Source organism: Dipteris shenzhenensis, chromosome 25 (assembly GCF_047967505.1).
Source record: "Dipteris shenzhenensis isolate YYH24624 ecotype China chromosome 25, Dip_SZ_1.0, whole genome shotgun sequence".
NCBI lineage: Eukaryota > Viridiplantae > Streptophyta > Polypodiopsida > Gleicheniales > Dipteridaceae > Dipteris > Dipteris shenzhenensis.
Genome location: NC_141620.1, coordinates 20,957,910 through 21,102,088, shown reverse-complemented (window position 1 = coordinate 21,102,088; position 144,179 = coordinate 20,957,910). Strand labels below are relative to the sequence as shown.

The 144,179-nt window shown below is 43.3% G+C and overlaps 3 protein-coding genes and 3 pseudogenes across 5 annotated transcripts; 3 read left to right on the top strand and 3 right to left on the bottom strand.

The window, feature by feature from the left end:
* LOC147885593 (uncharacterized) overlaps positions 1-3,896 on the top strand; it is an 11,772-nt pseudogene extending 7,876 nt beyond the window's left edge.
* Positions 3,897-24,360: 20,464 nt separating this feature from the next.
* Positions 24,361-81,662, top strand: LOC147885592 (NAD(P)-binding Rossmann-fold superfamily protein). Of its 2 annotated transcripts, XM_087396295.1 has the most exons (12): positions 24,361-24,445; positions 24,535-24,590; positions 24,679-24,712; positions 24,812-24,910; positions 25,006-25,154; positions 25,238-25,276; positions 25,639-25,731; positions 58,543-58,641; positions 80,306-80,413; positions 80,529-80,612; positions 80,821-80,886; positions 81,365-81,662. In XM_087396295.1, exons 1-12 carry the CDS (start codon positions 24,364-24,366, stop codon positions 81,449-81,451), a joined length of 996 nt encoding a protein of 331 aa, XP_087252421.1. In that variant the 5' UTR covers positions 24,361-24,363; the 3' UTR covers positions 81,452-81,662. The 2 variants fall into 2 exon arrangements, with proteins under 2 accessions (XP_087252421.1, XP_087252422.1); XM_087396296.1 differs by lacking the exon at positions 58,543-58,641.
* A 23,585-nt stretch (positions 81,663-105,247) lies between these two features.
* Positions 105,248-106,272, top strand: LOC147885591 (enoyl-CoA delta isomerase 1, peroxisomal pseudogene; annotated as a pseudogene).
* Positions 106,273-112,065: 5,793 nt separating this feature from the next.
* LOC147885590 (toll/interleukin-1 receptor-like protein) lies at positions 112,066-112,830 on the bottom strand. Its single transcript, XM_087396157.1, has 2 exons — positions 112,328-112,830; positions 112,066-112,174 (listed from the first exon to the last, which is right to left on the bottom strand). Exons 1-2 carry the CDS (start codon positions 112,828-112,830, stop codon positions 112,066-112,068), a joined length of 612 nt encoding a protein of 203 aa, XP_087252283.1.
* Positions 112,831-134,087: 21,257 nt separating this feature from the next.
* Positions 134,088-137,533, bottom strand: LOC147885589 (disease resistance protein RUN1-like). Its single transcript, XM_087396156.1, has 3 exons — positions 136,939-137,533; positions 135,636-136,803; positions 134,088-135,449 (listed from the first exon to the last, which is right to left on the bottom strand). Exons 1-3 carry the CDS (start codon positions 137,475-137,477, stop codon positions 134,088-134,090), a joined length of 3,069 nt encoding a protein of 1,022 aa, XP_087252282.1. The 5' UTR covers positions 137,478-137,533.
* A 3,960-nt stretch (positions 137,534-141,493) lies between these two features.
* Positions 141,494-143,372, bottom strand: LOC147885588 (disease resistance protein RUN1-like; annotated as a pseudogene). Its single transcript, XR_015543407.1, has 2 exons — positions 142,861-143,372; positions 141,494-142,725 (listed from the first exon to the last, which is right to left on the bottom strand). The product of XR_015543407.1 is annotated as a disease resistance protein RUN1-like (transcript).
* Between the last annotated feature and the right edge of the window lie 807 nt (positions 143,373-144,179).

Sequence of the window (144,179 nt, the reverse complement as noted above, 5' to 3'; positions counted from 1 at the left end):
TAAGGATAAACCAACATTGCATGTGACGTGGTTTAATTTGGAAAATTACTCTCACAGCTTCAAATTCTTTCAAGTGATCTTACCACACTTTGTTTTGACAACATGAGGAGCATTCCCTTCGAGTGTTTCATGCCAGGACCAAGCATCTTGATGTGCTTTATCACTTCATCACAGGGAAAATTCTCAATCATGAGATAGATCTTATTCAAAAAACAAGTTGTAGATATATTCACCAAGCCACTTTCTCAACCATTCAACTCCTTCTTGTAGCACCTTGGTATTTCCTAGAACTAGCTACAACTTAAAGGGGGAAGTAATTGTATACTATGTACATATCTCTTTCACTATGCATTCAAATTGACTTGTTCCACAAAATCCATAAATATGTTATACAAAGCTGTAGTTGTTTATCCAATGCAATTTAAGAGGGGTGGTTTTAGCATAGAATTAATTGCACTAGATAAGATGCAATCCTATCATTAACATATAGATGGAAGGGAGAAAATATTTATCCAATTTAAGAATACATGTCTGATGTATTTCATGTCCCGAATATCACCAAGAACCTAGTTTTTATTGGTCAAATGGTTGAGTAGGGCTTGCAAGTCAGATTTGATTCTCATGGATGCTTTGTTGAGGATATGAAAAATAAAGGTCGCTTGATGGCAAAAGGGAAGAAGAAGGGCAGGACATTTACGTTAGATGCGGACATACCTGAATTGAGTGCAGCAATATTTGCACATGGGACCGGTGTAGTTGAAGATATTGATATCTGGCATAAACGCATTGGTCATGTTAATGTACAACGACTTAAATTAATGCAGGCCCAAAATAGTATTGCAGGATTGCCTAAAATCAAGGTTGCAAAAATGCATAAGGCATGTGAAGCCTGTCAATTTGGAAAACAGGCAAGGAAACCATTTCCTAGACATGTTCAAGAGAGTAAGAGGCCATTGGAATTAATCCACTCTAATGTGTGGACTACTAAAGCTGCATCTATTGGAGGGTGTCATTATTTTGTCACTTTTATTGATGACTACAGCAAAAAAGTTTGGGTGTATTTTATGAAAAAGAAAAGTGAAGTGTTTGGGCATTTCAAAGCTTTTAAAGCTATGGTTGAAAAGAAAGAGGCCTGCAAATAAAATGCCTAAGGTCAGATGGAGGGGGAAAGTACCTCTCAAATGAGTTTGCAAGTTTCTTGTAGGAGCATGGCATAAAGCAGCAATATTCATGTAGTCATACCCCATAGCAAAATGGACTTGTAGAAAGGAAAAACAGGCATATTTTAGAGGTATCTCATGCCATGCTCAATGAAAAAAACTTGCCATATTATTATTGGGATGAAGCAGTTGCTACAGCAGTCTACATAATGAACAGGACTCCCACTGTAGCAATACATGGCATGATGCCAGAGGAGAGGTATATTGGTAGGAAACCAAATATTTCTCATTTGAAAGTTTTTGGTTGCATTGCCTATGTTCATGTGCCAGATGAGTTGAGATCCAAGTTGGATCCAAAAGCTGAGAAGTGCATCTTTATTGGTTATTCTCTGCAGCAGAAAGGGTATAGATGCTATAACCCTTCTACTCGTAAGTTTACAGTGAGCAGAGATGTTATTTTTTATGAGATGAGCAGCTGGTATAAACCAGTAAATGTGATTAATGATGTAGATGCACAAAATGGTAATGCTGCACAGAATTCACAGCAGCAATCACAAAATATTAGTGGACCTGTAGTGTCCTCTAGCACTGTCACCGCAGTTTGTTGAATACGCACATTTTCACGCACAGCTTCTGTTCGAAGCAGCTTCAGATAGCAAAGGCTACGATGAAGTCATGCAAGAGTGCCAGAGAGCTCTTGCCATCGAGGATCATGACGATCCAGCCAAAGAGAGTCTCCATGAAGAAGGCCAACACAAGCTTCCAACCCCCTGAGGCAAGGATTGCACACACACAACAAGAGCTACGAAGCCTTGTTCAGAAGGCCAATATTGCTTCCATTTCAAATTGGATGAAGACTCTAGGGAATGGCACAAGTGAGGAGAAGTTGTGGTTTATACAAATGCAAAAGATGGTGGAGGACCCGATGGAGCAGCGAGTCTCATAGCCTAAGTGACCTCATGAAGTTAAGAAAAGTGTCAAAACTCCAGAGGAGAAAAGGAAGGAAATCGAGGTTCGAGTTGCTGCTGCCCGGTTGCTTCAGCAAAAGAGAGAATGCTCTCCTTCTCATTCGGAAGATGGAACAAGCGCATCTCCAAAGGGCAGTCCACAACTTGAACGTAGAAAGGCAGGCGGTTCAAATTCTAGAAAATCAGGTCTGGCTTTATCTATTGAGGAAAGGATCCAACGCTTGAAGCCATTCTGGAGTGCTGTTGGCTCTCACGAAAGAGAAACGATGCTAGACATTCCAATAGATAGTTTGAAAAGTTATTTAGGGTCATCTAAACCCAGTTTGGCAACAAATTTACTTTTCAAGGCTTTAGAATTTGCTCAAGAGAAAAAAACTTGGAGATTTTGGATGTGCTACACTTATGGGGAGGGATTTATTGACGGCCAAGAGCATGCTCAGCATATAACACAAGAGCACATAGACAGCCTTCCTCCAAAACTGAGGAGAGTTATACCTCATGAAATTGACCAGGATATGGCAGATCAGATCAGACTGCAGGCCTTTCGATGGTCGGGTTGCTATTAAAATGCTTATCGAGTCATCTCGTGCAGTTATCCATGAAGAATCTGCACAGGAACAGCTTTGTTCTACGATGAGCAATCCTGGGTTTGATTGCTCAAGTGATGGAAGTGATGCAAGTACCTCCTCAAGAAAGAGTCGACAAGATGATTTAGGGAATAATAATGGTGCAGTTGTTTGTGAGGCATCCTCCAACACAACGATGAATGAGGACACATAACAGGTTACTGACCGTAGAAATTCTCATATGTGCAATGGAGAATGTCAGAGACCAAAGACAGTACAACGAATCATGAGGGAGATGCCTACGCATGAACTCCCTTATGCTGATGATGAAGAGCGGACAAAGCTATTGCAAAAAGTGTATGGCTTATTTCGGGTGTTGATAAGGAACAAATGTTTGGCATCTGATCATATGGAGAAAATTGTGCATTATGCTACTAACGAACTTCAATGCTTCATCCCAGACACGTCTGTCCAATATGAGTTCAATCAATCACCCCTCTATGTTCGATTTTTACCTGCACAATAGCTTTGAAGGATTCTCAGATATTTACAGGAATTGGTTAATGTGTGTGGTTTGGCAGGGCACAGTATCTAATTAGCATGCTTTCAAGATGAGGATGATGATGTTATCCAGGACAGACTTTTTTTGAATGAGGACTTCACAACTCTAGCATTGGACGAGAGCTTGTTGAAAGAGACATTAACAAAGCCTCTTGAAGCTAATGACAGCGATAATCCCAGGAAAAAACAGGTTCTTGGATGGATGCACTTTGTGCTCAGCCTCTTCCTCTCATGGCCATGAAAGATGGCAAGAGCATGCCTCATGCAGACCTACAATTGTCATGGATTTATGGGACGGCTGAATATGAGTATCAGCTAGTAGGTTGGAAACAATTTAGGGAAGAGCGTGTTCAACAAGGTAGAGATGTGTTTAGGGATCTTGAAAAGGAATTCCTAACACTTCAAAGCTTGTGTGAGAGAAAACGTGAGCATGTCCACTATGAAGAGGCTTTGTATCCACATAGTTGAATAAAAGGGAGCAGAAAGTTGATGGGAGCTGTCAGAGTTATGAAGTAGTGCTAAAGAAATGACACCAGGAACTTTTGGAAGATCGAGCAAATGGCTTGTCATCCCAGTGGAAGCTTGAGCTAGATATTATGTGTTATTCAAAACTCTTTCATGGCTTCAACCAACCTTCATGAAGATACCAATATAATAACACAGCATGCACAAAATTACTTCAAATGATGAACGAGTTCAAGGACTTCGAAAATGCAACTCTTTCTTCTGAACAACAAGAAATTTACGAAAAGATTAATGGATCACCCAAAGGACTTCATGTCATTTGTGGTACTCCTGGTTTAGGAAAGACATTTATGATCAAGTACATTACTTATAATTATATAAAACAAGGAAAATCCATTGTTCTAGTAGCAACAATAGGAGCTGTTGCAATGAGACTAAGTTGATTAGCAACTATTGCCCATCATCAGTTTGCTCTACCAAAGAGACACGATATGTTTTGTGCCTCTTTACCAGTGTCAGACGAATGATACATTGAATTGCAAAATGCAAAGACCATAATAATTGATGAGATCTCAATGATGACATGCCAAACATTAAACACAGTAATCAAGCAGCTGTGCCCCCCACACTATACATGTGATTATTTGCTAAATGCAAAGTGCTGAGTGCTATGTGCAACGATTAAATGCAAATTTTTATGCGTAAAATGCAAAGAGTTATTAACCAAATCCGATTTGCTATATGCTAAATAAAAGCAAAGTGCTATGTGTTAAATTTAAATTGGTATTTGCTAAATTCAAATAACTTGTGTTGAATGCAAATTGAAAAATGTTATATGTACAATTCAAATAACTAAATGCTATAAGCAAATCACTTTGTGCTTAAGCCATTCGACTTGCTTCTTTCTATAACATTTACATAAATCAAAAAATCAAAATAAAACATGCTCTTCATAGTCTCTGTCATCAATACAGCTACCTGCCCGGATCTAGTCCTTTTGTACTTAGAGTTCTTTTGGCTTTCACAACTAAGAAGAGGAAAATTGTTTTCAACCTCCACCTTTGTGTATATTCCCCTATTGTGTATGTGAGAAAACTGCAAGTGAGACTCCTTCCTTCTCTCCCACTCTGTTCACATCAACTATGTGCTACAAGGCAAGAAGGGCATTAGATGCAATATACCAAGGGGCCTCCCCCACCCCTATTGGACCCCCTCTACGAAACCAGCTATTTGTAGGGCCTTGGTTGATGTCTTCCATGGCCTCACGAATGACTTTGGAGAGACTTTTGATACCTATGGATCTCCCAAAGTGCCACGGTACCTTGTTTGAACCTATACGATCTCCCTCAAGGAGAACCTCTTTGTTTTGGACGTAGAGGTACCTATTGTGCTCTCCTTGGGAGTGCGCGTGGATCATGTGGCTGTGAAGGAGGGCATGGCTACTATGGATGATGTTTTTGCTCTTGGTTGTTCTTTGACCTGTGCTCCTGATGTCGTCGGCACGCCCCTTCACTTTCTTCTTCCCTCTCTGTCTCCGAGTCCCGCTCTTCTTCTTGCCTCTCTGGCTTCCGCACTCGAAGCTTCTCACATTGGGGTCATTGTCCTGAGGGGGGTGGGTAGGAGGGTGAGTCACTAAAGAAGCTCTCCTCTTCTGGCATAAATGGTGTTCCTAGATTCCTCACCTTCCACTTTTTCTTGGCCATGGGGGATGGATAGAGAGGGAGAGAGGGTACGAGAGGCAGAGAGGGGGATGGGGGATTGGGGCAATTTGGAGGAGGTGTGGGAGTGTGGAACTGTGGGAGCTCTTAAAACAATGAAATGAAAATGAGCACCAATTCCTTTATATAGGGCCCAAAACCCTAATTTTTAAAAATACTTGTTTTCGACATAAACTCCTAGAACATAAACTTGGTGCAACCTTGAGCTGAAAACTTATAGTTAAATCTAATAACTCAAAATTTTCTTTCTTCATTGCAATTCCTTTGCTTTATATAGGGCCCAAAACCCTAATTTGTAAAAATACTTGTTTTCGACATAAACTCCAAAAGCATAGAATTGGTGCAACCTAAAGCTAGAAACCTATAATTAACATTAAATAACTCAAAGTTTTCCTTTTTATAGCATGATACACTAACTTTACTGCAGATCACAGTGTGGTAGCAAGTGGGAGCTCTACATCAAACTTTGGTCCATTTGAATAACGAAATAGGAAAGTCGAGCCTTTTCTAAATTGCCTTTCACTAGCCACAATATATACTCAATTTTATTCACCTTATACTTCCATATCATCAGCCTAAGGGCTCTCTTACAAGGCCCCTTTTTTAGTCCAAAATTTTTGTAATGAACACAAAGAACCCTTGCATTTGTTAAGGTATGTAGTGTGCACTAGTTGTGTGTGCCATGTGTATTACTGGGGTATTATTTGTGGTGTGAATTAGTTATGTGGGTTGTGCACACAACTTGTCACTTTAAGTGTTCTTGTGTGTCTTTTGTTTGCTATTGTGATGTTTAGCTACCGTGCCTTATGTTTTGAACACACTTTTTTGGGTGAAATCATGTGTTGCACACACCCATAAAACATGCCCAACAATACAAAGCATGGTACATAGCAGCATTGACACATACCCAAGACCAACAAAGCTCCATTAACAATCAAGATCAAGCAAGCAAATAGTTTGTAGCACTGGAGCAAAGCCCATTTGGGCTAGTAATAAAGGTATTTAGAGAGCTTAGAATAGTTTGTAAAATGTACGAGACACAACAAACAAACTGTAGAAACAAAATCAGAGACCCTCGAGGGTACAAAGGAGGAAAACTACGTCAATAAAAAAACTCTACACATGGTAGCATCTAGTGGAGGTAGTTGGATAGTCTGAGTGGTGAAATCCAAGTCTCCATACTCAAGTGGCTAAGGGCTTGTAGAGCCCAAAATGTTAAAGGTAGTTGCCAAAGACCTATGCAATTCTTTATACTCAAGCACTAAAAAGGGCTTGCAGATTCCCAAAGATTAATGAGAGTATTGATATCCATTCACATGTCACAAAGGGCTTACAGGTTCCCAAAGGTTGATGGTGGTTCCAAGGGACTCGTGCAATTCTCCATATGTAATTCTTGAAGGCCTTGCAAATTCCCAAAGGTTGATGGCATTCCGTGTTATTGCTTAGGCTGCTCAACTTTCAAGATGACCTTATTTCTTCTTTGGCAATGGTCTGTCAAGAAGGGAAGCATTCTTGGCACCCGTGGGACTACCTCTCACTATGGAAGCCCACAATCCAATAGTAGAATTCCTAGCATACGATTCCTTTATCGGAGTGAAAGCATGCCTATCTTACGACTTTGTTTGCACTTCCTTTGGATTCGCAAGGGCAAAGCTAAGCCATTTGGTGAACTCCAAGGCCTTGTGATGAAATTCCTCCCCCTCTAATAGCAATTGAGCATCCATGAGGGCCAAATCAAGCTTTTCGATGTCCTTGAAGTCCTTGGTGTGTCGAAAGAGCACTCGAATCGAGGATGAGCTTGGAGCATGAGGCTGCACTCACTAGTATGTTAGATATGCTCAATGCCCCACCCTCTTGGTAACCACTAGTGGTCCAAGGTGCTCAAGTTGTAAGGCCCCCATATGAGGAGAAGCCATGTGTGAGTCCGGGACACTGGATGGATCCTGACTTGCATGTCAGATGAGGTCTATCAAAATGAGACCGTGTAATTTAACATAGTAATTACATCAAATTGTACAGGCTTCATCTGCATCAGGCAAGCGACACAGTTGCTATGGAAGACAGTGTGATTGGGGTGGTTGGGTGGGGGTGAGCTTGAGGGTTTTCTCATATTGATCCATGGCCCCCTAGTAACAATTGCCTTCCTCCTTGACCTCGTAAGCGCGGCAGAGGAAGATGACAACATCAAGTTCATTTTGGGAACAGAGCATGAGAACTTCTTCTTCTTGTTGTTGGGCTTGCCCATGGGGGAGGAGGGGGAAATGGAGCATGATAGGGAAGATAAGTGAAGAAGAAGACAATGACAAAGAAGAAGACAAAGAGGGAAGTTTAAGAAAACTTGGCATTTTCAAGCTAGAAAACTTTTACACTTCGCTTGTGAATCATGAATCAACTCTACATGCAAATCATGAATCAAATCAGTGTGATTTGTGTGAAACGTGAATCAAATTGACACGAGGCTATACAAGGCTGATGTGTATGTGTACGAAACCAATGCTAAAAAATAGTCAACAATGTATGACTTTACATGGGTGGCATATGTGTGTGCAAATGTGCAATAATCTTGAATCCAATATGTGCATGCAAATGTGCAACAATCCTGAATTCAAAAAGGAGAACTCTGCCAAGTGTCACATTGTGTGGTGAACTACTAAATGCCAAGAAAATTGAACTTGTGTCCGATGTGTGAAAGTGTCATCGATGATAGATCTGATGGGATTGAGGCCACTGGGAGCTAATTGGGTAATGTGGCAATGGCTTACTTGACTTGATGGAGTTGGATCTCCTCTATGGCGGTGCTACTCTATAGCTAGACTATACGTTGAAGCATAAAATGCAGCAAATGAATTTTATCTTGATTCATTTTACGTGTTGGGTATGCTGTAATGGATAAGGAGTTGGTTTTGGTGATGAGGATTTGATGATGCTGACCTATGCATAATGAAAAATACAGATGTGAGGTTTTCATCATGTTTGGCAATCATTTTTTGTTTTTGGATAACTTCCAAATTCCACTTGGATCAGAAGTGATGGGTTCCGGAAGGATAGCCAAATTTTTGATCCCGAGAGGGTGATCAAAATGATGATGCGGCACTGTGGGTCTCATGCTGTGTGGAAAGGTGTGCCGACATGGATACTGACCGAGCAGGCTGACTGGGCACTGTGTTGTCTAGGCATCTTGCTTAGGTGGTCATGATGATGTCGCTGAGCTGATGCCATGTCAATGCTTATGTGGCAATGTTGACATGGCATTGGACCTGGCAACTAAGGTGTCATGCAAGTGACATGGCAGTCCGCTACTACCACGTGGCATGGTGACATTGCAAGATATAGATGTTGTGGCACGAAGGGGGTCTTGATGATGTGGCAATATGGCTAGGGTGTTGACGTGGCAAATAACTGGGAATGATGATGTGGCTTATGGAGAGCCTTGCTAGATCAGGCCAGGCGACTGATGTGACACTAAGGCTGATGTGGCAGTCAATAGCGACGTGTCAACATAATGACATGATGCACCTACGAAACGGTGCCACGTGGTCATTTGTAAAACACTCCTTGTGTGGTAACCGTTGCTAGCGAGTTTGGGATAGAGTCCATGCCAGGAAATCTTTCTATGGTATCTCAGAGATTTTGTCATCGTCTTCAATAATGTTGCATCGTCGGCCGAGCTACCAGTCGGGTTCAGGCGTTGAGAGTCAGTTGGAGCTCGTTGGCGGTCGTGAAGCTCGTTTGGAGTCATTGCCTTGGTCGCATTGCGATGATGGAGCTCCGTGAGGGCGGGTGGCGCTGGAAGGCCATTAGGAGGGTGTGGCTTGCAGTGCTGATGGCAAGTGCAGTTCGGTTGGCCGTTGGTCGTTGCTGTTCGTTTTAGCTGTCTCCTTTGTCGTAGGACGTAGAGACTCATTGCTAGCGTGCTGTTCTTTTGGTCATGGGGGCCATCATTATCTCGAATATGGAGGGGGTGAGCTACGTCCACTATTGCTCGCTGTTCCTTCGGGGTCATGGCTGAGTTGTTGACGGTGGAGCTACTTGCCTTGCATGAGAGCTTTTGGGGCATTCGTTAATGGCCGCTCAGTGGTTGTTGAGGTGGCGCTCATTGGAGGAAGCTCTAAGTCGCTCTTTATCTCTCCTGCCCAGCAGCCGCCTTGTGCCAGCCGATCACTTGCCTTACTCCCCTGAAGGCATCGAGTCAGCAGAGAGAAAGCTTTCTGCACTATTTGATGCCTGGAACAAAAAGCATAGCAAGCACTACCCTGCTAGTAGGGCTCCGGAGAAGGAAAGACGCTTTGAAATAGTCAACAAAACTTGCGACACATTCATCAAAGGTCGATCGCTTGGGTAGTTTAGCCATTTCGTGTCCTAGCTAGTCGCTGGCGAGGTGCTAGTTTGTTGCAGAGAGCTCAAATGTATTGTGGACACATATTGGCAGACAAAACCCAAGTGTTTCGAGCTCCAATGAACGATGCGACATAACAATAGCAAATTTATTGACGTGCTAAACTCATTCCAAAAATGCACACACACGAGCTGTGACATCGGTTACATAAACAAAAATTGCTTCCGGCCCGTGCCTCAAGATCACACACCCCCTCACCTGTACTACACTAACTCGCAGATGAACAAACATAATAGTCATTTGCTGCAGTTTTCGATAGACAGAAAACACATCTTCAAAGAAATAGACCACTACTCGCATCAACTATACAACTAAGATAAAATACTCGAAGACCCTAAAGCTACTATTCGTTTACATATTTTCCTAACTTCCAGGACTCACATGCAAAGACATTGTCTAGATATTTTTTTTCATGTAGCAGGTCGGAATGCAAGTAAGAAATGACAATGTCAATGCTTTCGAACTACAAATACACAAGGATTAGACACCCTTTTTATTGAGCCACGGAAATCCAGATAGGGCCATGTTAAACTAACATTCTCACACGAGAGCAATTTCTTATCCAACCAGTAGCAACAAGAACAATCCATCGAGCTCAAAGACTGAGGTTAGAGAAGGTTGCTTTCTCTCTGAAGGGAGTCCGTTCTCATGGCCTAGCGCATACAGCCTTGTCATGGGTGAAAGATATCGAGAACTTGTATTTGATAGAACCAATACAAAATGAGAACTTCCAAGTTGAAGATGATATTAAAAAAGAGTAGACTAAACTTAAAAGCACCCTAGAAAACATTAGCTCAGATGAACCATAGAGAGAAAGGGCACTACAACATCTTTCTTCGATCCCTTAATACTAGATTCCTTTCGAAATACAAATTTGATATCAAGGGGACCACGCATCTTATGGATTTGATGTTATTTGCTCAATAGCTTCGATTTATACCTTATAGACTTTCACTCAAGCAGGGCCCTAGTGGTATCTCCACCTTGCTTATAAACAAGAACATAAGGTCTAGTTGAGGGTAATTCTCAAAGAGTTCTGGAACTATTTATGTCTAAGATCCTAAGGGTTGATGGCAGTTTTGAGAGACTCATGCAATTGGCCATATCCAAATCCAAAAGGGCGTGCAAGTTCCCAAAGATAGATGGTAGTTTCAAGAGACCCGTGCAACCATATATTAACAAGCACGAAAGGACGTGCAAGTTCCCAAAGGTTAATGGCAGTTTAGAGAGACTCGTGCAACCGTCCATATGCAACTCCATAAGGGCGTGCAAGTTCCTAAAGGTTGATGGTAGTTTGGAGAGACTCATACAACACCGAAAGGGCATGCAGGTTCCCAAAGGTTGATGGCAGTTTGGAGAGACTCGTACAATCTAGCATATACAACTTTGAAAGGGCTTGAAAATCCCCAAAGGTTGATGGTAAATTCAAGAGACGTGTGCCCCTTTCAATCCTGAACATGTGAAGAGATCGCATATTCCCAAAGGTTGAGGGTAGGTGCGAGAGGCATGTGCATTTCTCCATCCACAGTAACTGGAGGGTGTGGAGATCTCCAAAGAGGTCGATGGTAGCTGGGAGAGTCTAGTGCAATCGGTGAGATGCAAATGCTCGAGGTTTTTAAGATTCCCAAAAGATGGCGGCAGAGCCCCGAGTGCAGGACACTCCAAGTGCTTCAAGAGAATGGCAAATCCCAAGTTCCTAGGAAGCGTCTTCATCAGCACAAAGTCATGTTAGGGTAAATATTCTGTCAAAACACTGCTCTGCTTTCGCTTCCGACCTGATTGTTGGTGCTGGGTGGCTATTGTGGAAATGTGTGGCTGCACTTGTGATGCTGCTACAAAACTTGAAGTCGTTCTCACAAATTTACAGCACCGTAAGAAACTATAGCTTCAATTGTTGAGGTAGAGGATTGGAGGGTAAGTCTGGCCACTTCAACCACCTGAGTTGCTACTAGGTGAGTCCCTGACGATTACCCTCCAAGAGTGTGCCCTTGAGGAACAGTATTTGCAAGGACTCCATTCGGGAGAGAAGAGTAGCATCCAGCTTAGCTCTGGAAGTCGATAGCCTGCGTACCTTTGTAAGGCCCTGAGGTCACAAAATCGACTGATACATCACACACTAGTGCTATCAACGCAACTTATTTGTAAAAAGCACGCATTTTAGCTTCTAAGTAGCAACACTACATAAGTTAAGTTGTAGATTTCTTTATGTGTTGAAAGAAACGGCAGAAAAAGAATGCTCACAATTGCTAATACAACTTACATACATACCTTTGCTTCTCACCAGGTTTTCCAAGTCGACATCGGCCTAAATCCGACTCCATTCACCTCTCTCTTTGAATTCCCTGTGTATAATTCCCCTGCCCAATTCTCTCAGCTCATTATGCATTCGCATTGTCTTGTGGCCATACTTCCAATCAATCTCTACCAGACTGGAATTACGCAGCAACACTAATCAGAGACTAATCATCTTAGAATGGCACTAGTTAGGCATCCCTAACTAAACCATACAAAGTATCCACTAGGACCCCCGTTGCGTAAGCGTTTAACTGCTAGCTCTTGATAATTAGAAGCTTCTTTTGATATGGAAAAGGGAACTCTTTTGAGTTTTCTAGTTTTATCCTCTGGTATACATTAATATGTAGATACACACACATACACACATGCACACATGCATGCACATGCGGGCATGCGTGCACGCACACACACACATGCACGTGCTACGTGTGTGTATGTATGCACGTGTGCACGTGTGTGTGTGTGTGTGTGGAAGACAAGACAGCAACCCCTTCTGCATAGTGAAAAGAAAAAAGAGTACAGGTAAAGGATCGAAAGAGAACAATAAAGAATTAAGGAAGACTTTGAGTCTGTAGGTAAAACACCTACGAAATTGCGTAAAAAGTATATAAGGGCTTTGATAAGAAATGACAATAATGTTTTTGCAAAAAAAAATTGGAGCTTGGTGAAGTCCTTATAAGCATCTATTTTATTAAAGAGGAGAGTCTGCATTCTTGCCACCATCCAACAAGAAAACATGGTAAGAACCAGCTTAACCTTAGTTGGGAAGACAGGTGTCATAAACACTCCTCCCTTGTTATCGGGTTCACAATAAAATGGGAGCTTAACCCAAACCCCTAAGCAGCTCAGTGTAAAAGTAAGAGCTTAAGTAGATGTGTTTTAGAAAGTGTGAGGTGGAGTAAAAAGGTGGAATAGTGAGAGATTTCAATGTAGGGAGAAAAGAAAAATGGTTAAGATAGTGCATGAAGGAGGATCATGGAGATAAAAAACAAGAAAAAAGGTAGAAGAATAAGAGAGGGGCAAGGTAGAAAATTTTAAATGGGGCAAGGTAGAAAATTTTAAATTCGAGAAGTAAATGTAGGTAAGAGGAGGGGAAGAAATTAAATAAGATTAAAAACTAAGAGGAGGGAAAATACGGTAGATCAAGGAAAACGATGGGTTAGGATAACAAGTAACTTTTGAAGGGAACAACTCTAGGAGTAAAAGGTTGATATGAGGGTAATATGTGAGAATGACTAGAAGAAAAAGAAGGAGAAAAAAGGGAAGGATAAAAAATCTTTTTTAAAATTTGGAAAGAGAGATGTTAGAAATAGAAAGTTTGAGGGAGTAGAAAAGGATTATAGGGGAAAAGGTAGGTTAGGGTATTGGAGAAATAGAGGGGGAAATAAAGGAAAATAATGGAAAGGAGGGAGAATAATGCATATAGACAAGGGGGAGAGAAAAAATTTAGAGAGGGTTTACCTGAATAATTAGAGAGGGGAATAAATAGAGAAGAAGGGGGGAGGGGGGAGGGGAGAGGGGTTGGGGTATTGGTGAAATAGAGGGGGAAATGAAGGAAATAAAGAGGGGAATAACGCATATAGAAAGGGGGTGAAAAATAGTTTAGAGAGGGTCAAACCAAATAAATAGAGAGGCGAAAAAATAGAGAAGTGAGGTTGGGTTTTAATAAAGTAAAGAACCAAATTAAAGTTAGTGGAAAAATGAGATTTGGGGGGGGGGGTATGAGTAAAATTGAAGGTACATAAATAAAAGCCACTAAGAACGTGTGAGCCCATGATAGTAATGTAGGGTGAAGGAAGCATTGAAGTCGATGGAGAGTTTTGAACCACACATGCCCACAGTCATGGGAAATAGGAGAGGCGATTTTCAGAGAGCACATAGGTAGGGGAAGTAAACGAAGGTGTATTAGGGGCCGTGTTAAATGCAGATGCAGCTCAGAAAGGAGGAAAAATAGGTACGATGGTGCAATCGCAGAGTGCATAAGCGCATAGACAAGAGAAGAGCACACAGCGAGAATTGTGGGTAGGGAGTACGTGTAACTGAACGAGGAGAACAGCTGTGGTCCAAAGAGTTTGAGGTAGGGAAGGCTAGTTTGAGGCACGTCTTTATATATAGGTAAAGGGGAGGGTAGTCGAAAGGGACAGTTGGGGAAGGTGGGGAGTTTGGGAAGATGGGGAGTCAAAGAGGTTATGCAACGTGAAACATGGGCGAGTCAGCAGATCGCAACAAGGTTGGGGCGGTTTAGTTTAAATTAAAAATAACAATTAGGGGGTAAGAATGAAAAAATGGGGGGTAATTAATAAACGGTTAAAATAAGATAAAGGAGAGAAATTTAAAATTTTTTAAAAAAGAAGTGAAGGGTTTTGAAAAATACTATTCAAAAAATTTTAAAGTATTAGCAAGAAATAAACATTAAATAAAGGGAATCAAACTAATAAATTAGGAAAATTTTAGAAGTAAGTTAGGGAACAATAGAAAAATAAATTATGAAAATTTTTAAAAATTGAAAGAATATGCGACAAGGGGTAAGGAATTGGGATTACAATAAAGGAAACTAATATGAAAAACAAAGTAGAGATTTATATAAGATTAAGAAAGATAAGAAAATAGAAGATGAAAAATAAGGGAATTTTTATATATAAAAAATTTAAGGAAATAAAAAGGATGTTTTGAAAAAAGAAAAAAGAAAAAAAAGGGGGGCAAAAGAAAAAAATAATAGAGGAATTTAAGGAAAAGGGGGGTAGGAGATAGGAAAAATTAATAGAGGGGATTATGGATTTTAAGAAAAGAAAAAAGAGTTTAAAAATAGGAAAAAAGGTAAACTTTTATGGGAAAATTTAAGGAAATAAGAATAAATTAAGGAAGGAAGGAAAAAATTAAGGGGAGTAAGGAATTTTAAAGTGGGGGGGAAGCGGGAAAAAAGGGAGGGGGCGAAGGGGGGGGAAAAGGAGGAAGGGGTAGAAAGTGTGTGTGTGGTATTTAAGTTGAAGTCCCAATTAGTACATTTTGCATTTTACGATCTTTATTAAAATCCATTTCAGGAACTTGATGACTAACTCAACTTGCCCATTGCATTGAGAATAGTAGGTGGTGGCTCGATGGTGGCGACTCGATGTATAATTGCAAAGCCTCAAATAAGTATTTTCAAGACTTAGTTCAAGAGGTGGGTGCCTTGATCACTGACAACCACAATCAAACAAGTAAACTTGTAGATGATGTGCTCAAAGGTAAGCTCTATGGCATTGTGGGTTGAGATGTCTCCAAGAGACTTAGCATTTGCCCATTTTGTGGCATAGTTGATAGCAACAATGATATACTTGTTTTGTGTTGGTTGGGCCAGACACTTGAAGGGTCCCATAAAATCTAGCCCCCATTGCTAAAAGGCTTCCCATGGTAGGCTCGATTGCAATGGCATGTGGTCATTTGGAAAAGGACATCTAGTCCTTTGACGAATATCACATATTGTGTTAAATTGTAAGGATCTCAAAGGAAATTGTTCCACCACAATTCACCTTGCAAGATTTTGTGTGTAGTCAATGCGGCCACCTACGATTCCTTTGTATGTCTCACTAAGCACTACCCATATTTCATGGGCCAATACCACAACTAGCTAACACCAATGATGTTGTATTTCCATCCTTTTAAGATCCAACTACTTCAATGTTGCTGCTCTATGGTGGATGTTGATGTTGTTGTCGATGCTGACTTTGATTTTGATATCCACTCCTTTGTGATGCTCTTCCTATATTTGAGGCTATTGGATTGACCTTTCTTAGCTTGAATGGTTGAGTTCCTCACCAAGCAAAATTTTTTGTAACTCTTCCGATTTCAGGAACTTGCCTTTGAATGGCAATACATTGGACTAGATTTTCAATGTTGGAATTTGCCTTTGAATGGCAATACTTTGGGCTAGATTTTCATATCCCTCTCCTGATCCATTCAAGATGACTTGAACCATTTCTACTGGCTTCATAGTCTACTACAAGTAGATTGTTATAATCCTTTATCCTAAGTACATATGTGTGACTAGATTCATTGTTTTTGCAGAAACTCTGATTTATTTGGTTCCAGAGCGTCAAAGTTTTGGAAGTGTTCTTAGACTCATAAAGAGCTACATACATATCCCATGGTTCTTATGATGACTTGACAGTGTTGAGTTTGCCAAGCATAACATCTTGAACATTTTCTTTGATCAAACGATATGCACAATTGTCTTTCTTGTCCCATTCTCCCACCACACCTAATTGAAGCCGTTGGTTCTAAAAAAGATCTAATGGCACGTGAAAAATGCATTTCTAAAACCTTTAGATCTTTCTTAGATCTAACGGCTCATACGATACTGCCATCGACATACCACCATTGCCCCTCCCATGCACCTACCTTGTCTTTTCGCTGCCACACAATCTAATCAAATTCAACCACTTGGGACATATCGTGAATTCTCCAATTATAGTATAATGCCACATGGCAAGCCACCTCCCCACCATCGTCAACAGTCAGCAATCGCCTTTGATCAACAATTCTCGATCGAAAATCAACTGAACCGGCTGGCCTACCCAATCCGATTGCCAGCTCAACTAGTTTCCTCCCAAGAATCGCCTCCCAGAGGTAATTCCCTAGTACTTCCTTAACTCCCTTATATGAATTTCTCCTCTCCATTTACCTCTCTCCTCGCCCCCTTCTCACCCCTCTTGAATCCCCCCCCCCCCACTATCTTCTCCTCCCTTTTAGACTCTCTCCTCTCCTCTTCCCCCTTTTCTCTTATAATGTCTTTGCCACCTTGTTTACATTGAAAGGTGAATGCTATTTATCCTAAGTATGATGTGTATTAGAGACTGACATGGCCATATAGAGAAATGGCTCTTTTAAAACTAAGGTGGCAAAATCACCATGCCCCTTCTTTGAATGAAGCTTTTAATGGAATGAAGAGTAGTTGGATAGTAAGAAGACTAAGCTAACTTAATGTTTTAAAACACTAATGACCTTAACAAGGTCAGTCTTCACCAACTACACACAAAAATACATATGGCCTTATGGGCCCCAGATACCAACCATCTCCCCATAGTCCTGTGGTGGTTGGGCCGATAATAGCGAGTGTGGAATGGATCTAAGAGATGGCTGATCAACGATAGTTGAGAGAGGGGAGAGGGGGGGGAGAAGCATAAAATCTATTTTTCTCCCTTCTAATTGTACCTTCTAAGTTGCTTGGAACCTATACCCTAGTTGTTCCATAGGGACCCCTTAAGAGTAGCTCCCTGCGTGTGTTAGTAGGCTTATCCTAGCCCTGCTAGCAACTTACTTTCATGTCCCCATTTCATTTATTGCTACTGGGCTCAACACTTGCTTGCCAAGGTAGCCTTGCTAAAATCGCCATGTCTAGCCCAGCCTTGGGCTACGTGACTGGAAGAACAGGTGTGAAGGTTGCCTTCAATGTAGTTTTTTAAAGGTTTGGAGGAGAATTGTTTCTTGCATAGTGCAGACTGTGCAGTTGGTGGAGGTCTGAGCACCAGATGCTCTTTGCCAAGTGTGATGGCTGCGGAGTGGGCAACCCTCCCTACCATTAGCATTGGGGTTCTAAGAGAATGTTTTTGCTTAGCTCTAATTGAGTGGGAATGCTACGTTTAGAGTAAGCATTGGAGTTGGGTGGAAACATCTCAAGCATAGGGCTAGGAGCATACCGTGTTAGATTTTAAGTAGATCATTAGGTTGAGTGGGACCTCCACCACAGTCTCCAACTGCTCGTCAACCAATTGAAGCCCAACAATGAAGCCACCATTCACAGATTACAAAAATACTCGTCGGCCAATCCCGTATTGCTCGATTGGAGAATGAAAGACCCCATCTCTAGTGGGACAAAAAAATGTTGAGTTTGGGGCACTAAGCGGGGAGAGGGGGAGTGTGGGCATTGTGTGGCAATCCCGCTCACATAGCAGTGAGTGGGAACAGCCTCTAAGTACTTGGATCTAGAGCAAGAGTACATTCCTGTGTTGGCACAAGGTGGCAAATATGCCCAAACCAGCACAAGTATGAGTTGTTCCCATGATCTAGCCACCACGGTGTTGCAATCTATATTTCCAAACTGGACGCCAGCTTTGCAAGCATAATCAAGCTCTTTGCTCAGATTTTGCGCACCTTTTCATTAAAGAAGATGAATTTAAGCTTGCAAAAGATGAAGTTATTTGTTTGCTGAACAGAGAATTCACCCAAGAGGTCATTGGCTGATGCAGGGTATATATCTGACATTGGGGGCCCTGGGGAGAGTTTGAAAAGTTGTAGGTGTAGCAATTTCGCCATGGGAGTGAAAGAGTATTGAGTGAATGCTAGTCTATCTCCAATTGTGTGGCACTCTATTTATAAATTACCTCAAAAATGATCTTTAGCTTCGAATGAAAATGTATAATAAGCAAAAATAAAGGATCCACAATCCAAAATCTTATCTTTTAATTGCTATGCCTCTTAAAACTTGCTCATAGCTATTCATTGTAGAGTAAAGGAACTGGTTAGTGTGCACTTGGCAGTTTTAAAGGCATGCTAGGCATCCTTTTCTCAAACTAGTCTAATATGTTATGTTGTGACATATGTAGCACACTCCTTGAAACTTGCCACGCCTACCTCCGTGTCTACTTTGTGGGTCTTAACCAATTTAACAAGCACACTATGTCATGGCACATTACAAAGTTTGTATCATAATAAACACTAGGATAGGTAGGCCACCTAAGGGTATAACTAGGATGTGTCATAATCATAATAAAGTAAGAACAAAGGTAAATGCTTTAGCAAAAGTGAAATTGAATTTATAAAGAATGAAATTTAAATTCTATGTCGATCAATGTATAAAATTGAAATTGGATTTATATTAATACGTCAGTTAATTAAAGGCATGAAGCTGCATGCCAATGTTTAACACTAAAAAAAGCAGGTAAACACTAACTCGACTTTTTTTACAAATTTTGAAATGTTATTACATTAGTGCGTAATTGATAATGTCATTGCTTGAAAGAATGAACATGTGATAACAAGTATTAAAATTGCATGTTCAATAACACATGAATTATTATATTACTGCACAAAAATAAGTTAAGAAGAAAGAACTAACGATATTAAATGCATTACAAATGCTTGAAAGTGGACTCATTAAAATACGCTTGTCATTCAAATCAGGTGGTTGTGCTTTAAGTAGTAATATTTTCTCAAACTCGCAGGGCTTCTTTTATGTTTTTGTAACCCTTTGAACACAACGTTGTCTCTAGTCGGGCAATGTATTGATGCTCTAAGTTATTCGCTTCCTTTTTATTTCGAGTCGATGCGGATCTGTGCCATGTAGGAAGGGGGTGCCAAGTAGGACACGTGGTTCCACATGGGGATGGTGCTTAGCTGGTTGCAAAGCTCAAAGGAAGACAGACAACTAGATCCGGGCAGGTAGCTATATTAATAGAAAATATGTTTTATTTGAATTTTGTAATTTTAGCATATAGCCACACATTTTGGCATAACCCTTTACATTTTGCACATGGTCCTTTGCATTTGACACCTAACCATACATTTGTATGGGGGGAGAGTTGGCACACTTCCTCTCCAAAAATTATAATTCCAAGGAATGTGCGCATATTGATTGTACTTAGCACATAGCAATTTGCATATAGCACATAGCAATTTGAGTTTGGCACACATCACTTTGCATTTGGTTTATAGTACATTGCATTAGCACATAACCACGCATTGGAGAGTTGGCACACTTCCTCTCCAAAAATTATATGACTAAGGAATGTGCCCTTCCTTGGGTTCATATGAATTTGCATTTAGCACATAGCAATTTGCATATAGGACATGGCAACTTTGGCACATAGCAATTTGCATTTGGTTTATAGTACATTGCATTAGCACATAACCACACATTTGTGTGGGGGGAGAGTTGGCACACTTCCTCTCCAAAAATTATAAGCCTAAGGAATGTGCCCTTCCTTGGGTTCATATCAATTTGCATTTAGCACATAGCAATTTGAATTTGGCACATATCACTTTGCATTTGGCACATAACACTTTGCATCTCGCAAATAACCAACGATTGTGTGAAGGGAGGGTTGGCAAGCTTGCTCTCAAAAAAATATAAGATCAAGGGATTTTCTCTTCCTTGGGTTCTTACAACTTTGTATTTAGCACATAGCAATTAACATTTTGTCATAGCATGTTTCATATAGCACAAGAAAGAGAGAATAACAATAAAAGATAATATTTGGGGTGAATCTTATGTAAAGAAAAGCAAAGCAAAAACCTGTTGGAATCCCACTTACTGTCAAGATTAATGTCTTTTCACTCTTCTAAGTCTTCTCCATTGGTGAGCACATCCAGATCAATTTGCTAGAGTTTCTAGAGCCAGCACTAGAGCCCTTGCACTCTATCATACAGGAGGTTCTTCTAAAGAGAGTTCACTAGACAAATAGTTGAGATAAAAAAGAATTCCAAGCTCTGTCTGCATATCTTTATAAAGAGGGTTGGTGCATTCTAAAACTTGATCTTTAGCCTTGGGTCTAGGATATTCTATGAAAACACAGCTTTAATATTTCATGGTATGTGCAACCCATTTCCCCTTTCATAAGTTTTCTCAAGCTTCCTCAAATGTTATGTGATCTCAGCTCTCACAAACTCCACCGTTGCAACCTAAATATGATCTTGGCAACTAAGACCAAGAAGTAGGTTTACAAAGTCACATATAAATACGCGATTCCTACTCCATCCCACCCATAAGTCTTTGAACGTATACGAAAAATAAAACAGGAAGACCTGTCTAAGTGCACTACTTTTCTGGTGTTCTCAGAACTTCCTAGCATCATTATTTCAGACTACCTCATTGCGATATGTCTTACTCTTCTTCGCACCAACCTTGGATTCAAATTGCACAAGTTATTGAAGCTGCGAATCAAGCAATGTGGACTACCATGGTACTTGTTTCTTGCACGAGACACCATCACCCTGATCAAAGGCTCAGCAGACAAAGTTCTTTTGTAAGTGCTTTACACATGGGAAGCATTTTTGTCTCCGTTGCATGTTGTGGTGAATTGATAGGAAAAGAGACTTGATTAGGCTTTCTCTTTTGTTTCTAAATAGTCAAGTATAAAAGTCAATTGATCTCTGCATTTAAAGCGACATTTCCCTTGTTTGAAATTACAAAATACCTTCTCAAATACGTAGTGAGTGAGCAGCTCTGGATGCTCATGGAACCTCTTGGTTGCGGTAATGTTGTGCCACATATTTCGTAATGTATCAACAACTCATTGACTCCTGGTAGCATCCGTAGAGGAAGCAATGGCACAAAAGGCCCATGTGTGACCTTGAACAGGGTAGATGGTAATGCAATTTGCCATTAAGAGTGCAAAAAAATATAGAGATCAAAGTCTGCATTGGTGGAGCGAAGTACACATATGACTAGAAAATGTCCACAAACTGTATTGAGTTGCATTTTTCTTGATCCCTTCTAGAGGCTACTTTAATATATATGTAGATGTAGATAACTTTGAGTTTTTGGAGGGATATTAGTAGATATGCATTGCCTTTGGAGAGGATTACCAAAAAGCGAGCGACAAAAAGCGAGCAAGCCAAAAAAAGCGAGCGATAAAAAACAATAAAAGATTTATAAATCCCCCATTTTAGTAGCAAAAAATAATAACTTATTCAAAAGTGCATATGTTCCCTCAATGCCAGAAGGTTAAACATGCATATAACTTTAAAGCCATTAATACTAATTTCACATCATCCATGAGATAGTTTGTATGTTTAACTTCCAAGTCATTGTTTGTATCAAAGACAAACCCTACTGCAATCAAGTTCTCTCTTTCCACTAGAGTAATTGAGATCATCTTTCCAAGGACTCCTTGCATGGATTAGTCTAGATTCCATGCATATGTAAATGCTTAGGTTTTTTAACTCTGTTCACTCTTGGAACAAAACCCATGTTTCTTTGTTACTGCAAAAATATCCTTCCCTAATGATTTTTTCTTACCTCCCACTAATCTTATCAATGCAGCAAATTGGCCACAAATTCATTTATTGGTGCATTAAATTTTACTAGATGGTGCACAAAGGCATGATAATCGTCTAAAGTACGCCTTGCCATTTGATTTGATATGTAACATGACCCCGTTTGGACTTGTAAATCAAAAGATACAGGGATGTGAAAATGTCCTCTTTTGGGCCAAAACAGGGAGCGCGTTAACGCGCTCCCTGTTTTGGCCCAAAAGAGGACATTTTCACATCCCTATATTTTGGCAAGATGTCAACATTTGATTGTTTTGGCCCAAAAGATGAGTTTTTTACATCCCTGCATCTTTTGATTATCAAATATAAATGGCATAATGTTACATATCAAATCAAATGACAAGGCATGATTTAGATGAATATCATGCCTTTTTGCACCATCTAAAAAACTTGTGTGCATCAGAATATAAATTTTGTGACACAACCACCTTTTTGAATACTTTGTACTTCAAGCAATTATTTTATAAAAAACTTAGATTCTTTCTTTGCTTGCTTGATTTTCCAACCACTTCAACTAATTGTCGCTCGCTTTTTTGGGCTCGCTCGCTTTTTATCGCTCGCTCTATTGACTGCCTCGCCTTTGGATATCTACTAATATGCAGTACCCTGAGACGAAAAATATTAAATCAGATAACAAATCACAATACTTTATGGCCTACCCCTTGCGTCATCATTCCGAACTACCACCAGCTTTTGGCAACTCGTTGCAGATGGTTTTGTCTCATCTCCGAAGATGGTATGCAACGGTTGAAATTCTGTTACTGAGAAGATCGGAATGCATACATGATTCGATTCCTATGAAGAAGTGTGGTGGTTTTGTCTCATCTCGGGAAATGGTCTGCAACGGTTGAAATTCTATTGCTGAGAAGATTGAAACGCCTACAAGATTCGTCATTCCTACGAAGCACTGCGATGTGTTATCTTTCCGAGCCTCCAATATCGATACTTCAAATGTTTTCAGAAGTTTTACGAGGCTCAAAACCTGGAAGGTGAATGTGGAAGCTGGCTTTGAAATCCTGTCATAGCTACCATCCCTAAAAGTTCCATGTACCAGGTATTGCTCTACCACTTTTGAACTAAAGATAAGGCAGTTTATAGCTCCACTACAAGAGCAAGTTGAAGGGAGCGATGAGGCAGAGACCAAGATGGACAGGAAGAGAGATGTGCTGAATGATAGGAGGAAAAGAGCAGTTACATTTCATGCCCTTTCCAAAATATCACAAAAGAAATAAAATGGAAATTAATAATGACACGTGGCTCAAGGAGAGCTCATCTTTTCATTCCATGGCACAATGCTACCTACCTAAAGAATCTAAAGCTTTGAGAGTAACCTTCCAAATTAAACTACTTTACATGCAATGTTGGTTTATCCTCAAGGCAGTTAACCACACACTGGATGTTACCTTGGTCGGACTAATGAATTGCTTTATGAGATGGTTTCTCAACCTTTCTCCAAATGGCTTGCCTTTATGAGATGGTTTCTCAACTTTTCTGCAAATGGCATCACGAGCATTGGAAGGGTGATGCCACGTAGGAAGGGTTGCCAAGTAGGATAGGTGGTGCTAAGTAGGATAGGTGGTTCCACGTAGGGATGGTGCTTAGCTGGTTGCAAAGCTCAAAGGAAGACAGACAAAGAATCTAAAGCTTTGAGAGTAACCTTCCAAATTAAACTACTTTACATGCAATGTGGCTTATCCTCAAGGCGGTTACACACTAGATGTTGCCTTGGTTGGACTAATGAATTGCTTTATGAGATGGTTTCTCAACCTTTTTGGAAATGGCTTGCCTTTGCGTGGGTAGGGAGGCTTGGCTGCCCAAGTTTTCTCAAGTTAATCGTAGTGTTTCATCGTTTGACAAAAGCTTACCCATAAAAATGAGGAAACTGAGCACAAGGTGCTTGGTGTGTACACGCCATGGATTTTTTGGCTGGGCATCGACTGGCACACCTCAACAGTGTGCATAGGATGGGTTCAGACCAGGCAACAATAGCGGCGGCGGTGGCAAAGGGGCCTGGTGTCTGGTGACTGCTGTCTATGATAACACCAAGTGGATAGAGGAGCAAAACAAGTAACGCTTTCTCTTGGGGTGAGCATCGGCATCACGAGGATCCGTAGGAAGCGGTGCCAAGTAGGACAGGTGGTGCCACGTAGGCAGCTACCCCAAGCTCAAAAGTGGAAGAGACACACAGAGACGAGAGAAGCTATGGCGATCTTCATCGTTGTCATCTTCTTCATCGCCCTCGGATTTCTTGCATGGTTCATCTTTCGATTTGCAACAGCCGATGGTAAATCTCTCCTCGTCCCTTCCAATTCTGCATTTCCATCCATCTCTCTGCTTTGCATTTCATCTTTTCCCTCCGCTTCCCCTTCGCAGGTGACCTTACCTTGCTCCGACACGGCCCTGCCCGTCGCAGCGCTGTCGAAAACAAGGTTTGCTTTCTTTTCGCTTCCCGCTTGCTATTTCAACTCGATCGGGTGCTTTCGCTTGAACGTTTTCGCACGCCGTTTTTTCCTACAGGTTGTTTGGATCACTGGAGCGAGTCAAGGCATTGGTAATCTGCTTTTGACCTTTTGAAGTTTCGTTTCCAGCGAACACGGGCCTCGAGCACCGTCGTAAATTCAAAAATTCGTTTTTGCTCGAAAACTTCCAGGAGAAGCTCTTGCTAAGGAATTTGCACGGCTGGGTGCAAAACTTATTCTTTCCTCCAGAAGGCTAGAAGAGTTGGAGCGGGTGAAAGCGTCCCTTGTCGGTGCGAATCTTATCCTCACTGTTTTGAGAAAGAGAATTAGAATTTAGGATTGCAATTAAAGATTGTGTATGCGATGTTAAATGAGCTGTTCACAGGCAACAACGCGCCAGATAGTGTGGTAGTTTTGCCAGTCAACCTTGCCGCAGGTGTCGCGGCAATCGAGGAGGCAGTGAAAAAGGCGGAGGCCGCTTTTGATGGAGCGGGAGTCGACTACATTGTCCACAATGCTGCGTCTGCACGTCCCGTAAGTTGCTTCACTGTCGTATAATATGTCCAGTCACCAAGCTGTGCTAATTACTCATTTGCGCTTGGATTTTGTGTATATAGAAAATGGCGGCCCTTGACGCAAGCGAAGACGTCTTGAAGGTACACTATTACAGTTACATCGTGAGCTCGATTAAGAGGAGCCGGAAAGGAATACTGAAGAGGAAGCGAGCGTGGGTGTGGAAGTATATGTCTCAATCTATGCTATTACCGCTACTTTGTTAATGATGTAAGGTGTGGTTGGTGCACTAGTTCTAGCAATATCCATAAGCATCACCCTCTTCAGATATCAAACACCCACATGGAAGAAGGAATGAGCTTGAGCGTAAACTTTTCAAATGCTCTGGCACTACGTCCAGCAAGGGACTTGAATATGCTTAAGTGTCTGATGTGTGGTGGAGTTATCGGTTCTCAGCTTTCCCTGTGTGATTGTTGATGTCTTTTTGACAATTTTAACATGACAGGCTACATTTGACGTGAATGTAATTGGGACAATACAACTGACACGTTTACTAGTCCCTTCTATGATTGGCAGAGGCCAAGGCAATGTTGTTTTGGTAAGTTTTCTCATCATCCAATCGTGTTCTGATTATTGTCACACATTTCCTTTAATCTTCTACAGTGAAACTTATTTTCATGAAAAGTAATGGGCTGTCTCTTAAGTTATGTCCTAATGGCTAAACGATGATGGATGCTTTTGGTTATGCGAACTCTATGATGCTTGTTTACTCTATGAAAGCGTTGTCTTTTGGGTGTTTATTGTTTGAGTGAGTCGAAGAAAGATATTCTAAGCATAGTTGGAAACAAACTCAGCTTATCATAATATGTAAAAGGTTTAAGAGATATTGCTGTATAAATACGACAAACTATTGAGTGTCAGGCCTGTTAAAGTGCCAGCCTCAAAAGGCCGAATCACATCTTGGAATAATTTAGCGAGTATCAATTTATCGTCTTACTCTCTTCCTGCTTGTCTTGAAATAGCCATGCAAAATTCTTCTTTGACATTCATTCCATCTTTGAAGATGGCATATGGCCAATTTGACCAGAAGCCTCCCTTGAGTTAGACAGGAACCTAGCATAGGTTAGACATAGGAGTAGATCGGAGGATAGGGAGTGATGTGGAGATCCTCAAATCAGCTCCTGAAGAGCACCATCATGGTGCCTAATGTGCTTGGTATTTTACAAACTAACACCTATTAGGACACTTGCTGGATTAAAGACTGACTTTGGGCACCTACTGCGGAGAGGACTGTGCAGGTCTGGTGACCAGCAGTCGTAGCGATAAAATTGAATCATGCACTATTGAGGTGCTTATGATCATTAGGAGCTGAAGGGAATTCATGATCCCCAATAGCCAGCGATTGGTGCAGTTTGCCTGCAACAGTCTTGAAATTGTCTCAAAATGCATAAAGCAGTGAAGCCACCTCAATAAGGGTGTTTGTGACATCATCCTGCCGCAATTCAGGGTGGCTTTCCACTGACCCACAGTGGTCCTAAAAGTTCAGCTATTTTTAGGATGGTCATAGTGGACTCAATCTATGCTGCTTTGCTAAGAGGGATTTCCTTTCGACTAGGCCATAGATTGTAGGGCTAGACCATGCTTCTCAGAAGACTTTGAGGTCCTGGGAATCAGAAGAATTTAAGGAAACTTTAGGACCATGGGTGAGACAAGTCCTATGCAAAGACTTAGGATAGGTCAATAGAAAAGTGTCCTATGAAAGAGTGTCCTAAACTTGCAAAATTGGTGCACTTTAGGGCTTGGTGGGAAACCACCCTCAGTCTGTCAAATAGGCTCAAGTCAATGTACATTCCAGCCTTCCAGCCAAGTTTAAGTGTAGTAACTTTGTTGAATTCTGAGCCTGGTTCATTGAGTCTTGGCTGTCAAAGAATCTTGCAAATGGAACTGTATCTGGAACAGCACTTTTAAATGGGGAAACTTGGTCCATTTTTCATCAGTGTTCTGGAAGACAAGCATGACAAGCGTTCATTCTACTTGGTGATACTTTCCAATCTCACACTAAAAAGGCTCCTTTTCTATTGATTATAATTAGAAAAAGCCATACACGTTGAGATTGAAAATGGAAGCTAGACCTGGATAGACATTTTCAAATGGCTGGTCAAGAAGAGGGTTGAAGGGATCGTGATGTATGGAAGGCTTGAAATTAAGGACCATAAGGCAAGATCCCCTTTTAACCACTTGACTCTGACGCCTTCTCTTGAAGTTTCAAAATCAAGAACATGTAATGGAGATTTCCCGCACATCACGGATTGTATTTTGTGTATTGGAGACCTCACTCACAGGCATGGACTAGGGTTTACTGATTGATTAGGGTATGATTAGGTGTCTATGTATTCTTTATAAATTTTAAAATTTCTTACTCTTTACTATCAGTATCCATATTTGCAAGCCTGCGGCTATCCCTGATTGACAGCTGGGCTCTGATACCATGTTGGAGAATCTCGACATGTACCACTAGCAGATATAAGATCATGCATCCACTATCATGCAAGGTCTGGACACCATGTCAAAATAAGAAGCTTGCTTGTTACAGCCAACTCCCTGCAACAGAAGACTAACCCAAGATCACACAACTTCATATAAGACAACAACTCACTCAGTGTGCATTAATGTAAAGAAAAAACACTCAGATTACAGCCAAAAAAAAATTCATTGATGTAGAAACCAAGTACGAAACCTGCACCAAATTCCAACACACACCTACAGCGTATTGTCTCTGAGGTAAGGCACCAAAACCGCTTCCATATGCTGTACACGCCTCTTCTCTGCCACATGTCACCAGTATGCTTCAGTAGCTACCAAGGATGAACTTGACCTGCTCATCTTCTATGCACCAACTATGGCTCTTCTACCTTGCTGTAGATCTGCCCCTATGTTGTGCCCTAGAAGGCTCAATCTCCTGCAGGCTGAACTTAGTAATGGCCCCCCAAGGGAGCCCTTTTATAGGGGCTGAACTTGGCCGACTTGGCGAGTCCGTAAATTGTACACGACTGGCCCCCAGATCCAACCCGACCTGACCACAGATTATTGATTGTAGTCTGTGGCACTGCCGATCAGCTCCTTCCCTTGTCATATGTAAGGCTTTTACAGAGAGGTCTATTCCAGGTCTTACCATGGTTACGAAGGAGTTTTCATGTCTCATTAGCATTTCCCCAGCCCCTTGGTGCACTCTTTGGGCTCATGGCTGGGGTAATACCAGCCTTATGCAAGCCTTGAACCTGTTTTCTTTATTATAGGTCAAGGTAGGACCTTTCATGTGGAACCCCCCACAGTTCTCCTTGACATTGTGGATGACTAGTCGTTGGACTCCCTACATGGCAGAGGATCAGAGTTGTGGGATGACCGGGGAAATGTTGGACCATTTACCAGAGACCAGGCAAGAAGGACTATGCCTTGTCGAGGCTTTAGCTTAGGAGGGATGCCCCTTAAGAGAGCTGCAGTGGGACCCTTGACAGTGGTTTTCGGCATGCCTAGGAGGGCTGACCCTTGAGAGAGCTGCAGTGGGACCTTGACAGTGGTTTTGGCCTTTCCCTAGCCCCTTGGTGCACTGTTCGGGCTCATGGCTTGGCTAATACCAGCCTTATTCAAGCCTTGAACATGTTTTGTTTATTATACCCCCAAAGTTCTCCTTGACCTTGTGGATGACTAGTTGTTGGACTCCCTACAGTGGCAGAGGTTCAGGGTTGTGGGATGACTGGGGAAGTGTTGGAACATTTACTGGAGATCGGGCAGGGAAGAGTATGCCTTGTCGAGGCTTTAGCTTAGGAGGGCTGCCCCTTGAGAGAGCTACAGTAGGGACCTTAACTGTCATGAGGGGGTGAGTTTTTGAACTTGTGTGTGGGCAGGACTGACACGTCCCAGCACTCCTGAAACCCCTGATCTGCAAAATAACCACACACAACATCAGATCTGAGCAGGCTGCTCGCCACCCAACCATGACATCTACGGGATGTGATCCCGAATCAGAAGATGTCCCCTCCGAGCCACGAGCTGAGCTACTGGCATGAACTCCCAATCAGATCCAAACCAGCCTGGTGTCCCATACCACCAGGTGGCGCTGTGAAGCCCTGGATCTGCCATTGGGCCTTGGGCTACGCTAAGATGCAGGCGCGCGTCCGCGACTCAATCCAGGATCAGACCCGGCACCTGGGAACGAGACTTGCTCCCAACTGCACACTGAGAACTGAACCCCCTGGGCCCCTTTTATAGACTCGGGCCCCGAGCGCCAAAAATAGCGAAGACCTATAAATAGTTCGTACCCTTGCCACTCAACCCGAGAATCAAGCCTGCCTAGCTCTAAGCCTCCCCAGGCTAACCTGAGCTAGTCCTGTGTACCTAGTACACGTCAGATACCAATCCGTGCACATGACATACTCCCCCTCCTCTAAGAACTCACTCCTGAGTTCGCTAAAAAACCCGGAAATGTTCTTTGGAGGTTTTGTAATGTCTCCCATGTTGCATCCTCCTCAACACGATCCTTCCACTTGATCTTGTATTCCGTGATAGATCGATTACGAATCTGTCTGTCACGAAATTCAAGAATACACTCAGGTTCGTGGGGAATAAAAGTCAAATCTGTAACTTCTATAATCTCATGAGGAGAAACAAGTTGATCATCTGCACCCAAGACCTCTTTCAGTCTACTGACATGAAAGACTGGATGTACTTTAACATCAGGAGGCAATTCTAGTCGATATGCAACTGGTCCAATTCTTTTAATGACCTTGAAAGGACCACAGTATCTGGGGGATAATTTGGGAACCAAACCAGTACTTAGACTCTTGGATTCCTTAGGAATTCGCAAATATACCAGTACATAAGCATAAAAGGACTGTAACCCGTACTAGAATGCTTTGCACTGTTGTAAGCAAATTCAATCATAGGTAGATAATCTTCCCATGAAGACTGTCTCTTGGATACATATTCCCGAAGCATGTCTTCAACCAACTGGTTGACCTTCTCTGTACTGCCATCGGATTGTGCATGATCCGAGGAACTCATACTTAGAGTAGTTTCCAACTTCTCAAATACAAGTGTCCAAAAGTTACTTGTAAACTTTGAGTCCCTGTCACTGACTATGTCAGATGGCAAACCATACAGCTTAAACAAGTTGTCCACAAACTCGTGAGCCAGCTGAACAGCTGAAATAGTTGTTCTAGTAGGTAAGAACCTAGCCATTTTTGTCAAACGGTCGACTATGACCCAAATGGAGTCATGACCCTTGCGCGTTCGAGGCAAACCAGTAATAAAATCCATGGAAATACTTTCCCATTTATTACCCGAAATCTGTAATGGCTGTAATAAGCCCGCGCTTCTAAGGCGTTCTGCCTTAGTAACCTGACAAACTCGGCAACCTACTACATAGTTCTCAATAAATGCACGCATTTTAGGCCAATAAAAGGTATGCTTCACAAGAGACAGAGTCCTATGTATACCCGGATGTCCAGCACTAGGAGCATCATGACACTCCCAGAGAATCTTGGATTTAAGGTCCAAAACATCAGGCACACAAATCTTTTCATTCCGGAACAGCAAGCCGTTCCTAATCATCCATTGACCTCCCGCCGCCTGTACCATAGGTGGCACAATCCCCGAGTCCTGGTCAACCATGGAGCTCCCATCCTGGACTCTCTGTCAATAAGAACTGAAATGACTATCAGTTGCGTATAGCCCTCTCAAGGATTGAAATAGGTCTGAGGATATTTCCGTAAATGACAAAGCATTTACAAACTTAACTCGACTTAAGGCATCTGCCACACTATTCAACGAACCCTTACGATAACGTATTTCGAAATCAAAATCCTGTATTAATTCTGCCCATCTAGCTTTCCTTCCTCTCAATTCTGATCCATCACACACATACTTAATTGACTGATGATCAGTCAATACAAGGAACTTCGAACCATACAAGTAGTGTCTCCAAACCTTAAGAGCATACACTACAGCATAAAGTTTCTTCTCGAGTGTGGGCCAACGATATTGAGTGTCGTCTAGCTTCTTACTCTCGAAAGCTACAGGTCTGCCCTCTTGGAATAGACCTGTCCCAATCGCATAATCACTCGCATCGGCCTCTAAACATAAGGCCGGGTAGGATCGGGTAATGCAAGAATGGGTGCTTCCTTGATAGAAAACTTCAAGGTTTCAAAAGCCTTGTTCATTGCATCATTCCAAGAGATCGGCTGGGTAGACCTGCGTCCACGACCTTTCAATATGTTTGTCAGGGGTGCCGTGATATGTGAATAATCACGCACAGACTTCCGAAGAAATACCGTAAATCCTATTCTAAAACCTTCTGGATACGATCCAGATCAATGCTAATACCTTCAGAAGAAATCTTGTGTCCTAAGTAAATGATCTCCTTCATAAAGAAGTCACATTTACTCATCTTGGCATAAAGCTTATACTGTCTTAGAACAACTAAGACAACCCGGAGGTGTCCTATATGATCCTCAAGCGATTTACTATATACCAAAATGTCATCTAAGAACACTACAACAAATTTGCCCAGAAAATCCCTGAACAAATCGTTCATCATCTGCTGAAAAGTAGCAGGAGCATTGGTCAAACCAAAAGGTAATACGAGGAACTCGTAATGACCATACCTAGTCCGGAATGCGGTCCTATCTATGTGTTTAGCATAGATACGGATTTGATGATAACCCGTACGCAAATCAATCTTAGTGAAATACTTCGCTCCGGCCAAACGGTCTATCAAATCATCGGAACGAGGGAGAGGGTATCGATTCTTAATTGTGACTTTATTTAATCGTTTATAATCTATACACATTCTCCAGGAAGAATCTTTCTTCTTTCTTAAGAGGACAGGTGCACCCCAAGGTGATTTACTTGGGCGGATATAGCCCATATTCAGGTAATCCTGAAGCTGGATAGCTAACTCATCCTCCTCTACCTGGCTCATCCTATAAGGTGGTACACTGATAGGTTGAGCCCCTGGGACTAAGTCTATGCGATGATCTACTGCCCGTTCTGGAGGTAAACCTTCCGGCAGTTGAGTTGGGAATACGTCCTTAAAATTATCTAACAACATTCTCAGTTCACGGTGTTCAAACACACTTAATTCATTCTTGTTAATGACAGAAACAACAAATGAAGAAAGTGGAATCAAAACACACTGATAGACATCATAATGAGAATTGTTTAATATATTCCGAAGCTGCATCGCAGATACAATAGGCCCCTGAGAAGGGAAAATTTTATCACACTGAATACAAAATTGGGTGTCCTTATCTACAAAAGAAAGCGTATGCTCCGTCCATCCGATCTGAATATTGTGGGTTTTAAACCACTCTATCCCGATCAACAAGTCTACATGCTCCAGATGCATAACATAACATGTAAGAGCTCCCGTGTAGGCTTGAATCCGGATAGGAAGCGCTTCAACCTTGCGATCCCAAAACTGCTTCCCAGCTGGAAGCTGCACCTCGTAGGTGTGGTCGCTAGGTACTGTGGACAGCCCCATCTTCTGCACAAATTTGTAATTAACAAAATTGTGAGAGCTGCCCGGATCAAAGAGAATGTGAACCTGTTGGTCCATAACTTCTTCATAAACTCGGAAAAGATCATGGGAACCAAACAACGAAGTATTGAAAGTACAATTACAAGAGAGTGGGCAGGTAATGACATTTACTGAAATACATGTCATCGCGACTTGGTTTGCTCCCTTGGTTGCGGTACGTGGACCCGCCTGGAGCTTCGGTCCTAGTACCAACTTTTGGTTCTTCCGCTTAGGACACTCATTCTTTGTGTGGCCCCGCTCCTCGCAATGGAAGCATCGTCCTTCTTTCTTGAGCCTCAAAGTGCGAAGGAAACGGGCTTTACCATTCTTAGCCTGAGTTAAATTTTTCTTGGAGGCGTTGTCCGTAGACTTCGTCTCCCCAATACCAGTCGTATGCTGAAAGAACTTGCGTTTGTTCTTTCCACTCGTGTCGGTAACTGTGGTTGCTTTGGTACCGGCCATGGTATCATCATATATGCGCGCATAAGTCATGGCCTCTTGCAACGTTGTGCACTTGTTGTTCTTTATCTGCAACTTGTAGGAGTCTGGCAAACCATCCACGAAGAAACCTAACAAGGTCACTGGATCCATTTTAGTGGCCCTGGTTTGCAGATCCCTAAATCTTTGAAGATAAACTTCAAAGGTCAAGTTTAATTTTGACATATCGAGGGCCTTGAGCTTGCCAACGATATCGTAATCATCCTCCTTTTTCAGGAACTCCTTCCTGAAGATCCCCTCAAAATCTGTCCATGTATCAGGCTTAGGCTGGAGTTCCTTCCACCATAGCAAGGCTTTACCTGACATAAACCCTGCTGCAAGCTGGATCTTTTTCTCATTTGGATAGGGGTGGAATTGGAAGTGTACATGCCACTTGTGTAACCAAGTGTCAACTACCTCCTTTGTTCTTGACTTTTGGTCACCCGGAAAAGGATCTGGAGTTATATTCGGGCCTAGCACTGAAGCCATGGCATCCACATGCGTGAGTGCCTGCACAGTGCTAGCCAGGAGGGTGAGAGTTGCTTGTATCCCCTGGAGTTGCTGTGTCAACCCCGATTGATTAGCATTGACCTACTTGAATTTGCCATCAAGAGCAGTCGTAAATTCACTGAAGGCCTCTTTGGTTATCAGGTCGTCATAAAGACCCCGATCCTCCTCTCCCACAGGAGTGTAATCAAAGTCCTGCTCTCCCATGGTGAACTCGGGATTTGGAGCATCAGACATGACTAAAATCTGATTCGAATACGAATTGAGAGAAATAATTGACTGAAACGAAGCACAGAGGAGAATGGAGCAGAAGAAAACCGTCCCGAGAGATGCCGACGGAAAGAGATACTGGAACCTGGCGAACCGGAAGCCCACGGATCCCGAGACCTCTCCGAACCCGCAACCGGATACATGCGCTGCTGAAGTGGCTGTACGGTCTGCTGACGCAGGCCGTACGGTCTGCTGACGTGGACTGTACGGCTGCTGACGTGGACTGTACGGCGTCCGTACAGTGTGCGGGTACTGTTTCGGAGCAGGGGGTGCTGACGCAGGGCTCGCTGCAGCGGGATCCGTATAGATGGCGCTGGCTGTGGCGTAGGCTGGCGTAGGGTATTCCGTACAGATCCATACGGCGCTGATGCAGAGCCGTACGATGGCTGATGCAGGCTGGCGCTGGCAGTGTACGGCCGCTGCAGACTGCACGGTGCAGAGGTAGTGCTGGCGCAGGCAGGTACGGCTGATGCAGGCTAGTGCACAGTTCGAGGCAGTGCTTCGAAACTCTAGGCTGGGCTTGTGGGTAGGCTGGTACCCTGCCCCCACCTATATAGGGAGCAGGGCAGCCTTATTTGGAAGCTCTGCTTCCAAAAAAGGCCAAGCTCCCTTAGCTTTGGAGGGGGTGCTTTTTCGAAAAAAGCACCCTCTGCGCAGGCTGCACACAGCCCTCTACGCAGGCTGTACACAGCCTGTTCGCTGCCCTACGAGCCTCTCCTCGCACCCGCCTGTTACCGTACTACCTTGGGCGTCACCTCTACACCTCCCTTGCAGCCTTTTTCGCCTCTCTCTCCTACCTTTCTGCTCTCTCTCCACTTCCTTCAGCCTTCTCTCACAGGCCCTTTCAGGGATCTCGAATTCTCTCCCTCCTTTTCTTCTACCTTTTCCCTAATATCTTTCCACCCCTCCTATCCCAGGTACCCAGCAAAAAACGCAGCAACAGATTTCGAAATTTAGGGCATACCTGGAGGAAAAATCCGTCAAAAATTCCCGCATCAGAAGTTCCTACCTCAGGAGTTGGCTCTGATACCAACTGACACGTCCCAGCACTCCTGAAACCCCTGATCTGCAAAATAACCACACACAACATCAAATCTGAGCAGGCTGCTCGCCACCCAACCATGACATCTACGGGATGTGATCCCGAATCAGAAGATGTCCCCTCCGAGCCACGAGCTGAGCTACTGGCACGAACTCCCAATCAGATCCAAACCAGCCTGGTGTCCCATACCACCAGGTGGCGCTGTGAAGCCCTGGATCTGCCACTGGGCCTTGGGCTACGCTAAGATGCAGGCGCGCGTCCGCGACTCAATCCAGGATTAGGCCCGGCACCTGGGAACGAGACTTGCTCCCAACTGCACACTGAGAACTGAACCCCCTGGGCCCCTTTTATAGACTCGGGCCCCGAGCGCCAAAAATAGCGAAGACCTATAAATAGTTCGTACCCTTGCCACTCAACCCGAGAATCAAGCCTGCCTAGCTCTAAGCCTCCCCAGGCTAACCTGAGCTAGTCCTGTGTACCTAGTACACGTCAGATACCAATCCGTGCACATGACATAGGACCCTGGAAAGCTAAGTGGGCAAGGCCATGCGATGTGGGTGTGCAAAGTTTCCCCCTAGTGATTAATGCTTTGGGGGTGAATTTGTGGATTGGTTCAAAGAGGGGGCAAAGGACCCTTAGAATCCATGTTGGTCCATTGGTTGGGTCCTAAAAATTGCCCCACTAGATTGCGTGTGGAAGGACCCAGGAGAATCACGTAAGAAATCACGACAGGGCTGGTCGACAAAAGAAGAGAAAACAACGGATTCTATAGGAGGTATGGCTAGTTCTCAAGCTGCACACCAGCAAATTCCGTGAGTTGCACGTTGTAGGATGGTGGCATGAATCATGAGATTGAGTACGGGGTTGCTATGTACAGAGCTGTTGTATGGACAGTTGTGTATGGAGCTGCTATACGGACAATGAGTTCGGCTGCACGGAGTTGCAGGCCTGTGTACAGATGGCAGGATATTGTACGGCTGTGCGGGTGCTAAGGTTGAGCATGTACTATACGGATTGCAGGAATCGTACAGCCATACGGGTTCGCAGGCTAAATACGGGTTGTACGGATGCCCAGATCCGTACAGATTGCTGCAGTACGGTGTACATGCGGGGAAGTATGGGCAGATTGTCTTTGCTTGTACGGATTGTTGCCAACGTGGCATGATGGAGAAGATGCTCTCCAATTGGAGACTAAATTTGGCAAAAATTTTACTCCCAGTGACTTTGCTACCATATTAGAAGTATCTTTGTCACGAGGACGTGAAATTATGGGAGTTTTGATTTTTTACTCCCATAATTTGCGCGTGACTGTCTTGAGCCTCTGGGGGGCGAGGGTCCGGCCATGTGTGTGGGACTTGGGGAATTAAAATTCCCTAGTGGGCCCTTGAGAATTGTGAATGTGCGCCCAATTACTAGGTAAATTATTCCTTTGGCCAAAGTGTGCAACAGGGGGCCAAAAGAGTGGTGCAATTAAAAATTGCTATTTTTAGCACAAGGGCCTTCTTTTGGATCTAGAAGGCCAGAAATAGCCCCAGAAGGAGCCAGAGCAGATTTTGAGGTTTGCCAGAGCTTGCTAGAGATGCCAGAGGAATTCGCCACTTGGCAGAGCCTGCCATGAGTTGCCAGTGAGCGTCGCCATCTGCTAGGAGCTACCCAGAAGCCTACCTGGTGATTTTGCAATTGACCATGAGTTTGTCTAGGGATTTTGCAACTGACCAAGAGGCTGTCAGGTGCTGGATGGGCTTTCCATGAGCTGCTACAGGTGTCGTGATCTGCCTTTAGGCTGTCCAAGAGCTGCTACCATGTGCTGCGAATTGTTTTTGGCTGACCAGGAGCTGTCTACAGGGATTTTGACCTGTTTTTTGCTTGCTTTTTGGGCTGTTGCTCGTGGTTTTGTTGTTCTACAGGCTTGGAAGACTTCTCCTAAGCTGTTTCTAGGCCAGGCCAGAACTGGATCTATTGTTTCTCGCTGGATTTAGGGTTTTCCAGCCCCAGTGACCTGTTTTCAGAGGATTCTTGGCGAAGGAAGGCTTCTCTTTTCCTGCTTTTGCCGTTCTTGGACTTGTTCCTGGCTGGTTATTGCGTTTGGAATTGATTCCTTGCGGGAAAGGTGGATTTATGCAGTGGTTTGTGGCCAGGAAGTCTCTAGGTTGATTTCGACCTGTTTTGGGATAGCGATTTGGTTTGATTGCACCAGAATCTAGTTGTGTGGGAGCTGTTACAACCGAATTTAAAACTGTCCACAGCTCTCCCTTCTCCAAAGCTCTCCCTCTCTCTGGACAAACACTAGGGCCCAGGACAAATTGTCGGGCTGGACCCCCCCGAAGGTCTTTATTACTTTTTGAAAAAAACTGTTACAAAAGTTCAGCTTCAAGCTGTCTCGTAACTCTCTCTCATAAAAACGTCAAAAGAACTCTCTTTCTTACAAGAGCTTCAAGCCCCATTCAAATTGGCAACATCCACTTGTCTAAAATCTAGACTAACTCTTATTACAAGCCACATAGGGCCATTCTGGAGTCTTCCAGGCTCTCGGTCACACGAACCGCTTCCTAGGTGCTTGTCAGGCTCCCATCTCGCTTAGGAAAATAATCCTTCCTAGTACCTGCAACAATTAATTAAAGCGCACCACCATGGTACCCATTAATTGTTAGCGCTTTGCATGCAAATAACACACTGTGGACTAATCCTAGTCACGGTGGGCGTCCCCACTGAACACATGTGCACATCTAAACAAATATATATATAAATAAATATATATATATATTTTCTCTGGTTGACCGAGGTCAACACTCTTGATTATAATTAAAGAGCTTCGACCAAAGGTCAAGGCGCTTTAATTATAGCCAAGTCTCTCCAACCGGAGTTGGCACATCTTGGTTAACCGGGGTTAACCCTCTTGGCGCATGCCAAGTCTTGTTGACCAAAGTCAACATTCTCTGACCGTAGTCAGGTTTACTTGACTGGAGTCAAGTATCTTTGACCGTAGTCAATCCTTTGACCATTAAAAATAACTCTTTGACCGTAATTAACACATATAACATTCTTTAATTAAGATCAAATAAATGGTCAACTGTACTTTGACTTAGGATATTTACATTGTGGTGACATCCCCTCGGCTTCTATTCAGTTGACCTCAACTGAAAAGCTTCCTTGTAAACATCCAAAAGCTGTGGATGATCGGATAACATGTCTTCGTCCATCCACTTGGCATCTAATGCCGTATAATTCTTGAATTTTACAAGATACCTGTAAAATTCCTTACCCTGAGGGCCTTTACGTACAGTATGGTACACAATTTGCTCTGGCTGAAGGACTTCCTCCAGCTCATCCACTTCTGGTGGATCTTCTGATACTGGTTCTGTAGGCTCTGGTCCTTGAAATTTCTTTAGAAGACTCACATGAAATGCATTGTGAATCCTCCAATGCTCTGGCAATGCTAATCTGTATGCAACCTCATTTATTCTTTCTGTAACCCTGAAAGGGCCATAGTATCTGGGAGATAATTTTGCATACACTTTCTGTTTGCCTTTAAACTTGCGGAGCCTAGCTTTTTCAAACTTTAAAAGTATCCAGTCCCCTTCCTTGAGATCTAGCTGTCTCCTATGTTTATCTGCAGCCCTTTTATGTTTCTCTTGAGACCTTTCAATTGCTGTCCGGACTTGGCTGTAAGCTGTCTGGAGGTCTCTTACAAACTGATCAGCTGCAAATATTTCATCTTTAGTCCTCAATATAGGTGGCAAAATCACCTTCCCATATATGACTTCAAAAGGGGCTTTCCCTGTAGAGCTGTGTACTGTATTATTGTAAGCAAACTCTACTAAGGGTAGGTACTTTTCCCAGTCTGAACTCTGGTCACCCACGTAGCATTTCAGCATATCCAAAATGGTAGAATTTGCTACTTCACTTTGACCATCTGTCTGGGGATGAAAAGAAGAAGAAAAATTCAGATTCGTCCCCATGTTATCAAATAAAGCTCTCCAGAATAGACTGGTCATTCTGGGATCTCGATCACTAACAATGGACTTAGGCATACCATGATGTTTAAAGATCTGTGCCATAAACAACTTAGCCATATGATCATCTGCCACTCTGTTCCGAATTCCTGGAGTATGGACAATCTGAAAATGATACATTGACAGCATGTTTGCCCATTTCATATGCTTCTCTGAAAGCTTGGTCTGAGTCAAAAAGTATTTCAGACTTTGGTGATCTGTTTTGACAGTAAAATCTGCACCCAAAAGATAGTGTTTCCATGTATGGATAGCATGAATTACAGCCAATAACTCTTTCTCATAGATTCCTAAATATCTTTCCGCATCCCGAAGTCGTCTGCTTTCATAGGCTACTACATGACCATTCTGATGCAATGCAGCCCCAACACATTCTCCACAAGCATCACAATCCACATCAAAAGACTGATACAGATCCGGAACTACCAGAATAGGCTCTGTAGTCAACTTTTCCTTGAGTGTATTGAATGCTTTCTTCTGTGATAATCCCCAGGTGAAAGCTGCATTTTTCTTAGTGAGGTCATGTAATGGAGCTGCGATATCAGCAAAATGTCTGATAAACCTTCTGTAGTAAGAACACAAGCCTAAAAAGCTTCGAACTTCATGCACAGTTTTCAGCTCTGGCCATTCTTGAATGGCACGGATCTTCGCTGGATCCATTTGTATCCCATTCTTGGATATTATATGCCCCAGATAATGGATTTCTTCCAAGAAGAACTCACTTTTCTTGCTGTTTGCATAGAGCTGATGATTTCTCAGCTCTTGAAACACTATAGCAAGATGTTCTCTGTGCTCTTCATCTGTCTTAGAGAAAACTAAGATATCATCAAAGAAAGTACCCGTAAAATGCCTGTACTTCCGGAAGATGCGATCCATCATTCTATTGAATGTGGCTGGAGCATTTGTCAACCCAAAAGGCATCACTAAGTATTCATACAACCCAAATGTTGTGCGGAATGCTGTCTTATGCACATCCTGAGGCTGTATCCTCACTTGGTGGTAGCCACTCTTCAAGTCTATCCTGCTGAAAACTGAAGCTCCATTTAACTGATCCAAGACATCATCAATACGCGGAATAGGGAATCTATTCTTGATGGTCATTTTGTTCAGTGCGCGATAATCAACGCACATACGGAATGAACCATCTTTCTTCTGTACTAACAGTACAGGGGAACAAAAAGGAGACGAGCTGGGCTGAATCAAGCCTTTGGACAGCAAGTCCTGTACTTGAGCCATAATCTCCTCTCTCTGAGTCGCACTGACTCTATAAGGGGGTCTGTTTGGTGGTTCACTACCAGGCATTAACTCTATCTGATGATCTTCTGGTCTCTCTGGGGGTAACTCCCCTGGCAAAACATCAGAATAGCAATCTTTAAAGTTTACCAAAAACTGAAACTTATCTTTGTCTGCATCATTCATTTCAGCATGCATATCAGTCTCTTTTTCTTTTACAAAAACCATGTACGCAGAAATTGCAGACTTTATTGCTTTACCGCATGAAACATCAGATACAATGGGGATAGTGTCCCCTTTATTCCTGGCAATTACACGCTGATTTTTCCCCCTATGTACAAATTCCAGCACTCTTTCAGGAAGAGTCAACTTCACTGCCTTGCGGTGAAACCAAGGCATCCCCAAAACTACATCATAATGTTTCAGTGGAGAAATGAAGAAGTCTTCCTGATCCACATAACTCTGAATATGAAGACGGAGCTTCCCTATCAAGGGAGTAACTGGCACAGGATTCCCACAAAACATTTGATCGGCATCCAAAGCCCTGCCTAGCTCTTCCGTCTTTATTCCCAGCCTCAGGGCTAGATCCTCTGATATGAAATTATCAGTAGCCCCTGGATCAAATAAAATCAGCGCTTGCTGGTCTCTAACTTTGCCCCATGATAGCAGCAATTCTCGTTCTTCTGGGTTCAAAGCATGACCCAGTATATCAGGAATACCCCCCGCCATTGGCTTTTGCGGTCCTCGTGGCTTCTCTGCCTCTTTTCCCTTCGATGATGAAGGCTTTTCTGGGCACTGGGCAGCCACATGCCCCTCTTTACCGCACCTGAAGCATTTCCCATCTCTACGGAATTCCGCTATCTGTTCAGGGGTAAAAGTAGATTTGCCTTTATAGGTCTTTGAGAACTGAGTACCCCTCGGCTTCTGAGACTGAAACCCTTTCTTTTCAGCCTTAGGGGACTCTTTCTTTTCTGATTTTTGAAAATCAGATTTCTTTTTATCAGCACGTCCTGCATGCAAGGATGGCACTGTAGATGGATCTTGTAGCGGTACAAGACTCGCTACTGAGGCTGAATGCATAAGATCTTGAATATTCTTTGCCCCCAAAGCATTCACTACTGCCTGAATTCTTGGAGTGAGACCTGCTCTGTACTTCCTCATCTGGGTACCTTTGGAGATCTTTTTGAACGGTGCAACCTGCAAATAAGCATCCCAAAACTTTTGGTTGTACCCATCCACTGTATCTCCTGCATCCATGTGCAAGCTGTCCCAGTCTTGAAGAACATGGTCTCTGAACTGTTTAGGCATGAACTGCTGGTAGAAGGCTTTCTTGAAGCCCTTCCACTTTCTTGGGGCTGACCCATCTGTAGTCAGTGCACTCCACCATGCACTAGCCGTTGCTGTTAAGTGTAAGCTGACCATTCTTAATTTGGAGGATTCTGAAAATTTCTCTGTACCAAATGCAGCATCAAACTGTCTGATAAACTGCAATGCTTTGTCTGTATGACCATACTGTCCATTGTAGGTCATAAACTTGACAGATTTTCCTCCCTCTTTAAATTCCTTGGTCGCTTTGGAAGACTTTCTCTTCCCAGACTTCTCGTGTTTCCTTCTTTTCCTGGATGGTTTATCTGATAAGGAAGAAGAAGACACAGAAGTCGAACTCGAGGTAGACGGTGATGGACTAGGAGATCGGTGACGATGCCTCGATCTCTTTTTACTATGGGACCGTCTCCTATGAGATCTATGAGATCTCTCTCTCTCAGACTGTACACGGGAGTGTGCCTCTGGCATTGGCACGTCATATACTGGATTAGGCATAGCCTCTGCTGGAAACAAATGCTGAGCCCTGGGATCCCTTTTAAGATTTTCCAGCTCTTGTATACGAGTGCGTACCATTTGTTCAAATTCTTGTTGAGTTTGTGGCACATTCCTCTGTCTTGGATGCTCATCCCTATCTTGAGAATCCCACTGGATAGGTGATTGATCCATATTCTAAGATCTGCAGATTTCTCACACAGTGCGGGTAACTGATGCACAGTACCTTTGCTTTTCCAACAGAAAAAGTACCTCAACAAGAGGTGTTTTGCATTCACAATCTATGCCAGTACTGGCTGTCAGTTCAAGGCATGTACCCACACAGTGGCCAAAGCATCATCAACTATGTTGCCCTTTTTCTGGCTGCTGCAGATGGCTTCAAAAGGCATCTGTTTTTCCCTCTTTTTTACTGTTCAAAGGCATGCATTCTCCTTTTTCTGCAAATCTCTGTTTTCTCTGCTTTTCTCTGGTTTTCTGCTACTTTTCTGACAGTAAAAACCTGACAGGCAGGAGAAAATTGATAGCCAAAACTGTCTCTGCAACTGTCTCTCTTTTTTTTTTTTTTTTTTTTTTGTGAAAACAGTAACCAGATGGAGTGACTGCTAGTTAGTCTAACCAGACTAACTGGTTCTGGTTACACCAACCAAACTGATCTGGTTAGGCCAGATTAGCTGGACCAAAGTTGAACTAACTGGACACTGGTTCAACTAACCAGAGTTAACTGACTGCAGTTGACTTAATCAGGGTTTTACTAACCACAGGTCAACCAACCAGGGTTTAACTGTACCAGGGTTAACTTAACCACTGGTCTGCCAGGCTGGCTGCCACGTCAGCATCTTGCAAGACCTCTGCCACGTGTCCTGCACCACGTGTACTGCCACGTCAGCTGCTGAGCTGTCTGCCACGTGTCAGTGCCACGTCATCAACCCATCGCTCCATCCGCCACGTCAGCACCTGCACGTGCGGACGCCACCTGGCTGCCACGTCACCTGTCGGTTAGGCCTGCCACATCAGCCTAAGGTTGGGCTGAAGACGGGCGATAAAATTTGTCACGGTGTTGCACGTTGCGCCTGTCTGCATTCACGCAATCAGAGCTTCATTACCCCGACACCTCTCGTCGTTTGGCGCCTCAACTCATTTGTCAGGCGCCTTTCAGGTCTACCCATCGGTATCCCCGCCAAACAACAGGTCTGCGCCATGTATCCCCGTGAAGGTGTCGCCAAATGCTTTCTGTCGTTGCGCAAATGGATGACGGGACTGGCAACGCAATCAAAAAAAAAGTGCCTCGTTTGCTCTTACGCTGCTTGGGAATCCCCCCGTCTGACTCATGACAGTCGGATTATCCTCTCTATCACCAACTCTCCGTCATCACGCCCGTTGCTCGAGGAAGCCTTCTTATACCCAACCAATCTTACAAGTCCTGGAATGAAAGACAGACTCACGCTACGCTACAATATGAGCAGTCCATCTTTTTCCCATCTAGAGATTGACGATCGTATATAATGCGTTACTCTTCTACAAAAAAAATCTCTCTTGCTTAGATCGTCTCTGCCTGGGAATACAGAGAACCGAAGCTCTGATACCAATACAACCGAATTTAAAACTGTCCACAGCTCTCCCTTCTCCAAAGCTCTCCCTCTCTCTGGACAAACACTAGGGCCCAGGACAAATTGTCGGGCTGGACCCCCCCGAAGGTCTTTATTACTTTTTGAAAAAAACTGTTACAAAAGTTCAGCTTCAAGCTGTCTCGTAACTCTCTCTCATAAAAACGTCAAAAGAACTCTCTTTCTTACAAGAGCTTCAAGCCCCATTCAAATTGGCAACATCCACTTGTCTAAAATCTAGACTAACTCTTATTACAAGCCACATAGGGCCATTCTGGAGTCTTCCAGGCTCTCGGTCACACGAACCGCTTCCTAGGTGCTTGTCAGGCTCCCATCTCGCTTAGGAAAATAATCCTTCCTAGTACCTGCAACAATTAATTAAAGCGCACCACCATGGTACCCATTAATTGTTAAGCGCTTTGCATGCAAATAACACACTGTGGACTAATCCTAGTCACGGTGGGCGTCCCCACTGAACACATGTGCACATCTAAACAAATATATATATAAATAAATATATATATATATTTTCTCTGGTTGACCGAGGTCAACACTCTTGATTATAATTAAAGAGCTTCGACCAAAGGTCAAGGCGCTTTAATTATAGCCAAGTCTCTCCAACCGGAGTTGGCACATCTTGGTTAACCGGGGTTAACCCTCTTGGCGCATGCCAAGTCTTGTTGACCAAAGTCAACATTCTCTGACCGTAGTCAGGTTTACTTGACTGGAGTCAAGTATCTTTGACCGTAGTCAATCCTTTGACCATTAAAAATAACTCTTTGACCGTAATTAACACATATAACATTCTTTAATTAAGATCAAATAAATGGTCAACTGTACTTTGACTTAGGATATTTACATTGTGGTGACAGCTGTCTTGCAGTTGTGCAGCCGTGTTTGGTTGGTTGGACACTTGGTTGTGCAATTGCAGGTGTGGCACAGACAGTGGATGCTTTTGGGGTCTCTGTTGCATGCTTTGGTTGGTTGAGAACATAGGGTTGTCTAGTAATTGGATGCCATTTCACCATTTGGAGTTGAGCAGGGAATTACAGGGTAGGCTGGGCGGGGAGTCTACGGGCGTTGGTTTGCTTGTGGTGCAGCTTTCCAGAGACCTTTGTAATCAGTCGCTTGGCTTCAAATGAATGTTAAATAAATACCGCAAGGGGTATCGGTGTCCTTGTATTTGAGTAGGAGCGCTCTAGCTTCCTTGTGATTTAATTTGTGGTGCATAATTATTTGTCAATTTACCTTGTATGCTGTAATTAAGTGGATCCTACCACCCTTTATGTTGTTAAGGCTGGTTTCAGTGGTTCCATTGTTGGGATCCACCTAACTTCTTCAAGAGGGGAGCCTGTGGTTGGCTTGGTGCAAGTCCTGCAAACTAGGTGAAGAAGACGGCATACTATTCAGTAAATATGTCTCATAGGGAGAGATCTTTGAGTCTTACTGGAGAGGAAGAGAAAGAGCGGATATCTTAGACTCATGACGATGATTAGAGAGGAGTCCCAACATGTTGCTGATCATCAAGATGGTCGGACTGATGAGGAGGATGTGGATTTATTCAGGGCACAGATGCAGAGTTTCATGAGTGCTTTCACGTAGTTCACACAGGATCCTTGCTTCTAGAAAATGCTGAATTTGGATGTGCAGCCGAAGAAAAGGAAGCCCGATGATGGGGATAAGGATATTGAAGCTAACAAGAGACCGCATGTCAGCTTTCATGATCAGCCCTCTCAAAAACTCTATGGTCTGCAGCAGCCTAATGTTATTCTGGGGCCAAATCAAGGTAATAATTTTCAGTCCATGGTTTCTGAACAGCAAGGGGTTATGGCATACCCGATGCAGCCAGGTTATCTTGGGGTGTTCAGTGTTTCAGGCCATGGTCAACCCACAAGCCCAATTTTCGGGTATGCCTAGTAGTCAAACAGTTGGTTTTCACCCTAGTTTACAGCACATGGGACAAAATATGATGTATGCAAATGTTGGAGTAGTCCCAGGGATGCAAACAGGTATGCCTAATGTAGCAGTAGGTAACCTTGGTTTGGGAAATATGCAAAATATGGGTGCTGGTCTGAATAATACAGCTTTTCCCTATGTTGGTGGTGTGGGAGATAGAGTGAGTGCTGCTGTCCCTTTTGCACAAGCACTGTATACGATAATTTGGCACCTCAAGAAAGGATGAAGGACTTTAAAGAGGCTGGTGCAACAGTAAAATTTGAGGCATTCAGTGGGGTGCAGGATAAACTAAAGGCCTTGACCTTTTTGCAACAGTTTGATGCAGCCTGCACAGGAGGGAATTTCACAGACTCATCCAAAATACGCCAGGCTACAAGTTTTCTAAAGGGGGAATGCACTTCAGTGGTGGACCACTATGCTCATGCAAAACACCGCACCAAACACGTGGGTAGGTTTCAAATAGGTTTTTTTAAGTTGCGTGGCTTACCACGACTTTTGAGGTGGATATCATGACTGCTTGGCATGAGCTGAATTCCAATAATTGCCGTGATTTAGAGGAGTATAACAGCAAGTTTTTGGCGGCTTTGTTGCTTGTTAGCTCCTACCGGATTGTTCCTTTCGTTGAGTAGGTTGAGAATCTAAGGAGTTGAGAGACTACTGCACGAAGACTAAAGTCTTCAATATGTCTCAGCTTATTGAGAATGCTAGCACGGCATATGCTTTGATGCAAGGGAAGACTTCTGGGTCCAAAGATGGACAGAAGCAGGAATCTAAGAAGGATTGCACAGACAAGAGATCTGGGTTCCAATTTGTTGCAGGGAGGCGACAAAACAATAAAAAGACAGTTGCGTATTTGAGTCCATAAGAGCTGAAAACTCTCTATGAAGAAAAGAGATGTTTAAATACAAAGAACCAGGTCATGTGTCTTGGGATTGCCCAAAGTGAAATGAGGAGAAGGCTGATGCAGGCAAAGGTGATTAGAAGGGGAAGGCACAGAAGACCATGGCTGGTTTGATGCTTGATGTGATCAGTGAACAGCCCCAGGGTGAGGAAACTGAGTCATGCAGAGCTTGGGGTAACGTTTGGGATCAAACAACCCTTATTTTCTTTGATCCAGGTGTAAAGGCCAACTTTATTTCTCCAGAGATGGCAGCGAGATTGGGCATTCGAGCTGAGGAGATGGGACTGAGCTGTGAAGCTAGTATGGCTAGCCCGGAGTTCACCATTCCTATCACACATATCATAGGGAAGTTACACTTGCATATTCAGTCTTTCATGGACAGTGAAGACTTTTATATTAATCCCCTTGTAGGTCGTGATGTTTTGTTGGGTATGCCATGGATGCATTGCTGGGATGCGGTGATAGAAGCCAAGAAGAGAAAATTTACAGTTTCACATAAGGGGAAGACCCATGTAATTGATGCAAAATTAAAAGGGGAGTCTCTCCCGGTTGTAACGGCTTCTGCCATTAATTTTGTAATGAAAAGCCATATTTCTGCGTATATGGTTTTTGCTCTATAAATGAAGAGCATATTGTTTCCCGTTTGGAAAAGCAAAGGACAGTTTTTCTAACTGAATTTTCAGATTGCTTTTCTAATGAGTTGCCTAGTGAGCTTCCAACAGAAAGGCCAGAGGACCATGGGATTGACATCATACCTGGCAGTAGTCCACCCAATAAACCACCTTACAGAGCTAGTGTGGCACAGCAAGAGGAGATCATGAGTCAAGTAAATGAACTTTTGGAGAAGGAGCTGATTCAGCCAAGTTCATCGCCTTATTGCTTTCCAATTCTGTTGGTTCAAAAGAAGGATGGTTCTTGGCGTATGTGTATTGATTACTGTGCCGATTCAGCCAAGTTCATCGCCTTATTGCTTTCCAATTCTGTTGGTTCAAAAGAAGGATGGTTCTTGGCGTATGTGTATTGATTACCGCGCCTTGAATAAGATCACCATTAAGAATCGCTTCCCTATACCTAGGATAGATGACATTCTGGATAGGTTGAAGGGGGGAGTTGTTTTCAGCCACATTGATTTGAAGAGTGGGTATCATCAGGTTCGCATATGTCAGAAGATGTGCATAAGACGGCGTTCAGGACTTCTTTTGGGTTGTATGAGTTTTTGGTCATGCCTTTCGGACTCACTAATGCTCTTGTCACCTTCAATCGCATGATGGACGTGATCTTTCGAGACCACAGAGCCTTCGTGGGTACATTCTTTGATGACATGATTGTGTTTTCGAAAGATGAGGAGGAGCATCGGGAGCATCTCACGATTGTATTCACTGAGCTCAAGAAGCAGAGGCTGTTCATATATCTAAAAAGAGTGAGTTTTTCATCAGCTAACGTGGAAGCAATACGGAGTTGGCCACAACCAAAGAATTTGCACGAGGTTCGTAGTTTCTTGGGTTTGTGTTCCTACTACCGTCGTTTTATCCATCACTTTGCAGAAATTGCAGCCCCTATGCATGCACTTTCCGAGAAGGAAAGACCTTTCCAGTGGACACAAGTGGAGAATGACTCTTTTGAGGAGCTGAAGCGCAAGCTTACAACAGATCCGGTGCTGATTGGAGCTGTCCTCACACATGATGGGCATCCTGTAGCTTATGAGAGTCGCATTTTATAGCCAGCTGAGTTACACTTACAGATTTATGAGAAGGAGATGTTGGTTGTACTTCATGCTTTATCCACTTGGAAACATTATCTATTGGGAGCTAATTTTACGATACAGACAGATCATCAGTCTTTGCGCTGCTTTCTGACGCAATCTAAGCTGTCCGAGAAGCACATAAGGTGGGCAAACTTCTTGTCAATGTTTCATTTTCAGATTGCACATGTTGAAGGCAAGAAGAATGTGGTTGCAAATGCTTTGTCCAGGAAGCCACAAGTTTTAGTTGTGACAATTGCTTATCACAATGAGTTGGATGTAATGAAGGATTACTATGCGGAAGATGAGCAATTTGCTCAAATATATGACCAGCTTAATAATGGACAGAGGCACGAGCATTATGTGCTTAAGGATGGGTTTATGATGATGCATGGCAGGTTGTGTGGAACTAAGCAGCTAAGGCAGAATGTCATAAGTGAATGTCATGATCCAACATATGCAGGGCATTGTGGTATTGATGCCATAGTCAAGGCAATAAAGCATTTCTTTTTTTGGCCTACACTGCGTTGCGATGTTGAGGAGTATGTTTGCACATGCATAACCTGTCAGAAGGTTAAGTATGATCGCAGGAAGAATCGTAGACTTTTACGTCCTTTGCCCATACCCGATGGACCATGGGAGAGCATAGCCATGGATTTTATTTTTGATTTGCCGAGGATACCTATAGGTAATGATGGATTATGGATGATTATTGATCGCTTCAACAAGTAGGCGCACTTCATTCCTGTACGGAAGAAGATTGGGGCAGATCATATGGCGAAGTTATTCATGTAGAATATCTTCAAGTATCATGGTATGCCAAAGTACATTGTGAGTGATAGAGACCCGCGCATGACCAGCTTGTTTTGGCGGGGACTTTTTTGAGAATATGGGCACTACTCTCCTATTTTCTTTTGCTTTTCATCCACAGGACCGATGGGCAATCAGAGGAGGCTAATTCCACAGTTCTAGATTTGCTTAAATTGTTATGTTTCGGAGCACTTGTCACAGTGGGAGAAGTTTTTACCATTGGTGGAGTATACATACAATAACACGGTACATTCTTCCACAAGTAAAGCTCCATTTGAGATAGTGGAAGGCCGACGCAAGATTCCACCCATCTTGCAGATGAAAGATAAAAATTTTGAGGCTGATAAGTATGTGGAGAGCTTGGACATAGCTTATTAGAGGGTGAAACAAGCATTACAAAAGTCGTAGGAGAAGCAGAGAAAGGTAGCAGACAAGCACCGGTGTGATGTTGTCATCAAGGAAGGTGATTATGTCTTGCTGTGTTTTTAGAAAGCAAGTACATGGGGTCGTACTTGGCTATTCCCTAAGCTGAGTATGAGTTACAATGGGCCTTTCAAGGTAACTGAGCCAATTAATGATGTAGCATTTCGCTTACAATTGCTTGACCATTGGAGGATTCACAATGCTTTTCATGTGAGTCTCCTTAAGCCTTGGATCTGCCTTGGGAGATGCAGCAAGACGTGGAAGACATGGATGAGATCCTTGTACCCGAGGAGATTCTAGCACATAGGGAAAGGAAGGTAAGAGGTAAAGTTGCACGACGCTACTTGGTGAATTTTGTAATTATTCATCGTTGAATGCAAAGTGGTTGGACAAGGACGAGTTAGCAGATACACCTCAGGTGTCACAGCTTTAACTTGAGGCTTTTCAGTTGGAGCCCACTTTGCGTGGCACTCATTCAGGTTTAGCAGAGCGCTAGGTGTCTGTAGCATTACCTGATGCACAGGGGGGAGTTGGCACTTCCATTCTTTTTGTACAGACCCGCTCATGTATCTAGAGGACACTTAGTGTTGCATTTTGTTTCACCCGAGGTACTGATTGCTAACAGTATCTTTGCTGTGAGGGCCTCTATGATTGGTGTACTAGTCACTTGGTTATGATGCATCTTATGTGCAATGTATTTTGTATTTGTTACCATGGCTCTACAAATACATATTCATTGTTGGTTGACCTGTTGGCGGCATTGGTACGCTGTCCTTTCAGGTTTGGTTGGTATGTTGGGTCGCTCCCATTTCAGAGTCGGTTGATTTGTTGGCGGCATTGTTTGCTGTCTTTCAGATTTGGTTATTTGGTTATTTTTCTATTTCAGCTTTGGTTATTTCACTTTTTTTATATTTTTCCATTGCTATTATTTCTTTATGTTTGGTTTGCAGGCAATTGAGGACGTTTGTCTTCTTTCAAGAGGTGGGCCTATCACGAGGACGTGAAATTATGGGACTTTTGAATTGCGACTCCTGTAATTTGCGCATTATTGCCTTGAGCCTCTGGGGCGCGAGGGTTCGGCCATGTGTGCGGGACTTGGGGAATTAAAATTCCCTTGTGGGCCCTTGGGAATTGTGAATGTGCACCTCGTTACTAGGCAATTAATTCCTAGGGCCAATTAAAAATTGCTATTTTTAGCACTGGGGCCTTTTGGCCAGAAACAGCCCCAGAAGGAGCCAGAGCAGATTTCGAGGTTTGCCAGAGCCTACTAGAGCTGCTAGAGGAGTTTGCCACCTGCTAGAGCCTCCCAGGAGTTGCCAAGGAGCGTCGCCACCTGTTAGGAGCTACCTAAGAGCCTGCCTGGTGATTTCGCAATTGACTAGGAGCTTGTCTAGGGATTTCACAACTGACCAGGAGGCTGCTAGGTGCTGGTTGGGCTTGCCAGGAGCTGGTACTGGTGTCGTGGTTTGCCTTCAGGCTGTCCAGAGCTGCTACCAGGTGCTGCGAATTGTTTCTGGCTGAACAGGAGCTGTCTATAGGAATTTCGACCTGTTTTCTGCTTGCTTTTTGGGCTGTTGTTGCTGGTTTTGCTGTTCTCCAGGGTTGGAAGACTTCTCCTAAGCTGTTTCAAGGCTAGGCCAGAGCTGGATCTATTGTTTCTCGCTGGATATAGGGTTTTCCAGCCCCGGTGACCTGTTTTCGGAGGATTCTTGGCGAAGGAAGGCTTCTCTTTGCCTGCTTTTGCTGTTCCTGGACTTATTGCTGGCTGGTTATTGTGTTTGGAATTGATTCCTCGCGGGGAAGGTGGATTTATGCAGTGGTTTGTGGCTAGGAAGGATGTAGGTTGATTTCGACCTGTTTTGGGATAGCGATTTGGTTTGATTGCCCCAGAATCTAGCTGTGTGTGGGAGCTGTCTTGTAGTTGTGCAGTCGTGTCTGGCTAGTTGGGCACTTGGTTGTGCAATTGCAGGTGTGGCACAGACAGTGGATGACTTTGGGGTCTCTGTTGTATGCTTTGTTTGGCTGAGAACACAGGGTTGTCTAGTAATTGGATGCCATTTCACCATTTGGAGTTGAGCAAGGAGTTACGGGGAGTCTGTGCGGGAGTTGGTTTGCTTGTGGTGCAACTTCTTAGAGACCTTTGTAATCAGTCGCTTGGCTTCAAATGAATGTTAAATAAATACCGCAAGGGACGCCAATGTTTGGGGCCAATCAGTGTCCTTGTATCTGAGTAGGAACGCTCTAGCTCCTCTGGAGGACAGCGTATGGGAGGTAGTAGCCAATATCACGGCGTGGAACATTTAGGTTGCTCGCTACAGTTTGGTGATGGGTGAGCATCCGGTTCCACCTAATCGCCATTTGGCAGGATATCATCTACACACTCCGCTCCACCTGGGAGCGTGGGACCCTAGGCTCTAGGGTGACTATTGCGAGACACGCTCGTTTCTGCAAGGCTTGGCCTGCAGGAGTTTTTTACATATTCACTCCGCGAGGGATTTGTTAGTTGTATAGTCCCCCCACTTGGCTATTAGCCCCTGTACCAAAGATCCCCTAGGGAGTGAGATGGGTTTCTCTGGAACAAGCCGGTTTCTTCTTCTTTCAGCCTTTTTTCAGTTTTTCCATACTTAGCACCTTCAGAGCTGCTGTTTTGTATGAAGTCTTTCAAGCATTAATCGTTATGTTCCTTTTCTTGCAAAAAAAAGGAAGAAAAAGAAAAAAAGAAAGATGGTGATGTCCTGGTAAAAGAACCATGAAACCACCCTTAAAGCCAATAAGAAGGCAGTAATACACAACTATCTAGCCAATGCTTTCACATTAATAATACTCAGCAAATATTTCAAATACAATTTGGCCCCAAACCCTTGGCGTCCCTTTCGGTATTTCTTTATTACTTGGAAGACCCTGAAAGTGATTACAGAGTAGTCACAAATCATCTTACATTCAAAGCACTCCACATTCTATTAGGCATCAATGCCCCTTTGCCTCAACCCTAATGGGCTCTGCCTTCATCTAGCATACAATAAGCATCCAAATCTGTCCCTGGCACTTGCATAAAAACCCGAACTGTTACTAGCAATCCATTCTGGATCACATAGTTCCCCAGCTTGCCAACAAATGCCCACGGGACCATTGATGTGCTCAAAGTCCCAAATCAAAGCATAAAAGATTAACCGACAATTTTGGAGCCACCAACCACGGTCATACATGAGATATGGCATGGAGATTGAAACCAGCCTTAACAATGTAAAGGGTGGTAGGATCCACTTAATTACAGCATATACAGTAAATTGACAAAATAATTACGCACCAAAGATTAAATCACAATGAATATGAGTGAGGCAGGCTTGGCTTGTCTTGGGTTTAGCACTCCGGTGACCCTTATCATTGGAAAGATTTGTTTGCACATTTAGAGCTTTGCGGATAGCGAGGAGTTTTATATTATGCCTCTTGAGGCTATGATGTTTTGCTGGGTATGCCTTGGTGTCACAAAGTTCATGCTTTGGTGGATAGGAAGATTACTCTAGAGCATAGAGGGAAGACACATGTATTGGATGTCAAACTTAAGGAAGAGGTTAGTCCCTGTTGTATGTGCTTCAGTTATTTGCTTAGCAATGAGACACCAGATTTCTGCGTATTTAGTTTTGCAAAGGATACTAAGTCTGGCGATCCACAATTTGTTGTCTCTAAGCTGGATAAAGAGCGGTCGGATTTTCTAAACTAGTTTAAAGAGTGTTTTTTTGACTCATTGCCAGGAGAACTTCCAACTGAGAGGCTTGAGGATCATGGGATTGGTATAGTGCCAGAGAGTAGTCCACCAAACCAGCCACCATATAGGGTGAGTGTAGCCTAGCAGGAAGAGATCATGAGCTATGTGAGGGATACTTTAGAGAAGTGGCCGATTCAACCCAACTCATCTCCTTACTATTCACCAGTGCTATAAGTGTAGAAAAAGGATGGTTCATGGAGAATGTGCATTGACTATTGTGCATTGAAGATAATTGATTCCTCATTCCAAGAATAGATTATATATGGGATAGATTGGAGGGATCCACTATCTTCAGCCGCATAGATCTCAAGAGTGGGTATCATTAGATACCCACTCTTGAGATGTGTCCAAGACAGCTTTCAGGACTGGCTTTGGGCTGTACAAGTTCTTGGTTATGCCATTTGGTCCAACGAATGCTCCTGCCACGTTTAACGCATTCGTCCAGAGGATTTGTCCAAGACAGCTGTTAGGACCAGCTTTGGGCTGTACGTGTTCTTGGTTATGCCATTTGGGCTTACAAATGCTCCTGCCACCTTTAACCGGATGATCGACAGAATCTTTCGAGAGCACAATCTTTAATGGGCAGTTTTTTTGATGATATGATAGTGTACTCAAAAGATGAGATAGAGCATAAGAAGCATTTGACAAAAGTTTTTGCAGAACTCAGCAAATGCAGGCTGGTCATAAATGCAAAGAAGAGTGAATTCTTTATGCCTGAGATTCACTTTTTGGGACATCCAAAGATGGAGTGTGCATGGACCCTACTAAGATGGAAGCAATCCGCTTACATGTAGGAAGGGCATGAATTACAGCCAGCAATTCCATCTCATAGATTCCCAGATGTCTTTCATCATCGTGCAAAATCCTACTCTCATAGGCCACCACCCATCCATCCTACATAATGACGGCTCCAAGGCCATTTTTTCCACATGCATCTGCTTGGACAGCAAAAGCTTTTCAAATATCTACAAAGATCAATAGTGGATCCGAAGTAAGCTTTTCCTTTAGTATCTCAAATGCTGCAATTTGATTTTCAGCCCATATAAAAGATGCTCTCTTCTTCTGCATTGCATAGAGGAGTGAAGCAATTTCAACAAAGCGGTGTATGAACCGCTTGTAGTATGAGCATAAGCCCAAAATACTTCGTACTTCATGCAACTTTTTCAGCTATGGCCACTATTTACTTGGGTCTAATCTCACAGTGCAGATAGATCATCAGTCTTTGAGATATTTTCTCACTCAGACAAAGTTATCTGAGAAGCATAGGCGTTGGCCCAATTTCTTATTCATTTTTCACTTTCAGATAGTGCTTGTGGAGGGTAAAAAGAATGTAGAGGTTGATGCATTATCAAGGAAACCTCAGGTTTCCGCAGTAACCATCGCCTACCACAGTGGGTTGGATGCATTGAAGGACCAATATGCTCAGGATGAGAATTTCTCAAGGATTTATGACCAGTTGTCTGATGGTCAGCGTCATGAGCATTATACTCTTAGAGATGGCTTGGTTATGATGCATGGTCGCCTTTGTGTCACAAAGCAGTTGAGGTCAAAGGTTATGATAGAAAGTCATGCTCCACTGTATGCACGGCATAGAGGCATTGTATGCCATGGTGAATGCAATGGAGCACTTTTTCTATTGGCCAGCTTTGAGACGGGATGTGGATGCGTTTATTAGAACTTGCATCATCAGTTAGAACGCCAAGTTTGACCGATAGAAGACACCTGGATTGTTGCAGCCATTGCCAATCCCAAATAGACGGTGGAGAGCATTGCCATGGATTTTATAGTTGATCTTCCTAGACCACCTACGAGGAATGATTGCCCTTGGACTATTATCTTCCGGTTCAACAAGCAGGCACATTTCATTCCAGTGAGGAAGAAAATTACAGTGGATCACATGGCGAGATTGTTCGTGCAGAATATTTTAATTATCATGGGATGCCTCAGTCTATCGTTAGTGAAGAGATCTGTGCATGAGGAGTTTGTTTTGGAGAGGGATCTTTGAGAATATGGACACTTCTTTGAAGTCTTGATCTTCTTTTCATACTTAGACAGATGGGCAGTCCGAAGAGGCTAATTCCACTATACTTGCTGAAATATTATGTGTTTGAGCACAAGACACAATGGGAGAAGTATTTGCCCTCAGTGGAGTTTGCTTACAACACTATTGTGCATACTTCTATCGAGAAAGCTCCATTTGATATAGTGGAAGGAGGAAGGAAAGTCTCGTCTATCTTGCATACTAAGGATAAGATGTTTGAGGCTGATAAGTACGTTGAGAGCATGGATGGCATATCAGAAGGTGAAGCAAGCTCTCCAAAAGACTCAGGCAAAGCAAAAGAAAGTAGCTGATTGTCACCGCTATACGCTAGTGTGTAAAGAAGGTGGTTGGGTTCTTTTGCGTTTTGAAAAGGCAAGGCTGAAAAATAAGAGGGACAAAGACCGGTTGTTCCCCAAGTTGAGTATGAGATATTATGGGCCTTTTCAAATTTCAGATTAGTGATGTAGGTTACAGGTTCAAGCTTTCAGATCATAGGATTCACGGTGCTTTCTATGTGAGTCTCCTTAAGCCTTTCCAAGGGGATGTGCCAGAGGATATGCCTTTTGAGATGCATCCAAAGGTTCGGGAGCTGCATGAGATCCTAGTTCCAGAGGTGATTTTGGCACATAAGGAAAGGAAGGTCAGAGGTAGAGTTTCCCATCGCTACTTGGTGAAATTTTGGGGAATTATTCACCATTGCATTCAAAGTGGCTGGAAGAGGATGATCTGATAGATACACCTCAAGTGTTACAACTCTACCTGGAAGCTTTTCAGCTTGAGCCAACTTTGTTTTGGCTTCTTCAGGCTCAGGCTAGCGTATTTCTGGAGCATTGTCTGATTCAAGAGAGAGGTAGGACCTCCATTGCTTTGATATAGACATGCTCGGATATCTAGAGGTCGCTTGGTGACATTGTATGTTCACTCGAGGTTTGTAATACATGCGTCTATGATTGTATATTCACATGTATTCAGTTATTGCATATCTTTGTAACATCTAGATGCAATCGAGGTCACTTGCCATGTTTCAAGAGAGGGGTATGTCATGACTCATGAGGGCATGAGTTTTTTATCTTGCATGTGCATAGGACCCTAGGGGTTATTGTATTGGGGATGAATTTGTGGGTTGGTCCAAAGAGGGGGCAAAGGACCCTTAGAATTCAAGTTGGGCTATGGTTGGGTCCTAAAAATTGCCCCACTAGGGGGGGCAATGGGGGCAAATGAGAAGGGGATACCACATGGCATTCCCCATGGCTTGGATCCATTTGGCAAGGTTTCCTGTGGAAGGACCCAGGAGAATCAAGTAAGAATCACGATGGGGCTGGTTGATGAAAAAAGAGAAAACAATGGATTCCATAGGAGGTATGGTTAGTTCTCGGGCTGCGCACCAGCAAATTCCGTGACACGCTGTAGTACGCTGGTATGGATTGTGAGACTGAGTATGGAACTACTATATATGGAGTTGTTGTACAGACAGTTGTGTACGGAGCTGCTGTACGGACGATTAGTTCGACTGTATAGAGTTGCAAGCCTGTGCATGGATCGCAGGATATTGTATGGTTGTGTGGGTGCTAAGGTTGAGCATGGACTGTACAGATTGCACTGTGCAGGAATTGTATGGTCGTACGGGTGATTAGGTTAAATAGGGGCTGTGCGGATGCCCAGATCCGTACAGATTGCTGTAGTAACAGTGTACATGCAGGGAAGTATGGGCAGGCTGTCTTTGCTTGTACGGACTGTTACCATCGTGGCAGGGTGTAGAAGATGCTCTCCAATTGGAATGCCATAGCTTGTGTATGAGCGTAGTTAGTGGCTCCGAAGTTGTCGGTTAATCTTATATGCTTTCATTTGGGACTTTGATCACATCAGCAGTCCCGTGGGCATTTGTTGGCAGGCAGGGGAACTCTGTGATCTAGAATGGATTGCTAGTAACGGTTATGCGTTTTTATGCAAGTGCCTGGGACAGATTTGGATGCTATTGTATGCCAGATGAAGGTAGAGCCCAGTAGGGCTAAGGCAAATGGGGCATTGATGCCTAATAGAATGTGGAGTGCTCTGAATGCAAGAGGATTTGTGATTTGTGGTTACTGCGTAATTCTTTTTAGGGTCTTCCAAGTAATAAAGAAATACAAAAAGGGGCGCCAAGCGTTTGGGGCCAATCTGTGTCCTTGTTCTTGAGAAGGAGCACTTTAGCTCCCAATTTGTATTTGAAATATTATTAATGTGAAAGCATTGGCTGGTTAGTTGTCTAGTACCGTCCTCTTGTTGGCTGGTTAGTTGTCTATTACCGCCCTCTTGTTGGCTTTGACAGTGGTTTTAGCATGCATAGAAAGGGCAATTCGAGAGGACAGTGCTATGATCTTCTTCTTGTACACCACCCACATTGCCAGATGTCTGTAGGTAGCTAACTCCCCTTGGTTCCTCAGGAGACATTGTTTGGAGCAGCAGTTGCTGCACGTGTACTCATCAAGTTTTGGTCTTGATTCTCGATCAGCCTTTGGCCATAGAAGATTTCCTATTTCGTGTGGCTAGTGGCTCATGGTGGCCTTCCCATAGGTCCATGGTTAGCAAATGCAGAGGGATGGTACATGCCAGTGTTGTATGGTAGGCAACTAGGAGATGGTTGCCCAATACTTGTCAAGCTGCAGATGCAGATATGATAGTGCTTGCTTAGGATTGTTGTGAGGACTGATGAGCACATGGAAGCCTGTAGAGATGGTCCCTCCTGAATACTTGGTGGACAGTGAGATATTTGCATGCTGGTAGATCTAGGATTTTAATGCCACCATCTTGATAGCTTGCCCAAAGTTCTAACTTGTCTTTAGAGGAAAGTGTCTGGGGGACAGGTGCAGGCATCACTGTGTGGAATGTTTAGGTCCTCCACACTGGTTGGTGGCACCTGCTTCTAGCTTTGCAGTGAGCTGGGACCAGGAAGGGCACGATAGCCAGTTTTATCTTTCAGCGCCTCACAGATAACTGGCCCTTTGTATGGTTTTCAAATATCTAATACAGATGTGAATAACTTACAAAAAAATAGATTACCGTGTGTGTGTGTGTGTGTGTGAGAGAGAGAGAGAGAGAGAGCTTACGCGATATCTAAGCAGGTATGTGTATGCCACCTTTTGGATTCTTACTTCTTGCTTTCACAAGAAAGGAACCTTCTAGTTTCACTGTTTGGAAAAGTTTTATCTTTTAAGAGCTAAGTACTAATCAATATTAATTGAAGTGCTTTTTCAGGTCAGTAGTGTTGCTGGGAAGATTCCATCACCTGCACAAGCTATTTATTCTGCTTCAAAGCATGCTGTCAATGGATATTTTCATTCTCTTAGAGCTGAGGTGCCTGCTCTTCAGAAGCTCATTTTGCATGTGGAAATATGAAGAGTGCAAGCTGAAAATATTTTCTTAAACAGATATATCACTAGTTTCTTTGTCCCGATTGAAGTATTGTATTGATTGTTGTGGACTTCTTTCTAGATGAGTTGAAGACATTTTGACATTGAATACTATAATGGCATGCACTATTAATAACATTAAATTACTAGACTGTCTTGATTTTTTACCAATGTATCATTGTAGTTACCAAGGAACGGGAACATTCTGGAAAATCGGATGTCGGAACAGGAACGTTCCGGGAAGGGGGAACAGGAACCGGAACGTGACGTCATACACGACACGTCATCATATGACATAAAACTATGCTAGAAAATGAAAGAAACTAACATTTTACAGCTTTAAAATACCCATTTGAAACTTTCAAAGAGATTTTTTTTTTGGGAACATTTTGGGGCCGTTCTGGTTCCGCCTTGCTTCCTGGAACGGCGTTCTGGATGTCGGAACCCCTGTAACTATGATATGGGAGCCCTATCCCCTCATTCTCATCCTTTTTATTATTTATTCATTTCAAGTTCTCCACAGATCTGTTAAGAAAACAAACGATAATTTGTAGCATTATCATGGTCATCTTCAGTCATGGGATTGCCCCTACCAATGGCAATCATCCCTCAAGACCTTGGATGACTGAATTTGGACTCCACCATCCTTCCTTGGTACTTTGAACAGGGCTAACTTCCAGAAACCTAAGGGTGAACAGAAGTAAAATCATAGTAGTATTGATCACCCAATCTGAAGTCGCATGCTGATGTGGCAGCCATGCCATGTGGCATGGGACACATGGAAGCCCATGAGGTGGCACAGGACACATGGCAGCCAGTGGGGACATATAGAGGGCCATGCATGAACCATGGCACTGCTTGCCATTGTAGGAACTCCGGCCCCCATGAAGCCCACCAATTTACAAGGGAGCCAGCCCTCTATGCCAAAATGGGCACTAATTCCCACGTTTGAAGCGCAACTCCCCCCCCCCCCCCCCGCCCCCCCCCCCAAAAAAAAAAAGAAGCCTTCCCTCACTTCTTTGAAACACTTTCTCAATCCCCTCGCTGGTTCATGCTCTCCATCCTCCAGCCTCTACAGCTCCTTCCCACGCAGTCCTGCAGCAGCTTCTGCAGCAATAACAGCCGCTTTTGCTCCATCTCTAGCAGCAGCCCCTTCTGCTCCCTCTGCACCAGCCCCTTCTGCAGCAACTCCTGCAGAAGCAGCAACCCCTTCTGCTCCCTCTACAGCAGCGCTTCTGCAGCTGCAGCGGTGTCTCTACAACAATCTCTTTTTGAACAGCCCCTTCCGCAACAGTCCTTGCGCAGAAGCCCCTCTCTACAGTACAAGCTTGTTCCACAGTCCTACAACAACACATCTCCCTAGGAAATCTTGTACTCTCCCTTATAGAATGCAACTTCCTCCGAACAATGACAGTCAAATTTTGAGGCAAATCTGTACCATATTTACATTGTATTCTGCATAGCTTTTGAAGTTGCACTAGAGGACTAGAAGCACAGAGCTATGCAAAATCAGAATCTCTCTTTCAAAGCATTGGCCAAATGTTACGGATGTGTGGAAGTAGCGGTAATAATGCCGGCATCTTCCCTTAGGATTGGAGAGCCCTTTGAGCCTTGGGCACCCTAGCTAGGCTATCTTTTAAGACACTGTTTATGTATATAGAATTACTAGCCTTGAGCTTTATTTTCATGTTGTACGTAGCTCCGACTATAATCTAAGGCCTTTCCAGTTTGCAGTCGAGTTTGAAAGGTGTTGGTAAGATACCTTGGCCTTGTATCTCATTGCAATAAAGAGTAAGGATAAGGGTCCCTTAATCATGTGTTCATATTTTCTCAAGGAAGATTGTATATTTTAGTTTCTATCTTTCTAAATCTATGAGGTAAAGTAATATTCCACAATGTTATGCAAAGCAATATTTCCCCTTCCCCTTTAAGGGAGCACGGATATGTTACGAGGACAACGACATCTCTAGGAAGAGAATAGGCATTGGAAGGCCTTGTTCCCTACCTTGCATGTTCCCATGGGCTGGACAACTGTGAGCTGGAATGTGCACGGATGTAGCTGCAGTGCCTCATCGTTCGTTAGGAGTTACATAGGGCTCTAATCGAGTGCATGTGAATATCCTCATGTTGTCCAGAGCATATGTTCAAGTATTCGCAAGTGTGGTCATCTTCTTTCAAGAAGAGGACCCGGGGTTTGATCCTCAACTTGTTATATAGTGAGAAAGTCTCTATTTCCATCAATTCATCCTTGGCATCAAACATGTTTAGTGTTACAAAAATCAGAGATTAATCACCTCATGGGGTCCAATCTGCCTCCTCTAGATGGTGGCTCTTGCTTCTCATGTAGAGTATTTATAATTGCATATTCTAAGGCAAAGAGCAAAAAATATTACATCCAAAAGCATCCTTTTCCTCAAAGTAGGGGATTATTTTTACAAAGCCACTTTGGCTTTTTTTTATCCACAATGAATCACGTCCCATACTTTTTATAAAGCCACTTTACGCTTGCTTTATCCAAACATGGTTTACGCCTTAATCACAAATATTGCCCAAGGTTTACAATATCAATGAAATATCAAATTCGCCCATGGCCATATACTATGCACCGTGCGACACGTCAATCCATACCCTCACACTAATTCCAATCATCTGCACTAGTTCCATCATGTATACTCAAGCCGCCAATTACATTAGTTATTAACAATCAATTAAACGAATCACCGAATCAATTAATCCCAATATAAATGTACTCAAAGTACAATAACCAAACATAACACCATTAACAGTAGTAGCGACATTAGTATTAACATGGAATCACCCACAATACCGACCATCTAGCATGGCAAATCACATTCTACTTAGGTGTCCCCAACTAGACCATACAAAGCATTGACTAGGACCCCTGCCACGTCCAGTGCGCTCCTATGGAATACTTTTCCATAGTCACACGTGACTAAAATAAAATAATGTCCATAGCAGGAAATATTAGAAATACAATTTGTGTAACATCCCTCTTGTGTGGATTGCAACTAACCTCAGATGCGTGTTTGATTATAGGAATTGATGAGATTTAGAAAAGCTTGAAAGAACCGCTCAGGCATCCACTGAGCATCATCCTCTCGGATGATTCTAAACTTGAGCAAATATTTGACATAAACTTTACTTTTTAGGTTGCATTCATGTTTAAATATCATCATCGAGATGGTCAAAAAGTATTTTAAAGAGACCTTTAACTCTCATTAACCAAGAGATAATGAATTTAGCTAATACAAAACTCATGAGAGATTAATATCATTCTTATCTTGTAATAAGAGAAAGCACTATACCACATCCATTCATTGCTTATGTTATTCTGGTACAGGTCCAAGCATTATATGTCGTATTCCTCAATATCTATATTGTCCCATATCAGTATAATATTGAGAAATAATGACAAACAGAATGCTCCTTATGATGCGAGTAGTAATAAGTGACATACTATTATGTGGCCAGTAGAAGAGTATATGTACCTCATTGTCTAATCACACTTTAAAAATGTTGGATTTAACTTATTAGCTTAGTAATGATCCTGTATGTATTTCTTCAGCAACTAGAAATACATACAAGACATTATCTGAAGGTCTTGGAGATGAGTTACCCTCTTGCTTAGTATCGTCGTCGTCGATCATGTTGATTTTTACTGATGGAGCTTTCTTCTTCTCAGGACAATTGTTGGCCTAGTGTCCCTCCTTACGGCATCGCTAGCGAGTGATGGTCTTCTTAATTGGACCCTTTTCTCCATTTGACTTGTTGCGATCACCCTGTTTATTATTGACATTTGTAGGAGCAAGTGGGAGTATGGCTTGCCCTTGAACTTCTTACTCTTCTTTAGAAATGGTACAAATGGCCTTTTAATGTCACCCTCTTTAGGCATTCCATTTTTCCTTTCACAGTTTATTGCGAGTGATATTGCAAAATTCAATGAATGTGGATCGAACATGTTTATCTCTGCTCTGATTTTAGGTCTAAGTCCTAGTACGAACTCTCTCTCATAAATTTTTGTAAAATGATCGAAGCTGTATTATATATAAGTGTTTGCCCGAATCTCTCAATGTATATAGATATAGTCTCTTTCTCAAGTTGGCTAAAGTTATCCCATTGTTGTTTAACTTTGGCCCTAAATTGTGTTGGTAAGAGTTCTTTCTTGATAAGCTTCTTGAGCTCTCTCCATATTTTAGGATGTCTCTTACCACGTTCTACCAAAGAGTTGTATTGTCTACCAAATGATTCACTACACACTTTATTTTGTCCTTTTCTCTCTGTGAAAATGGGAAAGGGAAAACCAGATGGTAAATTGGATTACCCAATTTACTATGCAAGTAAGTTGATGACTCGACCCAATAGCAGTCTAGTATTGCCAAGCATGAAGCAGTTGGTATGGTATATAGTGTCCAAAAATTCAAACATTTTTTCATGGGGAATCAATTCATCTTTTATGTTGGTCATCAAGCCTTATTGTATTTTATCAACAAAACGGTGATTCAAGCGAGATTAGTCATCATGTTGACTAACCCAAGGCAGTACAATGGATGTGTCCTTTTTCCCATTGAAATTTTAGAAAGAAAAACTTCTTGGATTGATAGTGATTATGGAAGGTACTGTGCCATTATAACATGACTAACATAGAGAGTTTTAGCATGGTGAGCTGGAGGCCTGGGGGCCGAAGGCAAGTCTTGCATGCCTAGGTCCGTCAAGGTCCTGGTATCTTCTCCGCTCTCTGAGTTTCGTTTGGTTTAGAGAGTCCACACTTGAGGTGGCACCGAATAAATAAGATGGGGGGAAAGTGTTCTCCATGAGATATTGGTGGGTGTAAGTGCTTCACACAACAAAGCCGGCTCTCAAAACAAAACAAAACAAAACTAACAAATATCCTCAATAAAGCATCCATTTATCTCGCTCGTGATCTAGTCAAAAAGTCTTCTAGAGTTGTCGACTTCAACGATTTCTACGATCTCAAATCACATGATGGTTCTTGAGGTAAAACGTTTTGTGGAAACTCCTTTGAAGCTTTTCTAGTTGAGAATAGTTGTAGCCTTCAGACTCTCGGGCATGTCACTTTTCAATCTTTCATGGCGAGGCTTTAGCAAGGATGTGGGAGGATGGATTGACTAGGCTAGCTGTGGAGGGAAGCTGATGCTCCCTGCTGGCTGCTCCTGCTACCCACCCTTCCCGCCTTCTCCCTCCTCCCCTCAGCCCCTTCCGCCTCCACCGTCCCCGCCATCTCTCGCCTTTGCCTTCTCCCTCGCTTGCATCCTGCCTCCCTCCCCGCTTCCACTTCCGCCTCCCTCCCCGCCTCCACCTCCGCCTCCTTCCCCATGCCTCCATCTCCGTCTCCCCTCCGCCTCCTCCCCCGCCTCCCCCTCCGCTTCCTTCCCGCCCTCTTTGCGCCTCCATTCTCTACTCCCCCTATTGCTATCTCCGCTCCGCCTCCCCCCGCCGCCTCTTCTCGCTTCTTTCCCGCCTCCCTTCTTTGCCTCCTCCTCCTCGCCTTCTCCATCCTCCCTCGCTTCATCTCCTCCTCTTTGCCTCATCCCGCCCTGCCCCCCCCCTCTTCATCTCCTTCCTTCCTCTTCTTCATTTGCAGTAGGAGCATTTGTGGTTGTTAGGAAGAGGAAGATCTTGGTGGTGACCTTTGGTTTGGCCAAAGGGGCTCTATGATAGCAGTCTTGAATCCCACAGCTGTTAAGGTCCTTCTTTCTCCAGCGACAAGCAACAGGTATAGCAAGCAGTTCAATCCCTCTATGACAAGGCGATCGTGGGTAGAATTGTGGATCTCACACCCACAAGGCGATAGGTGCGAGAGTGGATATAAGCGAGCTTGGCACTAGAGGGTGACCACATTCAGGATGTCACTATCTATGGAAGAGGCATCTTCATCATCCATCTGAGCTCCTCCGATACTGCCTCGACACTTGTGGAGTAGAGCCCCATCGTCCTTGGCCCGCATATGGTATACCTCTTCCCTTGGTACCATGGCTTTACAATGGAGGACATGGACACAACACACCATGTTCGTCGTTTTTCGGTTACGCCTGCTTCCCAGGGCTCCCAAAGGAATATAGAGCCATACTCCCTCCATTGGTTGAGCATTTGGCACTGTGCTGGAGTCTCCACCAGATTTGGCCGCATCAGTGGTAGCAGATGACTGGGTCCCCAGGATCAGACTGGTGGTTGAGAGCCCAGAGTCCCTCCCAGAGTTGATCCTCCTAAAGACCCTTGAAGGGGGTACAGTTCGGCAGTGAGTGGAGATTTCTCTCCTCCGCCATCTCGCTCTCCCGCCCGCGTGTTGCTCCTCCTCCCCGCCTCCTCTCTCGCTCGTCTCGCACATCCCGCCGCCTCCCTTCCTCTTCCGCCAGCATGCCCCGCCCTTCCGCTCCCCCCTCCATCTTTCTCCTCTGCCTTCCCTCCCTCCTCCGCCCTCTTCTATGCCCCTCTTCCCCCCCCCGCAGGCTCTCCCCCCCACCTTCCTTCCACTCCATCACTCCCTTCTCCTCTCCTTCTCCTCTCCTTCCTCTCTCCTTCCTCTCTCCGTCCTCTCCACCTCTTTCCTCCGCCTCTTCGCCTCGCTTGCACCTCCCCCTCGAACGCTCTTCTTTCTCTCCCCCTTTTTTACTCATCTTCCTCCCCGCAGCGGGAGCAGTTGTGCTTGTTTAGGTGAAAGAAAATCTTGGTGGTGACCCTTGGTTAGGCAAGAGGGGCTCTATGGCAGCACCCTCGACTCCCACAGCCCTTAAGGTTCTTCTTTCCCCAGCTGACAAGCAATAGGTACAGCAGGTAGTTCAGTCCCTCCAGGACAAGGTGCTTGTGGGCAGAATTGTGGGCCTCATGCTACACGGAGACAGATGCGAGAGTGAATACAGGCGAGCTTGACATTAGAGGGCGACCACATTCAGGAGGTCACCATCTATGGAAGAGGCGTTTTCTTCATCCAACTGAACTCCCTCGACACTCATGGAGCAGAGCCCCATCCTCCTTGGCTTGCATTTAGTTTACCTCTTTCCTTGGTATCATGGGTTTATAGTGGAGGACATGGACATGACACACCATGTTCCCCGTTTTCCGGTTACACTCCACTTCCCAGAGCTCCAAGGAGTATCGAGCCATTCTCCCCTCCATTGGTTAGGCATTTGGTACTATGCTTGAGTCCCCACCAAAGTCGGCCGCCTCAGTTGTAGCAGATGATGGAGTCCTCAGGATCAGACTAGTGGTTGAGAGCCTAGAGTCCCTCCCAGAGTTGAACCTCCTTGAGACCCTCGAGGGGGGCATACTTCGCTAGCAGGTGGAGATTTCTGGGCTACCAGGCCAGTGTCTTCGGTGCAGACAGATGGGTCACCTCGCCAGAGATTGCCCTCGTGGCCACCCTCGAGCGCCTCCTCCCCCTCTCCCACAGAGCAAGTAGAGCCAGCAGACCAGAGCCCCGTGCCCCCTCAAACAAGAGCAACACGAGTCTCAGACCCCTGGGTGACCCCTTTAGAAGGGGATTGGACCTAGGTTGAAAAGAAAAAGAAACCGAGCAAGCAGGCTCGCAAGCGTCGTAGGCTCACAAGCACCGCAGGCAGAGGGCCAAACGCAGAGAGAGAGACAAGGTTGTCCGCAAGGCACCTGAGGAGGAGCAGCATCAGCAGTAGGAGCCCTTGTGTGGGGATCCACCTCCCTTAGCGGAAGGGGCCACCGCCCAATCAGATGCTCCTCACGTGGCAGAGGTCCAACGTTTGCACCCACCCTCGCACCTACAGTGAACCCTAGGAGTTTTTGATGTGGCGTTGACGAACGATAGTCAGACAACGGTTAAGGAGGAGTGAATCTAGATCCCCGGCGAGCCTGAGCAGCAGAGGGAGTTTGCGATCACCCCCTTTCCCCCCCTCCCCCTCCAGATCCCTCCCCCCTCTCCCCTCCTCTCCCCCCCCCTCCCCGCCCGCCTCCCTGTCGTGATCACCCTCACGACTCGTCCCCTTCCCTCCGGCCCCCCATCTCCTCCTGCCTCCGCAACAAGTTCCTCAGCCTCCCCCCCTCCTAGGCTTCGACACCCCTATCAGCAAGCAAGGGGAAGACGATGTCCCCTTCAGCGCCCTCACCGCTGCATCAGGCCTACCCAGGGACGGGGCTCGTCCTCTAGGTCAACCGCCCCCCACCTCTAGCCTAGGCGCCCATTGCCGCGGGACTTTTGGAGGTTGGGACCCTAGAACTACCTGGAGATCCGGGACTCCTATCCTTTACCGTTGGAGGTAACGCTTATGGTCCTGCAGCCACGAAAGGGGGGTTTGATCAGCGCAGTGGGCTCTCAGACACGCCGTTCGGAGTTTCCAGTTTGCCTCCACAGGATTGGAGAAGTGGACCCCAGAGGTGTTTGATGCTATCATGAGAGACCAGATAGCACGCATGATGGATGAGTGGATGGGAGCACGGGGACTAGATCTTTGGTACACCCATGGGGTAGAGGTGAACTTCCAGCTGAGCTTCACGCGAGAAGTGCCGATGTGTGGTTTGGCGGCATGAGTTATTAGATTGCCGCTTGAGGCCACGGTGGATCATGCACATTACTGGCCCCTCCAAAAGAGTGTGGAGCGGTTTGGGGTGGAAGTCTCCTTCATGATGAAGTGGGCACGGAAGATCGACATTGAGCTGGTTTTCACCCTAGTACGTCGTCACACAGACACGGACTATTCGCCCTCAAAACCCCCGGCAAAGTCACTTAAGTCTTTCTGGAACAGGCACCCACTCACATGAGAGCCTTGTTCTGTGCACCCCCGTCCTCATGAGCTGGACCATAGTGAGTTGGAACGTGCACGGGCTCCACGACCGTGCTTGTAGTCAGCTGCAGTACCTGATACTTCGGCAAGAGTTACAGAGGGCCGTGGTAGGGTGGACAATGGACATCCTTTTGGTTCAGGAGCATATGTTCTGAGCAGTAGACATCAGACGGCATCACCACCTCCTTCCAGGGAGAGGTCCAGAGGAGTGGTCCCCTACAGTAGGACGGAGTGGAGGGGTGTGCATATCGGTTTCACAGACTTTAACTCTAGAGGTCTACGATCAGGGCGACCTCATCCCAGGATGGGCAGTTTGGATGGGAGTCAGACGGGAGAGTCCAGGATTGGGATCCTGAACGTGTATGCCCCAGCGTGCAGACAGCACCTCCCGGCCTTTTGGAGGAGTCTAACCGAGAGTCTTCCGGATATAGACTCCTGGATTGGAGGAGACTTCAACAACCTGGAGTTTTGGGAAGACAAGCAGGGCGGCGCCTCATTCTCTGAGATGCTAGCAGCAGAGCGTAGCACCTAGGAGCAGTTCATTTTCATGATTAGTGGCAAGGACCCGTGGCGAGAGCCAGATTTGAGTAGGACACATGGCAACCTCCTATTCTTTTTCGGACAGAGGAGACACGATGGACTGCTTGAGAGACTAGACCGTTTCTACGTTGGGGATTGGGCACTGCACAGAGGCGGCTCTACCGAGATTTTGGCAGGTCCACAATGTGAGACCACTCTCTCGTAGTACTTCATCTAGAGCTGCCCCGCCGAGGTCTCCCCTAGAAGGGGGTCCGCATTCCAGAGGACCTCCTGTAGGACGAGGAGATTCAGCAGGTCATGGCGGGGATTTGGGAACAGTCAGAGATGACACTGGGCGAGGGCTAGGCTTCGTGGATGGCCGACACGATCTACAGGAGCAGTGAGGAGTTACAGGCTCACGCCCTTAGGCAGAGGGGGATGCTTCAGGATCGTGAGCGGGCTTTGAGGAGGGACCTCGCCTCAATAGAGAGGCTCAGGGAGCAGGACCCAGGTTCTCAATGGCTTAGAGACAGGCTTGATAGTGCTGGCCTTGAGCTTCAGGACACGGAGATTCGGCGGGCTGAGTTCTCTTACCACTCTTCCAGGGGTGCAGGAGGACAGGATGACGAAGCAGTTCTCCAGATCACTTGGCCCCGATCGGTAGGAACACAGCTGTAGCGTCTCCGAGATCCGTAGGGCATCATGACCTGACCACAGGATTTTATAGCCAGCTCTTTCAAACGGAGAGGAAAGATGGCTTGACTCCGGTCTTTTTCGGGAACTTTTGGGAGATTATCTCCACCCCAAACCATGTAGCATGCCAGGAGATTTTTGACACGGGCTCCCTCCCTCAGTCCTTGAGTAGGGGATGGATTTGTTTGATCCTGAAAGGGGGAGATAGGTCAGACATCTGGCAATGGAGACCGATCATTCTGCTTGATACTGCTTACAAGATCCTCGCCAAGGTCTTGAGCTTGCGGTTATGGTCTCATCTTACCAACATCATCCACGACATACAGACGGGGTTTGTCTAGGAGCACAACATCTTGGACAACATCTTCACTTTTTGGGAGGCAGTGGATTGGTCCAGGGAGGAGTCACAGCTGCTGGCCCGTCCTTCTCTTGGATTTTGAGAAGGCTTATGACAGGGTAGACTAGTCCTTCCTAGAGGGCACTATGCAAAGATTGGGTTTCTCAGATAGGTGGATCAGAGGAATTTCAGTGCTCTATGCGGGGAGCTCCAGCCAGATGCTTATCAGAGGACACACGGGCGAGGCCTTTCCTCTCTCGTGCTTGGTCCGCCAGGGCCGCCCACTTGCTCCCTTCCTTTTCTTGTTTGTGGTGGAGGCCTTGGGCTACTACTTGAGATCACAGGTGGCGGGCCTCACAGGGTTGAGTTTCCCAATCCGATAGGAGGAGGAACTGTTTGACTCTGAGTTTGCAGATGACACGGCCTTGTATGTTGAGGGCACCATAGCGAGTTTGGAGAGAGTCAGGGGAGCCCTGGCTATCTACTGTGAGGCCTCGGGTGCGCGGATCAATTGGTCAAAGTCTATAGGTTTCTTTACGGACCATGAGGAGACACAGGAGATCCGTGAGTGGGGGACTGATTTTGGCTTCAGATGGATGTCGCGGGGCTAGACAGCGAGATACCTCGGTCGCCAGGTTGGTATTGATATTATAGCAGAGCAGCAGATCGCCCCGGTCCTAAAGAGTGTTCGGCGCAAGCTTCTCTACTAGAGCTCGGCCAAGCTCTCCCTAGCAGGGCGTGCCTTAGTGGCAAACCAGGTCCTTCTCGCCACGGCCTGGTATATCGCATCCTGCTGGTGCTTTCACAGAGGATGCATTGGGCAGCTCCAACCGCTAGTTCGGAACTTCCTTTGGGTAGGATTGGACGGCACGCGGAATACTAGAGCCCGAGTCGCGTGGCAGACAGTGATCATGCCACACGTACTGAGAGGCTTGGCTATCATAGATCCGGAGATGTAGAGCAGAGCCCTCTTTGGTTGTTCAGGGCCTCACTCTAGGTATTGAGCCTTGGAAGCTCCTCTTACAGTGATAGCTTCTCAGGAATACCCCACGAACCGGAGGACAGTGGCAGCCCTCACACAGGTGGATCTTCTTAGAGGCTCCCCTTATAGGGAAGGGTTCCCCTTTGATGCGGAGCCTTCACAGGGTCTGGCAGAGACTAGCAGGGGGTCTCATTCGTGATCCGTCCAGATGCAGAGAGGAGTTTGAGCGTCAGCCCTTGATGTGGCACCCAGAGATCTGCGAATAGGAGGTGCGTATGCTTGGACAGCGGACGCACATTGGTTGGGCACAGTGGGACAGCAGCCCGATTGGGTCTTTCAGTAGATGGAGCAGATTACCCATGGAGTTAGAGGTGAGGCTTGGCACCCTAGTGCATCTGCGAGAGGCCGGACAGAGGATGAGAGAGATCGACCTAGCCATCCCTGAGTCCTGGTGGGAGGGACTTCACGCTTGGAGGGATAGCATTTGGCTGGGGCAGTTTTCTCGGATTGGTGTCCCTTTGAGGATGATGATGCAGCGAGGCAGCACGCACCCCGGCTTCTACTGTGTAGGACCTGGAGGCCTACTCCACCCGCTCACTGAGAGGGACCTTAAGATGGATGGGAGTCTTGATGGGATTCATTGGTAGATGATCAGAGTGGTGGGACATTTGGGGAAGGAGTGGCACATTGACCCTCCGAGTATTTGAGAACAGGATGCCCCCAGATGGCGCCTCTGGCTGTGGGAGGGTAGACCCTTGAGGGAGGCTTCAGATGGATTCTTCGAGGTGGAACCCCCTCCAAGGGAGCGGCACTGGGTGACCTAGAGAGTGCCTCGGGATTTCGTTCCAGGTTTTGGACACGGCTATGGTCCAGTTTGTGGCTGAGGAAGATATCCTACTTCTTTTGGTTGCTCGCCCATGGAGGCTTGCCCATCGGATTGTGGTTGGAGCAGATGCGAGTGGAGGGGCAGTGCCATTGCTGCTCTGGTGGTTTCCTGGAGACGATTTTGCACTGCCTTTGGAGCTGCCGCAGAGCAGCGAGAATCTGGATGGGAGCCCTCAGGATCATGACCCGCATGCAAAGTCTCTAGAGAGACTACACTTGGGAAATGGTGGCATGGTTGACAGAGGGAGGACACATGTTCCAGATCGATGAGGTCTCCCCAGCCTACCGGATACAGGGTCAGAGCATATAGAGGATAGCGCTCCATGAGGCAATCCCTCCTGATAGCCTAGCTCCCCTCTCTCCTTTGGAGGACATCGTTTGGGAGGTGGTAGCCAGTATCACTGCATGGAACATTTGGGTGGCCCGTTGCAGTCTCGTGATGGGTGAGCATCAGGTTCCACCTTTGGCTACCATGGTCGCCATCATCTATACTCTACGCTCCACCTGGGAGCATGGTACGCCAGGCTCTAGAGCGACCGCTAAGCGGCGTGCTCGATTCTGCAAGGCTTGGCCTCAGGAGTCTTCTACATCTTCAGTCCGCGAGGGATTCATTGGTTGTATAGTTCCCCCACTTGGCTGTTAGCCCCAGTACTAGCGATTCCCTAGGCAGTGAGTTGGGTTTCTTTGGAACAGACGAGTTTTTCTTTCAGCCTTTTCGTGGTTTTTTTCCATACTCAGCACCTTTGGGGCTGCTGTTCTATATGAAGGCTTTCAAGCATTAATAGAAGGTTCTTCTCTTGGAAAATAAAAATAAAAAAATTAGAGTGGAGATTTTTGGATTACCAGGCCAGTGTCTTCGTTGTAGACAGATGGGTCACCTAGCCAGAGATTCCTCCCGCGGCCAAGGTCGAGCTCCTCCACCCCACCCCCGCAGAGCAGGCAAAGTCAGCAAGCCAAGCCCAACACCCCCCCAGATAGGAGCAGCAGGAGTCTCAAACCCCCTGGGTGACCCCTTTAGAAGGGGATTGGACCCAGTTTAAAAAGAAAAAGAAACCAAGCAAACAGGACCGAAAGTGCCACAGGCAGAGGGCTAGACGCAGAGAGAGAGAGAGACACTTGAGGAGGAGCAGCAGCAGGAGCCCATATGTGGAGACCCCCCCCCCCACGGCAGGCGCCACTGCTCATCTAGGTGATCCTCTCGTGATGGAGGCCCACCGTCCGCATTCACCCTTGTATCAGCAACGAGCCCCAAGAGATCTTGATGTTGCGATGGCGGAAGCTGCGGACGTTAGCTCAGCAGCGATTGAGGAGGAGCGGATTCAAAGCACCAGCGAGCCTAATCTTTAAGGGGGCCTGTGGTAGCCCCTACTCCCCCCGTCCCCCCCCTCCCTCCTAGGTTACCCCACCCCCTCTCCCTCCTCTCGCCCCTCCTGCTATGGTCATCCTCACCACTCGTCGCCCTCACTCTGCCACCCTCCCTCCGCCTTTGCCCCCCTCTCCACCTCCTTAGCAGGTTCTTCAACCTCCCTCCCCTCCCTTGCCGACAGGCAAGCGTAAGACAGCACCCCCTTCTGCTTCCTCATCGCATCATCCCGTTTCCTCTCTCCCAGAGGGAAGGGGCTTGTCCTCCCAGAGGGAAGGGACTTGTCTTCCTAGTCAGTAGCTCCCAATTTGTCCCTTACCGTAGGACTTCTGGAGATTGGGACCCTGGAATTATCTAGAGATTCTGGACTCTTACCCTCTACCCCTAGAGGTAACGCTTGTGATCTTGCAGCTCCAAAAAGGGGGTTTGATCAGCGTAGTAGGCCCCTACACACCCAGTTTGGAGATTCCAGTTCGCCTCCACAGGGTTAGAGAAGTGGTCCCAAGTGGTATTTGATGCTATGCTGGGAGATCAGATTTCACGCATGATGGATGAGTGGATGGGGCCACAGGGACTTGAGAATTGGCATGTCCATGGTACTGAGATGAACTTTCAGCTGTGCTTCATAAGAGAGAAGCCGATGTGTGGTTTGGCTGTAGGAGTTATCATATTGCTGCTTGAGGCAAAGACTGATTAGGCATACTATTGGCCACTTCAAAAGTGTGCGGAGTTGTTCGGGGTGGAATTCTTCTGCATGATAAGTGAGAATGAAAGATTGGCATTGAGGCGGTGTCCACCCTAGTATGCCAACGTACAAACACGGACTACTCGCCCTCCAAACCCTCGGCAAAGTCACGTAAGGCAGTTTTTCTAGAACAGGCACCCACTCATAGGAGAGCCTTGTTTTCTGCATCCAATGTCCTCATGAGCTGGACCTTAGTGAGTTGGAATGTGCACGGGCTCCATGACCGTGCTCGTAGTCAACCGTAGCACCTGATCCTTCGGCAGGAGCTGTAGAGGGCAATGTAGGGCGGGTAGTGGACATCCTTTTGATTTAGGAGCATATGTTCTCAGCATCAGACATTAGGTAGCGACAACACCTCCTCCCGAGGAGAGGCCCGGAGGTGTCCGGAGGTGTGGTCCCGTGCAGTAGGATAGAGTGGAGGAGTGTGCATCTCAGTCTCACAGACAGTGGCTCCAGAGGTTTATGATCAGGGTGAGCTTATCCCAGGACGAGCAGTTGGATGGGAGTTAGGATGGGAGAGTCCAGGATTGGGATCTTGAACATGTATGCCCTAGCATGCAAACGGCACCGTCCGGCCTTTTGGAGGAGGCTGACAGAGTGTCTTCCGGATGTAGACTCTTGGATTGTTGGAGGGGACTTCAACAACCTGGATTTTAGGACAAGTAGCGCAGTGCTTCCTTCTCTGAGGTGCCAGCAACAAAACGGAGCACCTGGGAGCAGTTCATTTTCATGATGAGTGGTAGAGACCCGTGGCGAGAGCTAGAGTTCAGTAGGATACCTGGCAGCCTCCTATTCTCTTTCAGACAGAGGAGACATGATGGACTGCTTGAGAGGCTAGACTGCTTCTACGTTGGGGACCGGGCATTGCACAAAGGCGGCTCTACTGGGATTCTGGCAGGCACCATGATGTCAAACCACTCTCCAGCAATACTCCACTTAGAGCAACCCCGCCGAGGTCTTCCGCAAAAGGGGGTCCGCATTCTAGAGGACCTCCTACAGGACGAGGAGATTCAGCAGGTCATGGCAGAGATTTGGCAGTAGTCAGAGATGGCACCTTGTGAGGGTTGGGCTTCATGGGTGGCCGATGTGATCCAGAGGAGCAATGAGGAGTTCTAGGCTCATGTCCTTAGACAGAGGAGGGCTCTTCAAGAGCGCGAGCGGGCACTGCGGAGAGACCTCGCTTCCATAGAGAGGCTCAGGGAGCAGGAACCAAGATCCCAGTGGTTTAGTGGCAGGTTTGAGAGCGCGCGCCTTGAGCTTCAGGACACGGAGATTCGACAGGCTGAGTTCTTTTATCACTCCTCTCGGGCCCAGTGGGTACAGTAGGGGGACATGATGACGAAGTAGTTCTTTCAGACCAATGAGCCTCGATCGGCGGGCACACAGTTGCAACGTCTTCGGGATCCGCAAGGCATCATGCACACTGATCTGTAGGAGATTTTAGACCTAACCACAGGTTTTTACAGTGAGCTCTTTCTAACAGAGAGGATGAGTCCAGCTTGTCTTGTGGCCCATGAGGAAGTTTCGGATCACGTGTCTTGTAGGATTTGTGCAGCAGTCTGGAGGAGCCTTTCACGAATGAGAAGCTTTGGGAAGCCCTCAAGGCTCTCTCAACCCAGAAGTGTCCTGGCGAGGATGGCTTGACTCCGGCCTTCTTTCGGAACTGCTGGGAGATCATCTCCACCCCTTTTCACCTAGCTTGCCAGGAGATCTTCGACACGGGCTCCCTTCCTTAGTCCCTAAGCAGGGGGTGCATTTGCTCGATTCCGAAAGGGGGAGATAGGTCATACATCCAGTAGTGGAGACCGATCACTTTGCTTGATACTGCATACAAGATCCTCGCCAAGGTCTTGAGTTTGTGGTTACGACCCCATCTTACTGACATCATTCACGACACACAGACCGGGTTCGTTTAGGAGCGCAGCATTCTGGATAACATCTTCACATTTTGGGAGGCAGTGGATTGGTCCAGGGAGGAGTCACAGCCCTTGGCCGTCCTTCTCTTGGATTTTAAGAAGGCTTACGACAGGGTGGACTTTGGAGTGGTCTTTCCTAGAGGGTACTATGTGGAGATTGGGTTTCTAGGACAATGGATCAGAAGAGTTTCTGCGCTTTATGCCGGGAGCTTTAGTTAGATGCTTATTGGAGGACACACAGGCGAGGCCTTTCCTCTCCCTTGCTTGGTCCACCAGGGCTGCCCTCTCACTCCCTTTCTCTTCTTGTTTGTGGCTAGTCTTTGGTTTACTACTTGAGATCATAGGTGGTGGGCCTCACAGGGTTGAGGCTCCCAATCAGACAGGAGGAGGAGCTGCTGGACTCGAGTTTGCAAATGACATGGCCTTGTATGTAGACGGCACCACAATGAGCTTGGAGAGAGTCAGGGGAGCCTTGGCTATCTACTGTGAGGCCTCGGGTGCACGGATCAACTAGACAAAATCCATAGATTTCTTCACAGGCTCTGAGGAGACATAGGAGATTCGAGAGTGGGGGAGCGACTTTGGCATTTGATGGATACCGCGGGGCCAGATAGCGAGATACCTCGGATGCCAGGTTGGTATTGATATTACAGCAGAGCAGCAGATCGTCCCGGTCCTCGAGAGTATTCGGCTCAAACTTCTCTACTGGAGCTCGGTCAAACTCTCCCTAGCGGGCCGTGCCTTAGTAGCAAACCAGGTCCTTCTTGCCACAGCCTAGTATATCGCCTCCTGCTGGTGTTTTCACAGAGGGTGCATTGGGTAGCTCCGACTGTTCGTTCAAAACTTCCTTTGGGCAGGATCGGAGGGCACGAGGACTACTAGAGCTCGGGTCGCTTGGCAGACGGTGATCATGCCACAGGCATTGGGAGGCTTGTGTATCATTGATCCAGAGATGTAGAGCAGAGCCCTCTTGGGCAAGTTGGTTATTTGCGGCCTCACCCCAGGTGCAGAGTCTTGGAAGCTCCTCTTACAGCAAGGGCTTCTTAAGAATATCCCATGCACTGGGGGGCAGTGGCAACATTCACACAGATGGATTTTTTCAGAGGCCCCCCTTACGGGGAAGGATTCCCCCTTGATGAGGAACCTCCATAGGGTCTGGCAGAGATTAGCAGGGAGCCTCATTCGTGCTCAGTCCAGATGTAGAGAGGAGTTTGAGCGTCAGCCCCTTATTTGGCACCCAAAGATTAGAGATCAAGAGGGCCATATGCTCGGGCAACGGACTCACATTGGTTAGGTAGAGTGGGACAGTGGACCGTCCGGCTCCTTTGGTAGATGGAGCAGTTTACCCATGGAGGCAGAGGCGAGGCTTGGCACCTTAGTGCATTTGCGAGGGGCAGGGTAGCGGATGAGAGAGATTGACCTAGCCATCCCTGAGTCCTGGTGGGAGGGACTTCGCGTGTGGATGGACAGCAGATGGTTGGGCTAGTTTTCTCGGATTGCTGTCCCCTTGAGGATGATGATGCAGCGAGGCAGCACACAGCCTGATTTTTTCCGTGTAGGACCTGGAGGCTACTCCAGGCACTCACTGAGAGAGACTTAGAGATGAATGGGAGTCTGGATGGGATTCATTGGCAGATGATCAGAGTGGTGGGATGTTTGGGGAAGGAGTGGCACATTGATCCTCCTAGTATCTTAGAGCAGGATGCCCCCAGATGGCGCCTCTAGCTTTGGGAGGCTAGGCCCTTGAGGAAGGTCCTTCCGTGATTGGTTCAATTGATTGTTAATAACTAATATGATTGGCAACTGGTACAGGTGATGGAACTAGTGCCAAGGATTGGAATTAGTGCAAGGGTACTGATCGAGGTGTCGCACGGTGCATAGCATATAGCCATGGGCGGGCCACTGATATTGTAAACCTTGGGCAATATTTGTGATTAAAGACATAAACCATGTTTGGATAAGCAAGCCCAAAGTGGCTTTATGAAAAGCATGGGACGTGATTCATTGTGGAAAGTGAGCCCAAAATGGCTTTGTTTTAATAAAAAATTTCTCTTTTTCCCCTCCCCCCCCCGCCCCCCCCCCAAAAAAAAAAGCTTTGTAAAAGTAATCCTTTACTTGGGGAAAATGATGCTTTTGGATGCACTATTTTTGGCTCTTTGCCTTGTAAATACCCTAGATGGGGAGCAAGAGCCACCATCTAGAGGGGCAGATTGGATCCCATTAGGCGTTGCTCTCTCTTCCCTCTCCCTTATTCCTTTATCCTTGTTCTTTGCATTATGATTTTTGTGACTCATCAATTTGTGTTATGGTTAATCTCTGATTTTTGTAACAGTGATATCAGAACTTTGGTACGCTCTTTGAGGGAGTAGATTGGGAGGTACTTGTGAAGAGAAAAGCCTGGGAAGAGTGCTTGAAGCAGCAGTCCCCATAAAGCTCGCATTTTGTATCAAATTGAGTGCCAAAGCAGCCCAAAGGCTAATTGAGTATTTTCAAAGGGCAAAAACAAAATAGATTTCTGTCGCAGAGCAGCCAAAAGCTGCGTGAAGTTCGTTTTTGAGACCAAGGCTGTAATTTCAGCAAGTTTTGGGCACCATGCTCAGCCTGCAGCCCAAAACGTGCACCAATTCGAGCGAGAGAGACTTTGATCAGCTTTCTTCACGAAGCGGCCTCAAACTTTGCTCAAGGCAGTTTCAGGAGCTTAGCAATGGGATTCAAGAAGCTCAAGGCCAACAGGTAAGCGGATGAACGGGGCTGATCACCACTTATCAAGGAGAATCGTCAAGCCGTTTGTCACATTGATAAGAGCTTGATGGGAGAGATGATAAGAGTATGAGCTATTATCAGAAGCCTCCTGCCAAACCACGTGGTTCATCTGAAGCCTCCTGCCAAACCACGTGGTGTAGGAAAAGAAAGGCAATTGTGCTCAAATTACAATAACCACACATTAATACCAATAACAATAGTGACATCAGTGTTAACATGGAATCACCCACAATACCAACCATCTAGCATGGCAAATCACAGTCTAGTTAGGGGTCCCCAAATAAACCATACAAAGCATCCAGTGGGACTCACTCCGGCCGCGTCCAGTGCGCTCTTGTGGAATATTTTGCCATAGTCACACTCAACTAAAATAAAATAATGTCCATAGCAAGAAATATCAGAAATACAATTTTCGTAACATTTAGCTTATTGGGAGGAGATTAGTTTTGATGGGACTAAGGGTTGGGAATCTCAAGACAAGGATGTTGGACTTCTACAGTCATCCTATCAATAGCAGCAAGGCACATTCTAGCGCCAATTGACTAGCAACTTATCTAACGCAGATGCTTGGGTTGTTGGGGGTCACTTATATGACCTCGAGTTTGTGGAGGGTAAGCTTAGTGGCACATCTTCTCAAAGAGCCCTCGAATAGAGTGTGGCAATTGGAGCAGTTCATCTTCTCTATTAGAGGCGGGGACCCTTGGCAAGAACCAGCTCTCTAGACTCCAGGGCAATCTCAAATTTTACTCTGGACATCACCTTGATCGCTCACCATTATGATTTATTGTAGAGAGGTTAGATGCTTCGATGTTGGGGATTGGGCCATACATAGAGGTGGTACCAAAGATATCCTACTAAGCGCGACGATGTCGCATGATTCGTGTCCTTACGGACCATCCATGCCAAGGGCCTCCCTAGAGGGGAGTGAGGATCCCCAATAACCTCTATCAGGAGGAGGTTAGCCAAGCCATCACACAGATTTGGATAGTGGGAGAGGCTCAACCACAAGAGGGATTCCCTTAGGACAGCAGATGCCCTTCAATAGAGCAATGCAGAGCTCCAAACGTAGGCACTTAGGGCAAGCATACCCTCTATGAGGGGGAGGGAGCCCTCAAGAGAGACCTTGCCTCCATGGAGGGGCTTTGGGAGAAGGAGCCTAGGTCACTGAGGATTGCAAACAGGCAGCTTGCGCTTCAACGATGGAGGAAGGCCGAGGGACCGATGGGTACAATAGGGTGACAAGATGAGGTGCCTAAGACCACAATCCCCAGATTGGAAGGGAGCCAGTTATAGTGGTTGAGAAATGAAGACGGCCAGATCCACTCTAATTTTAAGGAGATTTTGGAGATGACCACTTCCTTTTATAGGCACCAAGCTCCTTTAGTGGTTAGTCTCCACATGATGTGACAGTTACAGGCGCCTTTTTATGGATGAGGCCTTGAAGCTCTCCCAAAAAACTCCAAAACGGTTGGTAGAAATTCCTACTACGCCACTGGTGGCCCCTTCATGGTGGAAAAGCTGGTTGGGACAGAGGGAAATTGGATTGGGACCTCGGGAGGCTTGCTATTTCCTGTTAAGTGCCCAACCTGGGATGAAGTCACTTGATCCCACTGCACCTTACGCAAGGGTCTACCCTCCCATAACTAAAGGCGCCGCCTGAGAGAGCCGGCTTCAGTTCAAGACTCCCTCAGGCCACATTTGGGCCTGTGGGTTTGGATGGGACTTTTGCCTTCCTTCAAGATCCACTCTAGTCTTGCTTGAATCCTCACGGTCCCAAGAAAATGAACAGAACCAAGGGCCTTATGTGGTGGACAGGACCAGAAGGGAGTTTGAAAGATCACAATCCCTAGGTGTAAATACTATGCAAAGGAAGGTTGGAAAAGTGGTCAAGAGCACGGGAAAAAGGGGGGTTTGACAGCCCAAAACAGGTTGCTCAAAAGCCCAGGTGAAGGCACAGCAAGTGAAGAGAAGAAGGGACGAAAGAGGGAGAGGAGAGAATCTTTGCTTGCAGAACTTAAGCTGAAGGCTTCGCAAAATTATACTCTTGAACTCTGGGGCATTCCTCCAAGCAAGATCGCTTGTGAGATAAAAACCTAAATGGTCATGTGCAGTATATGAGTTTCAACCAAAATCTGAAAATATTTACCGAGTATTGTATGGAGTGTGCTCCTGTCATGGCTTCTGATCATCCAATTGGTTTTCTGCAAAAGAGTGACCAATTTATGGAACAAATCTCAGGTCTAGGTTAGAGCAACCCCATAGGCTTTAGAGATGCTATGTATAGAGACCTATGTCCCTCACATCAAATGCCCTCTCCAAAAGGGGAATCTTGTTTTAATCTGTCATGATTTGGTAGACAGGAAGTTCCTGGGTACTTGCAACTCAATTTGCTGTCTCAGTTTCCTATGGAAGCTAGATGCACGATTCTACAAAATGACCATGTCCTTCAGTTGGAAAGATGCGATATTTGCAGCTTATTGTGTCATGCCATACTGCATGTTTTTCTGTACTTCGTGGTTGGAGTTTGAATGCGCGTGCTTGAATTGGACTCGGCAATCTTATTTCAAAACTTTTATGACTGGATTCAACAAAGCAAATGTGTTTGCTGTTGAGCAGATAAACCAGAAAGGTATCAAGGTAACAGTTGTTTGCCCTGGTCCTATTGATACATCCTTGCCACAACCGCATGAAAAGCCAGCAAAAAGCAAGTTTCAGATATCAGAGGTTAGTTTGAACTGGAATTTTATAGTTTCCATTTTTTGTTCATGAGCATGAAATTGTGCAGCTTTTAATAGACCTGCCAGATCTGTAATAATGTGCTCTAGCTGTGTAATTTCAGACACGGATGCCAGTATCCAGGTGTGCTGAGCTTATTGTCATAGCAGCTACGCATGGTCTGAAAGAGGCCTGGATCTCCTATCATGTAAGAAAAATTTACAATTGTGTGGTTATTCTAATGAGCATGTAGCACAAAGTATTTGCCAAGCATCTATTAATCCACACATCCGATTACAGTTATCTTGCTATTGAAGGAGAAGGAATTTATTTGAGAGAGGAAAGTAAACCTGATTACTTCTTCATTTGATCCCCGTTTAATCACAAAAGCTGCTATTGTTTTGTTGATTCTGCAGCCAGTTTTGCTGGTGCTTTATTTGACCCAGTATGCTCCCTCAGCTGGGTATGCAGTACTTGACAAGGTATGACATTCAAACCCTCCAACTAGTCATACAGTGCATTTCAACTGAGGATCACCACATATTAGAAACAAGCTCAGTCTGGGTCCCTCATTGCATTGATTGTCAAAAGAAGGGATATGATCACTCCTGCTCTTGCAGGAAACTCATCGTGTTCCGTAGTTCACAGTCATCTTTGTGATTGCCTGAAGTTTTGCTGTGCATTCCACTTTTCTGGGGGAGGATCAGTGTGGGCTGCACAGATTTGTACAGATCAAGAGAGATCCAGAAAGCAGTCGTTATTGTCCTACTGGCACATTTCATCTTATGTTTCTATGTTCTAAGAGTAGGTTGCGAAATATATTCATTATGTCTGGAAGTCACTAATGTAGTGTGTTTGCAAGACACAGGCTTTTTTACTCTCACAACTGTCATTATTCTAAACTGAATCATGGACTAGGCAAGAGTTGCCACCTAATCTGGTAGGTTTGGTTGAATGCAGCTTGGACCTAACCGTGTCAAAGTTCCCAAGGGCAAGGAGGCATACAGTGCGAATCTTTTATTCGGTCAGAGTAGTAAGGACAAGTGAGTCTCCACTTAAAATCATCAGGTTTTCCCATGTTCAAGACAAGGTAGCAAAGCCACTAAAAGCCCTGTTAGAGGATAGGGTATTGAGGTACTTTGAATATTTATAAAGTACAACAAAAAGGTGGTAATACCACTATAGCCCTGCCATTATGATTGGTAGTGTAATTGCTTTTAATGCTTTAACAAAAATGTGATGTCATGGATTTCAATTCTATAGCCTAGAATATCCCCGAAGTCTCAAAAAAGTGAAGGGGGAGGAGAAGAGGGGTGAAATGGGAGAGCAGGAGGGGTGAAAAGGAATTGAAGGGTGGAAGATGGGAGGGGTGAAAAGGGAGGGGCAATTAATGTCAGGGGGATGGGCCCATCAAGTAGGGAGGAAGGAGGTGGAGTAGATAGGGGAGTGGAGCCCCTCGTCATAAATTTAGTATACTCCCGTGTTAAACACGTAATAAAGGCTACTATGTTTGGCGGCAACATAGGCGAGAAGCGTGGCAGGCCAGCTTTTCAGCTTGTAAATTTGACCTGAATCACAAATTAATCAATGTCTAATCCCTACATTACCAATCCAAAATACTAGCTATGTTTAACTTTGGTTATAGCACGTTGTGGAACTTTGGCCAAAAAACCAATCCGTATTTTGTTGTTCCTTAATTGGACCAAAACTTTAAACTTAAGTTGAGCTACAATACTTTGTTGTGAAGAGTATGTGACTAATCGTTCCTTCATGCTCAAGTTTAGCCATGCACCACCACATACGATAAGATAATATTGTTCATGCCATAAATGCATGACTTCTATTAGTGGGTTTATAGAGAGAGATGTCTTCTTCCTCCTGAGGTAGTCCCAAACCACCCCACAATACGTTGCACTAAAAAGTAGGATGCATACAGAGCAACTTGATTCAAGTCGAGAAAGGACCAGTTCGGAGTCAAGCACATGTTGCAAGATTGTGCGCCTTAATGTTGAAGGACTATCCTACATGGCTAGTGTCATGTGCTAGCAATGGAAGAGAATATCTACCCTCTCTTATTAAGGAGGCCATGGGTTAAAAGGAAAAGGTTTTACAAGACCAGGGAGCTAAATTGGTGATAATCAAAACCAAGGACACCAACGTGAAGATACCCGCTAAGCCAAGATTTGGGAATCGAAGGACCAATTCACACCAAATAAATGTTGAGACTTGACTCATGGAAATGAACATCATACCCGTGGGTAAGATAGATTGTTCAAGTCACAATTGAGCTCAAAGAAGCTCAATAAGTTGACAAGATTGCTAAGCAATGGGACTTGTACTCAGATCAATTCCTCAAAGACTAGGAAGGCAAATGCAAGATCAAGCAAACCCTAGTATTGCAGTGCAACGTTTAGGTATAGACGACATTATCCTTGAATCGGTGCAATAATCAAACTTGTGTACATAGGTCGAACCCTGTACAGTGCGGGTAAGCTAGGACTTGTCTCCAACTTCCTAAGCCAAATGTGAGTCCTATTCACAAAGTACCAAGATGTATTTTTGTGGGATTATATGGTCTTGAAGGAATGTCTCGTAAGATATGTAAGAACTATTTCATCTCTTTGGGAGTTGATGCTAAACGAATGAGGTAGCAACAGTTCAAAATGAACCCAAATTAAACCAAACAAGTCAAGGCAAAGCTAGCCCAATTCCTTTGAGTACAATTCTATATGTGCCATTGATGAGACTAATTGCCTATCTTCTATCATGATAGTGCTTGAGAAGAATGGTAAGCTCTATGTGTGTGTAGACTACCAAAAATTGAGTGCACAAACCATGCTTGATCCATTATTGGTCCCTTTCACAAATGGCATACTGGAACAAATGTCAAGCCATGAGCTATTTACCTTTATGCATGGGTACAACAATTACAATTAGGACTTCGAAATGAACATCTACCTTCCAATATTTTTTGTGGAAACATTCCAAAATATCTCACAAAATTTTTGGCAATCTATGTGGATGAGTGCATATACACCACCAAAGATGTGCACTTTTCATGTGCTTCCACAATTGCAAACATATCCCTATAAAATGCCATTTCAATGTTAAAATTTTGCTAAATTATCTCATTTCCAAATACAAAATTATATCTGAAAGGTCTACAGAATTCATGGTGATTGTAAGAATGCTTGAGCCAATCAACTTGTAGCAACTCTACTCGTTAATCAATGTCATCGAATTTGATCTACGATTCACAAGGAAGGTTTTGCAAATAGATGAGCCACATTATGAACTCACCAGGTGACAAGAAGGAAGATCTATCTGTATGGGTAAACTATTCATGCTACTAGTTTCAAAAACTTAAACAACCAAGCAACTACCACAATCATTTTGTGACAACCTACGTAGAATGTAAATTTCTATGTACATGTGGATGCATCTAGCTATGCCATAGGCACAATGTTGGCCTAGCCAAAACGACAAGTTGATTATTTGATCTACTATGCCAATCAATGTTAGCTTGTTGGCCCTAGTGCAATTGCAACACCACTGAGTGTGAAGCACTTGTTGGGCAAGCTGATTATTAGTTCTACTATGCCAATCAATGTTAGCTTGTTGGCCCGAGTGCAATTGCAACACCATTGAGTGTGAAGCACTTGTTGGCCAAGTTGATTATCTGATCTACTATGCCAATCAATGTTAGCTTGTTGGCCCCAGTGCAATTGCAACACCACTGAATGTCAAGCAATTGTTAAGATGTATAATGTGCAAAAAATTTGGCACTATTTGCTCGGTAAGCCATTTCTATTCTATCTTAGTTACCAAGCTATGTTACACATATCTTCTCGGTAACCCATTTCTATTCTATCTTCGTTACCAAGCTATGTTACACCTAATTTACAAAACAATTGTCTAAGGTAGATTAGTGTGTTGGATGACATTGTGTTGTAGGAATTCAACCTCAAGCCTATACATAAACATAAAAGGACAAATAGACTAACCAGCTACACCAACCAAACATTAATTCAACGAGTGCAATTGCACAACCATGGAGCATGAAGCACATGGTATGGTGTATAATGTGCAAACAATTTGGCATTATGCTTGATAATCCATTTCTATTCTATGTTAATCATCAAGCTCTATTTAGATCTTGATTTACAAGACTCATCTAAGGCATGCTAATGCCTTTTGGATGCTATTGGTGCAAGATTTAGACTTCAAGTTTCTCCATAGAGCTAGCAGGCTCAGTCAAGAGCAAATTGCTTTTCGAGACTACCAGCCAAGCAAGTTGACACTCGAGTGTTAATAGAATTCTCTAATGCAAACTTGTTTGAGGTGGCCCCAAGTTCAATGAACTCAGCCACCACGAGTATCTCACCTTTTTTATGGAAGCAAGTGCATCTGCAATCTTCTTCACCTTCATGTGGTAGTCATTGATGCTCATATTTTCTCTCTGCACATTATGCAACTCCTGCTTGAGCTGCATTTTCTTGGCTTGCGTATTTGTGCTATACATTTTTGCCAAAGTATCCCACACCTCCTTTGGCGTGCTTGCATCTTGAATATGCACAATCATGGAATCTGAAATATTGATAGACAGCCAGTACATAACTTTTCTGGCTCTCTTATGCTAGCCTTTAAATGCCGGCCAAAAGAACTCAAGTACAAAGGAATAGATGAACCCTATATGTGGGTCTCAAACCAAACTCAGCTAACTAAGGTGGCATACTAACTGAGCCACCAACTAGAGTATATAAAGATAGCTGTCATCCAGCTATTATTCATGGGCGGTGTACCGACGGCATCTGCAGCTTCTTAAGGATATGACTTGAGATTGTAGATGATAGATAGCTTTAAAAGGGTGGATATATAGCATCATTTCTACTTGGACATTGCTAGACAAGTATGATAACTACAAATTGCAGCTAACATTGTAGGTTTTTTTTCTTGGATGCATGTTCGATTCATCTATGTCTGGGCCAAGGAAGAGTGCCATTTCCAAACTGCCTAATGAACCTTTTGTTTAAGGTGGTGTAGACAACGAATTACAAAATGAGCATGATGGATGAATGAGAATGAAAAAAGACATGAAATGATGCAAAAAAATGGATTTTGCACAACAAATGGAAAGAAAGAGATTTTCTATTCATTACTTGGTTCCACTCTTGTAGGAAATACCTCGAACCTTTCATTCAAGGTGGTGCAGATAGCAAATTACCAAATGAGCATTTGTAGCATGGTGGATGAATGCAAATGAGGAAGGAGATGAAAGGATGGAAACTATTGGATTTTATACAACGAATGAAAAAAATGGGATTTTATATTCATTACTTGGTTTTCTTCTCCAAGGCAGTACAAACGACTCAATGACCAAACTCACACCCCCTTCTTTCTTATGGTTGACTATTTTTCTTCACAGCTCCACTCCCTAAAGACAAAAATAATGAGTAATGACTCGCTCTTCATCGTGCTATGTTCATTTTATGTTCTTGCTTCTGACAATGCTTGGTGGATCCCACACACCAAGCATTTACATTTGGTTGCACCTACTCCTTAGTGCCCTTCTGACTATTGGTGGACTTATCACTAACATGCTAGCTTCAAGGTTTTTCTTGGTGCCTTGCCTACTCTGTGTTTGCTCCTCTACTTGGTCTCTGTCTAGCCGATATCCATGCTTGCAAATGGATCTCTTCATGCTTCACTCATACCGCTTCTTTTCTCCCATCATTCATTCGATTGTTTGACTTGTTGAATCCCTTTGCTTTGGGGTTTCACAACTAGTTGTTTTTCTAGTCATGCCCTCATGGCTTCGATGCCCCTTTGCTGTGAATCTAGAAGATATACTAGAAGGCTGCAAATGAATGCAAATTACTGTGAACGTTGGGAGGTGATGCGAGTTCGCAAGAAAAAGCAAGAGTGCCCTGATTGTAACTAGTGTTCTAAAAAAAGAATGTATGAAAATATGGTGGGCTCAAATACTAAAGAGTTTAGGTTACCCATCTATCTATTTATTGCAATGTTTACTATCAACTCAGTGCCCTTTCCACTCATGATGCCTTCCTCATCATGAGATTCCCTCATTTCGTCGCATGACGGGCATTTAATGACCTCTCCCTTTGAAGATTCTTGGTCATATCCATGCATGATTAGCACCTTCATGCCATTAATTTTGATTTGACTTGAAATGGCCAAGCTATGCCTCTTTGGTTGTTTATCGTGGGTCCCTTCACTAGAATGAATTGTGCTCCTAGAATGAATTTTGCTTTTAGAAAGAATTGTTCTTTTCGAATGAATTTTTCCTTTAGTCCCATCCAATTGGTTACTGTGGGTCCCTCCACAACAACAAATACTAATTTCAATTAAAACTCCTTGATCTTCATTCCATTGACATGTTTTGGCAATTTGTTCTCTTCAACATCTTCCAGGATGCTATTCCCATTATCAAAGCAATGCTTGATTCGATAAGGCCTAAACCATCTTTAGAGGAGACTTTGTTTTCTCGCTCCCAATGGGGCACTATAAAAAAACACAAGCATGCCCTCTTTGAAATCTCTTTCTTGATATGGTAGTTATGTCATGCTTTTCTCCTTCATTGAATTATACTTTGCAACCAGGTTGCCTCAATCGTAATTCGTTCGATTTGGACAATTGATCTAGCCTCTTTTTGCCATTCACTTGCCATTTGTAAGTTGAACTCCTACCCTTATGCGAGGCATAAGGAATTCCACTTGCACCACTGCAATAAGACTAAATGCCAACTAGAATGGCCTGTGCTGCTTTGTAGTGACCTTGAATGAGTTTGGTACCCCCAAAGTGCTTCTTAGAGTTTGTGTTCCCAATACTTTCTATGTTCATCATAGCTTGTGAAGAATGGCTTTGAGCATCTTATTCGGTGCTTCAGCTTAACTATTCCCCCTTGGGAGTAGGTCATTGATTTCTTATGCTGAATGAGGAATTCCTTCGTCAAGATTCAATCACCCTATTATTGAAGTGAATTCCTTGGTAGGACATGATATCAATTGGGCATTTAAATCTATAGATTATCTTCTCATACAAAGACCTTTGTGTGCTTCATGTTGTGTTCTCATGCAAGGATTTTGAATTGGTCCCATTCAATAATGAAGTTGCTTTGCCCTCTATCTTCCTTAACCAATATGATCTAGTTGTATATATTGTATCTATCCATGAATGAATACATCTCATGCCCCACTAATTTATTGAGGATGCTATTGGTGAAGGGTAGAGGTGGGTCTTTGATTGTCTGCTTGCTCAACTTCCTATAGTCCACATTGACTCTTAGCTTTGATTCACAATGACGATAAAAAATAGCCAATTGCATAGATGAATCCTACCCTTAGTTTAAGCTAATCAAGCTCATCCTTTTACCAAAATATTTGGGATTCATTTGATATCTTTGGTATGCTTTGATTTGAGATCAAAGTTGATGAGCGATGGTGGTAACCCTTCATATCTGCATCCTCCCATGTGAATACATCCTTGTATTGCAAAAATATCATCTAGGATTGCTCTAGGAATTCTTTGGGAAAATCCTCATTGGTATGTATTAGTTTCAGTTTCTTTTGTGAACCCACATCTTCTTGATTTCTTTCCCTTCTTTGATTCAGACAATGGCTCTTCTTGAATTGCTCTCTATCCCTCTTTGCTTCAATGAAACCGTTTGTAAAAGACATTTTTGGCTCAATGCTACTACCTCATGTCATCTATGGTTGCTATCAGCACAATGTTTAGTGCGAGTAGCTTATCTTCTATATTAGTGGTGTACACTTCCTCCACTGCTAAGTGTTTGAGTTTGCCCTCTTTGAGGATACTTCTCTTTGCCATCGATATTCTGTGACCACCTGAGGAATTGGTTTGTATTACTTTCAGTGTAATATGAACCCACATTTATCTTCTTGATTGCTTGTCCTTCTTAGATTCATCCACTGAAGTTGATTTAACTGATGCAATACGTTGGCTCTTCTTGAACTCTATCCTTTTGTCCTCAATGAAATTGTTTGGAAAAGACATGCTTGGCTTTCAATCATCCATGTTGCTTCCCTCATGGCATCTATGGTTGCTATCAGCATAATGTTTAGTGTGATTAGCTTATCTTCTATATTACTAGCATACAATTCCTTTACTTTTAAACATTCGAGTTTTCCCTCTTTGAGGATCGTGGTCTTTGCCATTGATATTCAGTGACCACCTTTGCTTCCACTTCTACAATACCAACCCCATGGTTGGTGCATTTTCATCCTGGTCACATGCTCCTTGTAGCATGTCTAGCTGTTGCTTCAAAGTCAACATCCGCTCTTGTGGCGACCTTCCCATAGAAGTGTTCTTTGATTTTCTTCTTTCTACCCTCCCTTTTCACTTGTTCCTCTTGATTTTGTTGAGCTAGAATTCTTTGGTCATGTGGCCCAAACAATTACCTATGTTGCAATATCATCTTGACTCATATGCATTTGCTATATGTCCATCTACTCTGCACTTGTGGCACCAAACTTCTCCTTTTTTGATTTCCTTGTATTCCCATTTCTTTTAAAATATTTTTTCAGCTCCTCTTTCTCTACCTTGGTGTCTTCTTTGACAACCAATTCATGTTCTTCCTCTTTTTCATTATCCACATCACGGGAAGATATCTCTCTTCTTTCTTATGGGTTCATCAATGACTTAAATGACCCCTTCTTGACGGCAACTTCCTTGTGAAGCGATTTGTTGTATGTCCTTATCAAATTTGTAATCGCCATGTTTCATTACTCTCTGCCGTTGGTGACTCAACAACCACAAACACAATGCGATTTCACCTTGAGCATTGGTTGGTTGATTGGTCAGCACATTCATTCATGCTGCATAGTCATACACTAATTCCCCACATTTTTGTTTGATTTGGTTAAGCTTCAACATCACATCCTCCTTGGTGAACTCATGTCGAAATCTTTTAGGAAGGCTCCTTTCGGAAGCTTTTACGAAGGCTCCTTTCAATTATCTCAAGTGGAATGACCATATGGACGAACCACTCATGGATTTATCAATAAACATGTTTGGAAAGTACATCAAGTACTCTTCCTCCATATTCCATTGCAATATTGTTGGCATTTGCATAGAACTTTGCAAATGGGGATGAGGATTTCCACCCTTTCATCCCATTATTCTTTGTGGACTTATGGTGTGCTTTCAAAACAATCCATCCTAGTTCTTCTTGCTAAAATTTGCTTGATTCTCCTTGGGACGTGGAGTCTCGACCCTTTTGGTTTTTATCACTCCCTCTTTGGTCATAGGTATCATTTCTAGTTTCAAATTGCTCAATTTGTCAATGTACCTCTTGGATTTCTTAGAATGCACTAGTTTGTTCATCCAATCTTGCCATCCATTCTTCTTCTCTCCTCCATTAGTATCTTTGCCACATCAATGAGTTCTTGTATCTTGACATTTATTGCAATTTTGTTTGCATTGCTTGATCCCATCTCACTTCACTGGTACATTGAATGCATATTGTTTTCTAGCATGATCACAAAAAAAGTTCACTATTGAATTGTTCACATTGCTTGTTCCCATCTTACTTCATTGGTACATCAAATAGATACTATTTCCTAGCATGATCACCAAAAATGTTCACTATGAATTGCAGCTAACATGTAGGATTTTTGCTTGGATATGTGTTTAGTTTATTTGTGTTATGAAATATGCAAGAAAGGGTGCCATTTGGAGAGTAAATAATGAGTCTTTCTTAGCACACCCTTCTTTCCAATGATCAATTGTCAAATTTCGTGACTCCAATCTTGATCACAACAACAAGGAGTAACAATCCTATCTTCATCATGCATTGTTCCTTTTATATTCTTCTTTTGATAATGCTTGGATGGTACCACACAACAAACATTTATGTTTGGTGTCGATGGGGGTGATAGGTGCCCTTTTGGATGTCGACAAACTTCGCGCTAACATGGTGACTTCAAGATTTTGGGATGTTGCTTCCTCCATGTTCACTCCTTTACCTGGTCTCTGTATGATGTGCATGTTTGTGAATGGTGGCTTTAAGATTTGGATGCACCTACTTAACTGCTAGGGGTAGGTGCTCTTTTGGATCCTTGAAAGTAATCTACTATTCTTGAGAAGTGCACCATGGATTCATATGGAGATGAGCTCGTTTGCGAGAAAGGTTCACCAAGTAGGCCTATTGTGGGGCAATCTATTTCAAGATGTGCCCATTAGTACTACATATGTATGTTAACAGGATATCCTCTCATTGATAATCATATTCCATTGAATCCAAGTTGACCATGGGAAGAATTCCAAAGATGAGGGCTTGAATTCATAGGACCATTCAAGCAAATCACCCAACTTGCTCATAATAGATACCTATTCATAGCTACTGACCATGCCACTAAATGGGTTGAATCTACGGCTCTGTATGACAACTATGAAAGAAAAATTAGTAAAATCACAATTTAAATCTTGTCTAAGAACATCATTTGTAGATTTTTGTGCTTTATCAGTTTTGCTAGTGACCAACAAGGGATCCTTTTCATGAACCAAATATTTGAAATTCTTACTCAAGAATTTATGACTGTGCACTAAGTAGTTGCTACATACTACCCCTGATGTAGTAGAGTGGTTGAATAAATGAATAGGGTGCTCAAAGCCATACTCACCAAGGCAATCAACCTCAATAGGGTATTGATTAGTATTTCAAGTTGAATGTTGCATTGTGGTCATACCGAATAATCTTTTAGGTGACAAATCATTGATGCCTCTTAAGTGGATTATGTATGGTCTAGAGGTAATAGTGCCTTTACAATTCTTAGCCCCAAGCCTTCGAGTGGTGGCTAATCATTAACTCAGTGATGCAAAGGCAATATAAAAAGGTCCAAGGCTAGACCAATTACTCTACATGGATCCAATAAGTGATACAAAGGAGATGAAAGGAACATTGCAAAGAACCCATGTCAAGAAGGGTATGCTTGTACCACTATACAACTCAAGGTTAGGTCCTAAGAATCCCAACATGAAATGGACCATTCTGAATATTGGTGACCTTCACAAATGCTACTCTAAAACTTGAGGATCTCTAAGAATATGTGCTATCCATGCTTGTCAATAAAGCAAGATGCAACTGTACCAATCAAAGAAGAATCACATTAGTATCAATATCTTGGGAAGTAGGTGAATACATGTGGCATGTTGTCACATACACCGAGGTTCCAAAGGGATATTTTGTCATATACATTGAGGTTCCACAGGGGTATGCAACTCTAAGTGGACGTTTTGCGTTAACTTGTGGATCTTGGAGGATATTGATAGATCTCCCCACAGGCAATCGACAACCTCACATCCTTGCAAGTATTACTCACCACTTCACTCCTACACCTATCGCTTTTACCTTTGCCTCCACAAATATAACAAGTATTTAGTCTTGCCCTCTTGTGATACTATCAACTATGCTCAACAAGATATGGAATATGGACAATGTAGCTAATAATACACAAAATTACATAATGTTTCAAAACATTGGAAATAATAAAGTCCAAACTCTACATCCAAGTGTGCTATCATATGTACATTTAGAATGGTAGATGTAGGAAACTTCTATTGCTATTGCACTACTCTTATTGCACATCCACTATGAGTTTCATTCAATATCATGGATCACACACCTTTCTAAAGGCTCATTGAATTGGACGTTTGTAAGAAAAGTGTCCATTTTAGCTAGCCATTAGGCTTAAAAGTAGGCTAACTAATCCTACATGGCATACCTATGTACTAATGATCACACACCCTAATCAAGGCCATCCAACCCACCACTAATCATTGGCTGATTTGTTCTATTGATGACTAACTTGTTATTACAATTTATAAGGCCCATTTTGGTGGAGGTGTAGAGTTCACAAGCTCTTTCAACATGGTACTCTAATACCATTTCACAAAAGAATTGAACCTGCAAATGCAAACAAGATGCATTTACTTCTTTTTTTCCAAGAAACCCAAACCTTAAAATTATAGGGGACTTGTTCCAACAAGAACTATCATTTTGCATCGGCCCTAAATGTGGCCTTACCTCTTATGCATTAATTTGAATGTATCTAATAAATTCTCTCTTTGAGACTTGGTTGAATTTGCTTGCAATTTTGGGCAAGTTGTTATGTATACTTGAGAATGGCACCCCAATAGCATGAACTGGTAAAACTATGGTTTGCCTCTTGTCCCTTGTTAGCACTGATTTGATGGCTACATAGGTATAGTAGGCAATGAGTAATCCTTACATTGCAACACTGATAGGGGATGGGAGACAAACCGCATTAAGAAATCAGCTTGGTAGTTAATGGTTTGGCTTATGTCTAGGAACCCATGGTGTGGTGTGTTGGTCTTCTGAGTGGTGTTTTGTGCCATCCTACTTTGAAGAATACTTTTGGTAAGATTGTTAGTAGTTCTTCTAGTTTGGTTTATTTGAATGATGTCCTAAAGGATGTTCTTGGTGACTTCAATAGGTCTATTTGCTTTTTTGGCAGTCTCTTATGACTTTATGGTGTTGTTATTCCTCTAATCCTTATGATCGAAGAGTTTTTCAAAGAGGAAAGTTCTTAAGATTTTGATGGGAAAGCGTAGGCGGATTCTTGGAGCTTTATGATTCAATAGCTCAAATGAAGATTGTTCCTTGATGTGGGTTTTTCATCAACATAACCCCCAACATGTAGAACTAATATGCATTTTCAATCATTAAAACTTGAAAGAAATGGATGTAGGCACATCGATCAAATAGTATCTTGGAGGTTATGATGGAAAATAATACCTAGGAGAGTTTTTCAAGGAGATAAAATATGAGAATTTGATGAGCAATTGTAGGTGGACTTGAAGAAATCTATGGCTGGGGATTTAGATGGAAATGAAGGCCTCCATCCATTAAATAGGTGGTGATATTGGGTGCTTCATGATCTTGATCCAACTCTAGATAATAAATGTCCATGGTAGACCATTCGACCTTGGTGACAACAAGTGCTTCTCCTAAGATTGCTTCTCAAACTATCAAAGACATTTATGTGTTGGAAATACAATCATCACACTTGGGATAGCTCTGAAGGTTTTGATTGGTTCTTCTTGTAATTCTTTTGTTAGTGTTAGTTTAGGGTTTTCTTGCATCTTTGGTGGCATTGCTTTTTGCACTGTTGCTATAAGGACTCTAGTGCTATGGGGAGAGATGGTAGTCTTCATAAGGAATGTGAAATTGTGTTTTCTTTGCCGTAGAGCATCCAAATTTGGTCCTAAAAATTATGAAATGGGGAGAGATAGTAGTGTTCATAAGGATTGTGAAATTGTGTTAAAACCTTGATAGGGTCTTTTGGACTGTGTCCTCTTTTTTGTTATTGTTAGGCTTGAATTCTTAGAGATGTGGTTAATGATTAGACATTAATTAAGGTGACTTCTAAGACTTTCCTCGGGGGGGGGGGCGGGGGGGGGGGGGGGGTTTTGGCAAGGGAACTACTCATTACAAAAAATTTAGACTAAAAAAGGGCCCTGTAAGGGAGCCCTTGGGCTGGTGACATGGAAGAATAAGGTGAATAAAACCCAATAGAACATTGGCTGGTGGAGGGAAATATAATATTGGAAGTGGCCTGACTTCTCTATTTCTTTATTCAATGGCCCAAACAATGAGGTGGAGCACCCGCTTGCTGCCTCAACTCTCCCATCACGTTTTTAAACTATAACCAAACTGAGAAACCTGATTTCTTAACTAAACTTGAACCATTTGGCCTAAAAGCAAATCCTCCCATCCAACTACCACACTCCTTTCATTCTCTCTCATTCCTCTTGCTTCCCTCTCATTTCTAAGCACCATTTCAAATTTTCCTTTGCTCCAGCCCTCTTTTCAAATTTCCTGCTGGCTCTTGAGCGGGAAGATTCTTTCTCTATTCTCCCTCTCATGGGATGGACTCTCACGCCAAAATCTCATCACTTCTCTTCTCTACTTGTATTTCCCTCCCATTTCACTCTCATTCTTTCAAAACGTTCAAGATTTTTAAATGAGATTCAACCTACCTTCTTCTTTCTCTATTTTGGGTGCTTCTCCTTCAAATCTTGCCACTTTCTCTCTCATCTGAGATCCTCCCACGATCTGAAATCATTTCATTCAGGAAGATAAGGCAATCAATGTTCTGAGCGAGCCATGAATGATGCAAGGTGTTTGGAGCTTAGAAGGAGCTATTGGACGAGATTCTTAGAGAAAGGATTAAAGAAGATTGACTCTTAGGCATTGCAGTTTGCTGATGCATGAGAATCAATCTTTCTTTTGTCCATCTCTCAATACTAGTTACTTTCCCTGCTACAATCTCTAAGGGTGCATGATTTCGAACCATTTGTGAAGGTTTGGGGTCCATCCAGACACCTTGTATGGAGGTTCAGGTGAGATAATCTTTGGAAAAATGCAACACAGTGATTATGAAAAGATTTTTTTGTTAATGATGTAACTTTGAAGAGACAGTTAGTTCGTAGTTCATTTTGCGTAGTTGTGCTGTTCTGTTTTATTTCATGGTTTGAAAACGTTGAAAAATTTGTTAGTTTTGTAAGAAATTCCATGAGAAATGAGTCTTTTTCACTCTTACTATCAATGGTTTTCTATAGAATATTGCTTGAAATAGATTTCGAGATGTTTGGGAGTGGTTGGCTACATTTGAGGTATGATGGAAATTTGTATTTTAATGCAATAATGGAAAAAGACTTAGAATATTTTAAAATAACTTGTGAGTTTTTTTTACAGGTACCGAAAGAGTCACATTCAATTTTGAAGTGGTTTTTTGACCAAACCAATATCCCAAGTGTGATCAAAGGTCATAGCAATGGTGAGCTACTTGAAGTTGAGGGCTATGGATCCTACAGTGTAGAATGGCATCTAGCTGTTGACCTCAAGACTATTAAATGTATGTTTAATGTGGCACATGGAGCAAATACAAGCCATCCTTGTCCAATGTGCATGCAAACGAGAGTACCTGCAAAGGGTGGTAAAAAGAATCAAAAGCAATGGTCCTCTAAACTTGCAGAGATAGATCAAACTAAGGCACTAGATAGGGATGCTCTAGGGAAAGTTCCATCATGGAGCCCAATTCTTAAAATTCCTCCTGAGCGAGTACACATTTGTGCACTTCATGCTATTGTGAGAATAATTGAAAAGTTGGTGCATCTATACATCATTGATGCATATAACTTGAAGCCCCAACAAGAGAGTGAGAGGATGATTGCAAGAATTGAAAAGGTTCTTTCAGATATGGGACTACACTTTGGGCAAGTAAAGATTACAAAAGATGAGAAAAGATCTGGAAAAATAGGCAATGTTCCTTATAAGCCAAGCTTTGGTGATGTCAAGGCTTTAAAATTCCTTTCTACAAAGAAGAAGAATGACAAGCTCAAACGTGCTAATGAGTTTGATGTATGGAGAAAGTTACACAATGCCTATTGTAAATGAGGGGGGAAGGGACAAAAAAGACTGGAAAAGGCGCAAGTGTGGTTAGCTCTTGATAGCTTAGTATCTTTACTACAAAAGAAAAGATTTGAAGAAGATGATGCATAGTGTTTCATCAATGCTGTGAATGACTTTAGCCGGAATATGGAGATAGCTTGGGGAAAGAATCATTTCACACAGTACATGGTAATCTCTAACTTGGACATTGAGATGTGTATATTGAATGGTCCTATATTTACTGATTTGTTTTTCTATTTGGTAGCACATGCACCATACATGGCATGGAATCATGGAAGCATCGGAGTGTGGTCCAGGAGTGTGGTCCACTCAAGGCATGGAAAGATCGCATTGGCAAGCACGTTGTGCATATAATAGAGCGACCCAACACGGGGGTGGTAGAACTAAGTCAAGCCCAATGGTTCAATTGGTTCAATGTTGGTATAGGTGTATCGAAATAAGAGCAGCTACAACACTAGCATTCAAAGAGTCCTTAGTGTCCCATGCAGTGCAAGATGTTAACACAGAACATCGAAGAAGAATATATAACTCATCGAATGCAAGACAGAATCATGCAAGTTAGCATGCAACCTGTCATAGACAAGGGCGCATATGGGTGGAGTAAGATGAAAATGATGGTGTAGACTCTTCCAATGTGGATACCCATGCATAAGTTTCAAAATTTATTTGTAATTTTAGTTATGTGATTTGTAGTAAAGCCAACGTATAATGGACGTGAGTTGCAGTATAAATGAGAAATTTTGTGTTATGGGATGTTAATTATAAGTATTTAGCTCAAGGTTGCACTAATTTTACTTTTTTAAGGGTTTTGATTGAAACAAGTATTTTTAAAAAATTAGGGGTTTTGTCCCTATATAAGAAAATGCGCCCTCATTTTCATTTCACTATTTAAAGAGCTCTCCACTCCCACACCACCTCCCACTTGCCCCTGAGATTTCCACCCTATCTCTTGCACCCTCACCCTTTCTCTTGCACACTCTCTCCATCCCCCATGGCCAGGTCCAAGATCAAGGCACCACGGAGACTAGCAGAACCAGACCCACCTCCAAACTTAGAGATAGAGAGTGATAGCCCCCCCCTCTCCCCTTGATGATCCCCGTCGAAGGGAGAAACTACCAATCCGGAAGCCAGACAGGGAGCAAGAGAGATAGAGGAAGGCACAAGAGGAGGGACAGAGGAAGGCACAAGAAGATCCTTTGATAGAGACTGATGACTCGGAGAGCACAGAGGAGGAGTGTGTGAAAGAGGAACAATGAAGGACAGAGCAGAGGACCAAGAGAAGAACATACAATCAGGGTCCACGCCAACAGGGGAGAGGTGCCTGAGCTCCAAAGAGGCCCTCAACATCTAGGAAGAGGCCCTCCACATCGTGGGCAAAGAGGCCCTCCTCCAGTGAGGCGGCGGTACAGATTCAAGCGAGGGACAGTGGCACTATGGGAGATCAGAAAGTTTCAAAAGTCCATTGATCTGCTAATCCCGATGGCCAACTTCGCAAGGGTGGTACGCGAGGTCATGCAAGAGCGAAGTTATGGAGGCTCCCTGACGTATTTCTAGAGATGCCTTGCTTGCGCTGCAGCATGCATCTGAGGCCTACCTAGTAGACCTCATGGATGACACCCAGCTGGCTGCCATCCATAGGAAAAGGGTCACGGTGACCGCTGCAGACATGCAATTTATTGTACGTCAAGCCCAAGGGTGCTTAGGGATTTTGTATGCTCCACCTTGTACTCTGCCTACGGGCATCTATCTTGTACTCTGCCTATGGGCATCTACCTTGTACTCTGCCTATGGGCATCAATATAATAAAATGTCTTTTTTAGAATTGTCTTTGCATGTGCAATCTTAAATTTATTTTCAATGTATTTGCAATCTATTAATTTACTTACATGCACTCTCAATGTATACAAAAGCAAAATGAAATAATAAACATCAAATCTATAGAACATGCAAAAGGAAATAATACTCAATTTTACTTAACATAGAAAAGGAAACAATGTTCTATAAACGGGAAAAGAAAATTATTTGAAAATGGTATTCTTTATTTACATTGAGTAGTATCGCAAAGATCATCAAAGCTTGAATGCCTAAGCTACTCTAGTCTATGCTTCTTCGTGCTTGGCTCAGATCCCTTTTTTGCTTGCTAAAGTAGATAGGGCTACACAATTTCATTCTCTATAGCCAAGGGATCTGTAATGCTAGCTAGCCCTGCAGTAGCTATAATAGCTAATACTATGAAGCAGATCAGATCGTGTGTCTGAGAACAAAAATAAAGCTACACTACGCCTAATCAAAACAACACAATCGGCAGTAGGACGAATGGGCCTCATCTTCACCATCCGATTGAGGACCTTGAACTTCATGATATTTATCTTTCCATCTGGCAATAATTGTCAATGGAACACCAAAATGTGTTGAGCCTCTTTGTTGATATAGTGGCCGATCGATGCCATCCCCCCACCAGAAGACCCTCTGGTTCCACCCTTGCGTCCGGCCATAAAATATCCTGCAACCAACATATTACATCAAAATCCAAAGATTATATAAAGTAATAAAATATAATTTGTCAAGAATTAATAAGAATAAGGGTTTTTTTCCAAGTAAAAATCATATCTTTAAGAAATTTTATCTAAAAGGCCACTGGGACCCTAGCAACCATGCCCATAAATTTTATGCCAAAAAAACCCCTGCAAGCCCAAAATCTGACATCATGCGACTAGAGCCCAGTGATGTCAGATTTTGGGCTTGCACGGGTTTTTTTGGCATAAAATTTATGGCCATAGTTGCTAGGGTCCCAGTGGCCTCCCAAAAAATATTTCTTAAAGATATGATTTTAATCTGTGAAAAAGCCATAACCTTGTTTACACAAATGGAATGGGAGGGGCAAGTGGCAGGGGCATGTGTAAGGGGCAAGCCAATGGAAGAATCAGACGGGGGGAGGAGTTCTCAGATGAGGAAGTTTACATGATGGGGGTGTCTCTGACCCCGCCACCTGCAGAAAAGGTAACAGCTAGTCCTCAACAGCTTGAATCTATGCTTTCCCCAGACCGCACACCAAGTGAGAAAGATGAGTTCCTAGAAATGTTCAAAGATTTCTATGACCTCTTCGCAACTAGCTACCACCACCTTCGCCATGTGACTGCCATAGAGCACAAGATAGAGCTGAAGCCTAATGCAAAACCTGTGGCTCAGAAGTATCGGAGATTAGGGCCCTACAGACCGATGCTTTGCACTCAGAGTTGCAAAAACTTGTAGAAGCTGGGTTTATTATTCCGGTTCACAATACTGAATGGGTTTCACCAGTGGTAGTCACCCCAAAGAAAAACAACAAGTGGCAGGTCTGCATCGACTATAAGAAACTCAATGCGGCCACCAAGAGGGACCATCATCCTCTTCCCTTTCAAGACCTCATTCTTGAGAAGGTAAGTGGTCATGACATGTATACTTTCTGTGATGGTTACTACGGGTTTTATCAAATCAGCATTACTGAGGAGGATGTGCTTAAAACCACATTTACCACACCCTGGGGGGATGTTTTCATTCAAAGTAATGCCATTCGGCCTCACCAATGCTCCTGCTACCTTTCAAATATTTATGCAGATGGTGTTTGCTCCATATTTGGGGGTTTTCTTGGAGGTGTTTTTAGATGATTTCTATATTCTCGGCATGTAAGGAGCACATCATGAAGGTTAGGTTGGCCTTCCAAAGGGTCAATGATGTGAATGGTAGCCTCAACCTTGATAAATGCACCATTGGAGCCACTCAAGGGAGGTTACTGGGACATATTGTCTTATCCGAGGGCGTAAACCTGACCTCGAGAAGGTAGAAGCTATCCTCAAGCTCTCCCCGCCAACAACCAAACATCAGGTATGCTCATTTGTCAATCTAGTAGGATACTATCACCGCTTCATTGATCAATATGTTTCTTTGACGCGACCCATGACTATGCTATTAAAAGATGGAGTTGATTTCTCTTGGGATGAGGATTGTGATCATGGGTTTGTACAAATTAAGAGTGCTCTGGCTTCAGAACCCATTCTATGCAATCTTGATTGATCAAAGACTTTCTATATCAATCCTGGGTTTGGTGAGCATACTTTGGCAGGTATTCTTCTCCAGCAAGGGGAGGATTGGTTCATGTATCCCATTTGATTTGCTTCTCGACAATTGCACGAAACTGAACGATGCTACTTTGAGGCTGACAAGCATGCTTTGTCTTTGGTATTCTGCATTGAGAAATTTAAGCATTATGTGGCTGGAAAGTCCTTCATCATAATCTGCAGCAATGGTCTTGCAAATCAGGTTCTTCAATCACCAAATCCCATGGGCCGGTTGGCCAAATGGTTGGCAGTTTTACAAGAATATGATTTTTCTTTCAAATTTGTAAGAGGGGGTTGTTCCAACTTGAAGAATGCTTTGATTGATTTAGAGGAGTGCCTCAATGTAACCCTTGTAGCGGCCATAGAAGTTGGGGATCCATGGTATGGTGGTATCTATAAATTTCTGACCACTTTCTCCTTTCCTCCAGAAAGTACTAGCTATGAGAGAAAGAAGATCCGCAGAGATAGTAGGCGCTACACTCTCTTTGATGGGGTGTTATACCATCAAGGCCTGGATGGGGTACGCAGATGAAGTACCTAAGGTATTGAAGCATTGTCATGATGGATTTTGTGGAGGCCATTATGCTAGTGACTATATAGCTAAGAAGATTTTACATGCTGGGTACTACTGGCCGACCTTGTTCAAGGATGTCACTATGTATTGCAAAACTTGTGAACCATGCCAATTCTTTGGTAGGAAGGATTTGTGTCCTGGTGGGCAACATCACCCAGTGATGTCCATCCATCCGTTTCAGAAGTGGGGAATAGATTTTGTTGGGCCCCTGCCCATGTTTGCCCGCAAAAAGAAGTATCTTGTGGTAGCCACTCAGTATGTCACTAAGTGGGCTGAAGCTAGTGCCCTCCTCGATGCAAATGGTAAGGCAGTTTCAAATTTCATATTTGAACATTTGCACAAGGTTTGGGACACCCATGGAAATAGTATCTGACCATGGGAGTCCATTCTTAAATGAAGTAGTGGAGTTGCTCATGGATCGCATGGGTATTGATCATCGCACTTCTAGCATCTATCATCCAACGTCCATGGGACAAACGGAGCGGACCAACGGCCTCCTTTGTAAAACCATGGGGAAAATGGCCATAGGGAACATGAGCCAGTGGGATCAGAAGGTCACCGAAGCCGTGTGGGCTTACAACATCACTCATAAAACGTTTACAGGTCACACTCCTTTTGAGTTGGTGTACAGTACTGAGGCAGTTTTACCCTTAGAGATAGAGATTCCGGCCTTGAGATTGGTAGAAGAACAGAGGATGACAGAAGATAAACATGTAGAGGCCAGGTTGTTACAACTTGAGAGGTTAGATGAAACCCGACGCCTTGCACTACATCAAAGAGAGATCCAAAAGAATCGACAAAAGGCCCGCTTGGATGCTAAAATTCGCAAGGGATGGGAAAGACACTTTGCTGAGGGGGATGTTGTGCTATGCTTTGATAACAGATTGGACCACCAAATGGATAAGAAGTTCCTACCACTATGGACTGGTCCATACAAAGTCATCAAGGAATGTAGCAATGGGTCTGTACAAGTTCAGGAGCTGCATGAGCCATATGGCAAGAAGGTGATCAATAAGCATTATCTCAAGCCCTTCTTTGTGCGTGATGGTCCCAGGCATGGAAATGCTGTGCATTTCCTGCCTGGGGGGGGGAGCTGTTATGGATAAATTTGACCAAAGTAAAAGGCATAAATATGTGTGTGTGCTTGTATGTGTGGCAATAGTATAATAAAATATGGTGTGCATAGGGCCCAGGGTTGAGGTGGTAGGGCATGACCATGTGCCACCCTTCCACGTAAGAGGAGCCATAAGGTGTGTTATACATAATCCATGGTAGTTATATTATAAAATGTTAAGGTGGCATGGTTCCTCCATGTGCCACCCCTCCACGTAGGCGGTCCCATGCCTGCATTTAGTGAGACATGGACCAAAGACCATGGGAGAAGTAATATAAAATAGGTGGAGATGCATATTATATTGGATTATTCCCTCCATGTAGGATAGGACCCTGTGGGGGGGGGGTGTAGATAGTCCAAGAATGCAAGTTAAATAATGGGGAAAGTAGGATGAGGTGGCAAGATTCCTTGTGCCAACCCTCCACTTGTCCTCCTAGATGATTGAATGTATTATAAAATTGGGAAGAGACCAGGGGAGTATCTCAGACTTGGGATATGGGGGTTTATATATAAGGAAAAATGAGGCCAAGGGTTGTCGCTCACAATTAAGAGTGCGTAACCACCTAGCCCACATGGGAGACTTTCACACACACCATGCATGTGGGAGGATGCATTTATTGGGAGAGACCCCCTCTCTTGGCTATAAAAGGAGGGGGCTATTCCTTGATGGGACACGCTCATTCTTTGTAAAGCCACCTAGCTAGTACTTTGATTTCTTCCCCCCATCCTTCCTTTCAAATAAAGCATGACCCTCCTCCCTTGATGTCTCCATCTCTACATTCCTCGTCCCATTATGTACATGCTCCTCTTTCCCCTCTCTCTCTCCCCTTGTGCCATAGTCTCCCTCTTCATTCCCACCCCTCTTAATCCCTTTTCCCCACCCATGTTAACGCTTCTCCCCTCACATTCCCTTTTCCTATATGGCCCTCGAGCATCGCCATGCCTAGCATCTAGCCTCTTGTCTCGAATACTTTTCTAGTTAATAATACCCATGGGTTTTGATGTGTCAATGAAGGAGAGATGGGAATGGGTACTTAACAAGTTCAGCTCAAAACTGGATAAGTGGAGAGGATTTCAATCCAACTTAGTAGGAAGAAGGATGGTACCCAATCATTGCCTCTACCCCATAACCATCTTCTACTTGTCTTGATGGCATCCTAGTCAAGCGGGTCCTGATAAACTCATCGCTAAATGCAGGTCTTTTCTGTGGGGAGGCTACAACTAAATATCCAAGGTAAGATGGGATTCCTGCACATGTCCAAAGAGTGAAGGGGGGCTAGGAGCGAACAACATAATGCAGGCGATGGCGAAATTAGCAACAACATGGATTCTCAAGGTCCTTCTGAATCTGAAAATGGATTGGGCCAAGCTCCTCGCTCGTAACTTCAAACAAGTTTGTCCTGTCAAGTCAAATCGATGGAAGAACTACCTAGTTCTTTCTGTTGCCTTCTGCTCGAAACCCTACTCCACCAAAGGCAACGATCTATGGAGGTCGTTATGGAGACCACTTGAATCTATCAAAAAGCAACTGCTCTTCTCTGGCAAAGGTCCTTTCATGAAGCTCGACTCTATCTAGGCATCTGTGATACATAGAAAATCTCTACTCAACAACACTGACTTTACTAGAGCCTGCGTCTTGTCCAACAAGGGCATTCAATCTTAGGGGCAGCTATGGCATAGGAATCAGATCAGATGGAAGACCCTGCTTGAAATTCAGAGAGAATTCAAGTTGACGAACCAAGACGCTATCTTTGTTACCAACAAAATAGCTCTTTGGGAAGGAGACACTCAGTGGAAGGGTGGCTCAGTCCTAATTATGCATCAGAATTTAGCTAGATCCTCGCTCGACATCTTCTCCCTGTTCCCACTCCATTTGACTCTACTGACGAGTTGATTCCAGTTCTAAATTCCCATTGGAAACCTTTGACTCTACGCTGTATTGTAAGCGGAGATTTCACTATATTTGGGCCAAGGCAATCCCGAAGAAGATGTCGACGCTGCTTTGGTTGGCGATGCTGGAAGTTGTCTGGACAAATGCAAGAGGCCTCAGGATCGGAAAGGGGACGGCAAATGCCGATGATGCCAGGACACACAGGAATACGTATTCCACCTTTTTGTAGCTTCCCTTTAGCTAGGAAAGTCTAGAAGAGAGTCCAAATGCAACTAGGAGAGCCAGTCAACCAGAATGCAATTTTGCTGGGAGATGCATCCAAAGTCAAACAGTCATGCTAGGCACTAGTGCGAGTGCATGCATTATGGTTTGTGTGGATTGCCAGGAATGATTTTCAATTTAATGATAAGATTACTGACGCAAAATTTCTCTTTGCTGAATGGTTAGCAGGCCTCGAAGATCTATGACAATGACCTTGCGCAGTTCTTTGTTGAAATCAAGAACCACGAGCTGGAGCATCCTCAGAATTTTAATCAAGACTGCCACTCCAAGGGTTCTATTTACTATGAGATTAACTCTGAGACAGAGACTGAAGCAGCTTCGTGCTTTCTTCTTAGTTGTTATGAGATACACAATAAGTGGTTTTGTTGTGAACCATCAATGTATATCATATGAACTATTTCTAATACAAACCTTCTTTTTCTCAAAAAGATATGGAATATGGACAATGTAGACAATAATACGCAAAATTACATAATGTTTCAAAACATTGGAAATAATCAAGTCCAAACTCTACATCCAAGTGTGCCACCATATGCACATGTAGAATGGTAGATGTAGGAAACTTCTGTTTCTATTGCAGCACTTCTCTTATTGCACATCCACTATGAGTTTCATTCAATATCATGGACCACACACCTTACTAAAGGCTCATTGAATTGGACGTTTGTAAGAAAGGTGTCCATTTTAGCTAGCCATTAGGCTTGCAAGTAGGCTAACTAACATCCTACATGGCATACCTATGTACTGCTTATCGCACACCCTAATTTAGACCAGCCAACCCACCACTAATCGTTGGCTGATTTGTTCTATTGACTAACTTGTTATTACAATTTATAAGGCCCATTTTGATGGAGGTGTAGAGTTCACAAGCTCTTTGAACATGGTACTCTAATACCATTTCACAAGAAGAATTAAACCCGCAAATGCAAACAAGATGCATTTACTTCTTTTTTTTCAAGCAACCCAAACCTTAAAATTATAGGGGACTTATTCCAACAAGAACGATCATTTTCCATCGGCCCTAAATGTGGCCTTACCTCTTATGCAAAAAAAAAAATGTATCCAAAATTCTCTCTTTGAGACTTGGTTGAAATGGTTTTCAAACTTGGGCAAGTTGTAATGTATACTTGATAATGCCACCCCAATAGCATGAACTAGTAAAACTATGGTTTGCCTCTTGTCCCTTGTTCACACTGATTTGACGGCTACATAAGTATAGTAGGAATTGATTAGTCCTTACACTACAATACTGATAGGAGTTGGGAGACAAAATCCATTAAGACATCACCTTGGTAGTTAATGGTTTGGCTTATATCTAGGAACCCATGGTGCAGTGTGTTGGTCTTCCAAGTGGTGTTTTGTGCCATCCTACTTTGAAGAATACTTTTGGTAAGATTGTTGGTAAGAGCACTTTACTCCAATTCAGAAACCAATTTCAGAATCGAGCTTAACAGCTCGTTTCCCCTTCACATCAATCCTTTCCTGCTCCCACGATTTGCCAACAATCGAGGTGGCTTGCATCCTCTCCTCAATCCTTCGTCTCCTCCTCCTTCAGAATGTGCTCTCTTGAGAGAGTTGGTAGCGTCTTGGTCCTCCGTCTCACTGGCGATTCAGAGCACCGTTTCTCGCCCTCCCTCTGCTCCCAAATCCGCCAATGCCTTGCCGCGGCTGCTGCCTCCGATGCCCGTGCCCTCGTCACCACCAACGACGGGAAGTTCTTCTCCAATGGCCTTGATCTCGACTGGACTCAGTCGGAGCCCAAAACCAGGGTCCCCTTCCTTCTCAGCGAGCTTGAGAAGCTCGTCCTGGACCTCCTCAAGCTGAACATGCCAACTTATGCTGCTGTATGCGGCCACGCAGCGGCGGGTGGGCTGCTGTTTGCCATGGCTCACGATCACAGGTTTATGAGGAAGGATCGAGGGTTTTTGTACTCGAGCGCGGTTGACATTAATTTTGTGCTACCTCCTGGTTCTGCTGCGCTGCTCAGGTCGAAGGTCACCCCAAAGGTCTTCAAGGATATGATCTTACAAGGTGTCAAGTATACAGGCATCATGGCTATGGAAGCAGGTCTAATAGACTCGCTGCACGAGAACTCCTCTGAAACCCTGGAGGAAACTCTGAAAGAGGCAACAAAATTTGCAGAAAGACCATGGGAGAGATCTGCTTATGGAGGTCTCAGGCTCTCCATGTATCCTGAACTTGTTGAAAAATTGCAGCAAGAATCACATTCAGGGGGGTTTCTTTTTACAGAGTCTTCCAACAATCGCATCTAGTTCTCGCAGAAGCTATTCTAATATCTTGTGGATCCACAGATCTACCACTACTGAATATTACTGTTCTTGCCTTGCATTATGAAGGATCTTATCAGATCAAGCTTAAGCTTGCTATTTTTACACGACTATTTTATAGTAACCGATCTTCCTCACAAGCATTCTTTGCAATTTGTTTTGCTAAAACCAAACTTTGTTGGAATTTTTTCTGTAGTGTGTAAAGACTAGGTGCGACTCCCCTCTTGTGAAATGTGCAGTTTTAGCTGCTTGTAGACTGTGGTCTCTATTAAAATTGGTCGAGTTTGGAAGTTGAAGCTACGATTGTTAGTGAAACGAGAGTACAGACAGTTCAAGCATATTTCATTTGTGTGTCATCTGCTTGTAGACCGTAGTCTGTTGAAACTGATCGAGTTTTTGGAAGTTGAAGATATGATTGTTGAAGAGTAGACAGCTTTATTATATAGTCTATTGCAAAATGCTATGTGTGTCATCTTACTTGGGTAACTTGGCTTGGTGTGTCTCTTATGGTTCTCTATGTTGAAAAGAAATGAAAGAATATTGAGTGAATGCTAGTAGTCTATCTCGAATTGCGTAGCACTCTATTTATAAATTACCTCAAAAAGGATCTTTGGCTTCGAATGAAAATGGATAATAAGCAAAAATAAAGGATCCACAATCCAAAAGCTTACCTTTTAATTGCTATACCTCTTAAAACTATTTCATAGCTCTTCATTATAGAGTAAAGGAATTGGTTAGTGTGCACTTGCTAGTTGTAAAGGTGTGTGCTAGGCATCCTTTTCTCGAACTAGTACAATGCATTATGTTGTGACATATGTAGCACACTCCTTGAAACTCGCCACGCCTACCTCCGTGACTACTTTGTCGGTCTTCACCAACTCAACAAGCACACACTATCATGGCACATTACAAAGTTTGTATCATAGTAAGAACTAGGATGGGTAGGCCACCTAAGGGTATAACTAGGGTGTGTCGTAATCATAACAAAGGATGAATGCTTTAGCAAAATTGAAATTGCATTTATAAAGAATGAAATTGAAATTCTATGTAGATCAATGTATAAAATTGAAATTGCATTTATATTAATGCGTCAGTTAATTAAAGTCATGAAGTTGCATGCCAATGTTTAATACTAAAATGAAGTAGGTAAACAATAACTCGACTTTTTTACAAATTTTGAATTGTCATTACATGAGTGCGTAATTGATAATGTCAATGCATGAAAGAATGAACGTGTGATAACAAGTATTAAAATTGCATTTTAGTAACACATTAATTATTATATTACTACACGAAAATAAGTTAAGAAGAAAGAATTAACGATATGAAATGCATTATGAATGCTTGAAAGTGGACTCATCAAAATATGCTTGTCATTCACATCAGGTGGTTGTGCTTTAAGTAGTAATATTTTCTCAAACTCGCAAGGATTATTTTATGTTTTTGTAACCCTTTGAACACGATGTTGTCTCTAGTCAGGCAATGCACTGATGCTCTAAGTTATTCGCTTCCTTTTTATTTCGAGTGGATGCGGATCTCTGTTTTGAAGTGCTTATCAAATGAAATGTACCTGTGGACATCATCGACCATTTTAGTCGGTGGGTTAGTCTTGTGTCGTTTTAGATTTTTTTTGACATCTATAGTTTGGTCAATATTTTTTTTTCGATTTTCTAGACAAGTGATGGAGTAGATAAACTTCATTACCGATGTGTCATTGTTGCTTGAGATGGAAGGCTCTGTATTTGTGTTAATTGTACAAATACTTGAATAAACCATGAAAGAGCATTAAAGTAATTGTATGACAATATGAAATAAGAAAGAAGGTATTGATTTGGATAGGGTTGTAAATTCCGTAGTTGGCTTTCTGGGAGCGAGAAATATAGTCACCGATGTTCCATAGTATTGCTTTACAAAATTCGGGTCCACTTAATATGCGATCTTTTTAAATGGTTACTAGCCACCATTAACCCTATTGTACACCGTATGCATCCTTGAATTATTGCAATATGTTATCAGCTACTTGCTTGTCTAGATCGGTGAGCTCTTCGAGTTCAACAGTGAACCCAAAGTGTAGCATTCTTATGCAAAAAAATAGCTATCCCTTTGGTGTATTTTCTAGGTATTATTTGTGCTTTTGTATGAGGTAATAGCTCATCTATTGGCTCCTCTGCATCAGATATTCTTTGTGTAATATGCTTTATTAATCCATCTGTGAGATTTGTTGCTTCCTCTAGCCTATCTCTTGAGATATTGGTTGCCTTGGCTATTAGGGGATGATACCACTCATATGAATCAAATCCATAGATATATTCCTATGGTAGTATCACTACTACATTCGCTCTTCTCATTTGTTTATCGTTGAAGAAAATTTTACTTGCTTTTTTTTTGTTCTTTAGAGCACGCTCTTCTTCGTCTATTGTTTCTATCGCTTTTTTATTGAGTTCTTAGAAGAGCTACAAATAGACTGAAGCTTAGGAAAAATACTAATGCATATAGACATACCTCTTTTGTGCTGGCCATGTTCGTAAAAAGAAATATGCTTTTTGTACCTGCTTTTAAAAAAAGTTATTGTATGAATTAACTGTTAAATTTTTGCAACAAATGAATTATAGTTTTCAATTTATTTTAAAGCCCAGTTTTGAAAATTGTTTCTTAAAATGTATCTATATAGTCATAATATTATAGTATTAACACTAGATGTATTTATTATTATTGGTAAGAGGGGATGTGAGGTACAATCAATGCCTGAGGTATGGATATTACCATTTTTTAATTTTATTGTGGTGGTGGTATATAAGGCATGGACATGAAGTCAATTGGTTTTATGTTATGCAAGATACAAATATTTTGTCGACTCGTGACTCGAGAAAGCATGACGTATGTCAATCCTAGAGCAAATGATTGGCGTATGATGATCAATGCCTTGCCTTATAGTGTTACATGTGACTTGTGTCCAGTTATGGCATATACAAGTAATGTCATCTTATGGTATGATGTCTCATTCAGGACTTTACATGTGTGCTTCAAGCGTCTGAGCACAATAGGCTCACCTGTGGATGAGATATGGCATGAATCTTTGTCAATATGCATGTTGTTTCATGCCACTCGAGGCTACGAATAGTTGTTGTTTCTTCGTTGGCAACTCCTATCGTCAAATTGATGTTCTTCGTTAGCATGATTCAAGCACCAATCGCCACATGGAAATCTAGGTCCATGATATGTAAAAACAAAAGACAGCAAAGAACAAGGCATGACATTTTTTTATATGATAATATATAATATAATTAGTATAACCACATATAGAGTGGGCATGGAGGCGGCACGCTTCTTTCCCCAAAGAGTTATAATTCAAGGGAACGGGCCCGTTCCCATGCATTAATATTGAGAGCGTCGAGAATATTAGTATTTGAGATCGAGTCTCTCGAATATATAAGAGACTAACATATTCCCAGAATGTCAATGGTCATATTTGTATTGCAAGTCGAGGATTGAAATTGTTGTACGCACCCGTCACGTAGGTCTCTTGCAAAAAAGAAAAGAAGGGATATTAAAACATATTATTAGTCTAGCTTTTATGAAAAATTCATAGATGAATTACTACATGGATTGTTGTGATCCAAAGTGAATTTTAGGATACATTTATGAAAGTATGTTTTATTTAGTTTGTCATTGAGGTACACACACATATATAAATTTTATATACAAGGAATATCAAAATTTTGATTTTAGTTGTAGAATGTTTTGTGCACACGGTGTCTTATGTAGGCGAATTGCTCTGCTTCTTTAGGAAACATAATTAAAAAAATCTTTTGCCCAAAATTTGTTGTATTTTGTTTATGATTGAGGCACGCACATGTATATGATTTTTACATACAAGGAAAATCAAAATCTCCTTCTCCATATAGCACTTTAAGATAGGATGATGGGATCCACTTTGAATTTTTATTGTGGCTCTTTACTTAAGGTTGAAACTTCATCTTCCTTTTCTTTTTTACGTAAAGCTTCTTCTAATTATTGGACTCTATGACTTGTTGAAGCCGGCTTCTTTTGATGGAGGAATTGTTATTATGGTAATGAAAAATGTTGAACCTTGGAAATGTGTGATTGTGAAGAAGTTTACTCTATCAATTTAAAAGCTTAGGGTCCCTTGAAGAATCTACTAGATTCAGATGAATCACACACCTAAAGTCGCGCAAGTGACTGTTTTTAATTACCTAAAAGAGAGATGATCTGACACATAATCATATATTAGATAATGATAATGCTAACACTTTCTTCCTTCTCGAAAATTTGAACTCTTTCCTCCCATATGGCAAATTTTAATCAATTTGAGCTTACACGAAATCCTCTAGATGAGTGTCTGCGAAGCTATTCTTGTTGTCTCCTTATTACACTTTGTTGGTGGATTTCAAGACCCTTCAGTGTCCTCTTGCCATGCTCTCCTTACTACTATATGATTGAGAAGAAGGGCTGGCGGATTTCTACTTTGAAATTTTGGGGGGAAAGGGTATGAGATTTGCTACACCTGGAATCCTTTTGCGACCGAACAAAAAGGAGGGGACCACTGGATATGCAAATCTCTCTCGTGGACTCAAGGGCAGTGATGCTATCATAAGGCCTGTTGTGATGAGGAAGCAAAAGGTGAAAGGCATCACCATGGACTAGAAGAAAGAGAAGGTTAGAGTGTAAGAAAAGCATCTGGGTGAGAGAGAGAGGAAGAGGATTTCATGAGTATGGTGAGGTATAGAGAAGTCAGCATGAAGCTCATGAAGTTGCCGCCATCTTGCTACCCAAATGCTCCACCGATATGCTTTGTCAAGCATTTGTTTGTGTGCCTTCTTATTGGAATTGTTGCAACTCTTTTTTTTTCTTATGGCCCTTCTCAAAACTCTTCTCTTAAGCTACTCATCGTTGACTGTATAGCCCTTTCTTGTGGCTTCAATGCCATTTTCTTTGGGTCTTTTGAAGTAACCATCTGCCCATCCTAGCACCTATTTGCCTTTGATAGTACAAGAAAGCTACTAGAAAATGGTGTAAGTCCAATTCACTGCAAATCCTTCCACTAGACTCTGTAATCTTTGCTAAATGGTGAAAGCTCAAAAAGATTTTAGTAATGTGTGAGACACTTTGTCATTTAGAAATGATACAATTTTAAATCCAATGTAATCATCTATAAAGGTAGTGAAGTATTTGCTGTTCGTGAGAGATTTTACTAGTAATTCGCACAAATCAATATGGATTAATAGTAATGGTCTCATAGTTTTTGGGGCATGCCTTTTATATTTAGAGCTTGCAAATTTCCTAAATATTCCTCATAGATGGATAGGCGACTAGTCAAAGGAAGGTGAAAGTTGAGGGCAAGTCAATTTGGAGATATTAAATGCATTGTGGTATGGTTTAAGTGGCCTACTCTATAATAATAGAGTAGTGTACAATACGGGTGTATGTTATTGTGGGTGGCAATGTAGACTTCATGTGAAGGTATTGATGTGCATCCGAGGTAGTAGAGTCGGCCAACCTTTTGGGCAATGGACTCGATAGCTTCAACCTGTAGGTAATTTATGGAGTATAGTGCAGTGTGTGTGGTGGAATTCCATGGATTTTTATGGACTCGACCTTGCTACTAATAGAAATAAAGTTGTTCACTAGGTTAGGAACATAGCAGACAAAATTAATTATAACCATATTGCCATCTGAGAGTTCAATCAATGCAATTCCAAATCCCACACCCTATTGGACGCCATTATCTTTGAATTTGATGTCAAATGGCATAGAGAGGTGAGATAGCATGCATTCACCTTTATCAAGGATCTAGCTTGATCCAGAATCCACTTGTGAATTGGGGAGTGCACAAAAGGCTATGAAAGCATCCTCAGTTGAGGAACTCTTGGACACAATTGAGTGAGCCTCATCGTCAATCGGAGTGCTCACTTGAACCCTTCATTCTAGACCAACTGGGTGGGGCACTACATTGACACGCATCCAAGATCTGGCGACTATCTCATTTACTATCATTGCTACGACTGCTTCCACCAAGTTGCCCTCAAAACTGCACATGAGCAGGATATCATGATCATATATTGCGAAATGAGATAGCTTCCATAGGGCATTGCGATTGATGGATGAAAAGCTAACACTTGGCACAAAATTTGTATACGAGGATCAGAGTTAACGAAGTTGTTACCCGTTGTAGGTATCGAACCTGAAGCCGTCTAGCCAAGAGGCATAATTCAAGGCATTCTTCCACCGATCGATACTATCTTGGCTGTGCTTGCCTTTGCAATTAATATTGAGGTGAGCCTTGAATGCCTTTGCAAAATCTCCGTTTTCATTCTGAAGTTCTTCTGCTGAGACTTCGTGCAAATCTTCTGATTTCACGTCAAAGAACACCGGGATAATCACGTGGTCATTGGAGAACGAGCAACTTCCCATGGCTTCCACAAGCTCATCTAGGCACCAATGAGAAGCAACATAATCTTTACTGAATATGGCCACAAAAACGGTTGCTACGCGAGAGGCTTCCAACATTTCAGGACAAACGTTCCCTCCTTTGGGAAGCTCCTCTGCGTCAAGAAACGCTGTGATCCCACGTTGCTTGAGACTGACGTAGAGATGATTGGCAAATCCACGCTTCATTAGCAAGCCACGATGGTTAATGAACACTTGATGCGTACCAATAACCTGGGTTGATTTAGGCATGCTCATGGCAGAAGAACTTGCCATTGGAATGGTGATTCAGTTCCCTCACAGAGAACTAGGCTAAGATTCTGAGCGAAACTCAAAAGCTCGAGAGAAACAAGACGAGGATGAGATGTGATCCAGAAGTGCTTGGAGTGGAGAGTGGGGGTGTGATACAGATTTATGGTGTCGAGACGTGATACAAGGCACTCACAGACGGCACATGTGTGGCATTAAAGGAGCAGAGAAACCATCGCAGTGCGCACAAAGCTCACACACATGTAGTGTCGATCATTTTGGGCAGTGAAATGAGGACGTAGATGGCAAAGGAAGGAGCAGATTCACATAGAAAGCTCTGCCTTAGAAAAGCAGACTCCTCGTTGGTGTAACAAGGTGAATGATATTCAATCATTCATAAGGCCTGCCCAAGATCAAAAAAGTAAACAAAAAGGAATACAATGAAAATTGTGTGAAGGAAGAGGAGATAAAAGGGAGGGAGAGAGAGAGAAGAAAGGTGGAGATTGTGTGTAAGAAGACTTGAGGAAATAAAGAAGGGAAGAGAGAGAGAGAGAGAGAGAGAGAGAGAGAGAGAGAGAGAGGTGAGAGAGAGAGAAAGTCAACCACTTTAAAGTCTGCATTGAAGTCCAATGAAGAAGAGCCAATAGGAAAAGTGCACTTCTGGAAATTCAAGAAATGCCTAATTTTTACTTTTCCAAAATCTCATGGTTGCTAAGGCTATCGTGAGGGCACACCAAAAAGTAAACAAAAAGGAATCCACTGAAAATTGTGTGAAGGAAGAGGAGATAAAGGGGGGGGAGAGAGAGAGAAGAAAGGTGGAGATCGTGTGTAAGAAGACTTAAGGAGATAAAGAAGGGAAGAAAGAGAGAGAGAGAGAGAGAGAGAGAGAGAGAGAGAGAGAGAGAGAGAGAGAAAGTCAAACACTTTAAAGTCTGCATTCAAGTGCATTCAAGTCCAATGAAGAAGAGCCAATAGGAAAAATGCACTTCCAGAAATTCAAGAAATGCCAAATTTTTGCTTTGCCAAAATCTCATGGTTGCTAAGGCTACCCTGAGGGTGGACCAAAAATGCAAATCTGGAGTACCATTTTTTTGATTGATGCCCAGCTTTCAATTACCCAACTCAGGCTTCACTTTCAGCACATCGATGTCCTTTTACTTACTTTCAAGATGGAAAGTTCATGGCACTTGCACAAACACGTTTCATGGCTCTCACCCAAGACTTTTCTTGCCCAGCTTTCAATTATGGTAGGTGGTAGCTCAAGCATGGCACCGCCCAAAGACTTTTCATGGCACTGACCCAAGACTTTTCATCACACTGTCCAAGACTTTTCATGGCACTTGCACAAAGCATTTACATTGGACCATGGGCCCTACATGTCCTCCAACTAAGGGGGAGCTAGGGCACAAGCACATTTACAAACGGGCACTAGACAAACACATAAATCTTTAAAATCAAGCAAATCAGAAGTGGCCATGTGGTTATTATCTACTCTTGACCGCCTCCAATTTTTTTTACCACCCAAGAGAAATCCTCTTCCCAAACTTTATTGGGATGCCACATAAGCATGTCCTCGCCCATTTGTGAAACCATTTGAGGGTGGACAATCGAAGTGACAGCATGCTATTCGTGGATGTCATCTCTGCTGGGATGCCCGTGCCCATTTGTGAATCCTACCTTAGTAGCAAGAATAGGACTAGAGCAATCCAAAATCTTAGCCAGGATTGGACCATAAAAATCATATAAATGCTGGTATTTGCAAATAAAACACCAAATTCTTGCCCTTAAAATTAAAGGCAACCTGAAATCCGAACCGGGATTTCTCAATTTCAACCGCTATTTTTACACTACAAGCCGATTTTTGTGAGCATCGGGGACCAAGGCAAGGTGCCCCTAGATAAAGCCAAACGGGCGCCTACTTAGCAAGGCAATGGCCCATCATACAAATCCTGTCCTCGCAAGGTCAATTAGGGTGCCCCTCGGTAAAGAAAAATGAGTGATTGACATGGTAAAGCTCATTGAGGATTAGGGAAAGACTTTTGGTGGTGGAAGGGGTGGTACAAGTCTCTTGACAACTTAGTTAAAAATGCCCACTTGAGAATTGTCTAATGCCTTTACTAGCCGAAGTGGATCGTCCCACTCAAGTGTCCTTAACAACCCAAGGTTTAATGTCAAATGAATGTCAAATTTTAGAAATACCTTCAAATTTACTTGGAAATTTCAAGGCATTTTAATTTTAAAAGATGCCTTAAAGTTTTCAACTTCAAGGTTTTTGTATCTATTATGAAAAATATTTTCTATGAGCACCTTTGATGGACACAACCAAGCAAACCACCCTTTAAAAAAAAAAATAATAATTAAAATAAAGTTAGCCTTCTCTGTTGAGTGGCGAATGGCTCACCTTCTCTGTTGAGTGCTGTGGACCACCAAATGGACTCGTAGAGGCTACCATCACCTCTAAGCCCTTTCCTCCCTCTCCAGTTGCATAGATGCACACACTCCTTCCATGCTTGAACCATTTCGGTGATAAGGTCGGACCTGACGATCTTGATGGGAAACATCGAGAAGAGTTTGACGTACCAACCCATGCCGCGCCATTGCCCCGCTCCCTTGCTTCTGTTAGACTTCATGAACTCCTTGGTGATCTCCACCCACGGCGTCTGCCCAGCGAAGAGGTTCACCATCCACTTCCCTAGCAGAGCAATGTTCCTAAGTCGGACGTCCGGGAGGCCAATACCTCCTAGGATCTTGGGGGCCTTCATGGGTTCCCATGGGATATAATGCATCTTCCTTCTCCCCTCCTCTTCCGCCCACAGAAAGCCCCTAAACAATGCCTTGATCTCTAGCCATTGGGTTTTTTTGAATCTCCACATAGAGGCCACATAGGTTGTTGTAGCAGCCAGGATGTGCTGGACCACCAAGCTGCGTGCATTCCAGCTCAGGCATAACCCGCTCCATTTTCTTAATTTCTCTTTGATTTTACTTTTGAACCAATCGAATCTCTGTCGATTGGTAACCCTACCCCCAACGGCGTGCCTAGGTACCTGATTATTTGCCCTCTGGGTATCATTTGGACCCCTAGTCCTTTCACCGACTCCTCTGGTGGGTAAGGATTCATTCTAATCAAGAAGGTCTTCAACCAGCTGCATCGGGAGCTCGAGGCTTTGCAGAACATGGCCTTTGATTCTACCTGTGCCGCAACTTCTTGCTTCAACATATGAATCAGGGGGACAGTATAGATAACAAAGAGTAGGGGCGCCAATGGACAACCTTGCCTGATCGATTTGCTCAGGCCGAATTTGCCCACCGCTTTGCCATTAATACAAAGAACTGCAGCAGCATTGCCAAAGAGACAACTAACCTTACGAATGAACTCCGGCCCTCGAACCCCAGTTTCTCCAGCACTAGCAAGATGAAGTCCCACTTGACTCGGTCATAAGCTGTCAAGCTTGATGCCAAACAAGAGGATATTTTGACCGAAGGACGAGGCATGGTCAATGGTTGCGGCTACATTCAATATGTTTTCGTAGATGTCATGACCTTTGAAGAACCCGTTCTACTCTTTATCCACCACCCCGCAGCAAACTTCTATTATCCTGATCGCCAGTGCTTTAGTGATTACCTTATAGGCGGTACTCAGCATTGTGATTGGCCGCTAGTCCCCCACATTGAGTCTGCACTGTCATTTTGGAAATAGCTTCATGAGACCCGAGTTCACGTCTTCCAAAAGGGTACCTTGGATGACAGCTGAGTTCGCCATGTTGGTGAGGTCTTGATGGATGAGGTCCCAAAAGGCTCTGTAGAACTCGACCGTGAGCCCGTCTGGACCCGAGGCTTTATCGGCTACCAGGGTATTTAAAGCTTCCTCTAGTTCTTTTGTGCTAAAGGGCCACCCAATGTGATTTCTTTGGTACTCCGACACCCGTGGTGAGATCCCTTCCATTAACTGTTCCATGCAGGCACGCCAACCGTCATCCTGAATGGCCTACTCGCCACAATTTCACTCAGGCCCTGCCTACTCGCCACAATTTCACTCAGGCCCTGTCGGAATACCTCCGCTATCTGCCAGATGTCGGTCACAACCTCCCCGTCAGCATTACCTTATCTATGGACTCTCTTTGTTGATTTCGCTTCAGGGCTTTAAAGAAGGTTTTAGAGGGACAGTCCCCTACCCGCAGCCATAGTTGATGGCTCCTGATTCGTGCCTTCTCTGCTTCATTAAGCTCCTAATCATGCATCACGATCTCCACTCCGGCTTGCAGAGTTGCTATGATCTGGTCTTTTGGGCTGTCAGTAGCTGCAGCCCTCAGAGCCTCCCTGGCAATTGTCAAGGAGGCTTTTCGCCATTGGCCGTTGTCCTTGAGAGCACGATATGCCTCCTTCGATTTAGATACTACCTTGTGGATAGCTAGGTCCCAATTTTGGCAAGGGTCTAGGCTTCCTAGCTCGGCCGGTCAATCCTTCTAGCACTTATGAATGCTCCGGCAAAACTCCCTGGACTCGAGCAGATGCTTATCGAACTTGAAGGGTATGTCTCTGGGTCTATCAACTTGACACGGCACCGAGAACTTCCAAGACACTGGAACATGATCAGAGAGGGCGGTGGAGATAATGCATCCCCCTGAGAACAGTCCTCTCATCCACTAGCCTTCGCTCGACGTGTAGATTCTGTCTAGGCGGCCCGCCCTGAAGTTCTAACCCAATCTTCGATTGTTTCAGGTGAATTCGGGCTTCATTTCCGGAGTCAGGTCACAAACATCCACTAGAGCGGCTTCCATAGTCATCTCTTCCCATGCCTCCGATTCTCCCCCTGTAATCACTGCACCAAGGTGAGACCCCGGTCCTAGAGCGACTCGGTATAGTTCCAATTGCCACCAAGGAGCCGGTGATCATCCTTCACTTTGTTTTTCAACACCCACTAGAGTTGGGATCTCTCTTGGGCCGAGTTCGGGACATAGATGCTACCTACATTGAAGGAGAACCCATCTTTACACATCCTTACCCTAATTACCCCACCCTCCTACCCCCTAAGGATCTCCCGAGGGTGAAGCAATCTATGGACAATTGCAGCCTCCCCTCCCCTCCCTCTACTTGAGCAATTGACATAACAAACAAATCCTAATTGCTCGAACGCAATCCACCAGCCATCCTTGCACCCACATTTGATTTTTTGCAGCATAATTATGTTTGGCTTGCACCTCCAAATAACGTCCAGCATCCCTTCTGTTTGGATTTGCTATAGTAGCCTCTAACATTCCAACAAAGCATGTTGATCCCCGCGACAACCTCCTTACGTGGACTTCCGTCCCTGTTGATCCGATTAGTGGGTGAGGGCCTTATACGCATCCTTGAGGAAATTGAATCTGTTTTCCCTGCTTGTCGACGAAGCGCCTCTTGCAGCATCCTTGATCCTTTTCCAGAGTCCCTTGTGCAACACTCGGGTTGTGCCATACCATGGATGCTTATATCGAAGCTATACTTTTATATTAATATAAAATATTGGCGAAAGTTTGTCAAGCTAGTTTTTTTAGTTTCACAATAACGACAAAACACAGTACAATTTTATATATTTTAATCTGAGTTTCTAAATAAAATATGTAAATCTTGGCGAAACTTTTAGAATTTTTGCAAAAAAGTTTCAAATCTTGGCGAATGTTTCAAATTTTTATTTTTATTAGGGCATATAAACTTTCAATGCCAATACTAAAGTTTCACTTCTTAACGAAACTAACATGAAAAAATCATCCATGTGCCATACCCTTTTTCATGCTGCGTAGGCTTCTCCTCAAGGGCTCTTTTTCAATGATAGGCATCTGGAAGCTACTCCTTGTCTTCACCATTGTTCTAGGGGAGTGGCTCTTCTTGCATGTCCGATTTCTCCATAGGGGGTGTTGAGCTCTCTTTCCCTATGTCTTTCCCATCGCGACTGGAGTGTTCCTGTACCATTGACTCATGCGAGGGCACTGAATCACACACTTCCTTACAAGGAGATGCCTTACCTTTCTTTCCGACAAGTTGCCATTGATCTCAATGGGGGGAGGATATAACCTTTATCTTGCCATTGATCTCGATGGGGGGAGGATATAACGTCCAAGCAAACCACCCTTATGGGTGTTGGGCCCCTTTCCCTTCACCATCCACACTAGCCATAGAGCCTACGCAATGATCATTACTTTACCTTTGGCCATAGCCCAAGACACAAATTAAGACTCCATTATCCTTGAATGCTACTCTTAATACCTATTCATTTATTTTGGACTAATATGCTCTTCAAAATAAATTGTATAATTACTTTTGAATACAAATTAAGAAAAGAGGATCCTCTAAATTTTAAAAAAATATCTAAAAATTTAAGTTTAAAGCAAATACAAGAAAAATTATAATAGAAAAACGATCTTAAAACTAAAATTTTTTTGAGAGGGTTATCAAATAGAGTAAAATTACAAAAGGAGTTGATGACATTACATAAGATTAATTTATCAAGAGAGTCATATAAAATCTCCAAGACTTAATAATGGTATGAATAAACACCTTACAACATTTCAAAAAGGACCATGATTTATATCCTCTGTGTTAGAAGCCACTTGTCTTATGCTTGCCTATAAAATTGTCCTCATTTAGAACATATTTCTTAAATATTGTCAAGGAATGAGCAATTCTTCTCTGCAACTCATTTTGTCTTCATACAATGGATGCGGCTTCATCATAAGGATGTGGCCAAAAGCATGTGCTAGTCAGAAAAGTGCAATCAATCTACTTAATTGGAGTCCCATTCGCATCCTTGAAACCTTTTATTCTTTGGAGCTCTTCCTTCTCTTGGAGCTTATGAGCACACAAATTATGGTGTTAATGGTTCATGTGCTCACTTGCGCTCCTTGCAAGCTCTTTGTCATTGAGTAACACTCTAATATACTCATCATACCTTGCTCCAATTGAGATATTATTGAGAAAAGCTCCCTTTCAAATATGAAGTAATATGAGTGCAAAAGCAATATGAAGTGCACATAAACTATAAGGTGAGATCAAAGTAGTAGCAACTAGAAGGAAGGCTATAAGGTGAGAGTAATTATAACATGATGAGAATGATTTGCCAAAGATGTGTAAACTCTGAAGAGAGTAAAAGAATACAAGAATGAAGCAAAAATGAAGTAATTATGGAGTAAATAAGGAAGTGCTTCCCTAATGACTAGGAGATGAGAATGCTCTACATACCAAGTTGCGGGTGAAAAATAAAAGCTATTAAGTTGATCAAGTTTCCCTTTTTTTTTCCTGGTTTGTGGTGAGTGGCAAGCACCCCCAACGTGGTCGTAGCATCATGGTGAGGGGTGCATGGTTGACACACGGAGTGTGCATGGGTCAAGAGTCTCATTGAAGAGACCTTGTTGTGACCCCCCTAGGTGTGAGGCCTTAAAGTGTGAGGATATGAGTGGACAAGGGGGAGCTAGGGCACAAGCACATTTACAAACGGGCGCCAGACAAACACATAAATCTTTAAAATCAAGCAAATCAGAAGTGGCCATGTGGTTATCATCTACTCTTGACCGCCTCCAATTTTTTTTACCGCCCAAGAGAAATGCTCTGCCTAAACTTTATTGGGATGCCACATAAGCATGTCCGTGCCCATTTGTGAAACCATTTGAGGGCAGACAATCAAAATGACAGCATGCTATTCGTGGATGTCATCTTTGCTGGGATGCCCACGCCCGTTTGTGAATCCTACCTTAGCAGCAAAAATAGGACTAGGGCAATCCAAAATCTTAGCTAGGATTGGACCATAAAAATCATATAAATGCTGGTATTTACAAATAAAACACCAAATTCTCTCCCTTAAAATTAAAGGCAACTTGAAATCCAAAGCAGGATTTCTCAATTTCAGCAACTATTTTTACACTACAAGACGATTTCTGTGAGCACCGAAGCAAGGCAAGGTGCCCCTAGATAGAGCCAAACGAGCGCCTACTTAGCAAGGTGATGGCCTAGCGTATGAATCTTGTCCTCACAAGTTCAATTAGGGTGCCTCTCGATAAACAAAAATGCATGATTGACATGGTAAAGCTCGTTGAGGATTTGGGAAATACTTTTGGTGGTGGAAGGGGGTGTACAAGTCTCTTCACAACATAGTTAAAAATGCCCACTTGAGAAGTGTCTGATGCCTTTACTAGCCGAATTTGATGGTCCCATTCAAGTGTCCTTAACAACCCAAGGTTTAATTTCAAATGAATGTCGAATTTTAGAAATTGATCTTTAAATTTACTTGCAAATTTCAAGGCATTTTAGTTTTAAAAGATGCCTTAAGTTTTCAACTCCAAGGTTTTTGTGTCTATTATGAAAAATGTTTTCTATGAGCACCTTTGATCGATACAACCAAGCAAACCACCCTTACGGGTGTTGGGACCCTTTCCCTTCACCATCCACACTAGCCATAGAACCTACCCAATGATCATTACTTTACCTTTGGCCATAGCCCTTTTAAAGCAACGAGGAGAGATGCTAAAAAAGAAACATATATAGCAAATGCCGCTATTAATATGTTGGGTGACAAAGTATAGCATTTTAACCCACATTTATAATTTAAGAAACCTAGGTTTCTCAACACATAGTTGAAAACAAGAGATCGCTGTATAAAATTATGAGAAAAGAGGTGAAAACAAGTGCCAAAGTTGTCTTGGAGAGACATCCATGTAAATCTTTATGATTCACGCCCTTTCACTTTCCAGAGCAAAGTTTAGATATCTAAAGATCTACGATTGATCTTACCCTACCCCAAGACTTTCATGACACCGACACTAGGATTCACACATAATGATAGTTTTATCATTTTAAATGACAATGTGTAGTTTACTTTTAACCAGAAGTTCAACATATCACTTAGGCCCCATAATGAGTCCCCACCATGTTGCTCATTATTGTCTAAGCCAAATAACTTGTTTTCACTCGTTCTTGAAAAAGGAGAGACCACGATGGACTTAAATCAACATTATCCTTGAGTCTATATTAGCTTTTGAGTCTTATTGTCCAACCCAAGATACAAATTAAGACTCCATTATCCTTGAATGCTACTCTTGATACCTATTTCATTTATTTTGGACTAATTTGCTCTTCAAAATAAATTGTATAATTGCTTTTCAATAAAAATTAAGAAAAGAGGATCCTCTAAAATTAAAAAAAATATCTAAAAATTTAAGGCTAAAGCAAATACAAGAAAATTTATAATAGAAAAGCGATCTTAAAACTAAAAAAATTTTGAAAGATCTTTTTATCTAATAGAAGTAAACTTACAAAAGGAGTTGATGACATTACATAAGATTAATTTACCAGGAGAGTCATATAAAATCTCCAAGACTTAATAATGGTATTAATAAACACCTTACGACATTTCAAAAAGCATCATGATTCATATCCTCTATGTTAAAAGCCACTTGTCTTATGCTTGCCCATAAAATTGTCATCATTTAGAACATATTTCTTAAATATTGTTAAGGAATGAACATAATTCTTCTCTGTAAATCATTTTGTCTTCATACAATGGATGCGGCTTGATCATAAGGATGTGACCAAAAGCATGTGTTAGCCAGAAAAGTGCGATCAATCTACTTAATTGAAGTCCCGTTCGAGTCCTTGAAACATTTTATTCTTTGGAGCTCTTCCTTCTCTTGGTGCTTATGAGCACACAAAAATTATGGTGTTAATGCATCATAAAAAAGCTGTCTTCGAGAGTATAATGCTCATGACGCTGACTATCAAACAACTAGTCATAAATCCTTGAGAAATCCTCATCCTGAGCATACTGGTCCTTCATTACATCCAACCCATTGTGGTAGGCAATGGTTACTATGGAAACCTGAGGTCCTTGATAATGCATCAGTCGCTACATTCTTTTTACCCTCCACATGCACTATCTAGAAGTGAAAAATCGATGAGGAATTGGACCAATGCATATGCTTCTCAAATAACTTTGTTTGAGTGGGAAACATATCAAAGACTGATGATCTATTTGCACTATGAAATCAAACCCAAGTAAATAGTGCTTCCATGTAAGAAGGGCATGAATTATAGCTAGCAATTCCTTCTCATAGATTCCCAGATGTCTTTCATCATCTTGTAAAATCCTACTCTCATAGGCCACCACCCATCCATCCTGCATAACGACGGGCTCCAAGGCCATTCTTTCCAACATGCATCTGCTTGGACAGCAAAAGCTTTTTGAAGATCTGGCAAGATCAATACTGGATCCAAAGTAAGCTTTTCCTTTAGCATCTCAAATACTGCAATTTGATTTTTAGCCCATATAAAAGATGCTCTCTTCTTTTGCATTGCATAGACGAGTGAAGCAATTTCAGCAAAGTGGTGTATGAACCGCCTGTAGTACGAGCATAAGCCCAAAAGCTTCGTACTTAATGCAAGTTTTTCAGCTGTGGCCAATAATAGATTGCTTCCATCTTAGTAGGGTCCATGCGCACTCCATCTTTGGAGATAATGTGTCCCAAAAAGTGAATCTCAAGCATAAAGAATTCACTCTTCTCTGCATTTATGACCAGCCTATGTTTGCTGAGTTCTGCAAATACTATTGTGAATGCTTCTTATGCTCTACCTCATCTTTTGAGTACAAGATCATATCATCATAGAAAGTGCCCATAAAAGATTTGTGCTCCCGAAAGATTATGTCCATCATCCAGTTAAAGTTGGCAGGAACATTCATAAGCCCAAATGGCATGATTAATCAAAGCTGGTCTTGAAAGCTGTCTTGGACACATCCTCTAGACGAATGCGTATCTAATGAGACCCACTCTTCATATCTATGTGGCTGAAGATAGTGGATCCCTCCAATCTATCCCATATATCATCTATTCTTGGAATGGGGAATCAATTATCTTCAATGCACGATAGTCAATGAACATTCTCCATGTACCATCCTTTTTCTACACTAACAGCACTGGTGAATAGTAAGGAGATGAATTGGGCTGAATTAGCCCCTTCTCTAAAAGATCCCTCACATAGCTCATGATCTCTTTCTGCTCGGATGCACTCACCCTATATGGTGGCTGGTTTGGTGGACTACTCTCTGGCACTATATCAATCCCATGATCCTCAAGCCTCTCAGGTGGAAGTTCCCCTAGCAATGAGTCAAATAAACACTCTTTAAACTGATTAAGAAAATCCGTCCGCTCTTTATCCAGCTTAGAGACAACAAATTGTGGATTGTCAGACTTAGTATCCTTTGCAAAACTGAATACGCATATATATGGTGTTTCATTACTAAGAAAATAGCTGAAGCACATACAACAAGGACTGACTCTCCCTCTTCTTCCTCTTCTTTCATCGACTGTCGAGATAGGCACCCTTCAATCAGAGGAGCCAATCTTGGCTCCATCTCTAATTCATTAAAATATACAAGAAGACCACAATGATGCTTTCCTACCCCACCCAACCTGACAATTGGATAGAGCAGCCACACTATTATGGATGCCTCAAACTAGATTGAAGACATATACTGTTTCCATCCTAAGTTTTTGCAAAAATATGTTAAGAGGCCATTGTATGAATTATAGGTTCATTGAAAAGGATTTGGTGTATGTTACGTTTCAGCATATGACATTTCACATGATGAAGGGTTCATTGCAATGAATTTTAAATGCCTAGAAGGACAAGATAAAAAATGGTTCCCATCCTCTCTTAACGGGTCAGATTATAGATCTCGTCAAAATGCTCTCATAATTGCAATTACACCGAAGCTAACATTACTCCTAAATATAATTTATTATGAGGATCATGGAATACCTATGATCCTTCCATAACCAGACACTTCAAAATTGTCAAACAAAACTTGCAACACATTCATTAGAGGTCGATTGCTTTGGTAGTTTAGTCATCCCATGTCCTAGCTAGTCACTAGTGAGGATCTAGTTTGTTGCAAAGCGTTGCATGGTCGGCTTTGAGCTATAGGATCTCATTGTAGGAGCTTGTTGTATAGAGGCTTGCTGGCATCAATTCTGTTGGTGATGGCATGTTGTTGAAGGCACTACTTAGAGGCCTCGGAGCTCAAGTAGTCATGTTTGCATGGCAATAGGAGTCACAGTTTTCTCACCTCTAGAAAATGAACCTTCCAGCAACACTCAAATCTCTCAAGGAAACTATGAATTGTTCAAAGAATGAACACCACTACTCATAAGAGAATATCTTGAGTTCCATGTAACCGAATCAAAAGATTTTTAATCTGAAATGGAGATGGAGAAGAGCTCTACAAGATGAGCTTGAGATGTGCTTAAGGTGCCTCAAAGAGAGGGCTTGTGCCTTTTTCATCAAGGGATTAATGCCTTGATGAGGGCAAGGGCTTGCTCTCTCTCTAATGGAAAATATCTCTCAATGGAGGATGCCTCATGGAAGGAGCGCTTGACTATCATGAAGGGAGTGGGAGCACCATCAGCTTTTATACCATGATAGCAAAAGTGAGAGAGGGCAGTGCACACAATATTACTAACTGTACACTATTTTTTATCTTAAAATGACATTTCAACATATGACATTTCACATGATGACATTTCATCATGATGTAGGATTCATTGCAATGAATTTTAAATGCCTAGAAGGACAAGATCAAAAATGGTTCCCATCCTCTCTTAAAGGGTCAGATTATAGATCTCGTCAAAATGCTTTCATAAATGCATTTACAGCAAAGCTAACATTACTCCTAAATATAATTTATTATGAGGATCATAGAATACCTATGATCCTTCCATAACCAGACACTTCGAAATTGTCAAACAGAACTTGCAACACATTCATTAGAGGTCGATTGCTTTGGTAGTTTATCCATCCCGTGTCCTAGCTAGTCACTGGCGAGGAGCTAGTTTGTTGCAGAGCGTTGCACGGGCGGCTTTGAGCTATAGGATCTCATCATAGGAGCTTGTTGTATAGAGGCTTGCCGGCATCAATTCTGTTGGTGATGGCATGTTGTTGAAGGCACTACTTAGAGGCCTCGGAGCTCAAGTAGTCATGTTTGCATGGCAATAGGAGTCACAGTTTTCTCACCTCTAGAAAATGAACCTTCCAGCAACACTCAAATCTCAAAAGGAAACTATGAATCGTTCAAAGAATGAACACCACCACTCAGAAGAGAATATCTTGAGTTCCATGTAACTGAATCAAAAGATTTTTAATCCGAAATGGAGATGAAGAAGAGCTCTACAAGATGAGCTTGAGATGTGCTTAAGGTGCCTCAAAGAGAGGGCTTGTGCCTTTTTCATGAAGGGATTAATGCCTTGATGAGGGCAAGGGCTTGCTCTCTCTCTAACGGAAAATATATCTCAATGGAGGATGCCTCATGGAAGGAGGGCTTGACACTCATGAAGGGAGTGGGAGCACCATCAGCTTTGATACCATGATAGCAAAAGTGAGAGAGGGTAGTGCACACAATATTACTAAGTGTACACTATTTTTTATTTTAAAATGAACATGAAGATATACATGTGAACCCCTTAGGGTTAGGGTTAAGGTTCGCCCCTATGCCCTATCTAGATGGTACAATTTACACCATCCTTAACAATGCATACTAGGGAATAGATGGTAGGGTCATTTTGGTTGTCTGTTAACACTACTCTCATGGGTTCATGAGTGGTTTTGGTTGTTTTCTAGTTGCTCATGGTGAATGAAGGTGAGACGAGGGTCCTCTTGTCCGAAAGGATTGTTAAGGGTCGATTTGGAGGACTTGTGTTTCCAGTATGGAATGTTCTATACAAGTCCATCTGCGTGAATGTCGTCAGGAATGTGGTTATGTTTGTATACCTCTTCTTTGCAATTCGAGTGCGATATGAAATGGTTTGGGGTTAACTGTTGTTTCGTGCAACGACCATCTAGACAATGACGTGTTTGCATGATATTTCCTTGGGTTAGGATTTGTTATTATTCATGGCGAAAGGTGATGGACTGTTGCGCAAATTCGTGTGACCATCGCATGAATTTGTGTGACCATTGTGGTTTCTATCGCTGCCTGTATGCTTGTGATCGACTGCATTTCAGGCTTTGTCAATTGCTATAGCTGACTTGTATGTGGACTTTTGGATATTGGTTTGGAGTGGTGAGAGTAGCCACATCTGTGCTCTGGTCAGGGGTGAAAATTTATTTGCAGTGTAGTCAGATGTGTGATAATGGTCACTTGTGGCGTAGTCAGATGAGTGTTTTGGTCTTGCACAAATAGTTTCTTCTTATGTGCAGTCAGGACTTCTTTCCAAAGCTTTTGATATTACATCCGCATTTCGTCTTGTGTGCATATGGTGTGGAGGATGCTTTGTATGCATGTGGCATTTGCATATAAGAACTCCCACATTTTGCATTAAAAAATGTAAGCAAACTTATTAATTCAATTCCAACTTTATAATTGGATGATAATAACAAGCCCCAACACCAACAAGTTTTATTTTTGAGTTGAATGCTTTTGTTTATAGATTCATAATTAATGAAAACTTAAATGTGAGCAAACGAACGAGTCAAATGCTTTTGTTTATACATTGATAATTAATGAAAGCTTAAAAATGAGCAAACAAAGTAGGTTGAAATGTCATAATAAACCATAAATTAAACCTGCAATACCACTATATCCCACTTTTTTTATGTGCAAGAGATTAGGTAGATACAATAAGCAAATTTGCATAGTTGTCATGAAGTAATATATGTGAAACCTATTTTCCTTTGATTTTCCAAAAATGTTTTAACCAAAAATCCTTTCTTGAAAACAGATGCCATTGTTCTAGAGGGAAAGAGAACAATGTCATTGCAAATGAACCCTCTCCCATAACTAGTCATGTTGATAGCCCCTCTACCTTGAGTGGAGTTACATCCTTATTAAATTATCCACCACCCCCTCCTGAAAACGTGTGGAAACAACAATGCTTCTTTGAAAATAAAGTTGTTTGATCCACCATGATCTGATGATAAGAATCCTAGGGATTTTGATGTGAAGGAAGAGCAATCGAGGAGTACCCTCCATGCTTAGACAAAGAACTACCCATGGTGAACATTTTGAAAGTGTCGAAGATTAATTTGATCGTCAAGAACTACACTTCTCATGGAAAGGTTCCCAATAAATATGAAATCTACATGCTCTCTCATGTGAACTATCCTAAATTTCTAAAAGTAGATCTTGTTGATAGAATAGGTCTTGGTTTAGAGTGTAAAACTTCTCCATTTGATTGAAAAATCCTAGGAACCATGGCGGCACAACAAATTACACAATGACTATCAATTCCTCTACCAGAGTGCAGAGGATAGAACCATTTAGTGTAGTTCTTGAACTATATCCCCAAGGAATTATTTCTCAAAACAAAGAGAAGTGGAAGGACTTGAATAACAAAGGAGAGGGTAGCCAAGTGCGTCTTGTAACTCTAGCAGTGAGACTGTCCTCAAACTAGAAACCTCTTACAAGGAAAGGGATGAAATTATTGTCGGAGATGGCAAGTTCCCCACGGATTTGATCACTATAAGCTCCAACTTCTGTTCTTTTTAATATTCTGATTAAATCTTTCATGCGTTGCGAGCAAAATCACCCACTTACATTGCTACACATTTTGATGTAGCTCACTTTTTGGAGCAACTGACACTCCGATTATGTGAGGATTACTGAGAAGTTTAGGACTTTCGGAGAGGCGCAAGTCATTGTACACAATGTTGGTTACAAAAAGAACACATAGCCAGTTGCGCTCAACATGCTCGACATTACCATAATCGTGCCAGTTAGGGAGGCCTCTCTCTCAGTCTATCTTTCTTGAGTGTTTGATACCCATATCCAACAAATTGGATACAGAAACCAGGTTTGGAACATGATCGTGCTGTGTGTGGTCCCCATCTTCTTGTATCACATTATGCAAAATTAGTTGCAAGTCTAAAAATATGCAAGTCGACGAATGAACGAATCAATGCTAAGTGAAGTTCAAATTGTGTGTAGCTATTGGGATCCTTGATAGTTACTAGCATCAATTCTACATTATATGAAAGTGCTTGCTCAATTTATAGAGTAAACAAGATATCATGAGACTCTGAGAAAGTTTATTGCTTGTTGCGACAAGCAAGCTTCGATAACTAAAACATCTATCATAAGCAATGCAAAGGGTCATCTGTTGAGGTCATACTAAAGGATGCAATTGTTGATAAAGTGCTAAAATTGCCTTTCCATTTAGGGAGTTGCTCGATAGCAATAGTCACTTGTTGAAGTCTTACTTACTCATCCGAGTTGCCTCATTTATTTGGGGAGTTGCTCGATAGAAACACTTACCTGTTGAAGGCTTACTTGTTCAACCAAAAAGTAGAGGGTTGCTTTCTCATAAATATGTTTGGCTTGGTTACGAGCTATATTGGTCCTACTATTGTCAAGGAGGCACACCTACCCTCTTTTCCATGTAAAAGCGACCCCATAGGGAAGGCCACATTGTACATCTCTCGTCTTCGCAATAAAGACTCCCGTGGAAGTGTGTTTGGCAATCTACATGTTTTTATATTCCTTTGGAAGTTGTTCATAACATTGCCTATTTTTGCAAAAGTTCTCTCCTCTTGTATTAAATGTTTGCACTACATTTGAAAACAATGACAGAACACATCATGCAAACATCTGGTACTATCATAGACATGGACTTCTTCAAGAATTCCCACATAACAAATGTGTTTTGTTTTGCATCTCCTACTTCCTTAACCTCCACATATCCACTCAGTTCTTTTTCAAATGTATATGTGACAAAGTGAAGAAATTAATAAAGTTGAGAAATGTTGATTTCTTTCTTTGAAAGAACAACTTCTTCAAGGATGTGAAGTTCAAATGTTTATATACAAATATCGGAATTGTACAAGCATACCTTCATCATTTAGAAGATGAGAATTGCATCCTTACCCCTTTTGGTTCTTTTTTCTTATCTGCACTGGTTGAAACATACGCATTCTGAATACAGGCATTTGATGGAAACACTAAAAGCACTTATAGGAACTATGAAAATTGTAGTATCAACACAGAGAAATTGCAAATAGAGCTTGCAATTTGACATCTAGCCATGAGTGTCTATCCTTTCAAATTTGGAAACCACCCAAACAAAAGGAAAGGTGGTTAATACAGATGGAAGAGAGCTTAAAGGATTTGGTGTTACAAGAAAGAGAAACCAAAGGAAATCGTGGTTGCTATGAAATAGCAATATCCATCCAACATAACGTTGTCCTCCATCAAGTGTAAGGTAGCGAGCATAAGGAAGCATCCAATTGAAATAGGCAACACAACCCTATTATTACAACAGACTAACATCGACTCCATGCTAGAATGTCAATAACACAGAACGCTCGCAAATAGAAGAAGTAAAGATATATGTATTGACGATAATGTGAGCAACCAAAAATACATGGACATATTCGGCAAGTTATCAAGACATGTGAAAAAATATATAAGGGAAATAAAGGACACTCCTTCACATCATTTCTTATCATGCAAAATAATGGTATTTAAAAAGAAAAGTGTCCATGTTACAAAGAAAATGTTCGAGTGGATAGAAAACAAGCAGGGGGACTTGAAGAGCACGTTTCGAGCCGAATCATTATTATAGAATCTTCCATGATTGCAAGAAGGCTATTAAGCTCGACATCTCGCCCAAATATTTCACGCCCTTGCAGGATAATTTGAATGCTCCACGACGTGTTGTGGAGATCCTAATGAAGTGGAAGATGATTGGTGGCACTGAGGTTAGCATTTACGTAGGTTAGAGAAATGAGCTTTAATGGGCAGCTAGGTGTCACTCGAAGCATTGTGAATGTTTTAGTTGACAAAGGTAAAGTGCAATTTCAGTGCAATGTGTACGAGCTCACTTCCTTGAAGAGGAGCATTCCATAATGGTTGTGATCAAGAAGAAAATAGAATACAAGTCCACTTATGCAATTGGAAAAGTTCGCCCATACTCTCTTATGAGGGGGCTTAGCAACCTCATCAACACACCTTTGTACAAAGACAACAACGTCTCCATAAATAATGATTGCTATAGAAATGTACTAGCATCAACCCCAACAAAAGATGAAAGTGTTGTAGAAGAAAGAAACGCTACCAACAACCTTCATCCCTAGGAGGACATCGAGACTGACATGTCGGTGCACCACCTGGTAAGTGCAGAGCAAGTGATCGACTTTCAAACCGTCACTTACGTTGCACATTCTGAGAATCAAAAACCCTTTGGTGTGTCCAAAGACACCAACAATGAGGAGCTTGATTTCCCTACACCATACTTCGGCTCTCCTAGGGAGATCGGCAACAACAAACCAACATATTTGGATGTAGTGAACTGGGACATCTCCAGACTTCTTGGAATCCCAATGGGCTTCAGATGCTCACTTAATGATCGGTGGGATTGGGTGATAGATAAAGTTAAGGATTAACTCAACAAGTAGCAATGCCTACAGCCAACTTTGGCGCAAGAAGGAAGTTTGTTCTTAACCACCACATCTATCCCTTGATCCTATACTTTATCTCATATTGGAATCCAACTAAGAAGAGCTTGGAAAGAATCAACAATATTTTTCACTCCTTCTTGTGGGGGGGGGGACGCCGACCACCACAAGATGTCCAAGGTTAAATGGCAAGTGTGCACGATGCCCAAATATGCAAGAGGGCTGGGGATAGTGAACATTGAGAGATCAATGCGGCAAGGTTCATGAACCAATGGATAACTAAGGAATTTCTAGACCCTGATCCAATCTAGGAAACTCTAATCCTACGTAATCTAAAAAAAGTCAGGCTCCAGAGATGCATACACTTGAAACAGATTCCCATTGAGGTGGCACTGTTGGATAATGAAACATGTATCGCCAAGGGTTCAGAACTGAGGAAGGGAATGTGGCAAGCTTGGGAGTCAACGTGATAATAGATCAAGTGGAAGGGCTTCTCAAGAAAAACGGACACCTTCTGCAATAAAGATTCAATATGGTTCCCGATAATTTGGTTGAATGCTCAAATAAGAGATGAGAACTTGAAAGGAGCCCTCAGGTTCAACAAGAAGGGGATACGAACCTGGCAAGACGAAAACTTGATAGCCAAATATCGACTCAACAGATTCAATCTGAGCCTGATACATGAGAGACAAGTGCTCTAGTCAAGAGAAAGCCTGTCGTGGATGGGAGGCTGCCTCAGAATGTCTCCAAGGAATTCAGATGGGTTGGGCAAAGCTAGTTGACTCCGATCCCCATTTGGGTGGAAGGGCAGGAAGAGATAATAAAGTCACTCAACCAGAAATGGTGCAGGAGAGACTCTTATGGAACTTGGGTGAAGAGATTTGAAAAGGTGTGGGACAAAAATAAACTTTGTTGATTTCATTACCCTAAGCCACTGCTACAGAAAACAGTGATACTTCTTCCTTTGCAAGGTAAACAAAGAGCAATATATCAACAGATGTACAAGAAAATTGAGCTAGAACTGCACACACTCAAGACCCAAACTAGCATTACGTTCCTTGAGTGGATGGACTGCCTGCAAATTGACTTGAGGTCTTATGTGCTTTCGCTACGATCAAAAATAACAAAACCCACGTTGCTTCTTTAGCGCCAAGCCAAAGACATTTACACCGACGTCTTCAACAAAAAGATTGGTTTCCTTTGGCAATCTATTATGGATCCATATGTGGCCACCACATATTGCACGTCATACATTACAAAAATGGATAACATCATAACACAAAAGTTGCATGACACAATGAGAACGTGCTTGCAAGAAAACAAGTTCACACACAAAATGGGGAACGCATTTTTGCACGCATAGCAAATGAGTGCATAGCTCGCCTCGTTCGTTGCCTTATCGCTACCCTCGAGTCACTACCATTGTAAAGAGCAACACAAGAATTCCAATTCATCAACACAAATGAGAAACGCAAAAGAGAATTCATTTTGAAGTGCAAGGACCAACTGCAAGCACTAGACAATGCTTCCATAGACATTGCATGTGATACTATAATAGACAAATACATGAAGAGAGAATAGATGCACAAAATTTGCCTAGTGCCGTTTGCCTCGGAGTACAACCATGCTAGTCACAATTGCAAGAAAATGAAAAGACCTAAGATTCTAAGGTTTGTGAACTTTAACAAATTAAAAGACCCCAATAATTTTACTACCGCGAATAGTTGTGATTATATTATCCCTATTGTAAAGACGAAAACCAAGACTTTCTACTCCAAGGGAGTTGGAAGAACGGGTATTTTGCAAGAGATTCCATTATAGAAGCCAAAAAAAAGAAATACACTTATAGCTACATAGACACTCTCCATAATGAGGACCCGCTAAAAAGGAATGAAGACGAGGAATCACACGACACTAGTAGTCCATGTGAGAATATGGAGGACCATGATAGCATATACGACATTTCACTAGACATGCCTTCATTAAAGAGAGCCCCAAGGACCAACCAATTTGTCGTGCCCATTAAAAGACAAGAACTATTTGACAACAACTATTATTTCCAAAGACTATGTTCTCTTAACATCAAGAGCGAGAACTATTTGATGACCCCATGGTTCAAAAGAGAATATATATAATTTGACAAACTGTAGTTATTCCTCACAAGAGGAGCAAGCATAGGAAAAACATACCTTTTACTCCTCCTAGTGCAAGAGCTTTTGAGGCATTACAATCAAACAAGCCCATTTGTCAACCTCAACTTTCACAAGGCCTTGATGCTTGGATACATTGGTAGGGCATGCAAGTTTCCAAAGGTTGATGGCAGTTTGGAGAAACTCGTGCAACTATTCATAGTCAACTCCGAAAGGGCGTGCAAGTTCCCAAAGGTTGCTAGCAATTTGGAGAGACTCGTACAATCGTCCATATACAACACCGAAAGGGCGTGCAGGTTCCCAAAGGTTGATGGCAGTTTGGAGAGATTCGTGCATTTGCTCATAGTCAACTTTGAAAGGACATGCAAGTTCCCAAAGGTTGATGGCAATTTGGAGAGACTCGTACAATGATTCATATACAACTCTGAAAGGGCGTGCAAGTTCCCAAAGGTTGATGGCAATTTGGAGAGACTCGTACAATGATTCATATGCAATTGTACATCCACACCGTCAAAAGGGCGTACAAGTTTCCAAAGGTTGATAGCAATTTGGAGAGACTCGTGCAACTGCTCATAGACAACTATGAAAGGGCGTGCAAGTTCCCAAAGGTTGATGGCAGTTTGGAGAGACTCGTGCAACTGCTCATAGACAACTCCGAAAGGGCGTGCAAGTTCCCAAAGGTTGATGGCAGTTTGGAGAGACTCGTGCAATTATTCATATACAATATACAAAGGGCCTGCGGATTCCAAAGGTTGATGGCAGTTTGGAGAGACTCGTGCAACCGTTCATACACAATATCCAAAGGGCGTGCAAGTTCCCAAAGGTTGATGGCAGTTTGGAGAGACTCGTACTACCATTCATACACAATATGTAAAGGGCATGCAAGTTCCCAAAGGTTGATGGCAGTTTGGAGAGACTCGGACAATTGTCCATATACAATTTGGAAAGGGCGTGCAAGTTTCCAAAGGTTGATGGCAATTTGGAGAGACTCGTGCAACTGCTCATATGCAACTCCGAAAGGGCGTGCAAGTTCCCAAAGGTTGATGGCAGTTTGGAGAGACTCGTGCAACCGCTCATAGACAACTCCGAAAGGGCGTGCAAGTTCCCAAAGGTTGATGGCAGTTTGGAGAGACTCGTGCAACCGCTCATAGACAACTCCGAAAGGGCGTGCAAGTTCCCAAAGGTTGAGGGCAGTTTGGAGAGACTCGTGCAATCGCTCATAGACAATTCCGAAAGGGCGTGCAAGTTCCCAAAGGTTGACGGCAGTTTGGAGAGACTCGTGCAACTGCTCATAGACAACTCCGAAAGGGAGTGCAAGTTCCCAAAGGTTGATGGCAGTTTGGAGAGACTCGTGCATCTGCTCATATACAACTTCGAAAGGACGTGCAATTTCCCAAAGGTTGATGGCAGTTGCAAGAGACGTTTCCCATCTTCAATCGAGAACTCGCGAAGACATTGCAGATTCCCAAAGGTTGAGGGTAGGTGCGAGAGGCGTGTGCATTTCTCCATCCGCAGGTACTGGAGGGCGTGGAGATCTCCAAAGGTCGACGGCAGCTGGGAGAGTCTAGTGCAATCGGTGAGATGCAAGTGCTCGAGGTTTTTCAGATTCCCAAAAGATGGCGGTAGAGCCCCGAGTGCAGGACACTCCAAGTGCTTCAAGAGAATGGCAAATCCCAAGTTCCCAGGAAGCGTCTTCATCGGCACAAAGTCACGTGGGGGTAGATATTCTGTCAAAACACCGCTCCGCTTTCGCTTCCGACCTGATTGTTGGTGCTGGGTGGCTATTGCGGAAACGTCAGGACTTGTGGCTGCACTTGTGACGCTGCTGCAAAACTTGGAGTCGCTGTCGCAAATTTGCAGCACCGTAAGAAACTGCAGCTTCAATTGTTGAGGTAGAGGATTGGAGGGTAAGTCTGGCCACTTCAACCACCTGAGTTGCAGCTGGGTGAGTTCCTGACGATTACCCTCCAAGAGTGTGCCCTTGAAGAACAGCAGTTGCAAGGACTTCATTTGGGAGAGGAGAGCAGCATCCAGCTTAGCTCTGGAAGTCGATAGCCCGCGTACCTTTGTAAGGTCCTGAGGTCACCACACCGACTGATACATCACACACTAGTACTATCAACGCAAAATTTATCTGCAAAAGCGCGCATTTCAGCTTCTAAGCAGCAGCACTCCATAAGTTAAGTTGCAGATTTCTTTATGTGTTGAAAGAAACGGCAGAAAAAGAACGTTTACAGTTGCCAATACAACTTACATACATACCTTTCCACTTCTCGCCAGGTTTTCCAAGTCCTCATCAGCCCAAATCCGACTCCATTCACCTCTCTCTTCGGATTTCCTGCGTACAATTACCCTGCCCAAATTTCTCAGCTGATTATGCATTCGTATTGTCTTGCGGCCATACTTCCAATCAATCTCTACCAGACAACGCCGCTTCAACTTCTCCATACCACCTACAGGGTACCTTCTCGTACTTTCCCAGAAATACTGCGCACAGCTCTCTTTTTCTCCATTCAGCAAGCAAGCCACATCTAGAAACATCTCTTTCTCATTTTCTTCCAGGGCATCATAACTAATCTTGAGTCTGGCTGCTATCTTTCCTTCTTGGTAGTGCTTATCCCTTAGCTTCTGAATTGTCTCTTCCCAGAATTGTAACTGCCTTTCCTTGCCCTCATTTCCCCCGAGATAAGCATATTGACATAAGTGCGCTCCAAGCACGACAAGAGCAAGCGGGAGCCCATTGCACTCGTCCACAACCGCTGCCACCAAACCAGAGTTCTCAAAATCGCTTGGTGGATCAGAGTTGCCGAAAGCGTGTAGAGAAAAGAGCCGCTGGGACTCATAACCATTCATCCGTCGAACATGATACGAATCGCGCTTAAACGCAGCACAGAGGTAGTTAGCAGGAGGATATACTGCTTGATCCGTAGCAGTAACGAGGATGCGGCTACCTAAACAAAGGGCTTTTAGATCTATAATTTTTGTGATATCTTCGAACTCCTTTATATCATCCAATACAATCAAAACCTTCTTCTCCCTCAAGCGGGATCGCAAGAGCGCTCTTCCTCTGTCGATGTCGTCCTGCCGGTCCTCATACTTGTCAAGCAACAAATCATGCAGCAGAGAATGCTGTATGTGGCTCAACTCCTTGTCCCCGCAATCTTTCACGAAGCTTACTGCGTGAAACTCCTTGCCTGCAATGCTCTGATGAACAGCTCGGGCAATGACCGTCTTGCCAACTCCGCTCATACCATACATTAGGACAAACTTTACAGCACTCTTTTCCTCCAAGCATAACAGCTCCACAACTTCTTGGACCCTTTGTTCTAGACCAACTGGGTGGGGCACTACATCGACGCGCATCCAAGATCTGGCGTCTATCTCATTCACTATCGTTGCTACGACTTTTTCCACCAAGTTGCCCTCGAAACTGCACATGAGCAGGATATCATGATCAAATAGTGCGAAATGAGATAGCTTCCACAGCGCGTTGCGATTGATGGATGAAAAGCTAAAACTTGACATGAAAACTGTATACGAGGATGAGAGTCGACGAAGTTGTTACCCGTTGTAGGTCTCGAGCCTGAAGCCTTCTAGCCAAGAGGCATAGTTCAAGGCATTCTTCCACCGATCAATACTATCTTGGCTGTGCTTGCCTTTGCAAGCAATATGGAGGTGAGCTTTGAACGCCTTTGCAATAGGTCCGTTTTCATTCTGAAGGTCTTCTGCTGAGACAGCGCGCAAATCTTCCGATTTCACGTCAAAGAACACCGGGATAATCACATGGTCATTGGAGGACCGGCAACTTTCCACGGCTTCCGCAAGCTCGTCTAGGCACCAATGAGAAGCAGCATAATCTTTAGTGAATATGGCCACAAAAACGGTTGCTGCGCGGGCTGCTTCCAGCATTTGAGGACGAACGTTCCCTCCTTTGGGAAGCTCCTCTGCGTCAAAAAATGCTGTGATCCCACGTTGCTTGAGACCGACGTAGAGATGATTGGCAAATCCACGCTTGATTCGCGAGCCACGATGGTTAATGAACACTAGATGCGTAGCAATAACCTGGGCTGATTTAGGCATGCTCATGGCAGCAGAACTTGCCATTGGAATGGTGATTCACTTCCCTCACAGAGAACTAGGCTAAGATTTTGAGCGAAACTCAAAAGCTAGGGAGAAATTAGACGAGGAGGAGAATATGTGAAGCTAGGGAGAAACTAGACGAGGAGGAGAATATGTGATCCAAAGTGCTTGGAGTGGGGGGGTGAATTTATGGTGGAGCAAAGGAAGGAGAAGAGAAAGCTCACACACGCTTAAAGGAAGGAGTAGAGAACTTTGGCAAAATGCAAATCTCAAATATGGTAGGTGGTAGCTCAAGCATAAGGACTTTTCATGGCACTTGGTCATTATGAGGTGCTACATGCTTTCCAAGATGGGACGGTACAATCTCCAACAATTGTTTTTCGAGAAACAGTTAGGTTGATACTATGGGCCCTCTTGACTGCACAAAGATTTACTTTGGACCATGGGGCCCTACATGTCCTCCGACTAAGGGGAAGCTAGGGCACAAGCACATTTACAAACGGGCACTAGACAAACACATAAATCTTTAAAATCAAGCAAATCAGAAATGGCCATGTGGTTGTCATCTATTCTTGACCGCCCTTTTTTTTTTACCACCCTAGAAAAATCCTCTGCCCAAACTTTATGGTGGATTTATGGTGGAGCAAAGGAAGGAGCAGAGAAAGCTCACACACGTGCAAAGGAAGGAGTAGAGAAAGCTCTGCCATAGTTAATGGCACTTGCACAAACACGTTTCATGGCTCCCAGCCAAGACTTTTCCTGCCCAGCTTTCAATTATGGTAGGTGGTAGCTCAAGCATGGCATCGCCCAAAGACTCTCAAAGGGTTCAAAGTACCAAGGAAGGATGGTGGAGTTTGGCAAAGTTTAGTCATCCAAGGTCTTGAGGAATGATTGCCATTGGTAGGGGCGATCCCATGGCTGAAGATGACCATGATAATGCTCCAAATTATTGTTGTTTTCGTTAACAGATCTGTGGAGAAGTTGAAATGAATAAATAATAAAAAGGGTGAGAATGAGGGGATAGGACCCCCATATCATAGTTACCAGGGAACGGCATTCCGACATCCGGAACGCCGTTCCGAGAAGCAAGGCAAAACCGGAACGGCCTCGGAATGTCAAAAAAAAAATCTATTTGAAAGTTTCAAATGGGTATTTTAGAGCTTATATAGAAATATTAAAGCTGTAAAATGTTAGTTTCTTTCATTTTCTACCATAGTTTTATGTCATATCATGATGTGTCGTGTATGAGGTCGCGTTTCAGTTCTTGTTCCCCCTTCCTGGAATGTTCCCGTTCCGACATCCAAATTTCTGGAACGTTCCCGTTCCCTGGTAACTACAATGATACATTGGTCAAAAATCCAGTCTGGAAATTTACTGTTATTAATAGTGCATGCCAATATAGTTTTCAATGTCAACATGTCTAATCTAGAAAGAAGTCCCACAACAATCAAAGCTACTTCAATTAGAACAAAGAAACTGGTGATATATCTGTTTAAGAAAAAAATTTCAGCTTGCACTCTTTATATTTGCTTGTGCAGGTGATGGAATCTTCCCAACAACACTACTGACCTGAAAAAGCACTTCAATTAATATTTATTAGTACTTAGCTCTTAAAAGATAAAAAAATTCCAAACATTTAAAATAGAAGCAAGAAGTAAGAATCCAAAAGGTGGCATACACATATTCTCAGGAAATCTTTTTATGATTGTCTATGTGCTCGTCAGATAGATTCCTCTATTTACTTGCCCTATATCGACATCTTTTGATATTGTAATTGAATATTTCCTCTTTGGGGACTGCTTCTTGTAATATAAACATACATAAAGTTCCCTCCTTAATGAGCCTTCCTTGATTTTGTCAAGATCAATGTAAAAAAGATTATCATGTTGCAGCTTTGGATCCATCTTCACACAAATCGATCCTGAGTGTCCACCTGAATCAAGCCATCAAGTCTGATATACTTAGGATTTATTTTTATTGTAGTCATTTTAACCAATTCGCCCCTCTCCCTCCCTTTCTCAAATCTATTCTAACTTCTCAAACTCCCTCCTCTCTTGCTCAACTCACACCTCAATCACACCCGCAAACACATTCTAGATCCAACTTCCCATGTGATGTTTTTATCTCAAACTTGAGTGCCTCTTTTCTAAATAGATAATGGATAAATTTCTTTCCAAGTGCATCATTCCTAGATCCAATTTCCCATACTATGTTTCCTCTCTTGAACTTTAAAAGAATTCTCCTCAAGGAAACCACTCACATTTGGCACAAAAGATCACAAGGCATTTTACCATGCACTAGATAGATCACACCATCTCTACCTTATTCTTACCAGGCGATGAAAATTATTTCCGAATGGGATGGCGCCTTTTCACAAACAAATAACCACAATGGGGATGCATATGTTTTCCAAATGGCATCATGCCTCTCCACAAATGAACAATTACAATGGGGATGCAAATAAGCACCGAGTTGCTAGGGTTTCTGTTAAAACAATAAAGAGCTGAGTTGCTAGGGTTTTGGTTAAGAAAATACGGCCAGTAATACGAGTCTCGGAATTCAAACGTCATGATTCTAAGTGATGACCGATTTTGCCCCTATATGTGCCACACGCATCATTACTAATTATAATACTCCTATTTAATCTGTTCCTAGATTAAGATATTGTGTTGGCTTTAGTACTACTAATTGTTCAATGCCAATTCAAGTAATAGTCACCAGTATCTCAGCTATTTGCATAGATATCTTGTATGCTCTCTCTCCACGCATCTTCTCTCTCTCTCTCTCTCTCTCTCTCTCTCTCTCACGCCATGATGCTCCCTCTCCATGCCTCTTCTCCCTCCACGCCTTGCTGCTGCTCCTCCTCGACACACCTCACCATCTCCCTGCCATGCCTCTCTGCCACACCACGCTGCTCCAGCTCCCCGCCATGCTCCCGCTCCCTTCCACGCTAGCTCCTCCACCCTACCCACCTGCTCGTGCCTCCTCTACTATTGCTCCCTGTTATGCACTACATCTATTCCTACTACAAATCACGGGATCAGCACCAATAATATCCTCCCAGCCAACCTTGCTGAAGCACACGAGCTAACAGAGAATTCATATACAATATCGAAAGGGCGTGCAAGTTCCCAAAGGTTGATGGCAGTTTGGAGAGACTCGTGCAACTGCTCATAGACAACATCGAAAGGGCGTGCAAGTTCCCAAAGGTTGATGGCAGTTTGGAGAGACTCGTGCAACTGCTCATATACAACTCCGAAAGGGCGTGCAAGTTCCCAAAGGTTGATGGCAGTTTGGAGAGACTCGTGCAATCGTCCATATCCAAGCTCCTAAGGGCGTGCAAGTTCCCAAAGGTTGATGGCAATTTGGAGAGACTCGTGCAATCGTTCATATACAACTGCGAAAGGGCGTGCAGGTTCCCAAAGGTTGATGGTAGTTTGGAGAGACTCGTGCAACCGTCCGTACCTAATATTGAAAGGGCGTGCAAGTTCCCAAAGGTTGATGGCAGTTTGGAGAGACTCGTGCAATCGTCCATATCCAAGCTCCTAAGGGCGTGCAAGTTCCCAAAGGTTGATGGCAGTTTGGAGAGACTCGTGCAACTGCTCATAGACAACATCGAAAGGGCGTGCAAGTTCCCAAAGGTTGATGGTAGTTTGGAGAGACTCGTGCATTTGCTCATAATCAACTTCGAAAGGACATGCAATTTCCCAAAGGTTGATGGCAGTTGCAAGAGACGTTTCCCATCTTCAATCGCGAACTCGCGAAGAGATCGCAGATTCCCAAAGGTTGAGGGTAGGTGCGAGAGGCGTGTGCATTTCTCCATCCGCAGGTACTGGAGGGCGTGGAGATCTCCAAAGGTCGACGGCAGCTGGGAGAGTCTAGTGCAATCGGTGAGATGCAAGTGCTCGAGGTTTTTCAGATTCCCAAAAGATGGCGGCAGAGCCCCGAGTGCAGGACACTCCAAGTGCTTCAAGAGAATGGCAAATCCCAACTTCCCAGGAAGCGTCTTCATCGGCACAAAGTCACGTGGGGCTAGATATTCAGTCAAAACACCGCTCCGCTTTCACTTCCGACCTTTCCGCTTCACGTGGGGGTAAATATTCAGTCAATACATACCCTTCCGCTTCTCGCCCGTCATCAGCCCAAATCCGACTCCATTCACCTCTCTCTTTGAATTCCCTGCGTACAATTACCCTGGCCAAATTTCTCAGCTGATCATGCATTCGTATTGTCTTGCGGTCATACTTCCAATCAATCTCTACCAGACAACGCCGCTTCAACTTCTCCATACCACTTAGAGGGTAGCTTCTCGTACTTTCCCAGAAATACTGCACACAGCTCTCTTTTTCTCCATTCAGCAAGCAAGCCACATCTAGAAACATCTCTTTCTCATTTTCTTCCAGGGCATCATAACTAATCTTGAGTCTGCCTGCTATCTTTCCTTCTGGGTAGTGATTATCCCTTAGCTTCTGAATTGTCTCTTCCCAGAATTGTAACTGCCTTTCCTTGCCCTCATTTCCCCCGAGATAAGCATATTGACATAAGTGCGCTCCAAGCACGACAAGAGCAAGCGGGAGCCCATTGCACTCGTCCACAACCGCTGCCACCAAACCAGAGTTCTCAAAATCGCTTGGTGGATCAGAGTTGCCGAAAGCGTGTAGAGAAAAGAGCCGCTGGGACTCATAACCATTCATCCGTCGAACATGATACGAATCGCGCTTAAACGCAGCACAGAGGTAGTTAGCAGGAGGATATACTGCTTGATCCGTAGCAGTAACGAGGATGCGGCTACCTAAACAAAGGGCTTTTAGATCTATAATTTTTGTGATATCTTCGAACTCCTTTATATCATCCAATACAATCAAAACCTTCTTCTCCCTCAAGCGGGATCGCAAGAGCGCTCTTCCTCTGTCGATGTCATCCTGCCGGTCCTCATACTTGTCAAGCAACAAATCATGCCGCAGAGAATGCTGTATGTGGCTCAACTCCTTGTCCCCGCAATCTTTCACGAAGCTTACTGCGTGAAACTCCTTGCCTGCAATGCTCTGATGAACAGCTTGGGCAATGACCGTCTTGCCAACTCCGCTCATACCATACATTAGGACAAACTTTACAGCACTCTTTTCCTCCAAGCATAACAGCTCCACAACTTCTTGGACCCTTCGTTCTAGACCAACTGGGTGGGGCACTACATCGACGCGCATCCAACATCTGGCGTCTATCTCATTCACTATCGTTGCTACGACTTCTTCCACCAAGTTGCCCTCGAAACTGCACATGAGCAGGATATCATGATCAAATAGTGCGAAATGAGATAGCTTCCACAGCGCGTTGCGATTGATGGATGAAAAGCTAAAGCTTTACATGAAAACTGTATACGAGGATGAGAGTCGACGAAGTTATTAGCCGTCGTAGGTCTCGAGCCTGAAGCCTTCTAGCCAAGAGGCATAGTTCAAGGCATTCTTCCACCGATCGATACTGTCTTGGCTGTGCTCGCCTTTGCAATCAATATCGAGGTGAGCTTTGAACGCCTTTGCAAAAGGTCCGCTTTCATTCTGAAGGTCTTCTGCTGAGACTAAAGAACACCGGGATAATCACATGGTCATTGGAGGACCAGCAACTTCCCACGGCGGCCGCAAGCTCGTCTAGGCACCAATGAGAAGCAGCATAATCTTTAGTGAATATGGCCACAAAAACGGTTGCTGCGCGGGCTGCTTCCAGCATTTCAGGACGAACGTTCCCTCCTTTGGGAAGCTCCTCTGCGTCAAAAGATGCTGTGATCCCACGTTGCTTGAGACCGACGTAGAGATGATTGGCAAATCCACGCTTGATTCGCGAGCCACGATGGTTAATGAACACTAGATGCGTAGCAATAACCTGGGCTGATTTAGGCATGCTCATGGCAGCAGAACTTGCCATTGGAATGGTGATTTACTTCCCTCACAGAGAACTAGGCTAAGATTTTGAGCGAAACTCAAAAGCTAGGGAGAAACTAGACGAGGTGGAGGATATGTGATCCAGAAGTGCTTGGAGTAAAAAAACAAGACGAGGAGGAGAATTTATGGTGGAGGGCACACGGCAAAGGAAGGAGCAAAGAAAGCTCACACACGCGCAAAGGAAGGAGTAGAGAAAGCTCTGCCATAGAAAAGCACTTGCACAAACACGTTTCATGGCTCCGACCCAAGACTTTTCCTGCCCAGCTTTCAATTATGGTCGGTGGTAGCTCAAGCATGGCACCGACCCACTTGGGCTCCTTGCAAGCTCCCTTTCAAATATGAAGTAATATTAGTAAAAAAGCAATATGAAGTGCACATAAACTATAAGGTGAGATCAAAGAGGTAGCAACTAGAAGGAAGGCGACTTTTACAATGAAAATGACATGAGACGAAATTGCATGGCTATAAGGTGAGAGTAATTATAACGTGATGAGAATGATTTGCCAAAGATGTGTAAACTCTGAGGAGAGTAAAAGAATACGAGAACGAAGCAAAAATGGAGTAAATAAAGAAGTGCTTCCCTAATGACTAGGAGATGAGAATGCTCTACATACCAAGTTGCGGGTGAAAAATAAAAGGTATTAAGTTTGTCAAGTTTCCCTTTTTTTTTCCCGGTTTGTGGTGAGTGGCAAGCACCCTTGACGTGGTCGTAGCGTCATGGTGAGGGGTGCATGGTTGACATATAGAGTGTGCATGGGTTAAGAGTCTCATTGAAGCGACCTCGTTGCGA

What these genes read in the sequence shown, in the direction of transcription:
- LOC147885590 (XM_087396157.1), bottom strand. Translation starts at nt 112,830, where the DNA reads ATGAGCATGCCTAAATCAACCCAGGTTATTGGTACGCATCAAGTGTTC. An exon ending in TCTTGGCTAGACGGCTTCAG is followed by an intron (nt 112,175 to 112,327) that starts GTTCGATACCTA and finishes GCTCATGTGCAG; the next exon opens with TTTTGAGGGCAACTTGGTGG.
- LOC147885592 (XM_087396295.1), top strand. Translation starts at nt 24,364, where the DNA reads ATGGCGATCTTCATCGTTGTCATCTTCTTCATCGCCCTCGGATTTCTT. An exon ending in GCAGCGCTGTCGAAAACAAG is followed by an intron (nt 24,591 to 24,678) that starts GTTTGCTTTCTT and finishes TTTTTCCTACAG; the next exon opens with GTTGTTTGGATCACTGGAGC. An exon ending in GGTGAAAGCGTCCCTTGTCG is followed by an intron (nt 24,911 to 25,005) that starts GTGCGAATCTTA and finishes AGCTGTTCACAG; the next exon opens with GCAACAACGCGCCAGATAGT.
- LOC147885589 (XM_087396156.1), bottom strand. Translation starts at nt 137,477, where the DNA reads ATGGCAAGTTCTGCTGCCATGAGCATGCCTAAATCAGCCCAGGTTATT. An exon ending in AGGCTCGAGACCTACAACGG is followed by an intron (nt 136,804 to 136,938) that starts GTAACAACTTCG and finishes GCTCATGTGCAG; the next exon opens with TTTCGAGGGCAACTTGGTGG. An exon ending in ACCTGGCGAGAAGTGGAAAG is followed by an intron (nt 135,450 to 135,635) that starts GTATGTATGTAA and finishes TGGTGACCTCAG; the next exon opens with GACCTTACAAAGGTACGCGG.